We start from the raw sequence: 144,179 nt of genomic DNA on the forward strand, positions 1-144,179 counted from the left end.
TAGGACAACTCTAAATCTAAGAAAATAGAAAACATGTTTCTGAAAATAGTGACTGCAGTTTTTCTATCTAAAAAAACCTAATTTCCTTACAGAGGCAAAGGCTGCTGTATTTTTCTTTTCATACCTATAGTTATTAATCTTTCTCAATTTTATATTTAAATATGGACAATATGTATACATGGCTGTACATATAAATCTATCATGAAAATCCAATATAGCGAAATGTACAGTTAGAGATAGCATATGTAAGCAAAAGGAACATCAAATGTTTAACCTCTCAGTATGATTCCTTAATTTAGTATTTTGGTGAAATTTAAGCATTCTGACTTAACTATATCAGCAAATCAATAAATCATCTTTGGTTAGTATCATGATTCATCTCTTAAACCTTATCAGTGAGACAACATAAAAAATGTCTGTTGACCTTGATTTCTTAACTCATTTCCAACATCATTGCTTATTTTGTAGAACAAATTCACTGTGTATCTGGATTGAAAAAAAAAATAAATTCAATTTGAATACACCTAAACTATATAGGATAGGAGATATCTTATTTACTTTTATAAATTCCCTGTGTTTCCTGCAGTATATTTCATGTAACAGGATATGTATGTATCTATATACATACATGTATACATACATATATACATACATGTATCCATCTCTCTCTTTTTATATATATATATATGTGTGTGTGTGTGTGTGTATAAATATCTATCTATATCTATATCTATATCTATATCTATATCTATACTCTTTCAGTTCTAGGAAAAGTTTAATCCTGATAGATCTAAAGGAATAAAGTTACAGCCACAAAATGATGATAATATAATATAGCAATAATAACTACACAGTGCCAGTTATTTTATATGTGACCATTTATAAAATTCTAATAATGGTCTTATAAAGAAGGGGATATTATTGCACCATTTAGTAGATGCTGAAGCTAAAGCTTCGTGAGAAACAACCATCTCCTTAAAATAATACAGACAGTAATGGTGGTGATATATCTTATCTTTGGAGTTTATCTGTCCTCTATAGACAAACGCATAGAGAAAAAGAAGCCCAACACAGACCTAGTGGGGAATCCCAAATCCTTATGCCTATTTCAGGAGATGGTGGCAAAAACCACCAGCAGTTGTGACAGAGAGGGCCTGAACCTCTTGACTCCTGCTTTATAACTAATCCTAGTAAGTGGTCTGATATGCTTACAGTGACAGCAGCAAAGTCTCAGTACCTGCTTCTCCACATTTGGGGCACTTACATGTGGTCTGACTCATAAGCAGCAGCACAACAGTGAAGCATCTGGCTATTCCAGCCTCTGATACATAACCTGAAAGGAACCATAAAAGTTGGGAGTAGAGGGGTAGGGAGTAGTGTCCTATATATTCATGTCTACAAGAGCAGCAAAGCTCCACGTCTCCCTAATTTCCACCCAGTGGCTTCAGGAGACCTAGGCCCAGTAACTTCTGTGCCACCTGCTCCAAGAATAAAACAGACCAGAAAATTACTGCAAGGGCTCTGAAAACTAAACTGTCATTGAAACTGAAATCCACAAAAGTAGACCAACAATCAAAAGCTAAATCCAAAAAGGGTAACTGCCTGCTAAAGCAATCCAGTTAGGTTTAAGATTAAAACAGAATTGACAGTCTCCTGTCATAATAACCAAGATATTCGGGATATAATTAAATATCACCTGTTCATACCAAGAACCAGACACAGAATAATTTAAATGATAAAAGACAATCAACAGATGTCAACACCAAGATAAAAGAGATGTTGGGATTGTCTGACAGGTATTTTAAGTAGCTGTCACTAAAATATTTAATGGAATAGTATTCAGCCAAGAAAAAAGGAAATCCTGCCATTTGTGACAATATGGATGGAGCCTGAGGGCATTATGTTAAATGAAATAAGTCAGAGAGAACCAAATACAGTATGATATTACTTTTATGAAGAATCTGAAAAAAACAGAATTCATCATCTCTTAGGTATATTGGAATATTATGCATATGGAATATTATTAACCATAAAAAACCCAGAAAATCTTTTCCATTTGCAACAACATAAATGGATCTTGAGGGCATCATTCTAAGGGAAACAAGTCAGCCAGAGAAAGACAAATACCAGACCTCACTTATATGTGAAATCTAAAAACAAACAAAAAAATAAAACGAAAACAGAAAACAACAACAATAACAAAAAAACCTCATAAATACAGAGAAAAGACTGGAGGTTGCCAGAGGCAAGGGGTGTGGGGGTTGGCAAAATGTGTGAAGGAAATCAAAAGTTACACACTTCTAATTATAAAACAAGTAAGTTATGGGAAGGTAATATATAGCATGATGACTACAGTTAAAAACACTCTTATTGTATATATGAAAGTTGTTAAGAGAATAGATGTTTTTTATTAAATATAATTTATTGTCAGATTGGTTTCCATACAACACCCAGTGCTCATCCCAACCGGTGCCCTCCTCAATGCCCATCACCCACTTTCCCCTCCCTCCCCCCCCCATCAACCCTCAGTTTGTTCTCAGTATTTAAGAGCCTCTTATAGTTTGCCTCCCTCCCTCCCTCCCTGTAATTTTTTTCCCACTTCCCCTCCCCCATAGTTCTCTGTTGAGTTTCTCAGGATCCACATATGAATGAAAACATATGGTATCTGTGTTTCTCTGCCTGACTTATGTCACTTAGCATAACACTCTCCAGTTCCATCCACGTTGCTACAAAGGGCCAGATTTCATTCTTCCTCATTGCCAAGTAGTATTCCATTGTATATATAAACCACAGTTTCTTTATCCATTCGTCAGTTGATGGACATTTAGGCTCTTTCCATAATTTGGTTATTGTTGAAAATGCTGCTATAAACATTGGGGTATAAGTGCCCCTAAGCATCAGCACTCCTGTATCCCTTGGGTAAATTCCTAGCAGTGCTATTGCTGGGTCATAGGGGAGATCTATTTTTAATTTTTTGAGAAACCTCCACACTGTTTTCCAGAGTGTCTGCACCAGTTTGCATTCCCACAAATAGTGCAAGAGGGTTCCTGTATGTCCACATCCTCGCCAGCATCTATAGTCTCCTGATTTTTTTCATTTTAGCCACTCTGACCAGCGTGAGGCAGTATCTCAGTGTGGTTTTGATTTGTATTTTCCTGATGAGGAGTGACGTTGAGCATCTTTTCATGTCATTAAGAGAATACATTTTAAAAGTTCTTATCATGAGGCGCCTGGGTGGCTCAGTCAGTTAAGCGTCCGACTTGGCTCAGGTCATGATCTCATGGTTCATGGGTTTGAGCCCCCCATCAGGCTCCATGCTGATGCTATAGAGCCTGCTTCGGATCCTCTGTCCCCCTCTCTCTCAGCCCGTTCTCCAGAGTGCCCCACTCCTCTCTGTCCCTCTGTCCCCTTCCTCTCTCTGTACCTCCTCTCTCTCTCTCTCAAAAATAAATATTTTTTTTAAAGTTCTCATCACAAGTAAAAAATACTTGTAACTATGTGTGGTATATAATGTCAACTAGACTCATCATGGTGATTATTTCACAAAATACGTGTACATCAAATCATTATGTTATACATCTGAAACTAGTATATATCAATTACATATATCTCAATAAAAGAAAACTATAATGAGATATCACTGTACACCTATCAAAATGACTAAAGTAAAACTTTTAAATGGTGATAATAAGATGTTATCTTTTTATATTCGTGTGAAGACACTGGGTCACTAATATAATGCTAGTAAAAAAGTAAAATGGTAAAGTTACCCTGCATGTTCCTTTTAAAACTACAAATAGTCTTTCCATACATGTTAATTAGGGTTTTGCAGAGAAGCAGAACCAACAGAATATACTGGCATGGTTCATATGATAGTCTTGAAACAGAGTTTCTCCATGTTGAGGCAACTCACATTTTGAAGAGCAATTTCTTAAAGTTAACTGAATGTAGATCTTAAACCATATTTATAAAATGCCTTCAATAACACCTAAATCAGTCTTTGATTAAACAACTGGGTACTACAACTAGCCAAAGTGCTACATAAAGCTAAACCTCATACCTTATTACATACCAGCAACTACATTATTAGACATATATACCAGAGATATGAAAACTTACTTTCACCTAGCAATCCGTATATCAATGTTCATAAGCATCTTGATTTCATAGCCAAAATCTAGAAAACTATCTAAATATCCTTCAAAGTATGAATGGTTAAATAAACAGCAGTATATCCATATGAAATATTTATAAAAAAAGGAACAAACTATTAATACAACAAGTCAGATAAACCTCAAAGAAAGAATTCCTTGTAAAATAACCCAATCTCAAAAGGATACATGCTGTATGATTCTGGTACTGCAAGGGCATTTGTGGTAATGGTCGAGTTAATTACCTTGATTGTGGCTATGGTTCCACGAGGCTACATATGATAAAAATTGCACAGACATACACACAAACTGGTGAAATCAGAAAAATCTTCATGGGTTGTGCTCATGTGTGTTAATTTTTTGTATTTTATATTTTACTATTGTTATGTACAATGTTAGCACTGGAGGAGGCTGGGTGAAGTTTACACAGGAAATCTCTATACATTTATTTGTACCTTCCTGTGAATCTGTATTTCAAGATAACAAGTTTTCTTCAAAAAATCAAGACAGACTAATAAGCAAAAAATTAACATAAACAGCAGATTTATGGCCATTCTTCATTAGGTTGTTTCATCAGTGTTGTTCACTTACATAAAAGATAAGCTCTCAAACTTTTTGTTTAAATAAGAACCACCAACTGGTGGTTCAGTTGGTTAAGCGACTGACTTCAGCTCAGGTCATGATCTCATAGCTCATGAGTTCAAGCCCCGTGTTGGGCTCTGTGCTGACAGCTCAGAGACTGGAGCCTGCATTAGATTCTGTGTTTCCCTCTCTCTCTGCCCCTCCCCCACTCATTCTCTCTCTCTCTCTCTCTCTCTCTCTCTCTCTCTCTCTCTCAAAAATCTCTCTATCTCTATCTCTATCTCAAAAATAAATAAACATTAAAAAATTTAAAAATAAATAAGAAATCTAGCAATCTGTTTTAGACATGAAATTTCCCTCCCTATGTACGTATCCTTCCAAGAAAAAAAAAAAAAAACTTGATTCCTAGAAGTGGGGAGTGATATTAGAAGACAGACTCCAAATATGAGTTTTTTCAGGGTAGGCATCAGCTCCAGAGGATTGTTTTGCCAAATGTCTGATTTCTTCCAAGAAAGCACTTATCCAGTGACTGAGTGAGGCAGCAGAACAGAAGCCAGCAAGTTTGAGGACAATTCTCCCCAGAGCTCCTTGTAAGTTGGATGAGTATTTGTTGGGTCTAAATCACAGTTCAATACCTCCCTCTGCCTAATCCTGTTTCCTTCTTCTTTTTACTAATATTAGTCTCTGATAAACATCTTGCCATTCCCACTCTGATAAGAAATTACCTATACGTGAAGACTGGAGTAACTGCTGCTTAAATTAGGGAAAGTGCACTAAATGAAATATTGTGCAATTAACTAAGGTGATGTTTTTGAAAAAGTTTTTAATTAGTTAGTTAATATTTATTTTATAATGTTAAATAAAATCACTATGGATATTGAATTTTTAAGGTGATTTCAATATGTGAATGTATATACACCAATCATAAAAATAATACCTATGTCTGATTATGTATTATTTCATTCTAGTTGCTGTTTTATGTTTTATGGATTTGTATAAATCTTCTGTAATAATCATGGATTGTTCTTATAATTAAAAAAAACTAGTTACAAATGATCAAAAACTGTATAAGAATGCCAAACTAAGGAAGAAAGTTAATTTTCACTCAAATTAAAACTTAATTGGAAGTCAGTCTTTGTCTGTGAATCAAGTTGATTTTATTTTATTTCTATTCTTCCCTTGCATTCAATGTTTTACCAGAAAAATTCTTCATAGATGAGTTTAATTGTTAAGCATATAGTGCTTGTACCTAACTTAAGTAACGATCACACATGAAAGTAGAGATTATCTCCTTTTTAGGGCTGCAATTTCTCCCATTTGAAAGAGAAATTTTATCCATAATTGCTATAAGTATAAAGAGATGTTTCCAGTATCAATTTTAGAAAAATTTAGAAGGTAACTCTTGGGTCAACTATTCTAAATGGTGGATTATTACCTTTATTGATAGCTTGAAATGAAATTCAGGGGTAATTGTAACACATCATGGTCTCATTTGGATTTGCTATGAAAGTTTTAATTATAAAACTGATTAAATAACACAATTCCTTTAGTGGATCATTTAGCATTATACCCACTTCTAACCTTTTCATTCTAGATTTTCCTAGATAACAATGAAATAAACAAAGCATAAATGTACAAAATGGTAATATGCTTGATTATCATTTTTCTACTTTTTTACAAACAACTTTTTCTGCATAAAAAACCTTTACCCTGTCCTAAAATGGGAGTATTTTGATATTTGGTAAAGACATTTGTTGCAGATTAAAAAGAGTGAATAACTATGTATATTTAAATGTTAAATGCCACATTAAGTATGGGAAAATTTTTAACATGGAAAATTATGAGAAATTTTCCTAAAGAAGACCTTTGTACTATATAAGCATTATATAATATATATCATGTATCATATAACACATATATATATTTCCATGCATTTGTATAGTCTTTGTATTGCCCAAATATTTTATACATCGACTCCTTACTTTCACAGGTTACACAAACTTATAGGAGAAAAACACACATTTAAATGACATATTACAGGGGCGCCTGGGTGGCTCAGTCGGTTGAGCATCCGACTTCAGCTCAGGTCACGATCTCACGGTTCGTGAGTTCGAGCCCCTCGTCAGGCTCTGGGCTGATGGCTCAGAGCCTGGAGCCTGCTTCCGATTCTGTGTCTCCCTCTCTCTCTGCCCCTCCCCCACTCATGCTCTGTCTCTCTCTCTCTCTCTCAAAAATAAATAAACATTAAAAAAAAATTTAAATGACATATTACAATGGTAGTGAAAATTATCTTTGCTTTTGAGTCTCCATTGAATAGAATCTAGTTACCTTTCTTTCCAGCAGAGTGCCAATGCTTCCTTTTTTTCTGGCAATTATTCTATTCTTGATGACTCTGCTTTTCTTTCCTCTTCCTTCCAGATGTATGAAATTTTGCCTACAGTTTCCTTGCTTCTTAGCATTGAGAGAATTTGTTTTTATGTCAGGAAAAGAAAGAGAACCTGATTCTAAAATCTCTCCAAAAGGCACATAAAAGGTGATTATTTCAATCTCTTTGGGTTCCAGTAGGTATTTCCACTGGATTGCATAAAAGAACATTCCAGGTGGTAACACACTGCTCTACATTTAAAAGAATGTTTCTGTGACCATATATAAGACACTATTACTCATTTCTAACTCTGGGCAGTTTCCTCTTTTGCAGAGTGTTATTTCAGATATTAGAATGGCACATTATTCTAAAATCTTGACCCAGTGTTCTAAGGACAACAGTCAATAAAGGGTAATTTCAATATTTCTCAAACAAGGCATCTTCTGATGATATGATATGGTAAACAAATCTTCTGCATAGACCTAGAAATTCAGAGTACTTCCTTAGACTATGGCTAGGCACACAATGACCTGACCAATAATACAGTAATATAGAAAAGACAGAGAGTAATTATTTTAATATACAGGAATGAAAACTAAGCCTATAATATAAAATATTGCATATTTAATCTTATTTAATCCCACAAAGAATTCTTTAAATTTATTAATAATATCAACATTTGTAAAGTTTATTTATTTATTTGTGAGGGAGAGACAGAGAGAGAATTTCCAACAGGCTCTGCACTATCAGGAACTGTGAGATCATGACCTGAGCCAACACTGAGCCAGATGCTTAACCCACTAAGCCACCCAGGTGCCCCAATAATATCCACATTTGACAAATAAGCATATTGAATCTCTGGACCATTATCATTTTCACATATTGCATAACTAAATAAGCAGTAAAACAGACAAGAATTTCTGAAATTGCTGCCAATGGACTTTCATTATCAGAAACTGGTGGGAGTGATGATAAGAAATGATTCCACTCTTCAATTACTGCAATGAGGCATATTGAGAGTGAAATTCAGATATCTGCATTTCCAACAGGTTAATTGGGTGATTCTGAGGAGTATAAAAATTTGAGAAACTTCTTTATAGGCCTTTTGCCTTCTACTTTAAAAATATATACATGCAATAATTTAAATTTGGATATATAATCTAAAAATATGAAAACACACATTTCATATATATATAGTTCAATGTATATATTTCTATATATATATATATATATATATATATATATTTCAATGTACTACTGGTGCATTAGTTTTTAAAAACTAATGAATGAGTGACAATGCTTAGCTTAGAGTTGTCAGATTGTAGTCAAATTTGACACATCAGTAATAGTGACCTGAAGTACTAACTTGAAACAAATTAAGGTTGTATGTAGGTAAAGGAAAAAAGGTGCTATAATCTAGTAACTTAGACTTCTACAGTCAAAGAATAGAAAAATGACTCCATACTTGTCAAGTGTTTACTAGCCTTGAAATAGCTTTTATTATACCTATCTTGATGTTCAACCCACCTTGTGGCATTAACTTTTCAAACACTATTGTTAGTGGTAAAAATTCCAAATTTCTAACCAGTAAAACTTAGATTCAACTTTTAAAACTGATATATTCACCATGGAAACTGGAAATAGCATTTCCAAGTCTCAATTTTTGAAAGTAGGTTTGTATGTGCACATATATACACACATACACATATATATGTCTTTAATAGACTTTAATTTTATAAAGAATACATGAATATATGCAAATCTATTTACATAATGACTGCATGAGGAGTTCTACAGACCCTGGACCCAATGAAAGAACAATGAATGGTGAAAAACATAAAGATGTAAACATAAACACTAATGAAACGATTATCTGCTCAGACATATTCCTAGGAGAAAAAGTCTCTGGAAATTTTCCCAGAGGAATAAGAAAAATGAAGTATCTCTTTAAGAAAAATCTAAATGTCAGCGAGAACATGAAGTCTGAGGCACTTGAACCCCGAGCCACTCACTCCCTTTGTAACCTTTTAGTCAGGTGCCATGGTACCTCATTGGGAAGGACAGGCAGCCAGCATTATCTTTCGCCTCAACTCTGTGTTGCAGAGACTTAATATCAGGTGAATGAAGCTGAGAATATGACGGCTCCTTTTTTTCATACAGTCCTCAATTATAGGGTAGAGGGTCTGAATCAGTTAATGAAAGATAAGAAAATGGGAACCCCAGTCACCTTCACTCTAGCTCCATGACCACAACAGGTGAAAGCATAGGTTAGCTATTTACCAGAGAGAACCAGAGAAAGAGACAGCTATGACAAGCCCTTTTTGTGATCAGAGATCAAAGCCTTTCCTCAAAAACTACCTTGGAAAGGGGCCCAAATTCAACTGGATCAGACTTTGGTGTAAGTTAACCTCCCAGTCACTGATGCAAACAATAGAGCAACCTGTAAGCCATCAATGGTTAATTATGATAACTACAGAACCCTTAGCAGAAGTATCAAGGAGAGATAATCAAAAAGAACCTGCTAAAACCATTGTCATCATAGGGTAACTAAACATGTCCAGCTGTGCCCTCTGAGGAATGACATTGAAAACTTCTGATACAGGGAAAATAGACTTCACTAAAATCGTACAACTAAGTCACTAAAAAGTGAAATAAACAACAATAACAAGCCCCAGAATGGGAGTCAGTAGTCAGAATTACTAAAACATATCCTCTAAAATATCCAATTATAAAAGTTAATATAATAAACTTTACATTTATGCATGTTCTCCTTTCTTTTGTTAGTCTTTAATGACATGCAATTATATAAAATAAAAATTATAGTATTGTACTGTTGGTCTTGTTACATATATAGATGTAATTTGTATAAGAATAATAGCACAAAAAAAAAAAACAGGAAAAGGGAATACAGCTGTATAGAGCAAAAAGTTTGTATCTCACTGGAATTAAATTAGTGTGATTGAGAAATAAATTCTGATAAGTTAAAATATATGTGCTAAGTCCCAGAGCACCTAAGATAATAACATACACACACACACACACACACACACACACACACACACATATATATATATATATGGAAAAATTATTAAAGGAATTAAAATATTAGAGGGGTACCTGGATGGTTCAGTCGGTTAAACATCCAACTTCAACTCAGGTCATGATCTCACGGTTTGTGAGTTCAAGCCTCACATGTGATCTGTGCTGACAGCTCAGAGCCTGGAGCCTGCTTTGGATTCTGTGTGTGTGTGTGTGTGTGTGTGTGTATGTGTGTGTGTGTCTTCCCCTCTCCTGCTCACTTTCTGTCTCTCTGTCTCTCTCTCAAAAAAATAAACATTAAAAAATTTTAAATACTACCCTAGAATATACTCATTTAGTGTCTAAAGAAGATAGTAAAAGAGGAGCAGAGCTACAGAAAAGACATGAAATATATGGAAAATCAGAAGCAAACGGCAGCATAAATTCAACTATATAAATTACAACATTAAATGTAAGAAGATTAACAATTCAAAAGGGAAAGGTTATCAGAATGGATTTTTAAAAATCCAACTGTGTATGATATACAAGAGACACATTTTAAATTCAAAGATACAAATAGATACAATGTAAAGATAGGAAACTATGCATGATGAAAAGAGTGGCCATAATAACACTGCATTGGTAAACTATCAACTGTCAGACAAAACAGACTAAACAATAAAACATTACTAGTAATAAGAGGAATATTTTATAATGATAGAAGTGTCAATCTTGTCCTATTACAAACATACATGCACTTAACAATAGAGCCCCAAAACATGTAAAGCAAAAACTGGCAGAACTGAAGGGAAAAAGCCACCTCTATTTAACATTGTACTAAAGTTTCTAGCCAGAAAAGGTAGGCAAGAAAAAGAAATTAAAGGTATGCATATAAAAAAGAAAAAAGTAAGGCAATTTCTACTTGGTATATAGAAAATCTTATGGAATTCAATAATAATACCATTAGAATCAGTAAAAGAGTTGAGCAAGGGTGTAGGATACAAGATTAATATACAGAAAGAAACTACATTTTTATATACTAAAAATGAACAATCCAAAAGTTAAATGAAGGAAATTCTATTTATAATATTATCAAAAGTAATAAGATACTTCAAAATTAATCTAACAAAAAAAGTGCAATCTTGGACACTAAAAATTTAGTGTCCCATATTACAGATATTCTATAATTTGTTTCATTATTCTCTATTATTAGAAATGTTAGCCATTTAAATAATTTTATAATAAAGCAATGCCACAGTGACTAATATTGTGCATTTATGTGATCATTTATTTCAAACCCATAACTGCTGCCTCGGAAACTATGTAAGTCTAAATAATCTATGCAAAACCAAAAATATTAATATATTTTTATACGTCTACCAAGAGTGTGCAAAAATTCGATTTTCCACATAATTTGGCTAATACTGTTTTATATATATATATATATATATATATATATATATATATATATATATAATCTTTGCACCACACTAGTGGACACTAAGTTTTTTTATTCTTATTATAATTTGCAATTCCTTGTTAGAAGATAATTTGAACATTTTTCACATCAGCTTATTTGTATGTCTTTTCCAAGTTCCCTATGATTGAACCATTATCAAATTATTTACTTTTATTAGTAAATTTGTTTTCTTATATTTTCTCATTCAGCAAGTATTTAATGAGTGTCTATTATAAGCCTCCTACCATTCTACTTACTGAGTTGTAGCTTTCTGCTGATATCCTTCATCAAGCTTAGCAATTTTCCTTTAAAACCATGTTTGATAAAAGCATGTATTAATAAAAGACTGAGAATTGTAGTGATGAAAAAAGTCTATAGAGATACGTTTTAGGCTCTCTGCTGTCAGCGCAGAGTCCACTTGGAATCCTGCCCCCCCCCCCACTTTCTGCTCCTCCTCACTTGCGTGTGAAAGTGTGCATGTGAGCTTGCTCTCTCTCTCAAAAATAAACATTAAAAAAAGGAGAGACACACATTTTATAATTTTCCTTTCTGGATCTGTTGTTACTAAATGTTGCTCATATTCTTGCATAAAATCATTTTACCAGTGTCTTTTTATGGATTACATTTTCCAAGAGCTAACTTTAAAAATTTTGCAACTAGGAGGAGCTAAGATGGTAGAACAACATGGAAGTTTTTTGTGTGTCTCACGTCCATGAATACAGCCAGACCAACACTAAACCATCCTGCACACCTAAAAAACTAATTGGAGGATTAACACAACAATTTACGCAACCTGAACCACAGAATTCAGCAAGTACGCAGCACCGAGAGCTGAACTTGGGGACCGAGAAGCCGTGGGAAGGGAACTACTTTTGCGGGCGGAGAGAGAGGACGGAGACAGGGGTGTAGGGGGTAGGATGCAGGAAAAGCACCCCTCCCCAAAAGCAGCTGGAGAGAAAATGCAAAATTGGAAACAGCCTCAGGGACTAAACTAAAAAGTTAGAAGGGAGAAAAGAGAGGGTTTAAATTCCATTAAGACTGTAAAGAAGGGGAGCTCAAAGGCTGCAACTCCGCAGCTCCATACCTGGCGGTGCTCTGGTGGGAAGGCCGAATCCCCAGGAACAGAGTGGGGTCCGGGAGGTTCTCGGGCCACACGGGGAAAAGAGGTTCCACTGCTGGAAGGACATTTGGTAGAGACTGTTGAAGCCACCTGGTCCCAGCAGACCCCAGAGAACAGTCACATTTGCTGGTGCTGGAACAAGATCGTTAAGGGTGAAGCCTGGTGCCAGATGTGTTGTGATTTTCCATAATCCCTGAATAGCTGCCGCTACACTATCTTGGGAACTTTTTCTTGGGTGGGCTGGCACCTGGCACAGTCTCTGGACATCAGCAGCAGCACGGTCCCACGAACTTTCTTGGGTGCCGCAGGCATTCGGCCATAGCTGGGTGTGGCCATTTCACCACTCCCACCCAAGCACATACTCACCTACAAGGCCACAAAAATCTGTCCTAGGAAGCTAAGCAGCGCCATCTAGTGGAGAACAGAGCCATTGCTCTAAGACCCGCCCAACTGGGCCAACCTCACTCATAAAGAACAGGTGTCTCACCGCCTGCTTATTTATGGACTATAAAGCGCATCATAGTCTGACTTCCAGGGGAAAATGAAGTAATTTCAGTCATATTTCAGTCTGTTAGCAGATTCATCTATTCAATTTTCTTTCTTTTTTTTCTTTTTTTCTCTTTTTAATTTCTTTTCTTTTTCTTGAATACATAGAGAAAAAATTCATTTTTTACTTTTAATTTTTACTAGAAATACATTTTTTAATTTTTTTCTACTATATATTTTACTGTTGTGTAATTTTTTTCAAATTATACTTACTTCTGTCATGTCATTTTAGTCTACATCAGTGTATTCATTTTTTCAAATTTTCAAATGATTTCCTTTTTTTTCTTCTTTCCCCTTTTTTCTCTAATCTATCAAACTGCTGTCAATATTCAGACCAAAACAAACCTAGGATCTAGCATCATTTATTCTATTTTGTGTGTGTGTGTTTAATTTTTTAATTTTAATCCTTTTTTAATTTTAATTTTTTTTTATTTTAATTTTTCTACCTCATTAATTCCTTTGCTCCATTCAAAATGGCAAAATGAAGGAATTCACCCCCAAAAAAAGAGCACAAAGAAACGACAGCCAGGGATTTAACCAACACAGATACAAGCAAGATGTCTGAACCAGAATTTAGAATCACAATAATAAGAATACTAGCTGGAGTAAAAAATATATTAGAATCCTTTTCTGCAGAGACAAAAGAAGTAAAAAATAGTCAGAATGAAATAAAAAATGCTATAACTGAGCTGCAATCACTGATGGATATGCTGTGGTGGCAAGGACGGATGAGACAGAACAGAGAATCAATGATATAGAGGACAAACTTATAGAGAACAATGAAGAAGAAAGAAAGAGGGAGATTAAGGCAAAAGAGCAAGATTTAAGAATTAGAGAAATCAGTGACTCATTAAAAAGGAACAACATCAGAATCAAAGGGGTCCCCAAAGAGGAAGAAAGAGAAATAAGGGTAAAAGAGTTAGGTGAACAAATCATAGTGGAAAACTTTCCTAACCTGGGGAAAGACACAGACCTCAAAATCCAGGAAGCAGAGAGGACCCCCATTAGATTCAACAAAAACCAACCATCAACTAAGGCATTTCATAATCAAATTCACAAAATACTCAGGCAAGGAGAGAATCATGAAAGCAGCAAGGGAAAAACAGTCCCTAACCTCCAAGGGAAGATAAATCAGGATTGCAGCAGACCTATCTACAGAAATATGGCAGGGAGAAAGGAGTGGCAGGACATATTCAATGTGCTGAATCAGAAAAATATGCAACCATGAATTCTTTATCCAGCAAGGCTGTCATTCAAAATAGAAGGAGAGATAAAAAGTTTCCCAGACAAACAAAAATTAAAGGACCACAAAAATTTGTGACCACTAAACCATCCCTGCAAGAAATTTTAAGGGGGACTCTCTGAGGGGAGAAAAGATGAATTTTTATATTTGTATATACATATATATATACACATACATATATGTATATATAAATGTATATATATGTGTGTGGTGTGTGTGTGTGTGTGTGTGTGTGTGTGTATATATATATATATATATATATATATATATATATATGTATACCAAAAGCAGCAAAGATTAGAAAGGACCAGAAAACACCACCAGAAACTCCAACTCTACGAGCATGATAATGACAATAAATTAATATCTTTCAGTACTCACTCTAAAGGTCAATGGCCTCAATGCTCCAATCAAAAGACATAGGGTAACAGAATGGATAAGAAACAAGGTCCATCTATATGGTGTTTACAAGAGACCCCCTTTACACCTGAAGACACCTTCAGATTGAAAGTAAGGGGATGGAGAACCATCTATCATGCTAATGGTCAACTAAAGAAAGCCAAAGTAGCCATACTCACATCAGACAATCTAGACTTTAAAATAAAGACCGTATCAAAAAATGCAGAAGGGCATTATATCATAATCAAGGGGTCTATCAACCAAGAAGACCTAACAATTGTAAACATTTATGCACCAAATGTGGCAACACCCAAATATACAAATCAATTAATCACAAACATAAAGCAAATCATAGATAGTAATACCATAATAAAAGGAGTTTCAACACTCCACTCACAGCAATGGACAGATCATCTAATCAAAAAGTCAACAAGGAAACAGTGGCTTGGGTGACACACTGAACCAGATGGAGTAACAGATATATTCAGAACATTTCATCCTAAAGCAGCAGAATATACATTATTATCCAGTGCACACGGAACATTCTCCAGAATAGATCATATACCGGGACACAAATTAGCCCTAAGCAAATACAAAAAGATCAAGATCATACCGTACATATTTTCAGACCACAACGCTATGAAACTCGAAATCAACCACAAGAAAAAATTTGTAAAGGGTAACAAATACTTGGAGACTGAAGAACATCCTACTAAAGAATCAATGGGATAAACAAGCAGCTTAAGAGGAAACTAAAAAGTATATGGGAGTCGATGAAAATGATAACACCACAACCCAAGACCTCTGGGACGCAGCAAAGGCAGTCATAAGAGGAAAGGATATAGGAATCCAGGCCTTCCTAAAGAAGGAAAAAAGATCTCAGATACACAACCTAACCTTACACCTTAAGGAGCTGGAAAAAAGAACAGTAACTACAACCCAAAACCAGCAAAGAAAGGAAATAATAAAGATTAGAGCAGATTAATGCTATTGAAACCAAAACAAACAAACAAACAAACCAAAAAACAGTACAACAGATCAATGAAACCAGAAGCTGGTTCTTTGAAAGAATTAACAAAATTCAAAAACCACTAGCCAGTTTGATCAAAAAGAAAAAGGAAATGACCCAAAGAAATAAAATCAAGAATTAAAGAAGAGAGATCTCAACCAACACAGCAGAAATAAAAACAAAAATGAGAGAATATTATGAGCAATTATATGCCAATAAAATGAGCAACCTGGGAGAAATGGACAAATTCCTAGAAACATATACACTACCAAAACTGAAACAGAAATAAACAGAAAATTTGAACAGAGCTATAACCAGTAAGGAAATCAAATTAGTAATTAAAAATCTGTCATAAAACCAAGAGTCCAGGGCCAGGTGGCTTTCCAGAGGAATTCTACCAAACATTTAAGGAAGAGTTATCATGTATTCTCTTGAAGCTGTTCCAAAAAATAGAAATGGAAGGAAAACTTCCAAACCCTTTCTACGAAGCCAGCATTACTTACATTCCAAAACGAGACACAGACTCCACTAAAAAGGAGAACTACAGACCAATTTCCCTTATGAACATGGATCCAAAAATCCTCAACAAGATATTAGCCAACCAGTACCAACAATGCATTAAAAAAATCATTCACCACTACCAAGTGGGATTTATACCTGGGATGCAGGGTTTGTTCAATATCTGGAAAACAATTAACGTGGTTCATCACATCAATAAAAGAAAGGACAAGAGCCATATGATCCTCTCAATAGATGCAGAGAAAGCATTTGACAAAATACAGCATCCTTTCTTGATAAAAACCCTCAAGAAAGTAGGAATAGAAGGAGCATACCTTGAGATCATAAAAGCCATATATTAATGGCCCAAAGCTAATATCATCCTCAATCGGGATATACTGAGAGTTTTCCCACTAAGGTCAGGAACAAGACAGGGATGTCCACTCTCACTACTGTTATTCAACATAGTATTGGAAGTCTTAGCCTCTGCAATCAGACAACACAAAGAAATAAAAGGCATCTGAACTGGCCAGGAGGTGGTCAAACTTTCACTCTTCACAGATGACATGATACTCTATATGGAAAACCCAAAAGATTCCACCAAAAAACTGCCAGAACTGATCCATGAATTCAGCAAAGTTTCAGGATATAAAATCAATGCACAGAAATTGGTTGCATTTCTATACAGCAACAATGAAGCAATAGAAAGAGAAATCAAGCTATCAATCTCATTTATAATTCCACCAAAAACCATAAAATACCTAGGAATTAATCTGACCAAAGAGGTGCAAAATCTATACACTGAAAACTATAGAAAGGTTATGAAAGAAATTGAAGAAGACACAAAAAAAATGGAAAAAGATTCCATGCTCCTGGATAGGAACAACAAATATTGTTGAAATGTCAATACTACCCAAAGCAATCTACATATTCAATGCAATCCCTATCAAAATAACCCAGTATTCTTCACAGAGCTAGTACAAATAATGCTAAAATTGTATGGAAGCAGAAAAGACCCTGAATAGACAAAGCATTCTTGAAAACCAAAGCAAGAGTCATCACAATCCCAGACTTCAAGCTATACTACAAAGCTGTAATCATCAGGACAGTATGGTACAGACACTCAGATCAATGGAACAGAATAGAGAACCCAGAAATGGACCCACAAACGTATAGCCAACTAATCTTTGACAGAGCAGGAAAGAACGTCCAATGGAATAAAGACAGTCTCTTCAGCAAGTGGAGCTGGGAAAACTAGACAGTGACATGCAGAAGAATGAACCTGGACCACTTTCTCACACCATACACAAAAATAAACTCAAAATGAATGAAAGACCTCATTGTAAGACAGGAAGCCATCAAAATCCTCGAGGCGAAAGCAGGCAAAAACCTCTTTGATCTTGGTCGCAGAAGCTTCTTACTCAACTTGTCTCCAGAGGCAAGGGAAACAAAAGCAAAAATGAACTATTGGTACCTCATCAGAATAAAAAGCTTCTGCACAGCGAAGGAAACAATCAGCAAAACTAGAAGGCAACCAACAGAATGGGAGAAGATATTTGCAAACGACATATCAGATAAAGGGTTTGTATCCAAAATCTATAAAGAACTTATTAAACTCCACACAGAAAAAACAAATAATCCTGTGAGGAAATGGGGAAAAGACATGAATAGACACTTCTCCAAGGAAGACATCCAGATGGCCAACTGACACATGAAAAAATGCTCAACATCACTCATCATCAGGGAAATATAAATCAAAACCACAATAAGATACCACCTTACACCTGTCTGAATGGCTAACATTAACAAGTCAGGCAACAACAGATGTTGGCAAGGATGCGGAGAAAGAGGATCTCTTTTACACTGTTGGTGGCAATGCAAGCTGGTGCAGCCACTCTGGAAAACAGTATGGAGTTTCCTCAAAAAACTAAAAGTAGAACTACCTTACGACCCAGCAATTGCACTACTAGGCATTTATCCATGAGATACTGGTGTGCTGTTTCGAAGGGACACATGCACCCCCATATTTATAGCAGCACTATCAACTATACCAAAGTGTGAAAAGAGCCCAAATGTCCAATGATGGATGAATGGATACAGAGGAAGTGGTATATATATATATACACAATGGAGTATTACTCAGCATCAAAAAGAATGAAATCTTGTCATTTGCAACTACGTGGATGGAACTGGAGGGTTTTATGCCAAGTGAAATTAGTGAGTCAGAGAAAGACAAAAATCATATGGCTTCACTCATATGAGTACTTAAAGAGATAAAACAGATGAACATAAGGGAAGGAAACAAAAGTATAAAATAGGGATGGGGACAAAACAGAAGAGACACATAATATGGAGAACAAACTGAGGGTTACTGGAGGGGTTGTGGGAAGGTAGATGGGCTAAATGGGTAAGGGGCACTAAGGAATCTACTTCTGAAATCATTGTTGCACTATATGCTAGCTAATTAGGATTTAATTTAAAAAATAAAAAATAAAATTAAAAAAAAGAGAAAACATCTGAAACTTAAACATAGTATTCAGAAAACATCTGAAACTTAAACTCTAATAATATGACCCACTATTTTCTGGTAATAATGTAATGAATAGATAAATAAGCAGAAACTTAATTTATAAGTTTATTATACATAATATAAGAAGATACCTGAATTATACAAAAGAACTAAGTTCAGCGTGATGAAGTACGCATTAGAAAATTTTCTTGTTCTTTGGGAACTTTCACTAAATTGCATAAAAGGAAAGACAGATGCAAACATTTTTAGAACTATAATTCTGAGACTTACAGAAGCTTTCTAATATAATAAACAATTTCAGTGCTAAAAATATTTTTGCAACTAATTATAGGAGAAAATGGTTTATATTCATTTTTATACTCTTCTTGCTATGACATCATGAATTGGATAATTGTGCATCATTCCCATCCTTTACAAACATCTATTTAACATAGAAATTATTTTTATACATGGTAGAACACATCCAAAGTAATATCTAGTTTTATTTCTTTCTTACAGAAGATACTTGATCATATTTTATTATTTTCTGTTTAATTTCTTCTAATACTTGAAAAATACAGATTTTTTCCTTTAAGTTTTGCTAATCCATAGTTTTGCCAAAAAAAGTCATCCAATTTTTAAGTTTTTAATAATGTTTAATGGTGCATGACTCATTCACAATTTTATAGACATCTATATCTAAAGTCATTTCCTTTTTAATATGTAATCTAATTGGTTGCTTTCCCTTCAAATTCCTATCTTCTCTCTGCTATTCTTTAACATATATATAGATATATACATATATATGTTAAATACATATATTTGAAATCATATTCTGACATATAAAAATATATAATTATTTAATGTTTTCTTTGTAAATTGGTTCTAAACACTAAAAACACAAAAGTGGTTATTAAACCCTTATGATTATATAAATATTTAACCTTGTAGATACATTTATTGTGCTGATATTGAGCTATTTTTTCTTCTTCCCTTTCTCCCTTCCTTCCTTCCTTCCTTCCTTCCTTCTTTCTTGATTCAGTAAAATGATCTTTGTAAAATTTATAGGAAAATATTCCTTGTGTTGAAATTGAATTAATTTTTTCCTAAAATAATTTCTTATACCATACCAAATTTTAAGATAAGTTTTATTTGGATCTGTATGTTTCTCATACATTTTCTCTGCTTTTATTTATCCTTATTTTTCCTAGTTTAGAGGATTTGAGTTTTCTTAGCACATTACCAGTATTATCTGTCTCTTTTGTCATTTAATATTTAGCTTAAAAGCCATTACATTAATCAAAATGACATATTCCTCAGAACTCTCAACTTCATTCAATTGTTTCAAATGATTGCTTTCTGTATCTCCTTTTTAGTATTTCTCAGATTTCCTTCCTCTCAGTGTGTGATTATTGTTATAATAGTGTGCTTTGTACACATCATCATATTCTTTAACATTTATTTATAGAAGTTCATACTCATAGTAACTTTCTAAGTACATAAAAGGTAAAATTTCTTTGTTTTTTTTTGTATATGGTATTTTTATTTTGTTGTCCTAACTGATATTTTATGAGTTTAGAATTAGAAATTTAATACCATTTTTGCTAAGCTATGTAAAGCCCTAACTCAACTGCCGCCTGGAATTCCACAGTGATAAGGAGAAGGCAGCAGCTTTCAGTTTTTCTTTTCATTCGTTTGAGCACAAAAGACAACACATCTCTTTTTACACATGTGTGAGCATGTATGTGGTTGTTGGCAACTTAGGATCTCTATACCATCACATTTCATAGAATTCCTCATTGTGTAGTGCTGCTTATGATCTAGGCTCAGTCAATTTGATGTGCCTGCACAAAACCTTGAAATTTGAAAAAAATGAGACAAAAGTTCGGCGGTGAATTTAAATACTTAGTGGGTTGTAAGTGTAGAGTTTCTCAATGATGGCAGAGAGTTTCGATGTCCAACAGCCATCAGTAGTGGAGTGGTATGTACCTGATTATTGGTCTTACATGCCTATTCCTGTGGTTCCTGTGGCCTAATCTCCCTCCATATTATCTGAATATGGTTCTTCAGCATCCTTCTATCAATGTAGTCAGCTGCTCAATATGCATTCAAATCTATTATCAAATCTACTCATAAAAAGTATGGGTCCATACTTTGCAACAACAACAAAAATGATTACAGGAAGATACTATTGTTTTGTTATTATATATAACTTTTTTAAATTCTTGAGGATCTTTTTTTTCTTCTGTTTTTAGAGTACACATCTTTTTTTTCCAATAATTTATTGTGAATTTAGCTAACATCCAGTGTATACAGAGTGCTCTTGGCTTTGGGAGTAGATTCCCATGATTCAACACTTACATGCAACACCCAGTGCTCATCCCAACAAGTGCCCTCCTAAGTTTAAGACATTTTTTCAGTATATGTACATGCTTACCTACTTCTTTGCATTCACTCTGCTCTAAGGAATAGGATAACTTAAAAAAAATAAGTTTCAATATCATAATGTATTCTGTTTTTTATATAATACCTTCCACATAATTGATGATATTGTACAAATTTTTAAAGCTCCTTTTGTAGATTTAATTTTCAGATTATTTTTTATCATAATCACTATAAACCAGTAACTGTTAAATGTGTCCTTCTATTACAAACATTAAAAACAAAGTTTTTATGTCTTGTTTCTTGGAATAGTATTTACATGAATGATAGATTTGAGTATTAAAGTGGTTTTCTTTATATGAGTTTTATAAATAAAAAAGGAATCATCCACAAAATGTATTCTTGGGGTTTTCTAAATTTTACTGTAAAAAAAAAGTTTAAAGCACAGAAAAAGCATACTGTTAAAATCTTTGTATGGATTTCTTCCATTATCAAAGTTCACCTCAAACCTACGTAGCTTTAGTCAGAAAGTCAGTAAGTTTTTCTTTAAAGAGCAGAATTGAACGAGAGTTTAACAGGTAAGGGAATCAAAACATCACACTCTGCACAAGCCCCAGGGAAACAATGTTGATATATTTCAGCACAATTTTTAAAAAAGACTCTTACATTGTAAATTCCTTGAGATTTAGAATTATTTAATAATTATCATAAATATTTTAGAGTATTTGCAAAACAAATGTCACAGGTATGATCAGATATACAAATACAAACACACACACAAACACACGCACACGCGCACACACACACACACACACACACACACACACACACAGCCATACTCCAAAATGTACATTTAAAAAAATTAAAGAAAGAAACCACAGGCTAACTTTATGTGTAAATCAGAGTGACCAGTTGATAATATATAGGCATTTATAAATTGTCTTTAGAAACGAGTTTATTAGTCAACACAGACTAAAGTTTGGAAACTTAAAGTGAATACTTTAAAGTGAAACTTATCTATTTCAGGTTAGAAGCCAATTAATAACAAAGTCATTACATGTCATTAAAAGTACAGACTTATCAATAACTGGCTAATGGAATTAATCCAGTTACTTGGCCTCTCTCATTTTGAATTTATACATTTAGACATTAAAGAAATAAAGATTTTCTTTTACTTCCAAACTTTCAGTGGGTGAGCTTTTTGATTATAAAATTATAGGTCCAGAGTAAATTCTCCAGAACAATTAAAATAATGACACATTAGTCAGATGTTTTAAATATAAAGATGCAAATATAAACATTATCAAATTATAGTAAAAAAGAAAATAGAAAAAAAATTTAAAAAACATTTTTAAGGGAATAGAAAAAAATATATATATATCTTCTAAGTAGTTTTTTGGATATTTTCTAAGCAAAAATAACACAGTCTATAGTAAAACCTGAACTATAAAGAAATTCCAGCGTTAATATATAAGCATTTTAAATAAATCATCTGTCATTTTGAAATAAATACTTATATAGAATTATTGTAGTATTTATTTATGAAAAAATGTTTTGATGTTTATTACCAATGTAAGGAACACATTTTTAAAAGTATTCACACACACACACCATATATATACATACATATATATCCCATTAGACCATATATACCTGTGGTGGTCTTATGGGATAAATGACTATTAGAGCAGAAAGCTAAGAGGGCTCTGGTGGCTTTTAGGTTCTCACACTTTTGCAAACTCATGCAGAAGATATTGTGTGAGGAATTATAAGTGTCTTTCCAATTGGTATGATATTGTTGAACACAGTGAAAGCACTAAAATAAATATAACCAGATAAAAATTTTATCCAACCAGTAACTGTTAAGAAGCTCATTTCCTTGCAAATTCTTAGTGGGATTATAAAGAACACCAGTGAAATAAAATGAAGGCAATTTCATTGATCTAGGATACATTAACTGTTTATACAATGTTCAAATCAATGCCATCATCAGACTGTGTAGCAAAGATTTCCAATTAAATACAGAATAAATGAAAGTAGGTAGTTCTTGCTGAAATAATTACTATTTTTTTCTTAACGAATCTAATTCTCTGGGTCATAGGTAAGACAAAGTCCTGTCACTCTAAATACTTGAGTGTATCTAATGATTAAGTAAGAAATAAAATGTGGACACATTTAATTATGGAAAAGAAAATTTCCTTTTTTTGGTAATGAAGCACAGTATGTATTTACATCTAAGTCTGCCCTGATTTGTCTGGTAGATTCCTCATTTTTTTCTGAGCTGGTGATAACCACTGATCTTCTGAGGGTTCTCACTGAGGAATAAATGAAACAAAGGAGAACACCTCTGTCTAATTTTCATCTACAATTTTGTACGGTCCTCATATGTATTGACTTTGTAATAAGCTAAGATAAAGCAGTTGTAATTGAAATGGACTCTCTGTGTATGCCAATCTCTGAACCTAGAACAAAAGTTCTGATCCAGTTTAACCCATTTTTCCAGTTAGGTTAATTGGAGAAATTAAATGAGGACTGGGGAAAAACCTGGATAATAGTGAGACTCACTGGCTACAGGTTACATGTTTAATTCAAATAGTTGAACATTGGTAGACAAGGAACTGTGTGTTTTCAAAGAAAGAGGGCCCTTTTGTAAATGTGTGAGGAAATTCATGGAGTGGAAAGTATGAATGCATCCATCAATCATAGGATTTCTTCCTCTGAGAGGCATCTGCTAGTATAGGGAGAGAAAAAGGGTAAGAGATAAGCTTTGTAGCCAAACACAAAATAGAATCCCGGAGATAGTCTAAATAGCAGGTGGATGCAGCTACTCTGAACAATTTAATTAGCACTTGATTAGGGCAAATATGGAATTTATAAAAGGATATTTGATCCTTTGCCTGATGAAATAAACAATGTTTTAATATTTAAGGAAATGGTATTGGTCCAGTCTTGTGCCAGTCCTCAAGTATATTGTAGTCTAATGTGGTCCCAAATTCAGGAACAGAATTAATCCCCCACACCTAGATGTAAACAGCTTTCATTGACCCCCCTCAATTGCAGAATAAAAACAGCCCACCTCAGTCAACTCTCTGCCCAAACTTCTGCATCTAAAAATGTCAGTGAACTGGGCAGTGGAGTGCTAGTATGTATGGTGTAAATATCTTCAGAACTTGATGCTCTCATTGGTCTTGCTGGAAAGTATTTAAGAAAGTTCTCTGAAATTACCATAGGAATGAACACACTAGGAAATTAGCAAATGATACTAGTTTACAACTTCAGCTTAGAACCTTATAGAGAGATACTGTGGTACCTAATTTGGGATAATAAAAAGCAAATGCAGTCATAGGAAAGATGATTGTATCTTGTTGGGAGAAATCATAGAGTAGTTTTGTTCTTGTTTACAAATTCAAATATAAGCAAGTGGGAGGTAAGGATGCTAAGTAATCAAAAAGGTGGACTATGCCAGTTACTAAATATTTTATTTTAGCTGTAAACTACCCTTTACATTCTGTTTTGTGAGCCTGGGAAGAGATCAAATAAACTCCATTTCTGCTTTGGCACCTGGTTCCCTATTAGGCTTTGACAAAGGTGGAAAAGAGGGAGACAGGCTGTTGGGAGAAAAAAGAAAGGGATGTGCTCCTTTTTTTTTTGTTTCCTATTTCTGTTTTCCTTCCTGTACCGGTTAGCTTCACCACAGCAGCATTTCCTCACCTAAAAACATGATTTTGTTTGGCCCCCAAACAGAAATTTAATCCCTTTTGCAGTTTTTTCTAACAATCCCAGAACCAGCCTTATCATGTCTCCCTCAGAAACTTCAGGACTAACTATCTGGTTTGTACCCCCCATACATAAATGTATGACTATCACCTCTACAAAGCCCTTAATTCTGATTTCATTATTACACCAATTTCGGGATCTGTCACAAAACTGATGTTTAATAAGTTACTTTAATAAGTTGAATAGGGGCGCCTGGGTGGCTCAGTAGGGTAAGCATCCCACTCTTGATTCTGACTCAGGTTATGACCTCATCATTTGTGAGATTGAGTACTTCTACTGTCAGCACAGATTCTGCTTGGGATTCTCTCTCTCCCTCTTTCTCTGCCCCTCCCTCACTCATGTGCTTGCTCACTCTCTCTCTTCAAATAAACACTAAAAAATAAGTTTAATAAATTAGCCTGCCACAGTCTCATGAATGCTAGAAGACATGAGACTCCTGAATCAGAAACAAAAGACATTTTGATATCTAGAGTAATGGCAATAGAATATTGGAATTTGTACCATTTCCCTGAGTCCCCATTCCCACAGGGATGTATGAAAAACATGCTGGGTCATAAGAGAGAAACCCCAAAATTTGAGAACCTGAACATTCCATAACAAGCTGTAAGAAAACATGCCCACTTTGCTTCAAAGGTAGACATTCTTTTTCTTAAACTTGACAGGAAATAAACTTGTCCTCTGAACTGAAGGGCAACACTCTCTCTTGTTTGCAAGATGCGCAGACATGCAAAAAATTCTTGGATGATCATCTCTCAACAATATTCACCATTCATTTCTACAGAATTCTGGCCTCTTGATAGTTTTCCCCAATATTATACCACTTTATTTGCCACTGTGACTAATTTGATAGAAAAAGAGTTGACAACATTCAATCATTTTGCCTCATGCAGAATTTGACTAAAGCTACTACCAACAGAACTCTAAAAAGCAAAAAGAGGCTAACCTGAAGCCTGTTCACTTCAACTATGCTAGGTTTTCCAGGCTCAAACCACTAAACAAATTCTATAAACCCATAGGGTCTAACTTTGAAAGTCAAATGCCTTTCTCCAAGTTTCTGTACTTGGCATGAAGCATTAAAACAGGTAAATCAGAAGAAGACCAAAGCAGGAGGCATCACAATCCCAGACTTTAGCCTCTACTACAAAGCTGTAATCATCAAGACAGCATGGTATTGGCACAAAAACAGACACATACACCAATGGAATAGAATAGAAACCCTAGAACTAGACCCACAAACGTATGGCCAACTCATCTTTGACAAAGCAGGAAAGAACATCCAATGGAAAAAAGACAGTGTCTTTAACAAATGGTGCTGGGAGAACTGGACAGCAACATGCAGAAGAATGAAACTAGACCACTTTCCTATACTATTCACAAAAGTAAACTCAAAATGGATAAAGGACCTGAATGTGAGACAGGAAACCATCAAAACCCTAGAGGAGAAAGCAGGAAAAAACCTCTCTGACCTCAGCAGTAGCAATTTCTTACTCCACACATCCCCAAGGGCAAGGGAATTAAAAGCAAAAATGAACTATTGGGACCTCATGAAGATAAAAACTTCTATACAGCAAAGGAAACAATCAACAAAACTAAAAGGCAACCAATTGAATGGGAAAAGATATTTGCAAATGACATATCGGACAAAGGGTTAGTATCCAAAATCTATAAAGAGCTCACCAAACTCCACACCCTAAAAACAAATAATCCAGTGAAGAAATGGGCAGAAAACATGAATAGACACTTCTCTAAAGAAGACATCCAGATGGCCAACAGGCACATGAAAAGATGCTCAACGTCGTGTCTCATCAGGGGAATACAAATCAAAACCACACTCAGATATCACCTCACGCCAGTCAGAGTGGCCAAAATGAACAAATCAGGAGACTCTAGATGCTGGAGAGAATGTGGAGAAACGGGAACCCTCTTGCACTGCTGGTGGGAATGCAAACTTGGTGCAGCCACTCTGGAGAACAGTGTGGAGTTTCCTCAGAAAATTAAAAATAGACCTACCCTATGACCCAGCAATAGCACTGCTAGGAATTTACCCAAGGGATACAGGAGTGCTGATGCATAGGGACACTTGTACCCCAATGTGTATAGCAGCACTCTCAACAATAGCCAAATTATGGAAAGAGCCTAAATGTCCATCAACTGATGAATGGATAAAGAAATTGTGGTTTATATACACAATGGAATACTACTTGGCAATGAGGAAGAATGAAATCTGGCCCTTTGTAGCAACGTGGATGGAACTGGAGAGTGTTATGCTAAGTGAAATAGGCAGAGAAACACAGATATCATATGTTTTCACTCTTATGTGGATCCTGAGAAACTTCACAGAAGTCTATGGGGGAGGGGAAGAAAAAAAAAAAGAGGTTAGAGTGGGAGAGAGCCAAAGCATAAGAGACTGTTAAAAACTGAGAACAAACTGAGGGTTGATGGGGGGTGGGAGGGAGGGGAAGGTGGGTGATGGGTATTGAGGAGGGCACCTTTTGGGATGAGCACTGGGTATTGTATGGAAACTAATTTGACAATAAATTTCATGTTAAAAAAAAAACAGGTAAAACAGGATAATTAGCAATTGCAGCAAGGAGAAAATCTAAGGGAAATCTATCACACAAAACAACCTTGACCAATGAGGGAGATTGACCTGAATGTTTTCTAGGGTTGAGGTTGTATCATTGGTCATTTCAGCTAAAATTAGGGAAAACTCTCCTGACAATTTCTAATTAGGGAACTCCCGTTTTAGGGAGCATTGTCCACAGGTATGCATAAATAATGATTTCCTTTGCGAAGTTTTCCTGAGTAATCAAGGATAGTTTCTTTGGGGAGATTTTATTAGAGACTACATAATCTATGGTATATATATTACCTTAAATATTCCAATGCTTCTATGACTACCACTAAGATATGAGTCATGGTATAACTCAGGAGAGAGCCAAATTAATGACCAGTTTCCAATATAAGAAATACAATACCGGGAAATGCATGGCACTCTGGAAAGAAAGTGTTATATGCAATTGAGGGGTCCACTAAAAAGGACTTACAGCATTTGGGGCCGTAGGTAGATAAGGCATCTAAAAGGCTTCTGGTACATCTCATTGACCTTAAATTCCCTAGTTCAACTAACATAATTTAGCCCTTTATTTTGGAGGTTCTGTCATATTTTTCCATATGACCAAATAGGGAGCATTTGTCCATAATATGAAATGATGAAATAATAGCTATGAAAATAAAAATAGGGAGCCTCCGTAGCAATGATGAGTGTTAGGCCTAGAATGTTCAGAAATTAGAATCTGATAAACTTGGTAAGGTTAGGGGCGGCTGGGTGGCTCAGTCAGTTAAGCCTCCGACTTCAGCTCAGGTCATGATCTCATGGTTTGTGAGTTCAAGCCCCGCGTGGTGCTCTGTGCTGACAGCTCATAGACTGGCTGCTTCGGGTTCTGTGTCTCCCTCTCTCTCTGCCCCTCCCCTGCTCACATTCTGTCTCTCTCTGTCTCTCAATAACAAATAAAGGTTAAAAAAATTAAAAAAAAAAACAACTTCTTAGTAAGATTAGAGGGAGTGGTAACCAGGGGTTCCTGGGTGGCTCAGTCAGTTAAGCATCTGACTTCAGCTCATCGTCATGATCTCATAGTTGGTGAGTTTGAGTCCCGCCTCAGGCTCTGTGCTCTCCTTCTCCCTCCTTCCCTCCCCCACTCACACTCTGTCTCTCAAAACTGAATAAACATTAAAAAAAATGGGGGGAATGGTGACCAAATCGTAATCAGAACGACGTGACAGGATCAAAAATCCAGCAGTCATTTAAATTTAAGGTATTTATAACAGTTTGTGAGAGCATTAACAGTGTATTTTTCTTTGGAAAGAATACTCTTGGGATGGTTCTAAAAAACAAAGATCATTAATATCCTACCCTCTTCCATACTTCCCAGATTTAACCCAGCACTGTTTTGCTATCTGTAAACTTAAACAAATTGTAAATACATTTCAGTAGCTACAATTTAGTCTTTTTTTTTTTGTCTCAATCATTCCCTGCCCTTACCCAGATCTTTCATCTGAAAGAGTCATATGCAAAAGGGACAAGGAAATATTTATAAGCAAGCTTATAAAGATATGTTGTGGCACCAACATTGGTACAAGGACTGAAAGGAGTCTACTAAAAAAAAAAAAAAAGGATTATTATACCTGTAAGCTACAACTATGTCAATCTAGCAGGAATACCTGGGAGAATGACCCAGAATTAACTGAATTCCTTGGGATTTTTTTTTTTTTTTTGGTGACCAGTCTGGAGCAAGTAGTAACCAGACCAGCCTTGAATTGCTAATAGAGAAAAGAATAAAACATCATGACTGGGGATAGTCAAGGTGAAATCCTGAATTTTTTAAATCGGTCTACATAACCTCCTATATATATTATCCTCGTCATTACACAAAAGCAGACAAGACAGGATAATCCCTTTCTGGGACCAGGATATTAAATGACCACACAGTCTTATATGATTAAATATTTGATTCAGGAGGAGGTATAAAAGTGGTTCATGTGCCTAATAACATTAGTTTGCCATCAGTAGAAGGCAATATCAGAGGTGTAGTCTCAATGACCACCTTGATTTAATTTGGCCTCTTCACAGAATGAGTCCTTACCATGGGCATATACAAAAATTATTCAGATAATTTGATGAGCATCCAAAAATTCTACACTTCATGTCCGCAGTGACTTTAATTGGTAGACTTCAGTTTACCATGTGGCAGACCAAACTACTAATTCATTGGCAAGATCCCAAGAATCAGAAAACATAACAAGGTTTACCAAATAAAGAATTGACCAGAGTTCTAATGACCACCTTGAGCTCTTCCCACTCAGCAGAAATTGTCTTTGGATGTGGTAGCCAGTCCTGAATTTGAACAACTACAGAAGCACATTAGAAACCACTGTGTTTTATCATAAGGGGAAATTGTGAACCATGAATTTCATTGAGCCAGTGACTTGACTTCACATGGCAGAACAGGGAACAGATTTTTCTCCAAACAGACAGCTGCCATTTTTTGTATAATCTTACAATGCTGCTGAGGCCAGCCCAACTTCATTTTTGAATATCGCCACCATTTCTGGTGACCTCCTTGGAAAATCAGAAATAATTTTAAGCCTGTGGTTATTCATCAGTAAGTATTCAAGAAATATGTTTGCAATGAATTTCTAGTGTTTGTAGGCCTTTTAAAGCACAGTAAAAAATCTGATAACCACAAAGTAAATCTATTGGAGTATATGACAGTAATTGACAAAATTTCTATAAATTATAACATAAAAACCACATAAATAAACATTATACATTTCTACTTTATTATTCTAATATAAAAATTCCTCTTACAAAGTCAATATGAAGTAGAAGTCAGCAGAAGAAAAATGGGAAAAAATGTAGAAATGTCTAATTCAAACTTCAAAACATGCAAAACTCACTAGAACTAGAATGAAACCAAATACAAATATTCCCATAGAGTCATATAAGGTCAGTGGGTATTCACTGTCTTCCAGAATGTTGGCAAATGTGTAACTGGGGACAACAGTAGTATAAGCATAAATTGATTTGATTTTGGGGGAGGTTAGTTTTGCACTATGAACCAAAATTTTAAGAACAGCAGTATGTATCTACATAATTCATCTTTCAGAGATGTACTATATTTTGCAAATGTCAAGTGAAAAATGATTTGGGCACAAGAATGTTTATCAAAAACTTATCAGAGTATAGAGTGGGAAATAAATATCCATCAACAGGGAGTTTTTCTTATATTATGGTGGAGCTTTACAATGGCATACATTTTGTAAACAAAGAGATACTGTATGCATTTTAAATTGTTAATATGGAACTCTAATATTTGGTAGGAGAAAAGGATCACAATATGCAACATGTAAGAATGTGATAATGCAATATGGCTAGAGGCTTATGAGAAAATAAAGAGCAAACACTTAAGTCACAATTATATATGAGACTCAAAGTCCACAAAATAATAAAACATTTAATGTTTTCCCATTTTCTTCAATAACCTTTTAGAAATAGTTATGTATGATCTGTATATTATTCAAGAATTTATAAATAGACTACAAATAGTTGCACTCTGGGGCACCTGGGTGGCTCAGTCGGTTAAGAGTCCGACTTTGGCTCAGGTCACGATCTCACGGTCTGTGAGTTTGAGCCCCGCGTTGGGCTCTGTGCTGACAGCTCAGAGCCTGGAGCCTGCTTCAGATTCTGTGTCTCCCTCTCTCTCTGCCCCTCCCCCACTCACACACTCTGTCTCTCTCTCCTTCAAAAACAAATAAACATTAAAAAAAAAATTCAAATAGTTGCACTCAGATTGTATAATTCTATGTATGCATGTATCTATCATCTGTCTATATATCTATGTATTTATCTATGTGTGCACACAAAACAATAGAAAGAATCCATGAAAGTCTCAAAGATGATGTCTATGGATAGTAGGATGGTTTATGTTGTGTAATTCTCCCCTTAATTGTTAATGTTGAGCATATAGGTTTATAATCAGAAGTAAAAAATAATTTTTAAAAGTAATTTATTCTCATAATTTAGAGTTAGTCCATTTCAAGATTTTTATACTTTAGTAATCCTCTAAACATTATTCATTAGCAGGTAAAATAGGTTAAAATATAATCATTACATGTGACAGATATTCTTATATGAATTGGCTAGTCAAAAATATTTTCATAGGACACAGAACTGTGGGCACAGCACTATTACAGATGCTATGATTATTCCAAAGGAATGTAACTTGTTGTTTCTGTCATGGAATATTCTACAAGTTAAACAGGAATTCAAGACAATTATTCATACTCATATAACATACTGAATGGAGAGTTAATTACAAAATGTGTGGTACAAGATTGCACAATGCAGAAGAGCCCCAGCTGGCTTCAGTCTCTGTAGCAGTGGCACAACCCCTGTGGAAGAGGACTAGCATGCAAAACACACAGGGACTATGTACACACCCATGCATGATATGCAGAGCTCCCAGTCACCCAGGTCTTGGCAGTGGAGGCATGTTCCCCAGGAAGAGGACCCTCATCACTTTACTAAAAATGGGATCCCACCAACTACTTTCAATAGCAAGAGACATGGCTGACTTTGCTAACACACAGAAACAGACACAGAGAGTTAAACAAAATGAGGAGACAGAGGAATATGTCCCAAATGAAAGAAAGGGACAAAACCACAGCAAGGGACCTAAGCAAAACAAATATAAGTAATATGCCTAATAAAGAATTTAAAGTAATGACCATAAAGGTACTCAGTGGACTTGAGAAAAGAGTGGTAGACATCAGTAAGATCCTCAACAAAGAAATAAAAAAGAACCAATCATTGCTGAATAACACAATAAATGAAATTTAAAATACACTAGATGGAATAAATCGCAAGTAGAGGAAGCAGAAGAATAAATTAATGACTTGGAAGACAGAGTAATGTAAAGTAATCAAGCTGAACAGGTGAGAGAAAAATAACAATGCAAAATGAGAATAGACTTAAGGAACTCAGTAACTCCATTAAACATAATAACGTCAGTATTATATTATTCCCAGAAAAAGAGAGACAAAAGGGGGTAGAAACTTTATTGAAGAAATAGTAGCTGAAAACTTCCTGAATCTGGAGAAGGAAACAAATTATCCAGATCCAGTAGGTACAGAGATTCCCCCAACAAAATCAACCCAAGGAGGACCACACCAAGACACATAGTAATTAAAATGGCAAAAAGTAGTGATAAAGAGAGAATTTTAACAGCAGGGGGAACAGAGGAAGGCAGTTATATACAATGGAAACATCATAAGGCTATCAGCAATTTTTTCAGCAGAAACTGCAGACAAGAAGTGAGTGGCATGATATAGTCAAGTTTCTGAAAGTAAAAAAAAAAAAAAAGCCTTAAGCCAAGAATACTCTATTCAGAAAGATGTCATTCATAATATAAAGAGAGATAAAGAGTTTTCCAGACAAATAAAAGCTAAAGGAGTCCATGACCACTAAAGCAGCCATACCAGAAATGTTAATGGGGACTCTGAGTAGAAAAGAAGAACAATAAGTAAGTAAGAAAGCAGGAAACAAAAAAGCAATAAAAATAAGTATATCTGTAAAAACCACTCAAGGGACTCACAAAATAAAAGGATGTAAATTATGACACTATATAACTAAAAACTTGTGGTGGAGGAGTAAAGAATGGGTTCAAACAAAAGTGACCAACACTTAATATTAACTGCTGTATGCAGAAGATGTTATGTATAAACTTAATGGTAACCACAAACAAAAAATGAGTAAAAGAGATAAAACATAAAGAGAAAATAATAGGTATATCACTATAGAGCCAGAAAAATGTGAGATAATAGAGTGCAAGAAGAAAGGATCAGAGAAGAATTACAGAAGCAGTCAGATAACAAGTAACAAATGGCAATAAATACATACCTATCAATAATAGCTTTGAATGTAAATGGAGTAAACACTCCAATCAAAAGACCCAGTGTTAGAATGGTTAAAAATAAAGCAAGACCTATCTATATGCTGCTTACCAGAGATCATTTTAGACCTAAAGACACATGCAGATTGAATGTGAGGGGATGGAGAAATATTTATCATGCAAATGGATGCCAAAAGAAAGCCAGGGTAGCAATACTTATATTGGAAAAAACAGACTTTAAAACAAAGACTGTAACAAAGAAAAACACTATATAATAATGAAGGGACAATCCAACAAGAAGACATCACAATAGTAAATATTTATGCACCTAATTTGGAACACCCAAATACATAAAACAGTTAATAGTAAACATAAAGGAACTAATTGATAGTAATACAGAAATTGTAGGGGACTTTATATCCCACATACATCAATAGATAGATGAACCAAACAGAAAATCCACAAGGAAACAGTGGTTTTGAATGGCACACTTGACCAGATGGCTTTAGCAGATACACTCAGAAATTACATTCTAAAACAGAAGAATACACATTATTCTCAAGTGTACATGGAATATTCACCAGAAGAGATCACATAAGAAAGTGAAATCGATCACAAAACAAGTCTCAACAAATTAAAAAGATCGAAGTCATAGCATGCATCTTTTCTGACATGCTATGAAAACTAGAAATCAAGAAGAAAAATTCTGGAAAGAACACTAATGCATGCTTAGAGAACATGATATTGAACAATAAATGGGTCAACCTTGAAATCAAAGAAGACATAAAAAATTACATGAGAAAGATGAAAATGAAAACACAGTATCTAAAATCTTTGGGGTGCAGCAAAAGCAGTTCTAAGAGAGAAGTTTTTAGCAATACAGGCCTACTTCAAGATGCAAAAAAAAAAAAAAAAACCTCAAATAAACAACCCAATTTCACACCTAAAGGGCTTAGTAAAAGAACAAACAAAACCTAAAACAAGTAGAAGGAAGGAAATAATAAAGATTGCAGCAGAAATAAATGATATACAAACTAAAAAATAATAGAACAGATCAATGAAAGCAGGAGCTGGTTCTTTGAAAAGATCAACAAAACTGATAGGACTCTAACCAGACTTATAAAAAGAGAGAGAGAAAGAGAGAGAGAGAGGGAGAGAGGATTCAAATAAAATCACAAATGAAAGAGAAGTAAAAACAAAATCACAGAAATACAAACAAGTATAAGGGAATATTCTGAAAAGTTATATGCTAACAAACTGGACAACCTAGAAGAAATGCATAAATTCCTAGAAAAATATAACATAAAAACTGGAGTAGAAAGAACTAGAAAATTTGAACAGACTGATTACCAGCAATAAAATTTAATCTGTAATCAAAAATCTACCAAGAAACAAAAATCCAGGACCAGATGGCTTCATAGCACACAACAAAAAGTTCCAAATAATCAAAAGAATCTAGAAAAAGAAAAAACAAAACCGGAGCTATTACAGTTCTAGACTTCAAGTTATATTACAAAGGTTTAGTAATCCAAATAGTATAGTACTAGCTCACATAGATCAATAGAAGAGAATAGAAAACCCAGAAGTAAACTCACAATTATATGATCCATATGATCCACAAAGAAGGCAAGAATATGCACTGGGAAGAGCACCTGTGTGGCTCAGTCAGTTAAGTGTCTGACTTTGGCTCAGGTCATTATTTCAGTTCAAGCCCTGCATTGGGTTCACTGCTGTCAGCCCGTCATTGCAGAGCCCAGTCTGGATCCTATGTTCCCCCCTCTCTCTGACCCTCACCCACTTGTGTTCTCTCTCTCTCTCTCTCTCTTTCTCTCTCTCTCTCTCAAAAAAAAAGTAAATAGAACATGAAAAAAATAATATACAGCAGAAGAAGTCTCTTCAACAAATACTGTTGGGAAACTGGACAGCAACATGCAAAAGAAGGAAACTGGACCACTTTCTTACAGGATACACAAAAATAAACTCCAAATGAATTAAGGACTTAAATAAAACAAAAAAATCCTAGAAAAATAACAAACAGCCGTCTCTCTGACATTGGCTGCAGCAACATTTTTCTAGATCTTTCTCCTGAGGAAGGAAAACCAAAAAAAAAAAAAAAAAAAAAAAAAAAAACTATTGGAACTACATCAAAATAAGTCTTCTGCACACCAAAGGGAATAACCAACCAAAGTAAAAACAACCTACTGAATAGGAGAAGATATTTTCAAATGGCATATCCAGTAAAGGATTAGTATCCAAAATATATAAAGAATTTATACTATTCAATACCAAAAAAACCCCTTAATAATTCAATTTAAAAATGGGCAGAAGACTAACAGACATTTCCCAAACAAGATATACACATGTAAAGATGCTCAACATCACTCATCATCAGCGAAATGCAAATCCAAATTACAGTGAGATATCACCTCACACCTATTAGCATGGTTAAAATTTAAAGAAAAAATCAAGAAACAACTAGTGTTGATGAGGATGTGGAGAAATAGCAACCCTTGTACACTGTTGATAGGAACACAAACTGGTGTAGCCACTGTAGAAGATAATAGGGAGGTTTATCAAAAATTAAAAATAGCACTACCCTATGATTCAGCAGTCACACTACTGGATACTTACCCAAAGAATATAAAACAATAATTCAAAGTGATACATGTGCCCCCATGTTTATTGTAGCATTATTTACAGTAGCCAAAATATGGAAGCAGCCCATGTCCAATGATAGGTGAATGGATAAAGAAGACGTGATGTAGTTGTGTGTATGTGTGTGTATATACATATATATATGTGTGTGTGTGTATACATATATGTACATACATATATGTATGTATATATACATACATATATGTATATATGTATATATATGTATATACACACATATATATACAGACACATATATATATACACATATATATGTATATACACACACATACATATACTTATATAAAAGACAAATACCATATTATTTCATTCGTAATATGAAATTTAATAAACAAATCAAATGAACAAAGGAAAGAAAAAGAGAAAGAGAGAGGCAAACCAAGAAATAGACTCTGAACTATAGAGAACAAACTGATGGTTAGTTAGCAGAGGGGAATTGGGTCAGGAGATGGGTGACGGGGATTAAGGAGTGCATTTGTTGTGATAAGCACTGGGTGTTGTATGGAAGTGTTGAATCACTACATTGTACACCTGAAAGTAATATAACACTGTATGTCAACTACACGGGAATTAAAAAACAAAACAAAACAAAACATTGAACCATGTAAAATAAGTGTACATTACTTCCTTAGCTTGTGATTGATAAGGTCATTTTGAGTTATGGTTTAAAACTTGTTTTTTTATTTTCCTTTGACCCAATTATTTCACACTTTGTTTCCAAACTTGGACTTCGCACTGGCGAGCTCGTTTTCCACACACCCCCTACCCTCATCCTTTGCTGAGCTTCCTGATCTCCAGATTTGATTCAGTGTCTGTTGCAGGCATATTCCTTATTAAATGTAGTTCATTGGTATATGCCGCCTGATTCTTTTGCCCTGAAAATGCCTTACCATGTTTCCCGTCTTCCAGGACTAATTATTTCCATGCCTTCTAGGTTGGACCTAACCCTTAAATTGAAGTGTGGCTTGGTCTGCAAAAGTAGAATTCAAGAGGAGTAATGAATGAACTGAGCTTAGATAAATAGGAAGGATTTGGGGAGGATGGCATATCTTCTAAATTGCTTTTTATTTTCTCTATAATATACCATCTGTATCATTGAAATTAGCAAATATGTAATAATTACTTTTGTATTTCGGAGGACTTTGATACTCTTTCTTCCATTGTAAGTGTTGGTAATGTGATTCAAATTCATCCCTCTTGATGCCGTTTCAGGGTTCAGTTCAGGGCTTTTAACAATGTCAGTTTATAATCAATGTGGTCGAAACCTTCAGCACTACCTACAGGTTGAGGTTGGCACCAGACTTAATTTTCCTTTCAATTTCAAATGGTATATCATGTGTCTTTATTACTTTTATGTTGAAAAGAAACAAACACTGCCTTATAGGAATATCTATATTTATGTGGATGACATTAAAGGACCAGTATATAACTCTTCAAAATTCTAATAAGATATTCATTGTTTTTAGTCAAATAATTATTATTTGCTCACTTTATTACTGTTTTTGTAATGTTAAAAGGAGCCATATTGTTAAAGCAAAGATATATATTAAAATTATTTAACTGTGTTGGGAAATGTTAGATGGATTTCTTCAAGGGTTCCAAAGGAAAAGAAAAAAGAGTGAAATCAGCAATAAAAAATGGCAGAACCATTTGCAAAGCATCTATGTACAAAGATAAGAGAAGGTACCAAAGAGATATTTGAACACTGGAATCATATTATGATATGTATGGGGACAAAGAACAAATGCCATCAGTGTAGAACACTGAGTTGTAGTCTCATTCAAAGCTATTGAGAGTGAATCTGTGGTGAAGCTAATATTATTTAACCTTGAGATTATGGAGGAGAATAGTACTGCTATACCAGATTAACATACTGTTAACCAGATTCTTTTTTACTGATGCTGAATCAAGAGGCAAAATTAGGGAAGAATATTTCATCTATGAGGATGCAACATTTTCTTGTTGCCTAAGAACCAACCTAAGAATTTATAAGAAGAAACGCTACCTCAGTTAAAATGATTTTTGTTAAAAAAAATTTTCTTTCATATTAATTTTATAAAAATTCCATTTCATTTATAACTTCTTGTTTGACATTTCTAATATGATGATGCTTTGTGTGCTAAATAACATTCAAAATAAGTGAAAACAGCCCTAAATCATTTAAGAAAAACAAACAGAGGGACCTGGGTGACTCATTTGGTTGTGTCTTGATTTCAGCTTGATTTTCGACTCTTGATTTCAGCTCAGGTCATGATCGCACAGTTCATGGGATTGAGCCCTGTGTTGGAGTCTGTGCAGACAGCAAGGAACCTGCTTGGGATTCTCTCTCTCAGTCCCTTCCCCCCTCAAAATAAATACATGAACTTAAAAATATTAAAAAAGAAAAACAATTTAAATTTATTGATAGCTCTCATGTTGATAATATCACTCATGTTGATAATAAAAAAATTATTAACAAGGTAGGAAAATATTTTTTAAGGACTTTGGAAGCAATTAGTTATAATACAGTTCTTACAGTTCTTAGTAAGACCTGTACAGTAGACATTTAAAGTTTTTTAATTAGTTGGCTTGTGCTATTCCCCCCCCCTTTTTTTTTTCATTGCAACATCTATTTCCTGTCCTTATGCCAACCATACCATATTCCATGTGCTTTCTAGGAACTTAACTCCATTCAATGCTCTGTAATGTTGCAAATATATGAGGCCAGTCAACATACTCTATCACTGACACAAATACTGGTATAGGAATGAGCAGGTGACTCAAATCAACAAGGGCAAAGGAAACCAAATCCTAGGATTTGTGTTTCTCTTACCAGGTAGCTGGAAGTTGCTTGGAACACCATGCAAATCTTTAGGTGGAAGCAATGTAATAGAAGAGATTTGCACCTGATGACACTGAAATCAAGACTGACGTTTTATGCAAGCCAATTGAATGTATTTTTGTGTAAGTCACTGGATTGAGTTTTCTGTATTTGGAACAAAAAGTCTCTTTGTGGGGCAGAAAAGCATAATTATTACTATCAGTAATATACTTCTGACTAGCTTAAAATCATTTTCAAATTATCTTGATGCTAAAAAAGACTCCAAAAAAATTAAACGTTTTAAATTAAAGTGAAACACACTAGGAAATTTTGAGTATGCGGTTGTATATATATTTTTCTTGTTCCTTTTTTTTCATAGCAAAATAACATATCTCTGTAATATCAGTATCCTTTCAATTATATAATTATGTCATTAATCTAGCTAGTTTCACTAGTTGTGGTGTCAATATTGTTTTCTTTCTTCTTTTTTTTAATATTTACTTTTGAGAGACAGAGAGAGCGCATGTGCATGCAAGCTGGGGAGGGGCAGAGAGAAGGAGGGGACAGAGGATCCCAAGCTGACTCCATGCTGACAGTAGAGTGCCCCATGTGGTGCTCAAACTGACAAACCCACAAACCCACAAACTGCAAGATCATCACCTGAACCAAAGTCAGACTGTGTCACTCAAGAGCTCCTCAAAATTGTTTTCAATTATTCTAATACAATCAACTTTGTAGTAATATATGTGGATTGTTTTTTTTTTCTATTTTAATTCTAGCATTAAAAATATTGAGTGTGGGAAAATAAACATTTAAAATACTTAATCCATATTGCTTTCATCATCTGCACAAATTACACTATTTCTAGTAGGGTATTAAAATGGGGAAAAATGAGAAAAATTATGTTACCCTCATAAGCATAAGAAAGCCTGTCGTTGTCATAATTATTGTTCGTGTATGATTAGTGAAGTTGAAAATTTCCTGAATGTTATTAAGATTGGTTAGCATTATTACTTTGTAACTTCTCCATTTTTAATATTTTACCAACTTTTATATTGTGGCCTTTGTGTTTTCTTATACATTTATATTGTGATTTTTCTGTGACATTTCCTATAAAAATCTTCCATTTAATATTTTATTTCTTTAGATTTAATGTTTTTCTATTATGTAGATTAACTTTTATAATTGTGAAATATTTTGGTCTTTTTTAAAATATTTATTTATTTTTGAGACAGAGAAAGACAGAGCATGAATGGGAGAGGGTCAGAGAGAGGGAGACACAGAATCTGAAGCAGGCTCCAGGATCCGAGCTGTCAGCACAGAGCCTGACGTGGGGCTCGAACTCACGGACTGTGAGATCATGACCTGAGCCCAAGTCGGATGCTTAACCAACTGAGCCACCCAGGTGCCCCATTTTGGTCTTAAAATATGTTCTAATTTAAGAATTTTATTTTTCCAATAATGCATGAATCAACTAATATTTTCTTCCAGATATTTATTCATTAAAGTTATTTTTAGATATTATTGACTTATATAAAATATATTTTATTTTATTTTACTTTGTTTTTAAATATTTATTTATTTGGGGAGTGGGGCAGAGAGAGGGAGAGAGACAGAATCCCAAGCAGACTCCCCACTGTCAACATGGAGCCCAATGGGGCTCAACATCACCTGCTTTGAGATCACGACCCTGAGTCTAATTCAAGAGTCAGATGCTTAACAGACTGAGCCACCCAGGTGCCTAGAATATATTTTATTTTGATATGAGAATGTAATATTTTTTCCTCCTATAAATTTACCCATTTTTCATATGATTTATAAAAAAACATTTCTTCTCTAAATATTACTTTTATCAACACAGTACCAGACCGGGTTGGAGAACTTGAGTTTGTGTTTATTTGACATGTGAAAATGGGGATGGAAAAACTATAGTCCATGTAACATTTATCAAGTGGTCTGTGATCCTATTCATTTTTTCAATTATTTTTAGAATTATTACTTTTATCACTACTTTTTAATCACAAAGATAAATAAATTATATTTTATCATGGCCTAATATATAGAAAATAGACTATGACAATGTATATCAAGTGTTATTAATAAACTATAATTTGAGGACCGCTAGTATAGCATCTAGTGTAGGAAAAGTGACGTTTATTCATACTGTTTTAACACCAGTGCTATATTTAAACTAGCTATATTTTAGTACTTAAAAATTGGTAATTTGCTTTTATTAATATATTACTTTAAACAGGATACTTACTGGGGTGCCTGGGTGGCTTAGTCAGATATGCGTCTGACTGTGGCTCAGGTCATGATCTCCTGGTTCATGAGTTTGAGTCCTGTGTAGGGACCTGTGCTGACAACTCAGAGCCTGGAGACTGCTTTGATTTCTGTCTCCCTCTCTTGCTGTCCCTCCCCCATTCACGCTCTGTCTCTCTCTCAAAAATAAATAAGCATTAAAATTTTTTTTTAAATAAACAGGATACTTATTAATTTTATCAGGTAAGTTTAGAAAAGCATTTTCAATTTTCAAAAATGATTTGATATCCAATGTAATTAGATTGAATTTGTATATATTTAAATTAAGAATATTGGCTATCATTTAAAATATTAAATTATGTAACTCCTAGATTCAGTTTGCTTTTCAATTTATTTAAATAATCTATTAGATTTAATAGTGAACCTTTCAGGATTTGTGCTGGTCCCAGTTTTTATTTTAAAGTTATTTTTAGGTGTTTTTATTTTTGTCATTGTTGTTGTTCCTGTTACATATAGCAATGTTTTTCAAGAAAGCATTGTTGGCAATTTAAACAGGACAATTCTTCATTTTGCCAGACTCTCTTATACATTGTAAGGAATTAATCATCTTGGACATGCCCAGTAAATGGCAACAATGTTTCTCTTCCCAAACCACTGTAATAGTCAAAAACATCTTCCATCCATTTCTGTTGTTCCCAGGGTGAATCTCTTGTATTTAAAAAACACACTAGGACCATTTTTCCCAACTATGATATAATGTGTATATTACTCTCCCATGTAAAGCTACCTTTGCAAGCTGACCTTTCAATAACATGGCTGGCTGCTCTCTAATTCTAATAGGTTTACAATTGATTATCATGTATTCTAGGTATATTAATCATCTTCCACATATTATGAAAATTTTATTTCAATATTTGGCCCAAACTTCTAAATGACAACAAATAATAGACAAAAGGTGCATGTTTTTATTTGTGGATGTATGTGTTTGGCAGGTATTCACATTTGGTGGGGGGGGACTATTTCTCCAATTTCATATTCAAATAACATTGTGACCATGAGGTTGAGGTAGAAATTCATTGACTTTTTAAGGAAGAAAGAGATAGTAGTTGTTTGATGGAGTTAGTTACAAAACTATTTCAGCATATAACTATCTGAAAATTATAAATGAACTTGGAGGAAAGCTCAGAATTGAATTATATTATGTAATAATTTTATGGATGAATATACCCAGCACAAGAGTTAATAATTTAATAAATTAACAATCTATTGATGACCTTTTTGTAGTCAACAATTGTGATAACATGATTTTACATAAGTTATCAATATGAAAATAGAATTCAAAATATCCAGTACATTGGTTTATTATTTTGCTAGCCAATCTGAAGCCAAATAAATATGCCTTACCATTTGGCAATAAAAACAATTACATTTATCAGAGTGAGATGAATTCATCACCCTCATTTCTCTTTTAATCAGTGTTAGCACTTGGTGGAAAGTTCTCAGAATATTATAATGCCTAACTTTGTAGTGAAATATCTACAGTTAAAAGCACAGAGGTCTCGTTTTGTTTGTTTGTCTGCTTATTTGTTTTGTGCTGTAAGTTTTTCTGGGGAAACCAGGCTCCGTGCTGACACTGCTGAGCTTGCTTGGGATTCTCTGTCTCCCCTTTTCTCTGCCCCTTGTTCTCTCAAAAGTAAATAAACATTTTTTAAAAACTTAAAAAAAATTCATTTAGGAGACAGTATCTAAGTTATCTTAGTAAGATGACAGAATGAGTACTCAGTACAGATAGTGACAGAAGTAGCATGAATAGTGACAGGAATCCCATGGATGAAAATGTAATGATAAAACAGTACTATTCTTGCTGAAGTTAATTACTATTTCCTCAAATACCAATTTAAAAATATATTCCATGGCATCTTAATAAGAATTTTGGTAAGTGATATTAAAACATGTTCAACTTTCATGGAACAACTAAAGAGAATCATGGTTCAGGAAAATAATAAATTTTCTACAGTGATCATTAATGTCAACATTTTAATTAATTTTGCTGTACAACTGTTGTGCTGAGAGTGACATTTAATTTCTCTGTAAATGCCTTATACTCCTTTCATATTTTAATCCTCTTGTTCTTTCTATGTGTGATTCCTTTCTTTTCTTTCTCATTTATAAGTTGGCCTTTACTTTGAGGAAAATTTAGTTTAAATTATAATCAAGCAATTCTCATCAATCTTCAAGACTGTATAAAATATAAGTTGCTGAAAAGTCACTTTTTCAGACTATTTTGTAAAATTATATAGAGAACATCTTGTCCCAATATGTTCAAGTATCTGTGATTATAAATTCATTCAAGCAAAATTTTAAAATTGGGTTTAATTTCATTTGGAATCATAGAATATTTAGGAGAATGTAGTCCTATATTCTATTCTCAAAGATCTTCATCCCAGATAATTGAACCTGATTGCCAGAGGCAACAGATAAGCAAATGGAAGATATGAAATTGGAATCACCTCTCATAGCTCCACATCCTGTGACTTTTTTCAGAATACCATAAACATATATTCATGCTAGGAACCTACTAATTGTCATTTAACAGAAAGAATGGAGACAAAATCACTGGAACAAAATATAGAATTAGATTTATTTCAGTAATTTAACTAGCTTGTATCTAAAATTATTCTAAAAGCAGCCTAGAAACTACCTCATAAATGGTAAACTTAATAATTATTTTCTAATTTGCATTCATTTTACGCACAAGACCTGTATAAATAATCCATCTATAAACTCCTTGGGAAACATTTTACTATATAAAAATATACATACAAGCTTTAATTTAAAAATTTAAAAATACTTTCAAAATATTAATATATTCCTAGGATAGGTTTTTGCTCTAGCACAAGAAGTAAAGCAGGAGGAGTGTATTTAAAGGACATAGAAATACAGGCTTTTTTTTTTTTTTTAAGTACCAACATTAAATTAAAGAGAAGCTACTAGAATTCACAAAATCATCTGTACTTGAACATTTATTTTTTTTCACTTGTGCTTCTGATTTAATTAATGTCTGTTTCAGACATGTAATAATTTCTACTAATGTCAAGGTCAGGGAACCAAAGATTCTAAGATTTCTGCTGAAACACATGCAACCTTTTTTTTTTTTTTAAACCATACTGTTAGGTTAAAAAGGACTAAAAAATGCCCTTTATTTATGCCTTGGATAAACTCTACCCGTTTCTAATAATAATAGTATTTGTATTTGTGTGTGGAGTAAGAAAATTGAAATAGTAGAGACAGATTTAAAATAAATTGTGAAATCTTATACCTCTCCATTTGACCCCTTCAGGTGTAAATCTTGTTAAGCATTCTTGCCTTTCCCAAAGGGTTAAGTATAGAACCTTATATATCTGTATCTGTGTGTATACACATATCTATATGTTCTTCTATATGTAAATGCTACTTTCACATATAAAAAAATGGAATCACAAATAGTATCAAGGTCTTTGTCGTTTTCATACTAGATAAATTTTTAGGTCAGAATGTATAGCTTTTCCTTTTAAAACACTTGTTTCCTTTAAAAAAATTGTTTCATTTGTTTCCTCTTAAATAATTGTAAAATATATCACTCTACTTCAAACATCTGCCAATTATAGAGATGTCAAAATAAGTTGTTTTCATTATTGGATCATTACCTACAACTCAATCAAGTAGAAAAAAACCTGAGTTATCAGGCAACTTTTGAAACTTTCAGCTAAAGTTTGACATGTGGCAAGATGGCCTGTATTGCAATTTCCTGTACACTGCAATTTCAAGGAAGTTTCAAGAAAAATACACATTGATGGTAATACATTAATGTAGTTTGAACAAGATCTCTTGGGAGGTGGTTGGCTGTGGTCGGGATGAGAGGTATTGAAATCTACTAGCAAAATCTGAAATCCAGGATACAATCAAATGTCTTATGCCTGTTTCAGTGACATTCAAATGATACAGCCTATGTAGAATCTACAGAGGTGAGTGTTTTTCTTAATTAAAGCTCAGCAGTATAACTCTCATACACAAAGATGTAAACTTTCCTTTGAAAGTGTGCAGGTCAAATGAATAGTTTAGGGTGAAATCAGTCCCAATCCTAACTACCATAGAGGAAATGATCAAACTCTATTTTTAGAGTTAATTTTAAGCTACATTATTTCTTTTATTTCTTTTTTTTTCTTTTGCCATTTAGAAATAAAACTTCACATTACAGAGAGAAACAGAGTTCACATTACTCTCTGAAATTCTGTAACACGGTTTTTACCACTCATTTTGTACTTAACATCATGCCTCGGATTGTTAAATTAGGATGTAATAATTTTCCTATATGGAGGTCACTTTATTATATATTATTAGAATAAAAATGACCACAGGGTGCCTGGGTGGCTCAGTCGGTTAAGCATCCAACTGGGGCTCAAGTCATGATCTCACAATTTGTGGGTTCAAGTCCTACATTGGGCTCTATGCTCATAGATCAGAGCCTGAAGCCTGCTTCAGATTCTTTGCCTCCCTCTCTCTCTGCCCCTTCCCTGCTCATGCTCTGTCTCTCTCTCTCTCTGTCTCAAAAATAAACAGAACTTTAAAAAAAACTTTTTATCCATTGGGTAGATTCCTAGCAGTGCTATTGCTGGGTCATAGGGGAGATCTATTTTTAATTTTTTGAGAAACCTCCACACTGTTTTCCAGAGTGGCTGCACCAGTTTGCATTCCCACCAGCAGTGCAAGAGGGTTCCCATTTCTCCACATCCTCGCTAGCATCTATAGTCTCTTGATTTGTTCATTTTAACCACTCTGACTGGCATGAGGTGATATTTCATTGTACTTTTGATTTGTATTTCCCTGATGATGATGTGACGTTGACATCTTTTCATTTGTCTGTTGGCCATCTGGATGTCTTCTCTGGAAAAGTATCTATTCATGTCTTCTGCCCATTTTTTCACTGGATTATTTGTTTTTCAGGTGTGGAGTTTGGTGAGTTCTTCATAGATTTTGGATACTAGCCCTTTATCCAATATGTCATTTGCAAATATCTTTACCATTCCATCAGTTGCCTTTTAGTTTTGTTGATTGTTTCCTTTGCTGTGTAGAAGCTTTTTATTTTGATGAGGTCCCAGTAGTTCATTTTTGCTTTTAATACCCTTGCTTTTGGAGATGTGTCGAATCTACCCAAAGGAAACAGGAATGCTGATGCATAGGGGCACATGTACCCCAATGTTTATAGCAGCACTTTCAACAAGAGCCAAATTATGGAAAGAGCCTAAATGTCCATCAACTGATGAATGGATAAAGAAGATGTGGTTTATATATACAATGGAATACTACTTGGCAATGAGGAAGAATGAAATCTGGCCATTTGTAGCAATGTGGATGGAACTGGAGGGTATTATGTTAAGTGAAATAAGCCAGGCAGAGAAAGACAGATACCATATCTTTTCACTCATATGTGGATTTTGAGAAGCTTAACAGAAGAACATGGGGGAAGGGAAGGGGCAAAAAAGGTTACAGAGGGGGAGGGAGGCAATCCATAAGAGGCTTTTAAAGAACAAACTAAGGGTAAATGGGGGGTGGGGAAGAGGGAAAGTGGGTGATGGGCAGGGAGGAGGACACCTGATGGGATGAGCACTGGGTATTGTATGGAAACCAATTTGACAATAAATTATACTAATTTTTTTTAAATTAATAAAAAAATTTAAAAATTTAACAAAGAGTAAAAATGACCACTTATTTTTTATTTAGAATGCCAGAAACAAAGGCATCTTGAAAGGCAGAATGGGATAAATGACAACATAGCTGGAAAAGATAAAAATGTTTTGGTATGAAAGTGCATATACTTTTTTCTCCTTTATCCTTCTCTTTTACTTCAGGAAATAAAGAATATGAAGTATGAAATGAGAGATACATCAAAATTTAGAGAGGTAATGGAAACAAAACTCTAAATCACAATATATAATAGTGTATATATATATATATTATATATAGTATTATATAGTATTATAATATATATATATATAGTGTGTGTGTGTATATATATATATATATATATATATATATATATATCATGGGAAATTTGAAACTGGAAATGTGGTTTCTCAAAAGTTTTCAGGAAATGGAACAGTTTTCCATAGCTACAGTAGTCTTAAAAAATCCATTAAATACTTACAAATATATGGGTTTTTTGTAAGGCGCCTGTTTCCAGTAATTAATCTTTAAATGTATACATATGATAAAAATGTTAATCATTTTTCCTGTTCCTTTCTCCTTTTCATTAACCTCCCTCTACAGAAATTTCTGACCTCACACATTTAATATTTCCCCTCCCTAGTCACTCAAAAAGAATTCTTCCATTTCTCGGTCAGTTACTTGCATATTTTTCATATCCAGGCAGTAGGAAGAGTTTATGTGGGAGATAAACTTTGCATTAAAGCTACAACTTGGAAGGGCACTTGAGTGGCTCAGTTAATTGAGCATCTGACTCTTAACTTTGCCTCAAGTCATGATATCACGGTTTTGGGAATGAGCCCCACATCAGGCTCCATGCTCAGCATAGATTCTCTCTCCCTCTCTCCCTGCGCCCCTCCCCCACTTACACTTTCTCTCTAAAATAAAATTTAGTATATGTGCTGCCGAAGCGAGCACTCTAAAATAAAATTTAAAATAATAAAATAAAATAAGATAAAATAAAATAAAAGCTACAACTTGGACAGAATGAATTCCAAGAAATTTTAGAAAGAATCATAAGGATAGTTGTAAATATATAAAAAAAAAAGTTGATGACCCATAAATTACTGTGGTACATTATGTACATTACCTTCTTATTGTCTAAACAACAACAACAAAAAAGTACTGTTCATTTTTTAACTGCCTTCTGGTAGTAGATGGGATGTGTTTTTAGCCAAGAGCTGTTTGGTACTAGACAAAGGCATTCAAGCTTCCTATGTACAATAAGAAATGTATCTGTGCATATATTTGTGTATATGTACTCTTGATATATGAGCATTCGTTTTAATCTATATTTTATATATTCACATACTTATACATAACTGTACTTCATACCTAGTTTTGAAAATGGTCAAATTTATAGAAGGTATACTTTATTGGATTATAATTATAAAATAATTATTTCCAGGTTTGGAAAATGACAGTAAAAATGTAATGCATGTTTATAAAGCGTCCACTATAAATGAGATCCTTTAATTGCACTAATTTTAATATTTATAATACTAACTCAGAATATTACCTCCATTTAATTCATTCAGTATGAAACAACTAGTAAGTGGATGAAAGGGGATTTGAAATAATACATTTTCTACTTTGAGGTTATGTTTACAACATAAGATTTCTTTGAGTAATACAGAATATTGCTAAAAACATTTTTTTTCCTTTAAGGATTGTGGTTTCTCTGTGGAATATATATATAACTTAACTTTCCAAAAAATATAATTTCCTTGAGAGAAGATTATAAACTAAATGGGTTTTCATTTTAGACAAAACATCTAAGCAAGCAAAATAAGGATAGGTAATTGATTAGGTCACTAACTGTCCTAACAAACATACTGTGTAGGTATGCTTCATTACTATACAGAGCTTCTTAATTCATAGCCAACACAATGTTGAATTTCATCTATAAAGGGACAAATGAGGAAACTTTAATAAACATGTTATATAATAGGAATACTTTTAAAATCAATTCCCACCACTTTACTTTTTCTCCAAAAAAAACCCCTCTGATTTGCAAAATTTAAATAGTAAGTAATCACCATCTATTTGCTGCTACGAAAAATAACTAAAAGGATAATATTTTTGACCTTTTAAAATATCAAATCATATCAATGCATTTTTTCTAACCTTTCAAAAATCAAATTTGTCACACTATACTTGAGAGATAACAGAACTATAATTTCAGTTGCATTTATTGTACACGCTGCATCTCAATTCAAGAGAAAATTAGCTAACGTGGGAGTAAACACTGCCTACTGCCACCCTAACTTTAACCTCTTTTGATATATTCATCAATCTGTTAATTATTATTCATCAAAAGTTCTGCATGATTAGAGATGAGAAAAACAGGGCCAGAGAACCCACAGTAGTAGCAATAGAGACAATAGCAGTAAGATCACCAGCTGTTGCTACCCTTGCTATAATTGATATTTATGATTCTGAAAATAACAGAGCAGCTTATAAAAAAGTAGAGAGATGTAACTTGTGGTGGATTTTTTTGTGGGAGTAAGGATTTTCGTTTCTAAAAGAACGTTGGTTTTATTTAGATTGAAAGGAGAAAAACAGGTGTGAAAAATGGGTAAAATATGGTGTAGTACAGAAAGAGAAAGAACAAATTATTAAGGTGAACCACCCCAAGATAAAGGCCTTTATTAGGTTTGTTTGGCTCTATTACTACAGGACTTAGCCCTAATGGCATCAACCAAGAAATGTTAATATACTCTAATAAGTATAGCAAAAACCTCTTACTTTACCTATATAGCATACATTATTTACTGTGTTTACTGTGTTATTTGGAGATCTTGATCTTTTTGAGTCTTATTTGCAAGCCTCCCCTTTTTTTTTAAGTGAATCTAGAATGGTCTCTACTCTAGGCCTAGTTTAACCCCTCTAAAATGATAGGAATCCTTGGGAGTATCTATGAAATGCTTCATATGTGCAACAACATTTTTCCTATCTGATGGTAAATTTGAATGATTTCCAGCCCTGAGAGAGCTCAGAAAAATTTCCCGGTTATAGCTTCCTATTAATTGTCCTTTCTATGATAGTTGTTCTTTGCCTGACCCCTGGAAGTTCCACCTGGTGTATGTCAAGTTTAGTGTTCAAACACAGAAAAGACTTTCAAGCAGATTTTTGGAGCTCTTTTCCTGAATATTTCCTTTTCATCAGTACTCTGTTCACAAATTCTAGCCGCCACACTCTCCCTTAAATTAAATTTATATCTCCTCACCTCACCAAAATTATTGGATTCTTCTTGGGTCCTCCTCCCTTTGCCAGCCAACAATGGTAAGGGCTCATCTCATTGATTTTCCTCCTCTCAGAGATCACAATCTTGCATTGACTGTATCAAATATCTAAATGCAGTGGTTGCATATATTTGCCCAGTTTTCTAGTTGTTTAAAGTTGAAGTTCAAGTCTCAAACAATTAATCTTTCATAGATGGAAATTGCATAGATTTTACTCTCCTACCTCATCAACCACAGAATCTAGCAATTGTTACTGAGGGGAAACCTGGCCGTGGCCATGGTATTCATGAGAATCTCCTTGGTTTCTTTATTCTTAGCAATTACTTTGCATGGATTTTATAGTCCCAAGGTCTTAGCCTTCTGCCACCATTCTGATATATTCATAGACAGTAAAGGAGCTGCACAAATCAGATAAACTTGGATTTTTTTCCTTTATCTGAGTTCTCACTATGTCCATAACTCTCCAGCTCAAATGCCTGAATTTTATTAAATGTTCTAGTTGTTTTTCTCTAAGCACTGATCCTTCATTAGCTACTCCATCCCACTTGGAAACAATAGTTCCTATCTGCATTTTCAAAAAAAAAGTTTATCTTCCTCTGTATTTGTTAAAACCTTATCTATCTTCCATAAACTGTTGGATGGCTATTATAAATCTTTATGATGGTTATGCGATCTGTCTGTTCAAAAGCTTTTACAAAAGACCACGTTAAAAAGTAACACACACACAGACACAGTCGCCTGCCTCTCTCTCCATCTCTCTCTCACAGACACACACACACACACACACACACACACACACACACAATATGTTTTTATTTAAACCTATGGAAAACATTGTGTATATATTTGAATGGATAATAACATCACATATAAAGAATAATCTGTTGATTATTATATTTGTGTGAATTTGGAAAATGAAAGTAATTACTTAATATTATATATATGTGATTATATATACCTTTTATTTAACTTTTAACAGGAAGCACAATATTTTATTAAATATGTATTTTTTCTTTTAAATCCAGTAAAATACATTAAATTGCAAGTAGTAAATAGCACACCGTATTACCTGTGGATGAAATTTAAGCTTCAAAAAGTGTCACCCTCCCCCCCCACCCCACCCCCACCAAAAAAAAAGTGTCACCCAATGACTGCCTTGTGCCTGGTTAGTTTTCTCTAGATTCACCTCTGGTACCACTTTCTACCTCTCACTTTGCACTCTGGAAACATGGAAATAATTCTAAAGTCTTGAACTAGCATGTGAATTATCTTTCATTGTGTGCTCTATTCCAAGCCCTTTTATATGTTCGAAAGCCATCTGTGCTTAGACTAAAGTTTCCCTCCTATAGCATTAAGTCTGTGCCACTTTTAGAAAACTTATCACTGTCAAACCTATCAGACTATTTCCCCCACCTGTGTTTATGCTTCCCAGTGTGAGTAACAGTGGATAATTTTTCTTTTCATAGTTGAAAATCATTGTGCTTAGTCTCATCTTTTGCACATATTAGGGAGGTAATGGCATGGAATTTACTTAATTTACAACAGTCAACACTTTAGTAATTCCCATGTGAATAATATCTTACTCTGATGGTAAAAGAAAAAATTAAGATGCCTTGGTATAAAGACAGTCCTGACTCCTACCCACTTGCCAGAAGAGCAACCTTTAATATATAAAATTATATTGATATGTGGTAATTTATTTTCCTAAATTCTTATTTTCCTCCTCAGCTATGATTTAGATACTGTGAAGAATATCTCAAAATTCTATTAAGGAATCATTATAATGGAATCATGCATTTCTTTAAAAAGCACTCAAATATAATTATGGTAAAATTGAAAAATTGAAAAAGTAATTACACTAACATAATTACTTTGACATGATCACATCACATTTGCGGATATAAAGATCTTTATGCAACAAAAATTTGTATACCGTATTTATTTTCTGAATAAATTACCAGTTTGTGTAGAACAGGTATTATTTACATGTTGCTAAGGCCGTGCTTGTCATCAACACAGTGTATATAATCCCCTGAACAGCAATCATATTATGTAATTTTAAGTAAATTGTCTTGTAATTAATTTTTTTCCTAGCTAAGGATTTAGTTTAGAAAATACCTAGTTCTAGCCATTGCCAAGGACCTTGATCATATCAATTACCTAATATTCCAGAATATTTGAAATTATGGGGATCTGTGGCTTATGTCCAAATTCACTGCAATAATAAACACTTTTAAAAAATTATTTTACTATATCTACCCTAGGTAGCCCACAGGATTAGGAATAAAATTGAAATAGAAATGTTCTGTTATCACTTTTTTTAAACTTCTATTTATTTTAGGTAATGTAAACATAATATTGAAAAAATGTAATTTATTTCATTAAGCAAAATACAAGAAAAATTCATAAAATGAGCACCTTATTGTAATTGAAGAGTCAACTTACTGCAATTCTAAAATTACAGTAAAAATTGGAAATTTGGAAAATTAGACCATACCTTCTTAACACAATACCATTTTTATATTATAAAGTTATCTAAGTGTGTCAACTTTATGTATATACAATATGTAACTATAGATTACATATTTTATGCATATATGTATTACATATATGAATATGTATAAATACATACATTTTTGTACACATATTTGTACATGTATGCGCACTTATGTTTTTGTAAGATGCTTTATGCTAGGAGGATTTTAAAATACAGCATGGGATACAGAATGATTGGGTTTGGATGAGGGGTAAAGGAATTTTAGTTTTGAACATAGGCTCATCAGAATGGCTAATTCTTGAGCAGAGACGTAAGTGATGTGAAGGAATGAGATATTAAAGGATCTATAGAAGAATGTTATAGAAAGTAGAAAGCCTTCTGTAGAAGAGCGCTATAGAAATAGAAAGTCAGAGACAAGAATTTGCTTAGCACATTCTACAAACATAAATAATATTATTAAAAAAATATTGTATTTCACCAGCAAAAGTTTTCTTTTCCTCTATATAGCCAGATTATTTTCTTTTTAGTTGTACTTCATGTTCCTATTTTATCAAAATCTAACTTCCTTTAGTCCCTTGAGTCCTTTAAGTTTTCCTATGCTGCTTTCATTGATCTTCATATCACCACATTTAAAGGTGTATAAATTTAAATTCAACCTCCTGATATCTACAATCTACTTTAACTCCAGTCTCATCAGAGATCTGTTGATTCTTTTATTCTACCTTCAAGTGTCTAAAACTACACTTTACTTAAAAGGAGAATATACACATCAATTGATGTTTTTAATGAATTCTATGATTTTAGAAAATAACTTCATGTCACTGAATTTTAATTACTCATGATATTTTCATAAGGGAGAACAAAAATCAAAAGTCCAAATTAGGGGCACCTGGGTGATTCAGTTGGTTAAACCTTTAACTCTTGATTTCAACTCCGGTCTTGATCTCATGGTTAGTGATTTCGACAGTGTGGAGCATGCTTAGGATTCTCTCTCCTACCACTCTCTGCCCCTCCCCCACTTGTATTTACCCTCTCTCAAAATAAATAAATAAACTTAAAACAAAAGTCCAAGATTAAAATCATATGTTTTCATTGTTCATTCTGACTGTTGGATTTAGAGGCACCATTAAAACCAAAAGTGACTAAGCAGGAAAATATTTCTTAAACAAAAAAGTTTTGTTATTTTACAATATATCTACTATTATGGGCAGTGAATGCATAATGTGTATGACAAACTTTAAGACTATATATTACCATCTTTAAAACAAATAGTTTTTTCAATCACACGTCACTCTCCAGCTATCAAGCTAACTTTCTTCATATTGCAGAACAATTACTTAGATGAGTTGCTTTTTTCCCCCCTAATTCTTCCATTTATAATTCTTCTTTTCTAATTAGCTCTTAGACTCACTCCATTTATGCTCTTCCTCCAACAATCTACCAAAGTGACTCTCATCTCTCTATCCCTATCTCTATATAGATATATAGGTATATAAATATATAGATAATATATAGATATAGATGTAAAGTGAGATATAAAAACAAGATGAAATGACAGACAAATAAAATAAGTTTGGTAAAATTGGAAAGGATAATTATTGGAACAATATCCTTGAGTATGTGACAGACTTTACTATATAAATGAACGGTTGGCCTTAGCTAGATGCATTATCAGTTTATTCATAGGAACAAAAGAAAAGTTCAGCATACGGTACCAGATGAAAGTAGTTTTGTAGTTCCTGTGGTGAAAATGGGTGGGGTATCATTTGATGGTTCATATTTTCTCAGATAAATAGAGTGTGATGATCAGCTGGGAGCGAGGTAGTATAAGAGTCATTAAAATTTTGAGGGAAGAAAAGAAGTGGTGAAAACCTCATCAAGGAGTGTAGAAAAGTAAATAAGAAACAAAAGTGTAACCTGTAAGCAACATTAAGATCTCACTGAGGGTTAGTAATAATAGACTTAAGATGTGACCATTCAGTATATATCTGTGACTTTCTTGAGGCACATTGATCTATATGAGTATAGGCATGTAGGCAGAAGTGATATGGATTCAGTTAGAATTTTAGATATCTATAATGTGTGTCATTGCCTAAAAATATGAGAGTAATGGCCTTTTCCCAAGCACTTCACTTACATATTTTTCTAATCCTCAAAACAACCATATAAGGTTGATACCATTGTTTCCCTCCATTTTGCATGAAGAAAATGAGACACGGACATGTTAAGAAAGGTGCCAAGCCACACTGATAATAAAGGGAGAGCTGGAATATGAATCCATGTATGTTGGCTCTGGCATTCATAACTTTTAAACTATAAGTTATGCTGCCTAGTTCTGTATTATTTTCCTGTCTTATCTTTTTTCAACTGTGTCTTCAACATCAAATTTCTAGGAATAATAGTACTGCTATGTTAGACTTGCCAAAATTCACATTATGAATCTATGTTTGCATATGGGAACCAACAGACTGCCTACTTTGGTAATGATCTTTTGTTAAACTCAAGGACTCCTTTTTAGTATTTTTGTCAGAAGAGGTTGGAAAGAATAAAATCTCAGTAATAGTTATTAACATTTTATAAAGAATCACTGAATTTTGTAAAACTACAATATTCAAAGAAAAATTGTATAGCCCCAAAGAACTACAGTATATCACTACATATTGATTTTGTGGGTACACTTGCTTAACTGATTGCTAAGTTGTTTCACTTCAATTTATTTTTACATTTTTATCTTCCCAACATTGGAGCATCTCAGAATTCTGTACTTGAACCTCTTTTCTTTTTATCTTTACTTCATTCCTAGGTGATCACATTAAATTTAAGTCATTTTCTTTAAATATCATCTATATTAGCTAATCGGGTATATTAAGTCCCAATTCAAATGACCTAATACAACAAATTTTACTTTTATTTCTCATTTAGCATGCACAATGTAGGTTGATAGATTGACTGTTTATAGGAGATACTCAGAGACTTTGGCTCACTGTGATGAGAAGCCAACATTTTAGAATGAAGTTGTAAGGTATGCTTGCACATAGGAAGATAACTTGGAGAATTATTTCCTGACCGTTGAATGTTTCTAATCAAAGGTGACACACATCTTTTCTGTTCCCATTTTGTTGGCTAACAGAAGTCATATAGAGACACCTAACTTGAAGTCTCAACAAATACACCCTTTGTCCCTTATGTTTTGGGAGAGGAGGAAAACTAGAAAACTAGTTTTATTGGCAACCATTAGTAATCCTTATCATACACAGATAAATAATAATAATTTATGAATTTATATATTTGGACTTGACTTATGTAACTCTTATATTCAACCACATACACAAATTCTCCAGTTGTGTGTCTAATTGGCAACGGAGTCTAAACATACCCAAAACCAAAGGACTGACCTATCCTATTATACCTTTTCACCCCATCATCTTCTAGGTCTCCATTCTTCCTATTGCCCAGACCACAAAGATTGATGCCTTTCAATTTCTTCTCACACTGCATATCCAATCCATTATACTGTTGATTCTATCTCCAAAATATATCAAGAATATGATTATCAGCACCACCACTACTAGTCACTCTAATGCAAACTATGTTTATCTCAAGTGCAGCCAAAGTAATCTTTGGAAAACATAGCAATGTTTCTACATTAAAGCTAAAGTAAAAGCTAAAGACCATAATATTTCTCATAAGGCCCCTACTTGGAACTATAGTTTTATCCCCTGTGCTTAAAAAAATTTCCTTGCAATTTTTTTTCTTTTTCCTTCACTCCTTTCCATCCACACCAGTTTCCTTGCATTTTCTTTTACATATATGTCATGTTCCTATTTTGGGCCCTCTGAATTATTTGGTTCTCTCTGCCTGTGGTGTCTTGACAGTCACTACCTTAACAAATGACCAGGGTTAACATCGTCAATAATAAGTTGTGTTGACAGCATGTATTCTTCCTAAAAACAGTGAAAACATTATTTTGCATCTGTGGTACTTTCCCTCCAAAATCCCTAATTCCAATATAACTGTGAGAAACTAGTAGGCAAATCCAAATTGAAGGAATTACAAAATGCCTTTCCAGTGCTTTTAAAGAGTACTAGGGCCAGCGGCACCTGGGTGGCTCAGTTGATTAAGCATTGGACTCTTGATTTCTGCTCAGGTTATGGTCTTGAGGTTTGTGAGATCTAGCCCTGTGTCTGTCTCTGTACTGACAGCATGAAATCTGCTTGGGAATCTCTCTTTCTGCCCCTTCCCTGCACTTGCTCATTCCCTTTCTCTCTCAAAATAAATAAATAAACTTAAGGGTTGCATGGGTGGCTCATTCGGTTAAATGTCGGACTTCCGCTTAGGTCATAATCTCGTGGTTGTGAGTTTGAGTCCCACTTTGGGCTCTGTGCTGACAGCTCTGAGCCTGGAGCCTGCTTTGGAGTTGGTGTCTCCCTCTCTCTCTGCCCTTCTCCCACTCACAGTCTATCTCTCTCTCAAAAATAAATAAACTTAAAAAAATAAAAATAAATAAACTTTTAAAAAGTACTAAGACCATTAAAAATGTCTCAATAATAGACTGATTATCCAGAATTATTTAGAAGCAGTATCTATCCATTTGAAGATAGTCTAAAATTATTATTTAAATCAAGATGGGCATATGTTTTATAGACATAATACATGTACCACCCTAAACCATTTATTTACAGATATGTTTCTGTATGGATGTGTTAAGTACAACATTCAAGCACTTTGTGTTAGATTGTCAAAAAAGAGAAAATAACTGTACATTACTAATGTAAACATATGGACGGTAAATTTGAGTTCTACTTTAAACTTTTCCAAGGGTTTCTCTATCCATTTCTCCATTTTTTCAAGAATTATCTCTGTGCATACACAGAATTTTTGTTTTTCGTTTCTTTAGACATGGAGTCACTCGTACGGTCTCATTTATTTTCTTCATATATTATATAGTAGTTTACTTGAGTGTAGAATATTTGGAATATTGTAATTTGATTCTGATAGCTGAAGGTCAAACAAGGATAATATTTATGATATTTTTGCTTAGTGAACACTGGAGTCATAAAAAAATGATTTTATGGAGTGTGGAGAATGCATGGGAACAAGAGGCATACCTGCCTTGAACAAAGTACCACCTATTATTTAGTGAAATGCATTTAGCAAAGTGCCAACATTATATCACCAATAAGCAAGCATGATTAACTTCCAGGGGTTACATTTTTTATAGGTGGTAAAGTATTTCTGTCCTCTGTGCAAAGACTAGATTCCCAAAACAGTTACCCTCCATGTAAGAGATAAGTGAACTTGGATAGATGAGCTGCATTGTACATATTTAGTTAAAAATTACTCACATTTTATGGCATTATATAACAGAAAATTAAAACCTAAAATTATTGGTCTTGCTATGACATCATAATCAGTTGCATTATGATTATTTTATATGAAAATCAGAAAAAGTTACTTGTTACTGATACCAGGCAATTTGTTTGTGATTTCAAGGTAAGAATTAGAAGGGGAAATAACTCACTTTCTGAGAAGCACTGAGAGAGATCATGCACTAATCCCTCAGTGCAAGGGCCTGGTGATGAAAAGATGAAAAAAACATGGACTTTACTTTGAATTATTTTGTTATCCCAGAGCCACAGTAATATGAACAGAGTATATAATAGAATATGATCAAATTAGTACTTAAAGCTTTGGAAGTTGAAAACAACCATCAAAGAAACTATTTATGTTACAAAAAGAGAGCCAAGATAATATGTGTACAAAAACTAAAGAAAAAGAAAAGAAACGTTTCAAAGAAGGACCAAATGTTGATTTGGCTAAGTATGAACCATATGATTTATCAATATGGAGGTAATTATTGACCTGGCCAAGGGCTGTTTTGGTAAAATCATGAAGTTACTGACTGAAATGAGTTCAAGAAAAAAAAAATGGATAGAGAAGAATTGATGAATAAAAATATAGGAAATTTAGTGTAAAGAGAGCAGATTCATTAGGATTTATCTACAGGAGAATTCATAGGTAAGAGATAACTTTTTTCTTTGAAATGGGAATTATTAAACTATCTTTGTGTGCTGGCAAAAATTAGCAGAAAAAGAACTGATGATGTTAGCCATAAGAACAACTATTGAAATTATACACTTGAGCAGATAATGGTGCATGAGACCTGGTGGTGCATAATTGGGGAGGTTTGCTTTACTTATCAGGAAGGGAAAATACTGACCTTTAGAAGTGTAGATATAGATAGGTGGGTGGGCATAGTAGTAGGGATATATGGAAACTTAGGAATATCTTTCAGTGAAATAGGATGCATGGAGAAACAGATTAAGTCACAAAATAGTCATTTATGAGAGTGGGAAAGGTGGCTGTGAATGAACCAGTAAAGTATCGTGAGATTGCTGGGTATCTGAAGTTAGTCCTCAAGAATACAGGTTGACAAGGAAAAGAAAAAAAAGAATACTAGATGACAAATTATTTTTCCCTCCCTCTAGCAACATTAAGGTAGGTGGCTCAAGGATAAAGTCCAAAATTGAACTTTCCAGAGTTGGGGTTTTGGTTGGAATGTATGAAAAGGTGTGAATATAATACTAATGAATTCTAAGGAGAGAAATGAAGACAAAAAAGGAGAATAAAAGTCAGCATAATGAGGATAGGATCAACACTTTGTAGAAAAGGAAATAGGGAGGAAGAGGATCACAGGGTTAAACAGTCGAAGAAATGAGACATTTAGAATGACGACTCCCTGATAAAAGGAGAAACAATGTTGTATTGAAATTGGAGATACGTAGCAGATACTTAATACATAGTTTTAAATAAATTATGTATTAAAATAATGTTAAATATGCGCAACATAAATATTTAGGTAGAAACACTAAGTTCTGTGTTATATTCACTATAATTCAGGTCTCACTGTGGTGATCTTAGTCAGGAAGAAAAGTCCTAAGAGATTTACTACTTTGAGTTATGAGGCCATTTGCTGGATCTTCTCTCTCTTACTTTCTCAAGGCAGAAAAGAGGAGGTAATAACACATAGGGAGAGGAGGGTCAAGACCAAAGAAATAGGACTCTATAAACTAAGCTCCCCATACCAACTCTGAACTCATTTTCTAAAATTCTGGTTCACTCTCTACAGTAGCTTGCTTACCAAAATAATATATCTAACCAATATTCTCTTGGAATTCAAGTTTTACTTTTTTCCCATTTCATTGGCATGTATATATAACAAATGTATTGTCTCATAATCAAAAGTCTTTTTGTTCTCATTTAAAAAAATTTTTTTAGCGTTTATTTATTATTGAAAGAGGGAGAGAGTCAGACTGTGAGCATGGGAGGGGCAGAGGGAGAGGGAGACACAGAATCCGAAGCAGGCTCTGGGCTCTGAGCTGTCAGCACAGAGTCCCACACGGGGCTGGAACTCACCAAAGACGAGATCATGACCTGAGCCGAAATTGGACGCTTAACCGACTGAGCCACCAGGCACCCCTTTCTGTTCTCATTTTTATTCTATCTCTTCTTCAGTAAAGAATGTGGCACAGAATAGCAAAGACGGGATAATTTTTCACCACTAACTTTTATTAAAGGCAGCTATCAATGTCAATCTAACTTTCCATGTATTTACTTCAGTGATTCTTAATAAGAAAATTAATGTAGAAAATAGCAAGAAAGTGGGTCTTATACAACACATTTAATATTAAATACTTCCTTTTAAAACCATACAATAAATATTCTTAAAGTGGTAGGGTAAACAGGGAAAGTGGCTTTTATGTACTTGATATTAGTTTTTGCTAGTTTTTGCTATTTGTACTATTAACGAAAAAAAAAAGAAAAAAGTTCAATTCAGTATAAACTGCTATCTTCATCTTCTCAAGCTACCACAATAAAATACTATAGATGAGTACTTTAAACAACAGAAATTTATTTTCCACAATTCTGGAGGCTAGGAGGTGTAAGTCAAGGTGCTGGCAAAGTGGGTTTTATTCTAAGACCTCTTCATCTGGCTTATAGGCAGCCAACATCTTGCTGTGTTCTTACATGACCTCTTGTTTTTTCTGCATGTGGGTAGTGGGGAGAAGATGTCTCTTTGATGCCTCTTCTTATAAGAAACTAATTCTGGGGAGCCTGGGTGGCTCAGTCGGTTAAGTGGCCAACTTCGGCTCAGGTCATGATCTCACGGTCTGTGAGTTCGAGCCCCGCGTCTGGCTCTGTGCTGACAGCTCAGAGCCTGGAGCTGTTTTAGATTCTGTGTCTCCCTCTCTCTGACCCTCCCTCGTTCATGCTCTGTCTCTCTCAGTCTCAAAAATAAATAAACCTTGAAAAAATTAAAAAAAAAAAAAAGAAACTAACTCCATCAGACTGGGGATTTTGCCCTCATGACCTCATCTAAGCCTAACTATGTCCAAAAAGACACTAAGTCTAAATGTTATCATACTGGGGTTAGGGCTTCAACATATGCGTTCTGACAGGAGACATACAGTAGTCCACAGCGTTTGCTTATAAAACTTTCAAGGCATTCAACAGGTAATATTTGATAAAACATCTGTGACTATTGAATCGGTATGTTACCCTTTCCTTTGAAGGACAAAATTGTTCCTGACCACTGTAGAATGTCCATGTTCAGTCTTACATAGTCTGTCTTGTGCAACAATGTGATATTCAGTTTTTAAAAACCTGACTCAATGCACAGAAATTGGTTGCATTCCTATATACCAACAATGAAGTGACAGAAAGAGAAATCAAGGAATCGATCCCATTTACAGTTGCACAAAAAACCATAAAAACCTAGGTATAAATCTAACCAAATAGGTTAAAAATCTATGCACTGAAAACTATAGAAAACTTGTGAAAGAAATTGAAGAAGACACAAAAAAAAAAAGGAAAAAAAATTCCATGCTCCTGGATAGGAAGAACAAATATTGTTAAAATGTTGATATTACCCAAAGCAATCTACATAGTCAATGCAATCCCTATCAAAATAACACCAATATTCCTCACAGAGCTAGTACAAATAATCCTAAACATTTCTGGAAGCAGAAAAGACCCCGAATAGACAAAGCATTCTTGAAAAAGAAAACCAAAGCAAGAGTCATCACAATCCCAGACTTCAAGCTATACTACAAAGCTTTAATCATCAGGACAGTATGGTACTGGCAAAAAACAGACACTAAGATCAATGGAACAGAATAGAGAACCCAGAAATGGACCCACAAACATATGGCCAACTAATCTTTGATAAAGCAGGAAAGAATATCCGATGGAATAAAGACAGTCTCTTCAGCAAGTGGAGCTAGGAAAACTGGACAGCAACATGCAGAAGAATGAACCTGGACCACTTTATTACACTATACACAAGAATAAACTCAAATGGATGAAAGACCTCAATGTAAGACAGGAAGCCATCAAAATCCTGGAGGAGAAAGCAGGCAAAAACCTCTTTGATTTTGCCCGCAGCAACTTCTTACTCAACACATCTCCAGAGGCAGGGGAAACAAAAGCAAAAATGAACCACTGGGACCTCATCAAAATAAAAAGCTTCTGTACAGAGAAGGAAACAATCAGCAAAACTAAAAGGCAACCAACAGAATGGGAGAAGATATTTTCAAATGACATATCAGATAAAGGGTTAGTATCCAAAAACAATAAAGAACTTATTAAACTCAACACACAAAAAACAAAAATAATCCAGTGAAGAAATGGGGAAAAGACATGAATAGACACTTCTCCAAGGAAGATATCCAGATAGCCAACCGACACATGAAAAAATGCTTAACACCACTCATCATCAGGGAAATACAAATGAAAACCACAATGAGATACCACCTTACATCTGTCAGAATGGCTAACATTAACCACTCAGGCAACAACAGATGTTGGAAACGATGCAGAGAAAGAGGATCTCTTTTGCATTGTTGGTGGCAATGCAAGCCGGTGCAGCCACTCGGGAAAACAATATGGAGGACTGTTTAAAAATAAAAAATAGAACTACCCTATGACCCAGCAATTGCACTACTAGGCCTTTATCCATGGGATACAGGTGTGCTGTTTCAAAGGGACACAAGCACCCCCATGTTTACAGCAGCACTATCAACAATAGCCAAAGTATGGAAAGAGCCCAAATGTCCATCGATAGATGAATGGATAAAGAAGATGTTGTATATATATATATATATATATATATATATATATATATATATATATACACACAATGGAGTATTACTTAGCAGTCAAAAAGAATGAAATCTTGCCATTTGCAACTACATGGATGGAACTGGAGGGTATTATGCTAAGTGAAATTAGTCAGTCAGAGAAAGACAAATATATGACTTCCCTCATATGAGGACTTTAAGAGGCAAAACAGATGAACATAAGGGAAGGGAAACAAAAATAATATAAAATCCAGGAGGGGGACAAAGCATAAGAGACTCATAAATATGGAGAACAAAATGAGGGTGGTTGGAGGGGTTGTGGGAGGGGGGATGGGCTAAATGGGTAAGGGGCATTAAGGAATCTTCCTGAAATCATTGTTTCACTATATGCTAACTAATTTGTATGTATATTAAAAAATAAATTAAATTTAAAAAAATCATGGCTCAGAGAACTGCAGGCTAACAATTAACCAAGTATAATTTTTTTTGTTAGTGCACCTATGACAATTAACCAGTTATTAAACTGATTTTTAACTTTTGTATAAATTTACTCTCTTCGAAAATGAAGAGTAATTTGAAGACAGGCAGAGTAAATTAGTATATTTATGCATATATTCATGGGCCATGTCTTCAAGTAATTGTTTGCAATGATAGTTTAAATTGAACAAAATGAAAAACTAATGACATTTTTATCTGGATTTGTTTTTCTACTCTGTGTTATAGATAAGAGTGGTTTTAGTTCATTGACGACTGGTTTTTATAATTATTCTATAAGTAGCTGATAACAATTAGGAAAATGTACTAAGAGAGGTTTCTTAAGCACGTCCCTCAGGATGTTGATGTGAGTAACCCAAGAAAAGGAAACTTATCTTCATGTAAATTTAGGAAAATTGGTTTAAGCAAGGTTAAAATAGTTTCTCCACTGTCAGGTATTCTGAATTCTTTGATATGTTATGGTATTTTGTCAACCTACAAAAGAAATATTTGTATATTTCTCTAACACATTTTAACTGAGAACCATTTTCTTTTATGGAACATAGCTCAGGATCACCATAACACAGAAGAATTTTGGAATGCAAGACAGACTTTTATTTTTCTTTTCTCTTCATTAGAACAGCCATAGAGGGGAAAGGAAAGGGGATTAATATGAATGGTCTAGAAAGGTCATGGTCAGACAAATTTAGGAAACATTGGTTTTAAACAGACTTTAAACAAGGGATTTGGAATCAGAGCATTTATTTTGGAACACTGACCTACTGTACATTAACCCTTTGAGATCTGGAGTGTCACAACTTCTTTTGCTCTTATATTTTGTATCTCTGAAATAGAGTGTTTGTACTAATAACCTCCATGTGCAATTTTAACACATAATAAAACAGTGACTGAATTTAGACCCACTGATCATGAACTTGTTTCTTCTCAAGCACATTCATTTTGGGAAATGTAGATGCTGATGGATGAAATGAGAGTTAGTTAAAGAAGACAATTCTTTAATTATTGGGGAGTGTTATTGCTTAAGCGGTGTCCCTCTCCAAATCACATATTAAAATCTTAAACCCAGTCCCTCAGAATATGAAGTTACTTGGAAGTAAAACAGTTACAGATGCAATTAATTAAGTTAAAATGAGGTCACACTGGAGAAGGGCAGACCCCTAATACAATATTACCGGTATTCTTATAAAAAGTAAAATTTGGACATAAACACACACATATTCAGGAAGAATGCCATGTGATGATGAAGACAGAGATCAGGGTGATGATTCTACAAATCAAGGAATGCAAAAGACTATGAGCAAGCCAACAGAAGCAAGAGGATAGGTATTGAATAGATTCTGCTTCGCAGTTTCATAAGGAATCAACCCTGCCAGCACCTTGTTCTAGAAATTCTAGCTTCCAGAACTGTGAGATACTATAATTTTGTTTTTTAAGGCACCCAGTTTGTGGTGCTTTGTAATGGAAGCCCTAGTAGGTTAATACAGGGAGCAAGAAAATAGGAGGAATATCATAACAAGACTTATGTATTACCATGCATCTGTGCACAAAAGACAATGTGATTTCCATCCACATAGGAAATCTAAAAAAAAATCAGTTATTACGCAATTATTTTCAATTTGAATTGATTCTTAAACTGACAGTATTTTAAAATGTCTCATGACATGACAGAGGTTAGAGCTGAAACACAAGTGCAGGAGTAGTGAGTCACTCAAGCCTCCCCCCTCACACCTACCTCTCAATCACTCCTGAGGGAGGATCTGAGGCACAGGCACACTTCAGTACCTGGGACACCAGTGTAAAACTGACTGAGTTTCACAAGACACCATGCATGCCCTCCTTCACCTTCAGTACTTCTTCCAAAACTTATCAGCACCAGCACCTTTGTTTGAGTTGTTTTGCTCATTGACGTTAATACATCTTAGTAATATCCATATGACACTATGTCACTTTAACAACTGCAGTGATAATAAAAATAATACTATTCATGGTAACAGCATTAGTTGAATATTTTTCATATATCTCAGGTACTCTTCCAAATACTATTAATATTTATTCATTCTATGTATTCTAGACCAATAGTATGAAGTAAATTCTAGTAAGTGGTAAGCCAGAAATCAGGATTAGAACTCAGATGAATTACAAACCAATTCTAAACAAATAATTTATAATACTGTAAACCGCTGTTATTCTTCAAACTCATAAATATGCATATATTTTCAATGATATATGATTGGGGGTGATATATAGAAAGTACAGTTTGTGTTGGTCTTTGTCTATAAGTTTACAACTTCATCAAGTTTTTATGTATCTTACTACAATAATGAATACTGGGGACTATATTGTACCAAATAATAATTCAGTAAATACTCTAAACAGGATTTAGTGTTTGAACATTGAATGAAGAATTATGATAGTTTTGCTTGTTTTCTTTTTTGTTATAAATATCTTTTAAGGAAGCATGCGTATTGAAAAATAACAGCTTTCTTTGTTTTAATTTTTAAAAATATTTATTTATCTTTGAGAGAGAGGCACACAGAGTGTGAGTGGGGGAGGGGCAGAGAGAAAGAGACACAGAATCTGAAGTAGGCTCCAGGCCCTGAGCTGCCAACACAGAGCCCGATATGGGGCTCGAACTCATAAACCGTGAGATCAAGACCTGAGCTGAAGTTGGATGCTTACCTGACTGAGCCACCCAGGAATTCAGCCCCTGCAGAATAACAGCTTTCTTATCAATGCCACTAACAGTAAACATGAATGGATTATAAATTATTCCTCTGTGCAAACCAGCAACGGCATATAAAAACACACATAGAACTCAAAGTGCAGAAATAAATTAACTTGGTAATTGCACATAACAAGACTACATGATATAATTCTGATAATGGTATTTTAATTCTCAAATCTCTCGTGAATTAGTTAGTAAAAGAAACAAGAGAAATTCAGGTTTATATTATCGCTCATTTAATATTTTTCACATATGTGATCTTGGCAAGTTACAACCCCATTGGAGCTTATTTCACTCTTAGTAAAATAAAAGGTTAGATTAGGTGACTGGTAAAATTATTTTTAACTCCAAAATGTAAGATTATATAATACAGCGTATGTAGCGTTCTAATTTTACCTGTTATTTATAACCAAAAACCTTAATTGCCTATTAGGTGGTTATCTGAATGGCAAAAGAATGTGAACTTTTATTTTAAAAATCATCTTAACTGTCATATCTACCTGTAAATGAAAATGTAAATATAAACAAATGTAAATTTATATAGTTAAAAGAAGTAAAATCAATTTTACATAAAGTTTATTTAACTGCTAAGATGTAAATCTAAACACTTATTGTTTTGGTAGGTAGCCAAAATTAAGAACTGTACTTTGAGAATTGATTTTTTTTTTTTAATAGGCAATGAGGGGACATTTTCAGATACCCAAAGAATTTAGACCAATTGATAAGATCATACAGATTAACAATAACTTATTATTATATCATACACATAACCTTCAAAAATGTACAGGCATATATACCAAAAATAATTATTTAATATCATGTTTACTTCTTATAAATGTTTGTAGGCATTTTTGTCTTTCTCCAATTTAAGCGCTTAAGTTTTAATAATAATTTTTTTAATGTTTATTTTTGAAAGAAAAAGAGACAGAGCATGAGTGGAAAAATGGACAGAGAGAGACAGTGACACGGCATCTGAAGCAGGCTCCAGTTTCTGAGCTGTCAGCACAGAGCCCAGCATGGGGCTGGAACTCAGGAGCTGTGAGATCCAGCTGTGAGATCATGACCTGAGCTGAAGTCAGATGCTTAACCAACTGAGCCACCCCAGGTACTCTAAAGCACTTAATTTTGACTAATTTCTTATTTACTAAACTACATATTTAAATTGTTAGTTCAAGAATAAGGTACAGGTAATTTAATTTTTGAAGTCTTCAGTACCTGATAATACCCTTTTGATTTTTTTTGCATTCTGTACATTTTTAATTTATTAGAAAACATTTTCTAGTAAGTTTAGAAGTTTGTTTTTTGAAAACTGTAGAAAGGATTGTATGATTTCTGCCATTTAATTTCTGATAAATTTTTTGGTTGCAAAAATATTCTTCAAGTAAATATTTTATTATAAATACACAATATTAAAGGGACAGAGTATGTTAAAAAGGAGACGTTAAAAATGTGTATACAATATACAACTTAAGAAACAAAATTATTGCTGCCAAAAAAAAAAAAAAAAGAGTACCCTTCAGTATAACATTTATCTTTCTTTTCCTGACCCCAGATACACCAAGCCTAATTTTTCTTTTCTTTTCTTTTTTTTTAATTTTTTTTAAAGTATATTTTTGGGATTTTATAGGAAGATGGCGGCGTAGGAGGACAGTGGGCTCACCTCATGTCCTGCTGATCACTTAGATTCCACCTACACCTGCCTAAATAACCCAGAAAACCGCCAGAGGATTAGCAGAACGGAGTCTCCGGAGCCAAGCGCAGAGGAGAGGCCCACGGAAGAGGGTAGGAAGGGTGGCAAGGCGGTGCGTGCTCCACGGACTGGTGGGAGGGAGGTGGGGGGAGGGGCAGCCGGCGGGCCAAGCAGAGTCCCCAGTCTGGCTGGCAAAAGCAGAAGGGCCAGAGGGAGTGTGTTCTGACAGCAAGCGCGACTTAGCATCTGGGAGGTCATAAGTTAACAGCTCTGCTCAGAGAGCAGGAAGGCTGGAGGACAAAGGGAGGGAGAGCTGCTGAGCCCCCAGACGACAGAGCTCAGTTTGGTGGGGAACAAAGGCGCTCCCCAGCGCCATCTCCCTCGCCCATCCCCCAGCCAAAATCCCAAAGGAAACCAGTTCCTGCCAGGGAACTTGCTGGCTGCCGAAAACACCCAACACTGTGCTTCTGCGGAGCCAAACCTCCGGCAGTGGATCTGACTCCCTCCCGCTGCCACAGGGCCCCTCCTGAAGTGGATCACCTAAGGAGAAGCGAGCTAAGCCTGCCCCTCCTGCCCCCGTGCACCTTGCCTACCCACCCCAGCTAATACGCCAGATCCCCAGCACCACAAACCTGGCAGTGTGCAAGTAGCCCAGACGGGCCACGCCACCCCACAGTGAATCCCGCCCCTAGGAGAGGGGAAGAGAAGGCACACACCAGTCTGACTGTGGCCCCAGCGGTGGGCTGGGGGTGGACATCAGGTCTGACTGCCGCCCTGCCCACCAACTCCAGTTATACACCACAGCACAGGAGAAGTGCCATGTAGGTCCTCACCACTCCAGGGACTATCCAAAATGACCAAACGGAAGAATTCCCCTCAGAAGAATCTCCAGGAAATAACAACAGCTAATGAACGGATCAAAAAGGATTTAAATAATACAACAGAAAGTGAATTTAGAATAATAGTCATAAAATTAATCGCTGGGCTTGAAAACAGTATAGAGGACAGCAGAGAATCTCTTGCTACAGAGATCAAGAGACTAAGGAACAGTCACGAAAAGCTGAAAAACGCTTTAAACGAAATGCAAAACAAAATGGAAACCACGACGGCTCAGCTTGAAAAGGCAGAGGAGAGAATAGGTGAACTAGAAGATAAAGTTATGAAAAAGAGGAAGCTGAGAAAAAGAGAAATAAAAAAATCCAGGGGTATGAGGGGAAAATTAGAGAACTAAGTGATACACTAAAAAAAAATAATATACGCATAATTGGTATCCCAGAGGAGGAAGAGAGAGGGAAAGGTGCTGAAGGGGTACTTGAACAAATTATAGCTGAGAACTTCCCTGAACTGGGGAAGGAAAAAGGCATTGAAATCCAAGAGGCACAGAGAACTCCCTTCAGACGTAACTTGAATCGATCTTCTGCACGACATATCATAGTGAAACTGGCAAAATACAAGGATAAAGAGAGAATTCTGAAAGCAGCAAGGGATAAACGTGCCCTCACATATAAAGGGAGACCTATAAGACTCGTGACTGATCTCTCTTTTGAAACCTGGCAGGCCAGAAAGGATTGGCACGAGATCTTCAGTGTCTAAACAGAAAAAATATGCCGCCGAGAATCCTTTATCCAGCAAGTCTGTCATTTAGAATAGAAGGAGAGATAAAGGTCTTCCCAAACAAACAAAAACTGAAGGAATTCGTCACCACTAAACCAGCCCTATAAGAGATCCTAAGGGGGATCCTGTGAGACAAAGTACCAGAGACATCGCTACAAGCATACAACATACAGACATCACAATGACTCTAAACCCGTATCTTTCTATAATAACACTGAATGTAAATGGATTAAATGCACCAACCAAAAGACATAGGGTATCAGAATGGATAAAAAAACAAGACCCATCTATTTGCTGTCTACAAGAGACTCATTTTAGATCTGAGGACACCTTTAGATTGAGAGTGAGGGGATGGAGAACTATTTATCATGCTACTGGAAGCCAAAAGAAAGCTGGAGTAGCCATACTTCTATCAGACAAACTAGACTTTAAATTAAAGGCTGTAACAAGAGATGAAGAAGGGCATTAAATAATAATTACAGGGTCTATCCATCAGGAAGTGCTAACAATTATAAATGTCTATGCGCCGAATACCGGAGCCCCCAAATATATAAAACAATTACTCAAAAACATAAGCAACCTTATTGATAAGAATGTGGTAATTGCAGGGGACTTTAACACTCCACCTACAGAAATGGATAGATCATCTAGACACACGGTCAATAAAGAAACAAGGGCCCTGAATGATACATTGGATCAGATGGACTTGACAGATATATTTAGAACTCTGCATCCCAAAGCAACAGAATATACTTTCTTCTCGAGTGCACATGGAACATTCTCCAGGATAGATCATATACTGGGTCACATAACAGCCCTTCATAAGTTTACAAGAATTGAAATCATACCATGCATACTTTCAGACCACAATGCTATGAAGCTTGAAATCAACCACAGGAAAAAGTCTGGAAAACCTCCAAAAGCGTGGAGGTTAAAGAACACCCTACTAACGAATGAGTGGGTCAACCAGGCAATTAGAGAAGAAATTAAAAAATATATGGAAACAAACGAAAATGAAAATACAACAATCCAAACGCTTTGGGATGCAACGAAGGCAGTCCTGAGAGGAAAATGCATCGCACATCGCAATCCAGGTCTATCTCAAGAAACAAGAAAAATCCCCAATACAAAATCTAACAGCACACCTAAAGGAAATAGAAGCAAACAGCAAAGGCAGCCTAAACCCAGCAGAAGAAGAGAAATAATAAAGATCAGAGCAGAAATGAACAATATAGAATCTAAAAAAACTGTAGAGCATATCAACGAAACCAAGAGTTGGTTTTTTGAAAAAATAAACAAAATTGACAAACCTCTAGCCAGCTTCTCAAAAAGAAAAGGGAGATGACCCAAATAGATAAAATCATGAATGAAAATGGAATTATTACAACCAATCCCTCAGAGATACAAACAATTATCAGGGAATACTATGAAAAATTATATGCCAACAAATTGGACAACCTGGAAGAAATGGACAAATTCCTAAACACCCACACTCTTCCAAAACTCAATCAGGAGGAAATAGAAAGCTTGAACAGACCCATAACCGGCGAAGAAATTGAATCGGTTATCAAAAATCTCCCAACAAATAAGAGTCCAGGACCAGATGGCTTCCCAGGGGAGTTCTACCAGACGTTTAAAGCAGAGATAATACCTATCCTTCTCAAGCTATTCCAAGAAATAGAAAGGGAAGGAAAACTTCCAGACTCATTCTATGAAGCCAGTATTACTTTGGTTCCTAAACCAGACAGAGACCCAGTAAAAAAAGAGAACTACAGGCCAATATCCCTGATGAATATGGATGCAAAAATTCTCAATAAGATACTAGCAAATCAAATTCAACAGCATATAAAAAGAATTATTCACCATGATCAAGTGGGATTCATTCCTGGGATGCAGGGCTGGTTCAACATTCACAAATCAATCAACGTGATACATCACATTAATAAAAGAAAAGATAAGAACCATAGGATCCTGTCAATCGATGCAGAAAAGGCCTTTGACAAAATCCAGCACCCTTTCTTAATAAAAACCCTTGAGAAAGTCAGGATAGAAGGAACATACTTAAACATCATAAAAGCCATTTATGAAAAGCCCACAGCTAACATCATCCTCAATGGGGAAAAACTGAGAGCTTTTTCCCTGAGATCAGGAACACGACAGGGATGCCCACTCGCACTGCTGTTGTTTAACATAGTGTTGGAAGTTCTAGCATCAGCAATCAGACAACAAAAGGAAATCAGAGGCATCAAAATTGGCAAAGATGAAGTCAAGCTTTCGCTTTTTGCAGATGACATGATATTATACATGGAAAATCCGATGGACTCCACCAAAAGTCTGCTAGAACTGATACATGAATTCAGCAAAGTTGCAGGATACAAAATCAATGTACAGACATCAGTTGCATTCTTATACACTAACAATGAAGCCACAGAAAGACAAATAAAGAAACTGATCCCATTCACAATTGCACCAAGAAGCATAAAACACCTAGGAATAAATCTAACCAAAGATGTCAAAGATCTGTATGCTGAAAACTATAGAGAGGTTATGAAGGTAATTGAAGAAGATATAAAGAAATGGAAAGACATTCCCTGCTCATGGATTGGAAGAATAAATATTGTCAAAATGTCAATACTACCTAAAGCTATCTACACATTCAATGCAATCCCAATCAAAATTGCAACAGCATTCTTCTCGAAACTAGAACAAGCAATCCTAAAATTCATATGGAACTACAAAAGGCCCCGAATAGCCAAAGGAATTTGAAGAAGAAGACCGAAGCAGGAGGCATCACAATCCCAGACTTTAGCCTCTACCACAAAGCTGTCATCATCAAGACAGCATGGTATTGGCACAAAAACAGACACATAGACCAATGGAATAGAATAGAAACCCCAGAACTAGACCCACAAACGTATGGCCAACTCATCTTTGACAAAGCAGGAAAGAACATCCAATGGAAAAAAGACAGTCTCTTTAACAAATGGTGCTGGGAGAACTGGATAGCAACATGCAGAAGGTTGAAACTAGACCACTTTCTCACACCATTCACAAAAATAAACTCAAAATGGATAAAGGACCTGAATGTGAGACAGGAAACCATCAAAACCTTAGAGGAGAAAGCAGGAAAAGACCTCTCTGACCTCAGCCGTAGCAATCTCTTACTCGACACATCCCCAAAGGCAAGGGAATTAAAAGCAAAAATGAATTACTGGGACCTTATGAAGATAAAAAGCTTCTGCACAGCAAAGGAAACAACCAACAAAACTAAAAGACAACCAACAGAATGGGAAAAGATATTTGCAAATGACATATCGGACAAAGGGCTAGTATCCAAAATCTATAAAGAGCTCACCAAACTCCACACCCGAAAAACAAATAACCCAGTGAAGAAATGGGCAGAAAACATGAATAGACACTTCTCTAAAGAAGACATCCGGATGGCCAACAGGCACATGAAAAGATGTTCAACGTCGCTCCTTATCAGGGAAATACAAATCAAAACCACACTCAGATATCACCTCACGCCAGTCAGAGTGGCCAAAATGAACAAATCAGGAGACTCTAGATGCTGGAGAGGATGTGGAGAAACGGGAACCCTCTTGCACTGTTGGTGGGAATGCAAACTGGTGCAGCCGCTCTGGAGAACAGTGTGGAGTTTCCTCAGAAAATTAAAAATAGACCTACCCTATGACCCAGCAATAGCACTGCTAGGAATTTACCCAAGGGATACAGGAGTACTGATGCATATGGACACTTGTACCCCAATGTGTATAGCAGCACTCTCAACAATAGCCAAATTATGGAAAGAGCCTAAATGTCCATCAACTGATGAATGGGTAAAGAAATTGTGGTTTATATACACAATGGAATACTACTTGGCAATGAGAAAGAATGAAATATGGCCTTTTGTAGCAATGTGGATGGAACTGGAGAGTGTGATGCTAAGTGAAATAAGCCATACAGAGAAAGACAGATACCATATGGTTTCACTCTTATGTGGATCCTGAGAAACTTAACAGAAACCCATGGGGGAGGGGAAGGAAAATAAAAAAAAAAGAGGTTAGAGTGGGAGAGAGCCAAAGCATAAGAGATTGTTGAAAACTGAGAACAAACTGAGGGTTGATGGAGGGTGGGAGGGAGGGGAGTGTGGGGGATGGGTATTGAGGAGGGCACATTTTGGGATGAGCACTGGGTGTTGTATGGAAACCAATTTGACAATAAATTTCATATATTGGAAAAAAAAATAAAAATAAATAAATAAATACAAACATTAAAAAAAAAAAAAATAGAACTACCCTATGATCCAGCAGTGACACTACTGGGTATTTACCTAAAGAACATAAAAATACTAGTCCAAAGGGATACATGCATTCCTATGTTTATAGCAGCATTATTTACATAATAAATAAAACATAAATATATGGATGCAGCCCAAGTGTCCATCAATCGATTAATAGTTAAAGAAGATGTGGTAGATATATACAATGGAATATTATTCAACCATAAAAGGGATAAAGCCTTGCCATTTGTAATGACATGGATAGAACTAGAGTGCACTCTGCTAAGTGAAATCAGTCAGTGAAAGACAAATACCATATGACTTCACTCATACGTGGACTTTAAGAAACAAAACAAAAGAGCAAAGAGAAAGAGAAACCAAGAAACAGACTCTTAACAAAAGACAACAAACTGATGGTTACCAGAGGGGAAGTGGGTGGGAGGATGGTTTAAGCGAGTGATGGAGATTAAGGAGGGCACTTACCGTGCTGAGCACAGGATGATGTATGGAATTAATGAATCACTATATTGTACACCTGAAACTAATATAACACTGTATACTAACTAACTGGAATTAAAAAAAGAAAAATAAAAGAATTCTGTTTTGCCCCCAGCACTAAAAAAAAAATAAATAAAGTATATTTTTGAGGGGCGCCTGGGTGGCTCAGCCGGTTAAGCGTCCAACTTTGGCTCAGGTCATGATCTCACGGTCCGTGGGTTCTAGCCCTGCATCAGGCTCTGTGCTGACAGCTCAGAGCCTGGAGCCTGCTTCCGATTCTGTGTCTCCCTCTCTCTCTGACCCTCCCCCATTCATGCTCTGTCTCTCTCTCTCTCAAAAATAAGTAAACATTAAAAAAAAAAGATTTAAAAAAAATAAAGTATATTTTTCAGAGAGAGACAGACACACACAGCGCAAGCAGGGGAGGGGCAGAGAGAGAGAGAGACAAAGAATCTGAAGCAGGCTCCAGATTCACACAGATTCCGAGCCTGACAAGGGTCTCGGAACCCACGAACTGTGAGATAAGGACTTGAGCCGAAGCTGGATGCTTAATCGACTCAGACATCCAGGCACCCCCAAAATTTTCTTTTAAGCATTCACTTCCTTTTGTATTTGTATTCATTAACTCAGTGTGTGAGTATTTTATTCTTATTTTAGCATTTATAAAGTATATCTTCTTTCACATATTAAGTGTTTTATTTCACTCTCTTCAGCTTTATTTCTTGTGAGAAGTTTTTTTTGTTTTGTTTTTTGTTTTTATAGATGACACCACAATGTCCCTACTATTTTATAATATCAGTTTCTAAAGTTTTACCAGTGTATAGACAGGCATTGGTTTCTTTTTATTTTGTTTGTAATTACTGAGATTCTGGAACTAAATTTAGTTGTTTTGCAATAATTCTGGAAAAGATCTTAGGCTTTATCTCTTCAAATATCACTTTTCCATCATAATATCTATTACCTTGTTGTGAGCCTCTTGTTAGATATGTAGGAGATATTTTCAAACCCTTTTTCCATGTTTCTTAACTGCTCTTTTAAGTTACTAGTCTACCCATCCTTGATCTTAGTGCTCATAAATTCTTTTGGAGTTTTCTTAAATTTCACTAATTCTTGTTTTAGCCGAGCATAAATTAACACTTAAGAAACCAAATCTATATTTACTTTTCAATCTTTTTTATTTTCATTTTTTTCTTTTAACATTTTTTCATAGTTTTAAATCTTATTCCTTGAAACTTATCAAACATATGTACTTAAAAGTATTTTAATAGCTCCACTTATACATTTCCTGATACTTTCAAAATCTAAAATCTTGATAGGCCAAATACTTTTTTCTTCTATTTCTGTTAAGTCTCCCTTCTGGTGCTTTAGTTTCTTGTTAGTTTGTAATTTTTAAACAAAGCTTTAAAATTTTATTGGTGAGTACACTGATGAGATAAACGAGAAGATCCCTATGGGGCACCTGGATGACTCAGCTGGTTAAACATCTGACTTCAGCTCAGGTCATGGTCTCACAGTTCCTGAGTTTGAGCCCCACATAGGGCTCTGTGCTGACAGCTCAGAGCCTGGAGCCTGCTTCACATTCTGTGCCTCCCTCTCTCTCTGCTCCTTCCTGCTCATGCTCTGTTTCTCAGAAATAAATACACGTTAAAAAAATTTAAAAAAAAGAACATCCCAAGATCAATATTACTTTATTTTCCACATTATTATTATTTTTTGAAAATGGGATCACATAGAAACCGTTGAGTATAAGTTGTAAACTCATGAGAGGCCTTGTTTGAGTTCACCCATTCCCTTTGCAGGTTTTTACTCTCCATTCATCTCTAAGTCAAGAAAGGAAAAATTATTTTCTGATTGTTCATGTTTACTTTCTTATTTATTTGTTTATTGTGAAAGGGTTTATTCTAATTGGCTCTTTATTGTAGTAAAATATACATAACATGAAATTTGGCATTTTAACCATTTTGTAAGTGTACAATTCAGTGTCATTAGTTCATAATGTTCTATAAACATGACCACTATATCCACAAGTTTTTTATGATCCCAAACAGAAACAATATGTCCATTAAACAGTAATTGCCCAAGTCCCTGGTAAATCAAATCTATTTTCTGTCTCTATGAACTTGTCTAATATCAAGATTTCATAAATGTGGAACATTTTGCAATGACATGGATGGAGCAAGAGAGCGTTATGCTAAGCAGAATAAGTCAGTCAGAGAAAGACAAACACCATATGACTTCACTCATAGGTGGAATTTAAGAAATAAAACATATGTGGGGCACCTGGGTGGCTCAGTCAGTTGAGCACATGACTCTTGATATCAACTTAGGTCATGATCTCATGGTCCATGGGTTGAAGCCCTATTTCGGGCTCTGGGCTGGCAGTGCTCAGGGGGCTTGGGATTCTCTCTCCCCGTCTCTCTCTATCCCTCCCCTGCTCATGCTCTCTCTCTCAAAATAAATAAATAAACATTTAAAAAAATAAATAAAACAGATGAACTCAGGGGGATAAAATAAAAAGAGGGGCAAACCAGAAAACAGACTCTTAACAATAGAGAACAAACTGATGATTACTGGAGGGGAGGTCGGTGGGGTTGGTGGGGAGGTAAGTGGGTTAAATGGTTGGCAGGTATTAAGGAGGACACTTGTGATGAGCATTGGGTGTCCTATGTAAGTGATGAATCACCAAATTCTTCACCTGAAAAAAAAGAAAGTATATACTAAAAACCTTAAAAAAGAGAAGGGGGGGTGTTAATTATAGAGAAAAGACTGATGATTGCCAGGGTAGGGGGTTAGAGGGATGGGTTAAATAAGTGATGGTGATTAAGGAGTATTGTATGTAAAGTGCTGAATCACTAAATTCTATACTTAAAACTAATATTATGCTGTATATTGACTAACTGGAATTTAAATAAAAACTTGAAAAAAATAAAATAAAATGACTAATATGTAGGTAAAAAATTGGAAGAAGAGAGATTTTGAATATCTAAGAGTAAAAAATACATGAAAAAGTCATTCTGGGTAACCAATAATAAAAAGTAATCAATAAACAAGAGACTCTTCAGTGTGAGAAAACTCATTATGATAGGCAGCTAAGAAAACCCAAAATCCTAGGCCTTTGGTGTATACACACCTTCTCATAGTTATTCAGTTGAACATTAATTAGGTATGCCAATGAAGGTACTTTGCATATATAATTAAGGTTTCAAGTTGGGTGACCTTAAGAAGAGATTATCAGGTGGGCGTGGCCAAATCACATGAGCCCTTTAAAACAAAGTTTTCTCCAGCTAGTTGGAGAAGAAAAAACTATAGAGGTGTATTCTTACAAGCCTGGAAAAAATCAATCATGTGTGCTGTGAATTGCCTTCATGTGTCCAGCTGCAAACAACTATTGGCAGCCTCGAGGAGCTGAGAAAATCCCTGACCAACAGGTAAATGGAAAACAGGAACTCAGCTCACAACTTGAAGAAGCTGAATTCTGCCAATTATGAGTTATAAAAGAGACCCCAAGCTCTAACTAAAATTACATCCCCAGTCAACACCCTGATGTCAGCCGATTGAGACCAACCAGAGAATAAAACAATGCCATGACTGGAATTTGGACCTACAGATAAATGCTTGTGACATATATTTTAATTTTTAAAAATAATTCACATATAATACCATTCACCCATATACTATGTTTGTTGGTACAATTAGAGAATTGTAGATAATCACCACAATTTTAGAGAATTTATATCACCTAAAAAGAAACTCCATACCCATTATCAGTCATTCTCCATTTTTCCCAGTCCAATCAGCCCTAGGTTGTCACTACCTAATTTCTGTTTCTAAAGATGCATCTATTCTTACACAGTATAGTATGACAAGGTCCTTTGTGACTATCTTCTTTATTTAGTATAGTGTTTTCAAGGTTCATCTATATTGTAGCATATATAAGAATTCTATTCCTTTTTACTGCCAAAAATTTTTCCATTTTATGTATATACTATATTTATCCATTCATTAGTTGATGGACATTTGGTTTGTTTCTACTCTTTGGATATTGTGAATAATGCTGCTATAAGCATTTGCGTAAGAGTTTTTGTGTGCATATGTGTGCATATCTAATTTTTTAGATATATATCTAAGAGTAAAAGTGAAGTACTGGGTTTTATGGTCTATATTTAACATTTTACAAAACTGCCAAAATGTTTTCCAAAGTGGCCACACAAGTTTGCATTCCCACCAGCAATGTATGAACGTTTCTATTTTTCCACATTCTCGCCAATATTTTTCTTTTTTTTTTCCTGTTATTTTAGCTATCCTAGCAGATGTGAAGTGCTATCTTATCATGGTTTTAATGTTAGTTTCCCTAAAGATTAATGATGCTGAGCATTTTTCATCTGTTTACTGGCAAGTCATATATATTCTTTGGAGAAATGTACATCCTTAATTGGATTATTTATCTTTGATTAGTACATTTAAAGAGTTATGTATTTCAGATATAAGTCCCTTGTTAAATATACAACATGCAAATATTATCTCATATTTATATATTATTTCACTCTATCATCTGCTTTGGAGAATAGTTTCTCACTTTGATGAAGTCCATTTAATGTACTTTCTCTCTCTCTCTTATCACTTATGTTTTTGGTGTCACATCTAAAGGATTTTTGTCTAATCCAAAGGCTCAAAGGTAAACTCCTAAGTTTCTTATAAGAGTTTTACATTTTTAGTTTTTACATTTAGGTCTATTATCTATTTGGAGTTATTCTACTATGGTGTGAGAAAGAGGTTGAACTTCCTCAGTTCCATGTAGATATCCAGTTTCCCAGCACCTTTTGTGAAAGGGCTATTTTCCCTCCATTGAATTGTCTTCGAACCACTGTTGGAAATCAATTTACCATAACTGTGAGGATTTATTTCTGTTCTATTTTATTCCATCAATCTACATATTTATGGCTGTACCACACTATTTTGATTACTGTAGCTTTATAACAAGTTTAAAAAATTAAGAAATATAAATCCTAGAAATTAGATCTTTTTCAGGGTTATTTCCCCCGCCTCTATTCTGGGTTCTTTATATTTCCATATGAATAGAATATTCCATAGAATAAGCTTGTCAAATTTTGTAAAAAGCCAGCTAAGTTTCTAATTGCACCAAATTGGCAGATCAATTTAGCTATATAACATAAGTTTGAGCACATAATGTTTTTATTTTCTTTTATCTAGGAGCATTTTCTGTCTTGTTTCTTCTCCTTTAGCCCATTGATTATTTGGAATTATGTTTAATATGAACATATTTCTTAATTTTCAAAATTTCCTCCTATTATTTCTAATTTATTTCATTTGTGGTTCGAGAACAACCATTGCAAAATTGAATTCTTTTCAGCTATTAAGAAACCTTTTGGGGTGCCTGGGTGCCTCAGTCATTTAAATGTCCAAATTTGTCCCAGATCATGATTTCATAGTTACTTAGTTTGAGCCCCGTGTTGGGCTCTGTGCTGACAGCTCAGAGCTTGGAGCCTGCTTCAGATTCTGTGTCTCCCTCTCTCTCTGCCTCTCCCCCACTCTCACGCTGTTTCTCTCTGTCTCAAAAATAAATAAACATTAAAAAAAAAAAAAACTTTAATGGACTAGCACATTATCTGTCCTGGAATTTGTTCCATGTGTGTTATAGAATCATGTGTATTCCACTTTCGTCGGGTGGAGTTTTCTACAGATACATGTTAATTCTAGTTAGCATATAGTATTTTTCAAGTATTCCCTCTTCTTCCCCCTCTCCCTGCCTCATGCTGAATGGGAGATTTGTACTCAGTCAATATAACCATTACTTATTTTTGTTATTTTTGTATCCCTGAGGTATGCTGATCCTAGACAGGGTATTTTCTTTTACTTTAGAATCTATGTCTAATTTTCTTTGAGACAATAAGAGGTCATTTGAAGATCTCATGCTAGGATATACTTCTACACTATAACACAATTATCCACAAATAAAAAACAATTGATTAGAATTATAATTGATTAGAATTATAATTTTTTAAGCTAATCTTTTTCTTAAGTTTTTATTTTGAGAGAGAGAATATGTGCAAATTTGGGAGGGGCGGAGAGAGAGAGAGAGAATCCAAATCATGCGGGGCTTGATCTCATGACCATGAGATCATGACCTGAGCTGAAGTAAGACGCTTAACCAAATGAGCCACCCAGTTGCCTCAAAAACATACATTAATTTCTAATGAATATATGAATACACCCCAAATTTTTCCAAAACATTTTATGTAGTTAAGGGCATGATCCATCAACAAGTTTCACTGGTGAAAATTAAAAATTCCTAGTTAAAAAAATTGCTAATTTATAATAATTATATTATTTACCCTGATGAATCTCAAAGCTGCTTAGTATGCATATATGTTTTATGTTCATGTAGAAGAAAATAGATGTAACACTAATGTAGCATAAAGTCAACATTTCTTTACAAATATAGAATTTGCATTGCATTTCTAATTAAGAATGATTACTGTGTACTTTAAAGCATTTTCTAAATTAAGCCTGTCAGATATACTTAAAAAATATTTTAGAAGGGAAGCATAGCAAAGTATATCACTTGTGATGAATTGTACTTTGTATATATGTACTAAATACAATTTCTAAATGCTAAAACATATGTTATAGGGGCTCCTGGGTGGCTCAGTCACTTAAGTATATGACTTCAGCTCAGGTCATTATCTCACAGTTTGTGAGTTCGAACCCTGTGTTGGGTTGTATGCTGACAGCTCAGAACCTGGAGCTTGCTTCGGATTCTCTGTCTCCCTCTCTCTCTGCCCCTCCCCCACCTCTCTCTCTCATAAATAAATAGACATTAAACATTTTTTTGATATGGTATATATAGCTGCTTTATTATCATTGTTGAGGAATCTACCTAGGATAATGTACTATAAATACAATCACATAACTATATACCTATAAGTATTTATTAATGTAATACTCACTAAGTTGCCTAAACCCAAAGTCAAACTTAATACAAAAAATTTAAATTTTCACAAGCATAATATGCTAGTATAATATATGCATTGTAGTAAGATATTTTCACTTATACCTAAAGATCAAAGAAAGTTTATGTTAAGAGAAATAGACCAAACATTTCAAAACGTTTTCTTCAGTCTATTGATTATTCAGTCTATTTCTTCAGTCTATTGATTAAAATTTTTAAAATTTTAATATTGGATATTGTTCTAATTTGCATGCAGGGGTTTGTAACTGATTAACATTTTCAAGATGGTAGCTAGAAAAAAAATTAATGAACAGACAAATTAATTTTAAATCAGAGAACTATAAATTCAGAGATTTTTAGAAATTAAATTCTAGAGAAGAAAAAAAAACTTGCTAAGTGAGTAAATATTGAAAGGTTCTTTCTCTTCTAGAGGAACGTGCTAACACTGCCCAGGTGAGAAGACATTGAGACTGCCACAGGCAGCAGTATTCTGCTGGAATTGAAAAAGAACAGTGGAGATTTATAGTGGAAAAATGGGCTAATGTACAGATTAGATTCTGTTAAAAACATAAACACAAAGCTATTTTTCCATGCCCCAAAATTTTCTTCATAAAACATTTGAAGCAAGAGAGCAACATACAAGAAGCAAGAGATAGACCTAGAATGTTTTGCAGCACTTAGAGACAATTGCTTTCAGAATGAGAACGCCATAATAAAGTCAAAATTGCTCATAGTCTCAAGGCTTTTTTTCTAGCTTTACTGAAGTATAATTGACAAAAAAAAATTGGAAGATATTTTAAATATACAACATAATGATTTAATATACATTTAGTATACATTGTGAAAGGATTCCCCCATCAAATTAACACATCCATCGTGTCACGTATTCACCTTTTTTTTTCTTGTGATGGGAACATTTAAGTTCTACTCTCTTAGAAAATTTCAATTACACAAATACAATAAAATTGTATTTTACTGTAATGATAATACAATAATATTGTATATTATTAACTATAATCATCATTTTATACATTAGATCCTTAGACCTTATTCACATTATAACTAAAAGTTTATTATTTTATTAACCTCTTCCTGTTTACCCTACCCATCAGCCCTTGGCAACTTTTCTACCATGTTTCTAGGGAGTTGAATTTTTTTTTTTTCTGTAGGTTCCGCATATAAGTGATACCAGGCTGTATTTTTCTTTCTCTGTGTGGTTTATTTCCCTTAGCATAATGCCTTCCAGTTCCATCCATGTTGTCTGAAGTAACAGGATTTCCTTCCCTTTTAAAGCTTAATAATAGTCCTTTGTGTATGTGTGTATCTCATATTTTCTTTATCCATTTATCCATTCATCTATCCATGGGCTCTTAGACTTTTTAAATTCTAATAAAAATTCATAACACTAAATTCACCATCTAACTATTTGTAATTGTACAGTTCAGCTGTGTTAAGTATATTCACATTGTTGTGCAACTGATCTCTAGGACATTTTCATTTTGCAAAACTAGAACTCTATTCTTAAGACTTTTGAAACCAGCAGTTAACTTAAAGTAACTAAATTTGCAAACAACATAGTCTTGGTCAGCCCAAGTCCTCATGAATCAAATAAATTTCCTGGCATAGCTGCTTAACAGACTAAAGTATGTGCAATCTCTGGAGTAAATAATATTACTCCACTTTAGGCAGTACTTTAAAATACAAATCTCATGGGAAATATTTTTTTTTTAATGAGAGGACTTAAGAAGGAACAGGAAAATGTGATTTTTTAATAAAGAGCATTAATAATTAGAAGGAGACTTATTCAGCAGTTGGAATATCAGACCAGAGCTTTAAAATGATTATTATGTTAAAGTATCCAGAGGAAAAGATGAAAATTGGATAAACGGTGGAGAATTTAGACAGAAAAACTATCTCTACCACCAACAACAAAGTATCTGAAATAAGGATTTCAATGCATGTAGTTAACTTTGTCTTTTATATGTAGCCTAGTGCTATCAGTGACCTCAAAGAAAAACAGAGAGAAATTTTTCACACTAATGCACAAAGGGGTAAAGTAAGGAAAAACATACAAAATAAGATGCATGTTGGATAATATCGAACAACTGGCAATAGGAATTGTTGGAATCTCAGAAGGAAACAAGACAATGAATAGAGAAGAACTATTTTAAAAGGTAATGTCAAAGAATTCTTGAAAAATAATGAAATCCTTATCCACAGATTCAAGAAGCTCTATAACTCTAGACAAGATAAGCACAATGAAAACCTTACATAAGCTCCTATAGTCAAACAACTGAAAACCAGTGATGCAGAGAATATCATAATGCAGCCAGAGGAGAGGAAGAAAAAAAATGCATTACAACAACAATATGTGCATATGTACGTATGCATAGGTTTCTCAGTGTTCCCTTAAAACATCTTGGTCTCCTGAAATACAGAAATGTATACAAATATAGCTAGATATTTGCTTGTACATACCTTAGAAGCATTTCATTCTTCATATCACATAAGAATTAGATATGTTGTCATTTTTCTAGCCAAATGCCCTTATCTGAGAGGATCAAATGGTTACAGTATAGGTTGCTAGGTTGAGCCTCAAGTTGTAAGACTAGAGGGTGATATATCTGGATATTTACATTGTAAGAAATAGGAAATCCAGAACTTGAAATCTTCTTTAAGTCATAAAAGTTAGAGATACACCGAGTTTATCTGATCCTTAGGAAAATATCTATTTCAAGATGATTGTAAGAAACAAGGATCCTTTTCACCGTATATCCAACGAGCAAAAATTGTCTTTGTCTCTCTCAGTATGTATATGTATATGTGTATGTATATGTATATGTGTATGTACATGTGTATCTGTGTGTGTACATGTACATGTATATGTGTGTGTATGTATATACAAATGTGTATATGTACATATAGTTTGTTTATACTTATATACTTTATTTATTTATTTACTTGTTTGTTTTCCAGAAAGGAATGAGCTTTCTCCTTATACAAATGGAGAAAATCCATTATCCTCCTTCCCTTCCCTATGAAGTGACTGGCTTCTTTTGTAAGGTGTTTTTTTAATTTTGTTTTCCATCTGGCTTTTGTTGCATTTCACCTTAGGTAAGGTTTGTGGCAAGGCATAGCCAACATACTTATTATTTACTATAATTAACAAGAAATTATTGCCCAGTCCAGAACACTTCATCTGCACATTCAGGATAAAAATGGAATAACCATAATAATTAAAACTCAACCTTGGGGCACCAGCTGGCTGATGCCAGTACTTCTTAAAGGACACAATAAAACTTGTGCTTCTACTGTTAGAAAAACTGCACACTGCATCCAGGTGTTCCTACCGAAGGAACTGCCAGGGTGAAGAAGTGTCACTAGAGTAATGTTCACAAGAAGAGAAACAGATAAGAAGACCACATGAATGTCCCAGGAATGATCAAGTCCCTCCTTCCTCCTCCTAACTTAAAGTATCCTTCTAGTGCCATCTACTTTCAGAGCCTAATGGAGCCAGCTGAAACACCAGATAGCTGTTCTGTTCATAGTTCTAGGTCCAATATCAAAAAGTAGAGTAGAGAAAGGTATATTTGTAGCTCAGACATAACAACTAACTAACACAGATTGTTTCTAAGAAACATGAGATATTCTATCAATCTATACCATCTGATACTCCTATGAGTGATTTATTTGTTTTTCTTTTTGAGATAGCGTCATTTAAATCTGAGCTGAAAATTTTTCCAGTTTTTTTATGTTTGTTCAGGATTATATTTTAAATATTTAGAAAGGAAAACAGATTTGTTCTCTTTAAAATTTATATTAGAAAAAATGTACAGATCGTTAAATACAAAAGTGTTGGTCTCTTAAACTACATTCTAAGCAGGAGCAAACGGTAAATGAAATAACAACAAAGCACAGATGTAAACTCTGTTGATTTGACAAGAAGAGCAAAGTTTAATCAAAATGTCTTATAACTCTAAAGAATTTTGTTCAGCTAGAAGGAAAAGGCAAATGGGGGTGGTGGTGGCTGACAGAGATACCCAAATAAGTGTTTTCTGATGTTTGTCAGGATTTGTGCAGTGGTGCAAATATAGACATACACATTCATAGGTGTGAGAAAATGTCATCATAACTCCCTGTAGCAGGGAAATGGATTTTGTTTAGTAAATACATTTATAACTGTCTTGTGGGGAAAGGTGAAACCCTTGAGGGAATCATTAGGTAGGAAGTCTATAAAAGAACTAGCTAAAATTTTCTCCACGAGAAATAAGCAAGAGTTTGTGGAGTAAGAGAAGGGTATGGGAAGAGATCAGCCGCGACATGGCATGAGGCTAGGGCTAGACACAAGGGAAAAAGAGCCAATATAACATATCCCATGAAATAGGTTATAAAAAAAAGAAACAATTAAATACATTTATGCCTAAATTTCAAACTGAATGTGTGAGTATGTTTTGTGGGCATTTCGCAGAAGATATGTATATGTACACACCACATCTTCTTTATTTATTCATCCATGGACCCTTAGGCTGCTTCCATATCTTGGCCTTTGTAAATAATGCTGCAGTGAGCATAGGGTTCTATGTATCTCTTGGAACTGATGTCTTTGTTCCCTTTGGTAAGTAGCTAGAAGTAGAATTGCTCGATAATATGGTAGTTCTCTTTTTAGTTTTTTGAGGAACCTCCATAGGGTCCGTAGTGGTTGCACAAGTTTACATTACCATCAGTGTTGCCAATACTTGTTAGTTTTTGTCTTTTTGATAATAGCCGTTCTGACAGGTGTGAAGTGAAAGTTACTGTGGTTCTGATTTGCATTTCCCTAGGAATTAATTAGTGATGTTGAATATCTTTTCATGTGTCTGATGGCAATGTGTGTGCCTTCTTTGGAGAAATTTCTATTCAAGTTCTCTGCCCAGTTTCAGTAAGGAATTTTTTTGTTGTTAATTTTCATAAGTTCTTTATATATTTTGGATAGTAACCGCTTTTCAGATGCATGATCTGCAAATACCTTCTACCATTCAGAAAGTTCCCTTTTCATTTTGTTGATGGTGTCCTTCAGTGAGCAGAAGTGTTTGAGTTTGGTGTAATGTCATTTGTTTATTTTAGATTTTATGGCCCTTGCCTAAGGAGACTGGAGCAAAAAAAAAAAAAAAAATTACTGCTAAGACCAATGTCAAACAGCTTACTGCCTGTATTTTCTTCTAAGAAACATCTTTATTACAAGCCTTCTTAAACACTTCACTATATGAATTACAGAATGGGTATCTCTCCCTTAAATCAAAACAATGCAGAAGATACAACGAAAGTAGCTTTCTAGAATCATCTTTATTACAGGTTTTCTTAATTTTTAAAAATTCAGAGAGTGCTCTCCAAACTACCTATATCTTGCTTCTTCAAATATTAATGAAAGCATATTTATTTAAGCTTTAATATTTCTTAAAATAAAAAGTATTCTGATTTCTTTATATTATAATATTCAACTGACCAGACAAAATGCACATTTTATATTAATTTTATCATCTACCTGTGATTTAATACTCTTCCACAAGCTGTTGAAAACTATTTTGATTGCTATGCAGCCACAAAGAGATATAAAAATCCTCAAGTGTCTAGCTACTCATTTTTCCCAGTTAATTATAAATATAAGAAATGTAAATAGGGAAAAATATTACAGTATAACGAAGATAATATCTACAAATATCATTCTTTTTCTTGAAACTAATTCTCAAATAAGTACACTACATTCAAAATTTTATTTTTTAAGATTTTATTTTCGAGTAATCTATACATTGAAGACGGGGCTGAAAATCATAACTCCAAGGTCAAAAGTCACATGCTGTAGCAGTAACTGAGCCATTCAGATGCCTCAAAACTTTAAAAATTTTAAAATAATAGTTAACTCAGTGGCTTCTCTTTTAGTTTTCATTGTAGCTAATATATTAATATTCAATTGTAAAATTATAATTATTTTGACATTATTTAAATAAACACAACATTATCAAAATGGAAATACAGCTGGCAATTACCTAAGGGAAAAAAGTCAGAGGAAATGTAGGCATTTTTAATCTATCAAAAATACTATTAATGACATTAAAGCACCACATTATCTGGGATTACACACTCTATTGAATACATAAAACTCAAAGGAATAATGTATAAAAGACAAAGATGGACCTGACCACATTGCAATTCAGCACAGTTGACACTGGCGACTTAGCATGAAATATAAATGAACACATTTGAGAATCATTTAAGAGTCAACCTCTACCATATTTGGATAGTTTTATAGAGGAGAGGGATAACTTTAGGTCTGCTGGGTAGATGTATAGAGGAAAAACCTGATCTTGAAGCAGGGAAGTGATGACAAATAGGAATCTATTAGAACAAACTGGTAACTATGAAGACCAGTAACTCATGTCCACTTCTCATTGATACCATTCTTGACAATGCAAATGTCATATAAAAAAAGATGGTATCCTTTGCCCTGAAACTATATATACACCTAGCTAAGGATTCAGTAAAATTGAAGGGAAAAAACAAAATATCTGGCAGAGGCTGGAAAAGCTGTGGGCTCAGCTGCTGTCCTACACCAACAATGTGCATTAGCAGATTAGTGACAATGCACACAAGTTGCAATGACCCCTGGCATACTACACCAACATACACAGCATGGGGGCTGCTGTATAACTGCTTGCTTCCAAATCTCCTAAAAATCTCCCTTGGGGCCAAAATCTAACAAAAAATTCTACAAGGAAAGTGCTTTTTGAAAATGTAGTTTCAGCTCAGCTATGTTGACACAATACAAAACCACTACCAGTTTTATGACTTTGAGATCGGAAAGTATTGGAAGTCCTTTCAGCAGTTAGGAATGATGTATGAAGATAGCTGGCAAATCTCAAGTGGAGAATCACAGTGCAAACCCCTAATGTTTTGTAGTAAGACCATGATTTCCTTTGCTACCAACCATCCTCTGTTTGAAAAACAGTCTTTGGAAAGCTACTAGACCCTGGTAACTGTTAAATGCCTGACTTTGGAATACCATATAACAAGACCACTCATCATAAATTGATCCAGTGAATAAAATCAGACCTGAGCAACAATGTTCCACTCTAAATGGAAATTTTATATCTGAGATGGTCTCTAAGCAGGTCCAGAGGCAAAAGTAAATATAAAATACAATTGGCTAAGTGTTTGCTCTTATTGCTTTGCTGCCCACAATTCAACCAACACTAATGACTTCATGGAGAATTCCCTTTGACCAGGTAGTATAGGAAAGTGTAGTTTATAGTTGGTTGTGCATGATATGCTGGCCCCCACCCAAACTTGATGGCTACTATATTACAGGAATGGCTGTGAAAGACAGTAGTCATAAAGCACAGACTTGGGGTCCTTATGTCTAGTTTCCTACTTCAAGAGGAAGAAGAGGTAGTCTGAGGAATGAATCTACACTAATTCATGAAACAGGGGCTAAGGGAGTTTTTTGATGATCAGGGCTTTGAAAGAACAAAATTGGAAAACTGTTGATAAGTAAACTGTAGGAGAACTATTTATATGGATCTTTCAAAACGGTCAAAAAATATAAGATACTCATGTGCAATGGAAAGGCCCACCAAAGGGCAATTCAAAAGAAATAGGCTTTTAATAAACAGGTGAAAAAGATTACTTTTCCTATGGATCTTAATCATTCTCCTTCTCCAGCCATCCTGCTGTTTGCTCAATGGGCTTATTTACATGCTCTCTGTGGTAGCAGGAATGGAGACTGTGCATTGGCTCCATAATACGCATTTCCCTTAATTAAGGCTAATCTGGCCACCTGCTGCCACTGCTGGATGTTAATTGGCAATGGTAAAGGCCAATATCCAGCCAGCCTCTGGTGAAAGGTTTATTAGAGCCCTTTCATCATGGAGAAGGCTGTGATTTATCCAATGAAAATAGATGCATATACCCCATACAGATTACCTTCTCTGTTCAAAAATCTTTTGCTAGACTCTCATTCAGTGACTAAGAAATTACTGTTTGCATTTCCTGGCTTCCCACAAAACAACAACTCTAACTACAGGCTGCACATAGGAGTACATTAATACCTATAGAATTCACTGTGGTGGCTTAATAATATTATAAAATCCTCTGTTAAGGGATTAATTGAAGTGTCAGTTGGGAATCAATATCCTGCACCTCTTTGGTTGTGCTATTGAATTTGATACATACCATAAACCAGCTGTGAATATATGTTCCTTTTTGTGTTACACAGTGTACCCGGGTGCAGCAACCAAAGGTTTTAGTGCCAAGTAGATCATTTTACAATGATACCTAATTATGGGGTACTTATAATGCAGTAGATTAATTACCCCAAATTCCTCATATCCATGCATATATATATATATGTATATATATATATATGTATATATATATATATATATATGGCATATGTATATGTATATATACATACACATGCTTGCCACATGGCTTTCCTTTTATACCACCCAGAAGTGAAGTCTCCTCTAACCCTTAAATCGGGCCTGACGTTGTGTATCTACTATATGCTCAGCATTTATCTATAATCTACCAGAACTTCTTTAATGCACCCATGTATTTAAAATATATGTTCTTAAATAGGAAGAGATTCACATTGATAAAATTATCTGTGTGATTTGACAGATGCTTACATTGTGTAGAGCCTCAGATAACTTGGACTTGAAGCTATATAGAGAAATAAAGAAAATTATAGGTGAGATGTCAGTCTGGGGCTATTCTAGGATTAGTTTAGAGACAAAGTTGAATAATGCACATCATATTACACAGGAAAGACAAGCTATAAAGACATTTTGAAATGTCAGAATAAAAGGAAAAGTTTACTTTGAAGGTTAGCAAAAGAAAAGTTATACAATAGATCTTTAAAACCATCAATTTATATAACTATATTCCAGTACATATAATGTTATCTGTTATAGGCCAAAAACATACAGTGATGAGCAGAATTTGGAAGCAGTGATATTGAACAGGAAATGAGAAAATGTGCTTGCTTGTGAACATGCCAGTGTTGAAATGCTTGAAAGAAATGGAAAGGTAATAGGTGAAAATATGGGTCTAATGCTCAGGAAGGAAAAGAGGCTGGAAATACATATTTGGAACTTAGAAGCTTACTGAATACAGTGAAAGAATGGAAGGGACTGTGATCTCCAAACACAGTACAAATTTAGAGAAAAATTGACCATGACACCACTATTTTAAGTATAGACTGAGGACAAAGAGGCAATGAAAATAGCACAAGGCACAAAAAAAGTGACTCTGATATGGAAGGAAAATATAGAGAATCCAGGCAAGAAAGGGGTATCTTGTTTTTTGGTTTTTGTTGTTGTTATGATTTTAGGGGGTAGTAAAGAGACATAATAAAAGAAGCACAAGTCTTTATTTCTGGGTATGCTTTTCCAAATGGGTGATAAACAATATAATAACCTATAACAACATTTTAGCAGCACTCCATTAATTGTTAGTGACTTTAGAATTTATGTTTTAATAAAGTTAATTCATCTTGTAGATACATGAACATAAATCTAGCTCAAACCACCCTGAATTTAATTTAGCTACCCCTGTATATATGTTGGCTCTACTTTAAATCTCCCCAATAATGAGCATTAAGAGAAATTCAATGATTAGCAAATCATAGAATAAGATTGTAAAACAGATAAACCATTTAACTATTCTTAAAATGTGATTTGTTCCTCTTCAAAAATTAAACTTAATTTTAACAATTCTATGTTCAAATGTATTTCTTTTCCATTATTTCTATTATTTTCTATTATGCATGTACATTGATCATTGCTAACAAAACGAAAAGCACTGCTTTCTTTGAAGGCAGAATAGTGAGCAATGAACCAGGACCTTGTTGAGTCTGGGATATCACCTAGTCTTTCAAGATTATCAGCCTCCTGTGACTTGAGGAAGATTGCTTTCTCTTATCATGGAAGATTTTCTAGCATATTAATTTACATGCAGATCAAAGCTCCAATCCTTTCATTAAGGTGACTCAATATTACTACTTAGCTTACGACTATTTTTGCAACATGTTGTCGATTGCTTTTAATAATTAACCAAAAAGCAGATAGTTCTGCATTTAGTCAGAACGTTCATTCTAATCTTTTTGAATTCAGAAGAATTACTGTGTTGATATCCTTCCCAAACTTGTTATAATAAAATTTATAGGTATATAAAAGTGAAATGAATTGCTATCTCTTTGAAAAGCCTTATTCAAAATACAGTTTATCTCAAAATTTATATTCAAGGCAAACTATCACCACTGAGACATTTAAATTCTGTTTGTTTTCTGGGAGAAAGGAAGTTCTGTGTTTTAGTGTATGATTTCCGTAATGAAACTTCAGAATTAAATTAGGCATGTTTCTAAATTGTACTGATTCTGTAAAAGAGATACATGGTTATATTAGTTCAAAAAGTAGTATGATACTACAATTCATATTAAAATAAATGTGATTGCTGTTTGGAATCCGTACTGGTGAGTATATATACATCTTTTTTAAAAAACCTATCCACAGATTCATCCCAGCATTAACTACCATCTTCTCAGGGAAGTTTTATAAATTTCATTTACAGTATTTCAGAAAGGAAAGGAGATTTTGAGAAATAACTCTCCCAGCTGAATGCGTATATAATGTGCAAAATAAGTCCTGTTAACTTCATGTCCTAATATTAAAGTTCTGCAGTTGGAATTGAGCTTAAAAAAGAAGAGAGGACATATTAATTTTCCATGTATTAAGATCAACTTAAATCCTTTACTGTCCAATAACACCCTATAAATTTGTGCTCTTTGACGTGCTAGTCTGAAAATCCTGAACAGTTTAAAAAAAACACATTGATCTTATAGTTCTTTGGTGACCTTTGTATGGAAATCATTTGGATCTGAAAAACACATGTTAGTGTTCCCCCCTCAGTTTAATTTTTGGAATAAATATCAAGAGTTGGTGCTATGCTTTTAATCAGTTGTAAGGTATTAGAAAGCCTGACATGATAAATCAGTAAGTATATCATGCACTGACATCTTAGATGAAAATGAACATATCTGCATAGGTTCTACTATATGATATATCCATAGTAAACAAGCATCATAATATAAATTAATTTTTTTCCTTCTCTGTACTGCATCATTTTGTTTCTACTTTTATGACAGCATTCCTATTCTCCTACACATGGTAATTATCTATGTTCCTCTTTCCCAATAAATATATTAAGGGTGGGCACTAAGTTTGATGAAACTTTATATATATTCTGAATTCATAAATTTGTTATTCACTTATGGTTTTCTGAATTAACACACCCTTTTACAGATACCTGGCAGAATTTCAAGTATCTGAGTTGATGTATATCATAGTTAATAGATTATATATTTATATATCTTAGTGAAATAAAATATTATATTACCTTCAAATCCTGGAGAAGTAAGCCTCTGATATATGTGAGTGTGTGTATACACACATATACATACACACACACACATATATAATATAAAATGTATTTAAAATAAATATAAGATATAAAACATACATATGTTTTATATATTATATATAAAATAAATTAATACATATTTATATCATAATGATATAAAATGTTACATCACCTATAAACTCTGGACAAGTGATGCTTTTTAAAAGTGGGTCATGGGCTACCTGGGTGGCTCAGTCGATTAAAGACACAGTCAGACGCTTGGTTTCACCTCACATCATGATCTCATGGTTTGTGAGTTCAAACCCCTTGTTCTGCAGAGCCTGTTGCGAGACAACATGGAGGATGCTCGGGATTCTCTCTCTTTCCCTCTCTCTCTGCCTTTCCCCTGCTCACGCTTTCTTTCTCTCGCGCGCACGCGCTCTCAAAATAAATAAATAAACATTAAAAATAAATAAACTTTTAAAAAGTAGGTTAAAAATACAATAATAAAATCTGTATTTTAAAAAGAAATTTTTTTTCAATGTTTATTTTTGAGAGACAGAGACAGAGTGAGCGGGGAGGCACAGAGAGGGAGACACAGAATCCGAAGCAGGTTCCAAGCTCTGAGCTGTCAGTACAGAGCCCGACTGGAGGCTTGAGCCCACAAATCATGAGATTATGACCTGAGCCAAAGTTGCATGCTTAACCGACTGAGCCACCCAGGTGCCCCAAAATATGTATTTTTAAATAGTGATAATTTATGAATATTATTTGCACAAGCATATTTTCCATGTAATAGTTTCCAAATGTATATCCTCTATAATTAAACAACAGCTCTTTCATTATAATGATACTCTCAACTCAGCTATAGTAAATTTTTTTATATTTAAAAAACATTTACTACAGTCAGCATATAAATTCATATGAAATCATACATCCATTTTCCATAAGGAATGACTTATAAGTATTAGATTTTAGTATAGAAATAATTAGCTGAACTTTAACTCTTCTACTTTCTCCTCCTTTTATTATTATTATTGATTTATTTTAGACAGACAGTGAGTGGGGGAGAGGGGCAGAGGGAGAGAGAGAGACAATCTTAAGCAGCTTCCATGCTCAGTGTGGAGCCCAAAACAGGGCTGGATTCCATGAACTATGAGATCATGACCTGAGCTGAAATCAAGAGTTGGATGCTCAACTGATTGAGCCATCCGGGTGCCCCTATTAGTATTTTTAATCCCTATCCTTAACTTTAACGATAAATTAATAGTAGTAAAGTAAAGAGAACTTAGGTGGAAGATTCTTTATAGTAATAAAACTATGGTACTAGCAAGAAGGAAATTTGAGTTTTGGAGAAGTCAGTATGTTTTCTAATTCAGCAACAAATATAGAAAACAATAGATATTATTACCATTATAAGAACTAATAGGTAATGATAATCAAGGAAGTATACTTTATTTCCTAGAGATTTTCATACAGATATTGCAGTCACATTATAGCATGTTACACCCTATATGTCCTAGTATATTATTCCATATATTGAAAGTTCATAGTCATCTATAGAGTTAACCTATATAACTGTAGAGGCTAATCATCCAGGTCTATAAAATTAGCCATGTTAGTCTCTCTTTTTTTTTTTTTTTTACATTTCTGTTTTATGATCTTCAACTCAATAGTTCTGTATACGTTTTTGAGTAGACGAGAAGGGAACGCAGAAAACCAAAAGTGATAGTTACAACACTAGTGAAAATTTAAATACAAAATTGTGTTCAGTTTCTGAAATTTCAGAAGAGAATTTTGATAGGTTTTCAAGCCAGGCATAGGAATAGAGACAGTAGTAGTAGTAATAGTGGTAGTGGTAATAATATCATTATTATTATTATAGATTCCTTTAGGATATCATTCATCTTACTGAGAAGGAGGTATTGTGACTTAGATCACAGAGTACTATTTAAAGGACAACCAGATAAGAGGAAGGATTGAGAGTTTATTTTGTTAAAATGAGTAGATGAGAAATTGAGAAAAGGGATAGAAGAAACAATGACAAGATTCTCATTTTCTTTCTCCATTCCCCTTTCTCCATTCTAGGTTGAGCCTAGAAAGGAGTATGGCTTTAGAGAAAAATGATAATTAGGGAGACCTCACCAGTGTGGATACTTGTGCCACACTCTAATCTGTGAGTTCCAACCACAGTGAAATAACTCTAGTGGTATTTATAATTAAACAGAAAGTAGACAGTATTTATCTTTCCAGAGTGGTCCTTGATTCTGTTCTAGTATGAGTGGGTCTAAGGAGCATCTGAGATATTAGTCAAGGGAATTTTCAGGAGGCACTTGCCGTAGAGAACCCTTTAGAAGCTAAGAGGGGACCCATTTGTCTAGCTGAAGAACAGATGAGAGTCAGAATTGGACCTTGGCTGCATGTGTGAAGAATGCTCTGAATTCCAAGAGGAGCTGGGGAAAAGACAAAGCAGGCAAGCAAGTCTGCTAGATACTGGTAAGCACAGAATAAGAAAGCCCAACTTACACAAACCACTATCTTTAGCACAAATGCTGGCTGGTTGTGCAACGACAAAGCATACAACGGATGTTGCTATGAAAACATGATATCCATCAAGAGGATTCCATGAGACCTAACAGCTTATTATTTCCAGTGCCACAACAGACTATTATTTCCTTTACCCATTCCTTACCATTTACTAAGTATCCTGGAAATAATGGGAAATTTAATGACTTGAGGCTTTTTACTTGAAAAGCTGAACACTTTAAAGAATTGTCTTATTACCACAGTTTTAAGTTACCCCTATGAAAGGGATAAGTGTTTTCCAATTAAGACAAGATTAATTTAGACAATACATAGAAACTACACTTTTTGAGTACATTGTAAATATATATTCTACTCTACTATAAAAGAAATGTTTATTTCTTTTGGTTGCCCCATCAGTAACTGGTATTGAAAGAACAATACACTTGGAGTTGAGATATGGTTTGGATTAGCAGTTCTCCAATTTACGGGCTCAGTGATTTTGGATACGTCAGTTAATTTATAATGCCATCTCTGCTACATTAACCATTACTGAAAACCCAATACAAATAACATGTAAAAATGACTTGTTTATTGTGATACAATAGACAAGTGAAAAATATTATAAATGCCCTTATGTCTGTTTTCTCACTTTTCTCTTTTTTTCCCTACCCATTTTATCCTATCTAGGGTAGGAAATATCCTAGGGAAAGGATATGTAGTCCCAACTTAAATCTGCTGATGTTTACTAACATGAACCTATACTCATACTGTAGGCTAAAAAATATTAGTTTTTTTTTAAACTAATGGATATTTTGGAATTTTGTCCATATCACTTAATTTTGAAAATTCTTCCACTTAGCATTCATTCCTTTGCTTTCATGGGAGTGGTTTTATATATTTCTTCTTTTAAGGACCAATAACAGTATTAAACAATATGCCACCTAACATCAACTTCAATGTTTTATTCATCCCTCTTTCCCCCCTACTGTATCTGCTACCTTGTTGAATATTCACATATTTGTGGAAGGAAATGAAATGAGTTAATATAAAATGACATATTAATAATCACAGATATATTGACAAGTTTATCACAACAATTTTAAGCATATACTTTATTTTTTAATTTTTATTTATTTATTTTGAGAAAGAGAGAGAGAATAAGCAAGGAAAGGGCAGAGGGAGAGGGAGAGAGAGAATCCCAAGCAGGCTCCCTTCTATCAGCACAGAGCCCAATGCATGAACCTTGAGATCATGACCTGAGCTGAAATCGAGTTGGATGCTTAACTGACTGAACCACACAGGTGTTCCTAAGCATATACATTAAAAGGCTTTAATAATGTACTTTCATTCCTTTGCTCTGAACTAAAATTGTATTTTCATCGATAGTTATGTAGTACATAATTCATAAGAGCACTCATAATTCTACAGCTAGATTGCATATAATTCATAATTAGTTTAACCAATTACTCTTCCTCCTCTATAATTACTTTTTTAAAAATTTTATATATGCACTTTTCTATAATCCCTACAAATATGTAAAATATAGGTACGTATGTATATGTGAGTATATGTATACATACATATACTCACACATACAGATCAAACACATGAAGAAATTCTACACAGCTTTGTTTTCAGAAGACATACATTGCACCAAAAATCACAGCAGGTTTAACCTACTTCCTCAAAGGACAAGCTCACTTCTTTTTTTGGTTAATTTTTTTCTTTTTTTTTTTCTTAAAAAATTTTTTAACGTTTATTTATTATTGAGAGACAGAGAGAGACAGAGCATGAGCACGGGAGAGGCAGAGAGAGAGGGAGACACAGAATCCGAAGCAGCCTCCAGGCTCTGAGCTGTTAGCACAGAGCCAGACGCGGGGCTTGAACTCACGAACCAGAGATCATGACCTGAGCTGAAGTTGGACACTTAGCCAACTGAGCCACCCAGGCACCCCTCGATAATTTTTTTTTCTCTTTTCTCTATCAGGTTATTCTGAGACCAAATCCCCTTCATTAACACTCTTTGAGTTTCAGTCGGAATTCTCTTTAGCTCAGTTTCAGTTACACCTTTGATCCAACACGTGATGCCAAGTCTAGAAGGCAATCAGTGCTAGTCGCCACAAGACTTGTACTGCATTCTGTTTCAAACAACAGTGCAAAGTCTAATGATCCTTCTGGCTTTTGTTGCTGAAAATCAAAGGAATCGGAACTTCCTACACTTGATGTTGTTGTGGTAAATAAAACACAATGCAGAAACAGGTGCTGAAGCAGTGTTTCTTCTGGACCATGGGGGTTCACAAGAAAACAGGACTACATGGCCAGTGGCAACACATATGAAACCAGATGAGATACAAAGGACAGTTTACTTACTTGAAAGGAGTTCATGAAGATGTGTAAAAATAAAAACTAGAATACCATAGACCCACACTAAAATAAGTGAAATATATTTTAATTATATTTATACCAAGGAAAGAGCTCAATAATTTCTCATAAAATGTGTAATGTTTAAGAAAGAAATAAAAACGGTAAGTCCTAACATAATAAAAAATGCATTTTTTATGCATTAATTATTTTATCAAATGAGTAAAATCAACTGTAGCATACATTAATTTTTTTGGTCACTATCAATTCATCATTTTTAGTGTATGTTTATAAGTATGTCTAAGATATTTGCCTTCAAAAATATAAGACTGTAAGTATAGTCTAATAATTTGGGACCAGTCTTAGGTTGTTAACTTTATGAGAGATTTCAGGGTAGTATTAGGTTCTTAGCAAGATAGTGATTTTTTAAAATATTTAATATACATGTAATATTATAAAATTAATTTAACACTCAACAGAATAATTGTCTGATAATTGAAATTGTGTATATGTATGTGGGTGTGTGTATTTTTCTAGAGACATTTTTTGATTTTTATTCCTTATTCTTGAATACTTAATTTTGAATCTTATCATTACTCATGGTTTTTAGCCTTCAAATAGTTTACTATTAATGTGACTCCTTGTTGGAATATATTCTAGCACATGTACTTTCTGCAGTAAGCTTATAAACCATTTCACATTATAGAATCTAGCAAAACCATACATAATGTTATTGGACATTTAGAACAACAATGAATTCACAGCCCTTAAGAATACAGTCCACAATTTCTTTTTTTTTTTTTTTTTTTTAATTTTTTTTTTTCAACGTTTATTTATTTTTGGGACAGAGAGAGACAGAGCATGAACGGGGGAGGGACAGAGAGAGAGGGAGACACAGAATCGGAAACAGGCTCCAGGCTCTGAGCCATCAGCCCAGAGCCTGACGCGGGGCTCGAACTCACGGACCGTGAGATCGTGACCTGGCTGAAGTCGGACGCTTAACCGACTGCGCCACCCAGGCGCCCCAATACAGTCCACAATTTCAATTATATCATGGAGATAATGAAAAATTGATAAGGCCATGTTTTGAAATCTTTAACATTTAGTGACACATATTAATTCTTTCAATGAATAAATAATCAAGTGTTGCCATATGCAAAGTCCTGGAGATGCATCACTGTGTAAAACATACTGTAGATAGCAACATGTAGGCAAATATATAACAATGTTTATTATGTATTATACAATATATAATACATATATTTTGTATATGTTTATTATGTATATGTACAATATATAATAATGTTTATTATTATGCATTATTATCCATGTACATGATTAAAGCTCATGGAAAGAATAGTCAATCCAAATTTGATATTCATAAATAAGGTACAAGCTTAAGCTTTAAGCAAAAGCAGGGAAATTCTATAAACTTCAATTTCTTCCCTGCATCTCTCTTTCTTTCTTTCCATATTCTTTACCTTCCTTATAGCAGATGATAAATTTTAAAAAGTGAGACAGAGAAATTGCAAATCTCAATATCTCACTAGGGCCAGAGCACAGAATACATATTAGAAGTATATAAAAATAAATATGTTGGATGAAAAAAAAATGTACTTCACTTAATGAACCAAGATTGAAAATACGTGTGCTGTTAAAAAAAAAAAAAAAAAAAAACACACACAGCTTATCTAGTGTTTAAATAACTTTTGAGAAACCAAAACATATTTTGTGCATTTAATTATTCTAAAAATAAACAAATAATCAAAAGCATAAAGCTTTCCTAGAACAGCCATATATGAGAAGAAGAAAAATAAAAGCAGAGTGCTCTGGGCTCATGTTGAATTGTAATTGAGGTATAGGTTCTTTGCCTTTTTGGGCTTTCCTTTGCTAATCCTCATGAAATATCCCATCCCATATTGCCAGTAAAATGAACTTCAAACCCCTTTAGCTCTGTTCTCTACAAAGGCACAGGCTATCTTTAACTTCACAGATAATCAACTGAAGTACATAATCAATGAGTATCTTCTGAATGCATGAATGAATATATGAAGGATTGAAATGGCTCTAAGTAATATTATGGTTCCAGGATATGCCATTTGAAAGATATGGGTCATATCTTCCTCTTACTTGGAAGTACATTTTCTCACAGTGAAATTCACAGATCTTAAATATAAAATTGGTGTTTGACAAAGAATATTTTCAAGTAATCAATAACTTCATAATTCCATTAATGCAGAATATTTCTTTGTGCCCCATTCCAATTGATTCACCATCCAGAAAAAGGCAATATTTTTCTGATTTTCACCATTGATCAGTTTTTCCAGATCTTGAAAGTCCTATAAAACGAATCCCAATATAATAATCTTTGGGTATGACTTATTTTACTTGACTTGAGAATCAAATATCTGTCAAAATTGGCACTAATTATGCAATGATGAATGAATCATAGAATTTGCTTTTGTAAAATTTGTTTTCCACTAAGGAAAACATATTAAACTAACATCAAAGTGGATCAATACAAAATTACATGCTGTGATTGGTACCTGGAGAATTTCAGAAACTGAAAAAAAAGTTTGTTATCAATAACAAATGATTGAGTAGATAGTAGTTAAAAATAAGGTCATAATAAAAAGGATAAAAAATAAGGTCAAAACAAGATACACAGGACAAGATCACACAGGTTATATTAAAGATTTCTGTTTCTTTCATCTTAAGTACAATTAAAACTGACAGGAGAATTTAACAACAACAACAAAATAACATGGTTCAATTTTCTTTTCAAATAAGTCAGTCCTTATGGGATGGGAAGCTCCCATCCTTCTAGCCACATGCTTCTAAATGGATTGATTTTCCTTTTATACAAGAAACATTTTTAATCATCTGCCTTCTTGTTTCATCATCTTGATAATTTTTCTGAGTCAGGTTCACATTTACATTTGTTAATCCCTTTCACCAGTTCCAAGATTATTTTCTTTTCCTTGTTTTTTCTTGAATTTTGAGCTTATTCTCATAGGGGTTTTTTCCTATTTTTCTTCTTCAACTTTTTTTTTTAATGTGTGTGATAGGCTATTTTTCAAATTGACTAGCCTAGATCAATTCAATATTATTGTCAAAAGCTGCCTTCCCAAACATTATAAACGCAACTGCTGATAGGACAAAACTTGCTTACTGTGGTAAGGGATAAAATATTTCAAAATTTTCAGTGTCTGGGAGAGGGAAGGTGAGGTCAAAATTTTTTCAGGAATACAAGTTTGTTTTAAGACAATTTTATTTTTAAGATGAGAGGGAGCTTTGTTAAGATTGGGAAAGCATCATGATAGAGTAGCCCAGGATTGGTAGAAACAACCAGATGAAGATCTTAAGGTGAGAGATTGAAAGAATCAGGGCAAAATGAATTGCCTGTTGACAGGTTCACATAACTTTCTGGAAGTTACTATAATGAACAATCAAAGCATTTGCCTGGACAGAATACCTGGAAAAATAAAGTCATGCTAATGAAAAGAGAAATAGCAAAGTCATACTAATGAAGAGAAAGAACGACTTCATAATAACGTAGACAATAACATATGATTTTGGTTCTTGGTGTTCTTTCTGAATGTTTTTCTCCATTTTTGTTGTTGTTGTTGTTGTTGTTGTTCTCTCCTCTCTCTCCCCTCTGTCCACCTCCCATAAATACAGAATTTAACTGACAATACTTTAGCCCTTCAGAAGTCAGTTCCCAAAAGTGTTTCCAATCCTTCCGTGGTCTAAATTAATTCTGTGATTCAATTCATATTTGGAGATTATAAGACATGCTAATCAGGTAGGCACTGAGAAATAGTCTTTTTTTTTCATTCTCTAATAAAATTGCTAAATTATTTACAATATTTTTAATGTTTATTTATTTCTGAGAGAGACAGAGTGCAAATGAGGGAGGAGCAGGGAGAGAGGGAGACACAGAATCTGAAGCAGGATCCAGGCTCTGCAATGTCAGTACAGAGCCCGATGCGGGGCTTGAACTCCTAAGCGGTGAGATCATGACCTGGGCTGAAGTTGAACATTTAACTGACTGAGCCACCCAGACCCTCTAAAATACTTAAGATTAAATATAAGTGTTATAATTTATGTTATTAAAAATGAAGTTATTTTCAAAATATTTACTAATATCATTTATTCAAAGGACAAACAAGAGAGAACTTGAGGGAATCTGATTTAACAGTAGAATTTCAAGTATTACGACACATAAAGCAAGAATATATATTGGGAGACTAGGATCTCTTCAGAGTCCCAATTTTTCATATTTATCATTATTTACCCTTATTATGGTCAGAATAGATTTGATCACTCTGATACACATACTGGCTTTTTTATTATTCAATCTTTATCATTAATTTTGGAATTAGCCTAACTTTTTTTGTCAGACATTTCAGATGGTAAAACATATGGCACTGTTGTTGTTGCTTAAATGAAGTAAAAGATAATGTGCTATTATATGGTTATTATGTAAATAGAGTTATTTGAGTCCCAGTGGGAGATTTTCTAGGTCAGGGTCATACATAATCAGTGGGTTTAAATTTAAGAATATCTTTGAGCAGCAAAATAACAGTAGTTATTATCTTAAAGATTAACAATATCTTTCTGTCGAAACCTGAAAGTTGAATATGACACCAATCAAGGAAGAATTATATTCAAGTTTAGCACTTAATTCCTACCATGAAAAAGGTTGTTTACATTAAGAAAATATGTATGTTTTAGTGGCAGCTGGGTGGCTCAGTCAGTTAAGCATCTGACTTTGGCTTAGTTCGTGATCTCACTGCTCATGAGTTCGAACCCCGCATGGGGGCAGCTTGGAACCTAGAGCCTGCTTCGGATTCTGTGTCTCCCTGTCTTTCTGCCCCTCCTCCACTCCCTCTCTCTCTCTCTCTCTCTCTCTCTCAAATATAAATAAACCTTTAAAAAATTAAAAAAAGAAAAGATGTATGTTTTCTAAAATTCATACTTCTGCTAGACATACTCAAAGGCCTATTTATATATAATTTGATAAAACAGTACTTGTTATTATTTTTCTAAGTACATTCATCTTTATACCATATTTGGTGCTTTGATGTATATAATTTGGCCTAACAATATAATTTTTACACAGTATAACAAGCCTTTGGGTTTCCTCACTGCAGTGGCAATACACACTAATGTCTGGAAGAATTAGTGTTCTCTATCACATTTCTTGTTTTTAAGTAATTATATTTACCGGAAAAGGTAAGCTTAGAAATCTCTATTTTATTGCCTGAAATTCTTTGTCAATGGTTATATTTTTTCTGAAAACAAAAGATGATATTACTTTGACAGTAAATTAGGGATGATAATTATATTTTTGAAACAAATTGTCTTTTGACAGACTCTCTGTCTCTTTCTCTAATTCTCAGGCCTCTGAGAGAAAGAAAGAGAATTAGAGAAAGAGACATTTTTAAAGACAGTGTCTCAAAAAGTCCTCACATTACAATTTTAAGGTGTGTTAACACATTTTTGAAGTATTTGGGAATGCAAGAAAATATGGATTACTGGGCATTGTGAGTATATCTAATTTGGTAATTATAGGGAAGGGGACCTACTACTTAGTACAATTATAAAGGGGAGATCAAAAGAATCCAAAATGTAGTATGGTTTAACATTGTTAATGATGACAGCAGAAAGCAGGTAGGAAAGAGGCAATGGACTCACATCTCAACAGACAAAAGGTATCAGCAATCAGAATATTGCTTTTCTGATTTACAGTCAAGATGCAATTTATGCACAAGAAAGAGTATCTAGAGTCTATTGCAGGCTGTAGTGGGGACATGATACTCAGGAATATAAGTTGAAAATAAATCCATGGGCTAAGAGACTTGTCTACTTTACTCCAACCGTCTTCCTTTAGTCAATTATTGAACACATTTTAAGTGAGTAAATTATATGTGTGTGGTCTTGCTCAAAGTGTTGGGGATTTGTTTTATATTAATTGGTGTGCTACAATTCAATTCTGACACTAACCATCCAGAGTTAGGGCAGACCCCATAAGATGCCAGCCACAGATGGGGTTCCCAGCCCACCACTTCTCACCAAATGACTATAAATCTGGGAATTTTCCATAATTCCCCTCAGGATTGACAACTGCTAGTCTAACTCACAGATCTCGGGAAAGCCCTATATTTACTATTAATAGTTTTACTGTAAAGGACACAAATCAGTCAAGCCAAATGAAGACACAGACAGGGCAAAGTCTTAAAGGCCCAGAATGTAGAGCTTTCTTGCCCTCCCCTATCCTAGTTGAATCAAGCTGTATTATCTTCCTGGAGTTAATTTATTAGCATGAACTCACAGGTGATGCAAAAGGCTCATAAATAACAAAACACTGATTTCAATCTGGAAATTTCAAGATTTTAGAAACTCCACTCCAAGAACCAGAGATAAATACTACACATATTCTTTACAATAGGAATAGAACAGAGAACTAGGAAGACCAGGTTTACATTCTAATGTGATGATAGATGATAGATAGATAGATAGATAGATAGATATGAACAAACAGATGAATGTATATTATTTGATAGCTACTTTATTTATATCCTCAGGTTGAGGAAGGCATCTTTGAGAAAAAAATATTTCAACTGAGATCTGAACAATACCAATGCAACTGGTCATGGATAAATCTAAGGACACTCTAAGCAGAAATAACAGGTAGACAAGGCTCTAAGCCAGAAAGAAATTTGCTTTTCCCACGTGCCTCTCAATTTACAGGGCCCTTTACTTCTTCTCCAGTCCACAAACTTGAAATAGAATACAGCAATTAAAAGCATGTGTTATAAGGTCTGTGGGGAATTCGGTTCTGTCATAGTTTATGACTTGAGTAAAATAGTGTCTTTTTTAGGCCTCATTTCCTCACATGTAAATTGGAAATTATAATAGTACTGACTTCAGAATATTCAAGCAACAATGAAAGCAAGGAGACCAATGTTTACAAAGAGAAAAAGGCTGCAACCCCATAACTGTAACTCAAGACAACATATGCCAACAAAGGTAAAGAAAAGCTTTTATAAAAATGGAAGATTTAAGCAACTCTGGGAACAGCATACTTCATCCACAAAAACACTAATCATAAAAGGACTCGGATCAAATAACAAATGAACAAAACAAGGAACAAACAAAAAGAAACATGAAATAGAAATAGTTATGAGTAATGACTATATTAGGAGAAAAATGGAGTGTCTGTATTGTACCAAAAATTGACATAGGAGAAGTCTTGAAACAGAATGGGCATACTGAAAGGAAAACTTTAATAACAGAATTAAATATAAAATTTGAAGGTGACTGTTAATAAAAGGGAAGAAAGTATTCCAAAGATTTTATTTATGATGGAGTAGAGACAAGAGAGGAAATCTTCTCAAAATGGCTCATCTTGTGGGGTTTGAAGACATTGAAAAATAGAGCATTTTAGTAAGAGATATAGTTTCTTGACTTTATATAATGATAATTTCTTAGTTTGTCCCAGGTGTTGTAACAAAATACTACTGGCTTAGTGGTTTATAAATAACATAAATTTATTGCTCACAGTTCTGGAGCCTGGAAGTTCAAGATCAGGGTATTGGCATGATCAAATTCCAGTGAAGGCTGTTTTCTGGGTTTCAGATAGCTAACTTTTCTCTGTGTCCTCACATGATGAAAGAGGACAAAGGGGCTCTTAGGTCTCTTTTAAAAGAACATTAATCTCATTAAAGGACATGAAACACATTTAAAAAAAAATAAATGGAAAAATACACAATAGTTATTCCACTTTAGTTGTAAGAAAGGACCCACACCTCCCAACACATTCATAGCAGGCATTAGGATTTCAATATAAGAATTTTGGTATAACACAAATATTCAGACCATAGCAGAATATAAAATGTATCTGATTATAATAAAGTTCCATAGAATGCAAACTGGTAGTCACTCTGGAAAACAGTAGGGAAGTTCCTCAAAAAGTTAAACACTCACTTGTGGAATTTAGGAAACAAAACAAATGAACATAGAGGGGGCAAAAAGAGGAAAACCAAGAAACAGACTTTTTACTATAAAGAATAAACTGAGGGTGACTGGAGGGGAGGTAAGCAGGGGGATGGGTGAAATATGCGATGGGGATTAAGGAGTACACTTGTCATGAGCACAGGGTGTTGTAATGGAAGTGTTGAATCACTTAATTCAGCATGAAACTAATGTTACACTGTATGGTAACCAACTGGAATTTAAATAAAAAATTGGAAAAAAAATAATAGAAAAACCCCATAGAGGAGATTAATTTTTCCTCTATTTTGTTTATCTCATCTTTCTAGAAGACTGCCTGACACACAGAATATATTCAAATCTTTTTGAATAAGAACTAATAGTTATTGGGAATGAAAAAAATTATTCTCTACTATTCTTGCTTTTTCAGCTGGTCTAAATAACCAAATTAGCAAAGGGCAGATAGGAAAAAAAAATTAATTACATACATATGAAGGTCCCATAAGAATGTGCGATCCACAGGTAGTCAGGGAAGTCATTTGAGCTTTATATCCATTCTGAGCTAAGGAGAAGGGAGGAGGCGTTAAAAGGAAGAAGATTCACGGGAAGATGGGTAAAGCAGATGTTTGGTAAATAAATGTTTGCCATACTTTGCAGAGACAATGGGACCCAGAGATGAATTTGATCTCTAAGCACTGCTGCACAATCCCAAAGCTTGTCATGCCTAGCCCATATTCTTTGTAGTTCACTGAAGTGATAGTTCTCTTCTTGGACCGGACCCTCTGTCTAAATTATTTCAGACAGTTAAGGGAAAAGGAAAGTTTTTTCTTGGATCTGCTGTATCTTGATTATATTTGTGCAAAATAATCCATATATCAAAGTTACATATTTTGGGGAGACTTCTGAACCCCTTCACAATTCAAGCATATAGCATATTCTATTACCAAACTGAATAAATAGCAACTATAGTAATCCAGCAAAAAATAATAAAAGAAAGAAGAAAAAAATTATATGAAATATAGTAAGATTTAAGAAGTAAAATAGCACATTTGGTACAACTAAAGTTGAATAACTATTTTGTATTCTTTCACTCATTAAAAAATGAATTTTTTCAGAGTAAAAAACCCTAACCCAGCTATATTTTATTGAAAAGCGAAAAGAAGGGAAGGAAGGAAAGAAGGAAGGAAGGAAGGAAGGAAGGAAGGAAGGAAGGAAGGAAGGAAGGAAGGAACAGACAAATGAACCTCTTAAAACAAAAACAAAGTAAATACAAATTTAAAGGAGTAGACAAAGGGGCAACAGGTAAATGCAAATAAAAAGCAGAATTTGCTATATTCACATCAAGCTGGTTGAAATTTAAGAATAAAATCAAGCGGGATAAAGAGGGATATCACATAATGATAAAAGTTACAAATGTCAGAAATATAAGGTTTATATACCCATATGCACCGAAATATATAGCCAATAAATAAATAAATAAAAATATATTGTAAACTAGGGGAGATCTAGTCAAAAAAATAAGTAAGAGCACAGAGGAGCTGAGAGATAAAATGATTAAATTTGATTTAATAAATACAAGGGAAACTTGCTCATTATGGCACATATAATTTTCATATGTTTATTTTGCAAAAATATCACTTGATGAGGGAGAATAATGCAAACTGACACCTCCAGGTGGGATATGGCACTTCTGGCTGCCCCAGAACAAAGAATAGGACAGAAAAAAAAATGATTAAACTGATAGAGTCTCCATCATTTACAAATATGTCATCAATAGCCTAATATCCAGGAACTCCCTACTGTCTTAATGATAATGCTTTGCTAGAGGGAAAAACAACCTTAGCTTGACAACAGCTAGGCTTCCAGGAGTCTGTGAGTCTTCATTAGTATATGGAAATCCCTTTAAGAAACTTCCTCTTGACTTTATTTCCTTCGTCTCCACAGTATATAAGCAGTAACTTTTCACAACCCCAGTGCAGCTCTTTCTGCCCATGGGTCCTGGGCAGGGACATTTTTTGCACCAAAGATGTCTTCACTTAATAAAATCACTTTTTTGCACCAAAGATGTCTTCAAGAATTCTTTCCTGGAGGTCAGCTCCAAACCCCCTTCAGTCCAAAACCCCATCATCACTCATTGTTGTTGTTGTTTTTTTTTTCAATTTTTTAATGCTTTTATTTTGAGAGTGAGACAATGCAAGCAAGGGAGGGCCGGAGAAGAAAACAGAGAATCTGAAGCAGGCTCTGTGCTGTCTGCAAAGCCTCACATGGGACTCGAACCCACGAACAGTGAGAGCATGACCTGAGCTGAAGTTGGGTGCTCAAGTGACTGAGTCACCCAGGAGCCCCAAAATATCACTCATTCATAGACATAAGGAAAATTATAATCACTACTGCCATCACCAACCACCAGGAGCAGCATAATCATAACAACAATAAGAAAATTTTACAGGCCATACTCTGTTTTGGTTTTTTTTGTTTTTTTTTGTTGTTGTTGTTGTTGTTGTTTTAACACAGTGCTATGTGCAGTGGCGCCTGGGTGACTCAGTCCACGGAAGTGTTAATCAGCTCTGGTCATGATCTCATTGTTCATGAGTTAAAGCTCGAGTGTCGTGTTGGGCTTTCTGCTGTCAGCACTGAGCCCCGTTTGGATCCTCTATCCCCAACTGTTTCTACCCCTCCCCCACTCATGCTCACTCTCTCTCTCTCAAAAATAAAATAAACATTAAGAAAATCACAGTGCTGTGTGCAAAATAGTGGTTAAGTGATTATGTGAGTGTCTTGGAAAGTAAGAGGCAGAATACTTATTAACCCCAAAGGTAATTGAACTCAAGAGAACTAAAAAGTATTTAGCAAAATTAAAAAAAAAAATTACCATTCTTCATATTAAGTAACAGTAAATGCTATATTTAGCGCAAAGTAATGGCATTATACCTTCATTATTAAGAAATTAAAAATTAAGAGAACTTAGGACTCATCTGTGATGTAATTTCTTATTTGACTTCCCCAGTATTCATTCCTGATCCCGTTTTTGCTTGACCACATTGACTAAAGAAACAAGAAATGCTCTTTTCACCTTCTTTGCTGCTAAGGGGGCCATGTCCAAAAGTTCTGACCAATGATACAGGAGCAGATGTCTCTTGGATAGATTCTGAAAAATATCTTTTTTCTGTTCTGATAAAAATGAGGAGATACCCCTGCAACTCCCCCTTTCCCAACATACTCCAGCTTGAATGAAGCCTGATGCCAAGATCATAGATCCAGCTATTGTGTGAACTTAAGAACGTTAATCATGAACCTGTGACAGAAAAAAACAGTAAGTAAAACACAACCTACTATACCTTGAGTTGCACATAGGATATATGTCAACTAAAGCTGTGGTGTTAGCACAAACGGTAGGAACATTCATATGGTAGCATATAATGGTTACTTCTAGCTGCTTTTAGTCAAGTCTCCAAAAAGAGGTATGAACTCAAAGTTCTGAAAGCAGTTGAAAGCAGAAAAAGAAGAAAACAAAGCTTTGCAAAGAGATAAATTCTCCACATGTGGCCTGCAGTCTAAGTGATTTAGAGTCCCATAATTTGTGGGCCTGCTGGGTTTCAAAACACAAAGTGTGTACCCCAAATTGAGACTAGTCAAAGCAGAGAAATAGCTAACACAGCAGGAGATAAGATTGATAAAATTAGGCAGCCAGTAGCAAAGGGAGGATTCTGGATGGTGTCTCTTCACCTAAGGCTCTCATTTCAAACTGCCTCAGGGCAACAGCTATGATGGGAAGGGGAAGAGGCCTAGATAGAACTAAGAGGCCAGTAAGCTAAAAGACAAGAAATTTTAAAGACTATGTTTAAGCAGAATTCTTAGCTAGCATTACTTTTACAGGAAATGACTGGAAGAAAATATCCTTAAAACATAATACCTTTTCAAAGGAACTATTTTGCAAAAATAACAGCATTTCTGGAGTGCAACAGTCTACAACTCTTCATCACCTATTACAAAAGCTGACATTTAAGGCATTCTCCTCAAAGTTCATCTCATTATGGCCAAGGGAGAAAAAAAGGTAAGAACGATCATCTCAATATTATAAGCAGCACCCAACAACAGTGAATAATAGAGAGGTTCCTAGATGGCAAAAACAAGTTTGTATTTTCAGGGGGTGGGAAGGTGAAGAAAGGCACCTATCAGATACATTTATCTGGACAGTGATTTCTCATTTTTGCTCTCCATCATGAAGTCCCAGGAGCTAGGCATCATTGATCACTATGTATTTCCCTACTCTTTCCTTTATTTAAGGGGATTTTTTTTCAGTTATCCTCTTCCTGTTCAAATATTGCATTGTCAATGTGTCAAACAAAGATACAATGTCCTTTGGGCATGGATCACTAGAACATGAGGAGCTATACGTAGACCATAATAAGAGAAGTGCTACTAAACAACTAACCAAGATGTCTTGAACTTTAGACTCTGCAGAAACTGAATGGAAGTTGGTTGTGACAAACAGACTTAGCACAACCCTCAGTTTAACTAAACTTCCCACGGTCTTCTTCCTTACTGGAGGCTTCTGATCACTTTTCTTAGGACATTTACTTTAGAAAACTTAGAATGGTAAACTCTATCTCTGCCCCCTTGAGATACAAATATTTTTTAAAGCCTTTGGCCACTTTAACAATCCAGAAATATCTTTCTCAAGGACCAGGAAATCATGCTTTTGAAATGTAACCATAAAAGAAGATAGTGCTCCTACCTTCCATCTCTAAGGGAGGGCAAGAGCCTAACTTCTTTGGGGCATGTTGCTCCAACTTGTAAAACCACCTTCTGCTGTAAAGATGGGAGACAATTTACTTCTCTTTTGGGAAAGCCAATTAACAAACAAAGATGGGTATGATTTCCTCCCCACCCCAAGCTCTGTGAAGGTATACATATTCTTCTCTCTCTCTCTCTTTCTCTCTCTTTTTTGCTTTATGGTCTTGATTATATTGATAACTGTGGATGTTACAAATAAGAGCCAACAGCAAAAGAATTAAAAAAGACACTTGGAAAAAAAAAAAAAGACACTTGGCATCAATGTAAACTGAACCATACTTGCAGCCTACAACCTTCAGACATAGTTTGTGTATTTTAAAAAATAATAAACTTTTTTTCTTTCACTAACAGTTACTCAGGTATTTAGTTAAAATATAGACAAAAGAATTTCTCAAAGCCACTAGCATCTTCAGAAACTAGAAAAATAAAAAGAAAGCAAAATATTAAAATAAATATAACATTTGAAATTAAGTAAAAAAAATAAAGACAGTCTTAAAAATTAACTTAAAATAAAATTTTAGTTGTAATTCATAAGATCAAAATGTTACAAATGTGAATTCAGAAAAAAGGAAGAAAGGATGGAAATTAAGAATGAAAATAAGACAAACAACTATGAAATGCTCATAAATGTTAGATAACAAAATATAAATTACCAAAGATGACAGCAAAAGCAAAAAAACTGAATAAACCAATATGATAATAAACCAAAAGGAGAAGGAGGAGAAGAAGAACAACAAAAAGAAGAAAAAGGTAGAGAAGAAGATGGCAAAGGTAGAGGAGAGGAAGAGGAGGAAAAAGAAGCTTAATAGAAGAAGAAAGTTACACAATTATTTAAATTACTTCATGTCATGTTAGAGATAGAAATACCCCAATTCATTTCATAAACCAAGTACAAAAAGTATAACAACATTTCACAAGGACTATTAAGAACACTTGTATGCTAATTTCATAGATGTTATTAACTTAAAAGTTGTAAATGAATATTAATTAAAAACAAGCAATTGTGCAAAAAAAGTTATACTATACCAAAGATAATTAACTTCAGGAAACAGAAGGTGATATTGTCACCAGAGAAACCCTTAAAATAATTCATTACTGTAGCAAAGTTAGAAGAAAACTCTAAATATGTTATCAATAAATATTTATTTTATGATTTGATCAAAAAACAAATTTGGAGTAACAACTAAATAAAAGATTAGATTTCAAAATAAATGCCAATTGATATTCTAAATGAGGAAATACTTATTAAAGGTAGTTTAAATCAGGAATTGGATAAGCAAATTCTTACTTTTGTATTTAATCTTGTCTTGAAATATAATACAAGTTATAAAACTAGAAAATTAAATTACTTGTATGAATAGTGGAAAAGTAAGTTCTAAAACATTTAGTTTTGATTGATATATAAACATATTCCTAGAAAAATGAAGAAAATACAAATAAATGTAAAAAATATTCTATAGTAATTAATAAAAAATAAGAAACAAAAGGTATAAAGTGTAAATAAATGGCTTCTTTAGTCTATTAGTCTATTTAGTCTAGGGTATACAAATACCCTAGGGAAAATTTTAAAACCATCATATAACAGTAAATATAAAACTATATAAAATACTTGTGAAGTAGCAACTAGGAAAAAATATATGTATGTTTTTCTGAAAGACATGAAATATAATCATAAATCATAACAAGTAGAAAGAGAAAATTCAAGCACCTGGATAAGAAAATTCAAAACAGGGGCACATGGTTGGCTCAGTCAGTTAAGCGTCCAACTCTTGATCTCAGCTCAGGTCACAATCTGTTTGTGGTATGGAGCCCCATATCTGGCTCTGTGCTGAAAGCGTATAGCCTGCTTGGGATTCTCTATTTCTCTTTTGCTCTCTCTGCCCCTGCCCCACTAGCTCTCTCTCTCTCTTTCAAAATAAATAAGTAAACCTAAAAATATATATATATTGGGACACCTGGGTGGCTCATTTGGTTAAGCGTCTTATTTTGGATTTCAGCTCAGGTCATGATCTCACAGTTTGTGAGTTCAAGCCCCACATGGGGCTTTGCAGTGATAATGCTAGCCTTCTTGGGATTCCCTCTCTCTCTCTCTCTCTCTCTCTCTCTCTCTCTCTCTCTCTCTCCCCCTCTGCCCTTCTTCCACTTGCGTGATCTCTTTCTCAAAATAAATAAACATTAAAATAATGTTGATTCATGTAATGTTCAAATATATAAAATGTATTCAATTTCTTTTAAAAACTTCACAAAGAAATATTGAAATTGGATACATGAGTGCATTCATCATTCCTAGGAAGCCTGAAAAATCTTCAAAATCCCTAAATTACAATGGGCGAAATAGGTGAAGGGGATTAAAAGTAAACATTATTATTATAAGCACTGAGTAATGTATAGAATTATAGAATCACTATATTGTACACTGGAAATTAATTAATCCTGTATGTTAATTACACTTGAATTAAAATAAATGAATACTTTTTTAATTGGTAAACACAAGTAGAAACATACTAAAAACACAAATTGAAACAGGTAGTAAGCAGAAAATTAAGAGAAAAGATGGAAATCCTTGAGCAAAACTGCAACTACAAGCATAGTCATAAAGAGAATAATCATGAGATGTGTGGCACAACAGATTAGGTGACACATTTTCATTTAAGCCAGGATCCCTGGAAGACTAAAGTTCTCCCATGTTGCCCTCAGAACCCCAGCAGAATCAAACAAAGTTCTCTTCACAGGGGATCATTCCTCAATGGAGACTCCTATAATTCCCTCAATTAACATAAAATAGTAACTCATAATACTAGATCATAAAATCATGAAAGGAACCAATGTGCAATGAAGAAATGTTAACAGAAGACTTAGCTGTTAAAGTAGAGGAAGCAACAGACACAGAATATAAAGTAATTACATATGAAATGCTTAAAGAAATAAAATATGGATCACAAAATAAAAGAAACAAATGAAAAACCCTATTAAAAAACAGTAACAACAGACTTCTGGATGCAGTCGTGACAGTATGGTTTGTGCATGCCCTCCTCCTTACAACTGCAGAAAAAGGCAGACAAATATACACTAGAACCACAGGAAGACACTGAAGAGCAACCAACATGAGCAGGACTAGAGATGCTTCAAGGACTGATAAAAGGGAAGCACATCAAGGTGAGCTCCACAGTCACGACATCTGTTTTCTTTACGACATTTGCCTAATCTTAGAATGGCAAAATCAGTTATTGAGCAGAAAGTGACTATCCCACTAGATAGGTGGATAGTGATTAAAATATTGATGTACTAAATTCTTTGGGGATTGTTTGAAGACCATTATTAACACCATAAACCTATATAGCTGGCAGAAATAGAAAATTTATTATTGATAACTGGGATATGAATAAAAAGATATAGTAATTGTGGTTAGATATTAAATTTATTTGGCATTTCAAAAGATTTTCAATGGCTAATATATATATTTTTTAAAGTTGACATATCCTTGACCTAGTAACCTACTTTCAGGAGAGAGTCCTGAATATTTTGGGCTTTCAGCCCAATATTTTGCTGATACTTGAGTAAAATATGGGCAGCCATTTTGGTTAGCTGAATTGCTAAATCAATCAGGAGAGAGTCCTTCCCATAAAAATAAGAACATCTAGATGCTGCTATCTATGTGAAGACATTTTCTGCATTTTCCATAAAGTAAAATGGATGTAGTACTGATTATCTATCAAAAAGGCTCTGGTTATGTATCTACACATTGGGAGAAGGAATTTAAACATTTGAAAAAAAAATGAATTTAACCAGGGGATTTGGAGAGATTACCATGTATTTTGAGTGAAGAGAAGATTAAGAGTATTGTTTATAATATTCTGTCATTTTATAAAGCAAACACAATTCCTGTGAATGCACATGAGTGATTATGTGCACACAATGCCATATATAATTAAATGAACTTCAGAATATATCTGTTAGGACATATAATTAATTTAAAACTGGTTGCTTGATTAGAGGAGGGGTATGACAACAGATGAGAGGAAAATAAAGATGTGATTATCATATTCAACATTTATGTAAAAGTATATTTTTATATAAATATATGTAAATTTAATAAAAATGTTTTTATTTAAAATTAATATATCTGAATTGTGTCAACTTCTAAGCCAAGTATAAGCTAATTTTTATTATAATAAATTATTAATATGCAACCTTACCTATCAATGTTTTCTAGAATTTGTCTAAATTGTGTACTATGGAATATTTGTGGCTTAATGAAAATATATACAGATATTTTCCAAATTAACAGTTCTCACTTTAACAGTGTGATAAACTGCATACACTATATTCTCTTCTAGATAATTCACAATGCTCATTCATCTATATAAGGTTCTGAAAAGTTTTTCAATAAAAAAGCTATTTAAGTTTGATTAACCGAATATTTCTCAGCCTTGCTCTGCCATAAATTAGCTCTCTAAACTTTGGTATAGATTTTAACTCCTCATGGACTTTTCCTAATCTCTAAAATGTAGGCAGGATTTTATTACCTTTGATGATCTTTCTAGTTCTGAAATTCTACACATCTAATAAACTTTCAGAAGTAAGGTGGCAAAAGTCATGGCTTCAGTCAAGTCCCAAAGAAATATTATTAATCAAAATTGAGTGTGTCATTATATTTACAGCATTTTTTTCCTGTTCCTCTGAGGAATCATGAGTATAGTAAGTTTTCATCTTGAGAAATAAAGAAGTACTCAGTGTTCACTGTTTCAAATTGTATATTTTTAACCATAACCCATTAACATTTTTGCTGCTAAACCATGGGAACTGATTTTACCCAAGGTCAGTATAATAATGGAAGCTGATGTTCATATCTCATAACTCAGTTTGCCTTAGTAAGGTTATGGTAATTCAGTTTGGTATTTATGACTTCTTTTAAATTCCCTCAGAAGAAATCCTGGATCTTTCTGGATCTGCATTAGGCAATACTTTTTCAGTTGAAAAGTAGTACAAAAGCATTATTGCACTGTAAAGCAGAATCTCAGGTCAGATGTAAGTTTTTAAAGATAGCCTTACAGAAGTACACTAAGGATAACAGTTTTTGCTATTTGCCGTAGTACTGCTAAGAGGCATATCATAAATTCTTGACTTCTGCCAAATACAGATAATTTTCCTGCAACTGCTCTGAAGAAATATGTCAAGGCCAGGGGCATTACAGTACAAGGAAAAAAATTAACATTATAATAATGAATAGTCTGCCGAATATTTTGCTGATACTTAAGTAAAATATGGGCAGCCATTTTGGTTAGCTGAATTGCTAAATCAAGTCCAATTTTCCTTATTTATTGCATAAAGCAACATGGCAATGGCAGAAGAGTATAAATCTTGGCATGCTCTTCTGGGCATATGACACTCTAAATGATCATTGAATAGAAATTAAAATAAGAATCTTGAATGGAGCTGCATTCTCATATATAGGAAGCTAAGAGAGATGATTGCAAAACTAAATATAAATTATTTTACTGATTAAAATGATATCAAATAGATGAGAGAAGAGATATGGGTATTTTTAACCACTTAATAGGGGATTTCTGCACATTATTGAATTCACATTTACGAAGACATTTTTTGCAGTACAGCACACATCAGAGTCACCTTTTTTGACCATTTGAATGGAAAGTTTGTCTTTGTTAGGAGAGCCCTCATTAAAACCAATGTTTATCATCCACTGCAATCTGCCATAGACAATTCAAGATAAATCTTCTCCTAAATTTTTACCAGAGAACCCTAGGTGAAAATATATATTAGTGACACATAAATGCTCTAAGATACAAATCTAAATTGGTTAACCTAGAATCCCATGCTGTCCCTTAATAGCAGCATTTTTTAAATAAAATTTTCCCTTTTCAAAAAAAAAAATTCTCATAGACAAGTCTTCTTTTCCTAGTCAGGCCTTTTGTAATCCAGTATCTAAAATTTGATTCACATTATTCTTCCCACATAGGATACCTTTCCCATTTATCTACCTGTCTAACCATTACCCGCCATTTAATATATTAGAACTCTACTTTATTCATTAACCTTTCTCAAACCTGCTAGGCCACAATGAAAACATAAACAAATTAGCTTATTTGAAAACAAATAAACTATTTTATTTTCAATAAGCCACTAATGCTATATAAGCACTGATGTAGCTTGTGGAGAATAAGACCAATTCTCAACTTGACTGAAATTTTATATCCAATTATTTAAAATGGCACCAATATATATTTTAACATGGAAAAACTGAAAATATATGTTAACTATATCTATATGTTGTACAAAATATACATTTACAAATTTGGTATAAATTTAGACTAAACCATACTTTTAGGAATCTGGATATAAACTTACTTCATGTAGTAATTTATTTGCCCAACTATTCCATTACATGTGTTCCTGTCAAGAAATACACTAATAACTTCTATCTTACCAAGTTCAATCAATATTTTCCCGTTCTTACCTTGCTTTTCTCTCATGAAGGATTGACACAGTTGTCAGTTGACCCCTTTCTCTTCTCTCAAGCCCTGTTCTCATTTGGTTTCTGTCCCACTGCTGGCCTAATTTTACTCCTACTCAGTCTATTGTGTAATTGTTTTTCTCTTATTCTGAATACTGAATGGTGTCATAATTTCATCCTAAGACCTAGTTTCTTTTTTTTTTAATTTTATTTATTGATTTTGAGAGAGAAAGAGAAAGAGGGAGAGAGAGTGAGCGGGGGGAGGGGCAGAGAGAGAGGGAGAGAGAAAGAATCCCAAACAGGCTTCTCACTGTCAGTGTGGAGCTGGATGCAGGGCTGGAACCCACGAACCATGAGATCATGCATGACCTGAGCCAAAACCAAGAGTAAGATGTTTAATCTACTGAGCCATTCAGGCATCCGAGACCTGGTTTCTTATCTCTCTACTTTTGTCCAAAGCATACCACATTTAATCACATTTTTAACCACAAATGACATGATTACTATCCAATACAAATCTCTAAGCAGATGGCTGTTAGACATAATAAACCTAAAAAAATTCAACACAATTCTTCTCATACATTTTTCCCTCATAATCTTTCTAATTCAGGTAAAAACACAAACCTATAATTTGCTCTCTTTAGATAAACAGAATGCAAAAGAAACAAAAATACGAACTGTGTTAAATGATTTCAAACTTCCAGCTTCCAGAACTGTAAGAGAATACATTTTTGTTGTTTTAAACAATCAAGATGACAGTAATTCATTAAAGCAGCAATAGGAAATCAATACAGGGATTTTAAAGAAAAACATCTCAAAACAGCAAAGACAATATAATCATAATATATTCTGCCTCTATGATCCATCCAATGTTTATTCATTAACATGAATGTTCATCCAGTACCCACCAGACAATTGAAAAAATATCAAATAGATGTTTCAAAAAGAACAAACTGGCTGTCAGACTGGAGACAACAGAGTTAATGCAGAAAACGGATAATGAAAAAAAGTACATATAAAATGGTCTATTGTATTCATTAAAGAAATATGAGAATCTACTTAATTAATACAATAAGAATAATCTGTATTATTCCCCTAAAAAAAAACAGTGGAAAAAAAGTAGAGTAGAAAAACTAAAAATTATGTAAAGGCTTATGAAATAAAAGTAAAAAATCTCAGCATAAGTACTAATTGTTAGAATAAGTACAAACAAAGACTAGTGAACAATATTGATGAAAAATTAAGGAAACTTTGTAGAGTGGATGATATTAAACCATAGTAAACACTGGCATCAAATTGTCAGGATACAAAAATGGCTCTAACACCAACCCCCTGTGTGACTTTGGACTAGTTGTTAAACCTGTATAACTTACATTTCTTCATATGTAGAATGGGGATACTAGTGGTAACGCATTCAATAGGTATTTTGAGGATTTAAAAGGCTACTGAATAAAGAGCAATTAGTACAACACTTTCAAATTACTATAAAAGAAATAACAGAAGTTGTGAAATGTGATAGCCTGTTGCTTGCTACACAGACAATTGAGCCCTTTATATATCCTACCCGTTGCAAAGAACTTGCAGAGAAGGTCACTGTTCTGGGATAAAATAATATAAACAGATCTACTACTGATAGGGTTTAGTATCCAGACTCATATTAATATAAGTGAAGTACATTCCTAAACCTGAAGGAATAGCCAGCCATCACCAGAGGTAATGACTTTTGAGGTAAATCAGCAACAGATAACAGAAAAGATCAAGATAAGTTCACCTAACCAAACCAACTGGCTCATAAAGAAGGAAAAATAATATAGGAAAAGAAAGCCAAAAATTTCCAATAAGATTTTCTGAGATTTGAAGCTATGTTGCACTAATTACAACATAAAACAATGTAGTAAAAAAATACCAAACTGAAAAAAAGGCGGGGGGCACTGGGGTAACTCAGTTAAGCATGCATTGCACTTTTGATTTTGTGGGTTCAAGCCCCCCATCCCCACCCCAGTCAGGCTATGTGCTGATAATGAGGAGCCTGCTTGGGATTCTCAAACTCTCCTTCTGTCTTCCCCTCTCCCGTTTGCACTCTCTCACTTCTCTCTTTTTTTCCCTCAAAATAAATAAATAGACTTTAAAAACATAAAATAAGATCTTAAAATAAGGAATATTAAGTATTGCCTAAATTCAGCAGACCATAAGGAAAAAAGCTGAGAAATTTTAAGCATGTAGAAATGGAAAGAGACAAAATTCCTCAGTTATAAATAATTTCTAACAGATAAAAAAAATCATATAAAAAGAGTTTTTAAAAAGAACAGATAAAACATAGGCAGAAAAAATAAGAATAAAAACATTATTTTTAAAACTCCAAGAAGCTCAACAACTACGAATTGCCTACATAAAAGTGATACAGTTTTGTTAAAAGATAATAATGTAAAGGCTTCAAGTTTTAAATGTAGCCTTCTATATGAAGACAAAGAATCTGGCAATGTTATATAAGCATTTCCATGTTGCAGGACTTAGAGAGTAGAATATACAATGCCATCTTCCTTACTTGCATACACAGCAAAAATACGGCAGCCTATACTACAAAGTTGATATACTGGAAAAATAGGATTAACAGTATTTTAAAATTATCAAAGTAACAAATGAAAGAGTTAAAAATATTCCCAAAAAATGTGGCAAGGGGTTGGCAATAGAGTAAAAACAGTGAATAAACTAAATTTTTCATTTTTGTGGTCGGTAATCAATAGATTTGCTTTATTATTTTTTTCAATGTTTATTTATTTTTGAGAGAGAGGGACAGCGTGAGTGGCAGAGGAGGAGAGAAAGACAGAGAATCCGAAGCAGGCTCTACACTGACAGCAGAGACCCTGATGTGGGGCTAGAACTCACAAACCATGAGATCATGACCTGAGGCAAAGTCGGACACTTAACCTACTGAGCCACCCAGGTGCCCCAACAATAGATTCAGTTTAAAATTGATATATCAAGGGAGAAGTTATAAGCAGAGTGTTTATAATACTCAAACCTAGCATATTTTCAAGGCTTAATCAATGAGGATTTTCTGAGTTCAATGTGACTGTCTCTTCTAGGAATCTTTTTATTCTTCCTCTAAACTTTTATCATTTCTTCCATAACAAAGATGTCTACTTCTTTCTCAAAGTATTTATCCAAAGGGTTTGTTTGGTTTTTTTGTTTGTTTGTTTTTCGGTTTTTTTTTTTTTTTTTTTTTTGGAAAATATAGTTTCTAATAGGATAGATAGCTTCTTTTCACCAAATTATAATGACATACACATCCATTAACACAAAACCACAAAATGGACATTTATGGATCCTTAAAATAATTTCCTCAATTCCAGAGGAGTTCTTTCATAAGTCCTAATCAAAAACCATTGAGTGCCTGGCACTCTTCTAAGCACTGGAAGTGGAAAAAAGACAGCCATGAGTTCTGTTCTTGTGATACGTACATTCAAAGGGGAAAGACAGAAAATAAAGAAGTTCACAGTGAAAAGTACATAAATGTTCTGAAGATTATAACATGGAGTTTTAAGAGTTATTAGCAAGAGAGATTGGAGATTGGGGTCTCATTAAGTAATTAGGTTCTCTCTGAGTTGATAACAGTACAATCAAAATCTTAGTGGTAAGAGAGTCAGTCCATCATTCAAAGAGGTGCTAGAGGAGGATTCAATATAGAGAAGAGTAGATGCAAAAGCCATGAGACAATATAGGGTCTTGATAGTAAAAGAAAAGAAGGTGAGCTAAGTAGAGTTTAGTGACTGCAAGTACGGTAGTTTGCAGTTAAGTTATACAAACAGGGCCCAGCAAATAGTTAGAATTAGAAGGCGATGATGAAATTGTACTTGATGAAACAAGCTGCTTTTGGTTTGCAAAAGAGCACTTGCACCACACCATGAAAAGCGCACCATAAGGTGTAAGGATAGAAGCCAGGCAGCTAGAGGATGATATATGGGCTGAGAGCTGAAGGTGCTTTGAACTAAAGTGACATTAGTGGCATTAGTGAGAAACAATCAGCGATAAAATTGGAGAAAAACTAACAAGGAATGGCTTTTACTATTGCTAACGAATTATTGTCATATCCTTATACCAATAATCACAACAGTATTATTTTGAATACATCCACATGACAGAAAACACTGTAAATCAAGGGGCTTATCTTGAGTCAACTTATGATGGGTGGTGTCAGTATGTTGTATATGGTGACTTACTTATAATAAATGTAAAATTAAATTATCAAAAGTAAAAACTTTTTTGGCCCTGAAGATTTTCTACAAAAAATGTGCATTTGCTTTATCCTTTCTCTAGTATATTATTTTTTCTGAAAATAGAAACCCCTTGAATTAAAAAATAAAAACAATATCAATCATAGCAGATAGTTATAAAAATATTTCCAAAAATTTCCTCAATTATCAAGTGTATAAGTACCCTAAAAATCCCTATCCATTTATTTTGACATATGTCATATTCAGTAATCAGATAGAAAAAACTAATATTGTTTTTACCCACAAGCAGGCATCACCTTATGAAAAGATCATTTTCTAATTTTAGGGTGAGATGATCATTAAAGACACAGAACACATTGTTGATTTCCTATGATACAACCCAGTTAGCATGTCAAAGTTTTGTTTTGTTTGTTTGTTTGGGTTTGGGTTTTGCTCTACTGTTTGTTGATGTTAATTCATAAATGTATTTTACACGCAGCACTAAGAGAGCTCCTATAACTGATCTAGAATAACTTGTAACTCCCTGCGAACTTGATAAGGGCAGTTGTGTTGGAGAGTACCTGTCACAGTGAATCACTCAACTGGGTTTGTTAAAAGGAAATGAATTGAACTATACATAGCCATTGTTCATGACTCTGTCACTACTGGTAAATATATCCCAAGTTCTAACTAATTCCTTAAGGACAAAGCCACCTGTCAGTTTCTGCCTTCTTGGTTTTACTCAGCTAAAGACACTTATGCTTGTCAATGCTATACAACTCTTTAATCAAATTAGACTAAATCTGACAGTGTGCTAAAAACCTTAGATTCACAGGTAGAATCTATGTCCATCCTTCATGTTATTCCCCTATTTAGTTTCCCTAAAGCATCTCCTGAGAATCTGTGCTATCTTTAAGGGACAGATTTTTCCATCATTTTTTTTTTACAGCTGGCTTAGTTTATATCATAAATTATCAGTTTCAAATGCCTTAACAATATCCAATATATCACTCTACCTTGAATATCCTGAGAATTAAATTATGCCCTGGGTTCTGTTTTACTTAATGGTGTTCCATATCTCCATAGTTCTGACCATTTATAGTTCCATACCAGATAGAGAACCACAACATCTAATTCTGAGCATTGCCACTCTCTCTGACATATATGAATATTGGTGTTGATCCATATTGATCCTTATCACACATCTTTGGATATTGGGAATTGAACAATCAATAGACCAAACTCCTTGTAGTTCCACTGTTCCTAAATTCTTGATCTTCCACAAAGTCATAATATGTATAAAATGTCTGTCCTTAGATATATGATATTACATAAATTGATGACAGTGATTCCAGAGGAAGTACATGTTCTGAGTCCCAGTGACATAGAATTTGATACCAGTATGAATGAAATTACTGTTCAATAGTATAGTGAAGGTACTAAATCATTAGGTAAACATTTGTCAAATTTTAATGTGCATAAAATTCAACTGGGGTGCTAATTTAAATGTATTAATAGAACCCCCTCTAAAGATAATGATACATTAGAATTATTCAGTCCAAGAGTCTGCATTTTATAGCACTGCAAAAGATTCTGATACAGGTGACCATGTACCATGGGTAAAGATACACTACTCAATTTAAAGTCTTTACTTGGGGAACACATTTGTTACTACCACTTGGGAAATTGAGACATGAATTGAGATTACTCCAGTGCCTTCCCTCAAGTAAATTTCTTCAAGTTCTAAAAGTATTTCTTATCTAGTATCATCTTTCCGCTGAACCATTCTTAAGCTATAAGAGTATGGCTACAATTTAAGAATAATACTTTAGGAAATTTTTTTTTCCGGTCCATAAATATTCCAATATGTCTAGAATGTAAAGTATCTTGCAAGTTTATGATAAACTATGATAACTTAAAAGAAATTGAACAAACTTGTAATTTGAGCCAACATGCTCTTATCTGAATAACTGATAAGTTAACAGGCATACTCGATAATTTCTTTCTTAAATGTAATTCACAGTTTCTTAAGAGGAGAAAACTTTCCTTGAGAAACAAAATAAATGAGTATAGGGGAAAAAAGAGAGAGGCAAACCAAGAAACAGACTCTTACTATAGAGAACAAACTGACAGTTACAGAGTGGAGGTGGTGGTGAGGTAAGGATGATTGAAACTGGTGACGTGGATTAAGGAGTGCACTTCTTGTGATGAGCACCAGGTGTTGAATGGAAGTGCCAAATCACTAAACTGTATACCTGAAAATAATATTACGCTGTATGTTAACTAACTGGAATTTAAATAAAAATAAGAAACTAAAAAGAAAAAAGAGGAAACAATGCCATTCTTCCAAACTAATTTATACTATTAGTATAATGAATTATCACTGTCATACAGGGTATCACTAGAAAGGTGAATCATTATTTAATCATACAAATAAGAAACTACTTGTGTAAGTAATAGAAGAATGAAAAAACCCAGCAGCAGCAGCAGCAGCAACAACAACAACAACAACAACAACAACAAAATCCCACTTTTTGGTTTTTGGTTTTGTTTTCTACGTAAATTGTTTAATTACGCCACATCTGTAAAAACACTTTTTTCAATATTGCTGTCATTGGGATCATGATATCATAATTTGGACAGAAAGCGGTATTTTAAATTTTCAAAATAACTTACAGAAACATGCATCCAAAGTTGTCACTGATATTTTGGTTGTCATTTACATTTTAAAAAATTGTTTAATGCTTATTTACTTTTGAGAGAGAGAAACAGAGTGTGAGCAGACAAGGGGCAGAGAGAGGGAGACAAAGAATCTGAAGCAGGCTTCAGCTTCTGAGCTGTCAGCATAGAACTTGACGCCGGGCTTGAACTCAAAAATCGATCATGACTTGAGCGGAAGTCAGACGCTTAATTGCTTAAGCACTGAGCCACCCAGGCACCCCATTTGTCATTTATATTTAATGATAGTTCCTTGCATTTTCATTTTACGTCAATACACTTCTGCTAAGAATTTCATAAAACACCATGTCATAATTTAGTTATACAGACTAAGTAAGACTCAGAGCGTAACAGAAGATTTCCACTTATAAGATCTGCTTGCTTCTAATTGTTTTGGATTAGAAGAACCTGTTATATTGTAATAGATGGCACTGGATGTCAGAAGAAAACAGTAAAAAAAAAATGCATGATGTGTTTTGCAAGCATTAGTGCAAAATAATTCAACTTAGATATTGTTATAAAAACAATAATTTTTGGTTAATTATTAAAAAACAGTTAATTTTTAAAAATACATAACTAGAAATTAATGACACAGAAAATAGCTTTGACGTTGTGTGCTTATCCCTTGGAATTTCAAGTCAATACATCTTTAGTACTTGATTTAGTGTATTTATGCTTTACCAAGAGACCCACTAACCAACACTAAAAGTTATGAACCAGATGTCAGCTTCTTGGCAATGGATATCTTCTGTGCCTCATGAGACATACTCTGCAATATGGCACTACATGGATGCCAATACAATGTTACCAACATGAGATCAATTTTTATAGAATTTTTACTTTAAAATATAATACAAATATTTTTTAATGAACTTAAATCCCATTGTAATCCATTGAAAAAACTTGTGACCGAGGAGAACCTCATTCTTTCTGCAGTACATCAAGAATACTGGGAATGCTGCAAAATTCATCCAAAATCAAGTAGCAGAATATCCATTTGAAAAGTGTATGGTTTTATTATCATACTCTTAAGTGTGTAAAATCTTCTACAGAAAGCCCAAACCAGAGGCACCTAGGTGGCTCAGATGGTTAAGCATCTGACTTGATTTCGGGTCAGGTCATGATCTCATGGTTCCTGAGTTCAAGCCCCACATCAGGTTGTTTGCTGATGGCATGAAGCCTGCTTGGGATTCTCTCTCTCCCTCCCTCCCTGCCCCTCCCCCACTCACTTTCTCTTTTTCAAAATAAATAAATAAACTTAAAAAAAGCCAAAAACCAATATTAAAAGCAAAACACTGCTAAGCATGTAAAATGTTTCTGAGTTTCATGACAAATAACAAGGCTCAGCCAAGGATTTTAAAATATTAAGACTTTTTCTTCCTAAAGTTCAGAGAGATAAACTGCCTCAATGATGATTCACTACATGTACTATCTAGGAAATATGAGTGTCCATAAAGGAAAAACATAAAGGAACTATGAATAAGCAACCATGAACATATCTGAGCTTTTAGTTTCAAGCAATAGACACCTATTCTGGCTAATTCAAGTATGAGTCAAAGTGCATATTCACACACACACACACACACACACACACACACACACACACACCATGCTCTCCCCCAGATTTAATGGTACTATTTTTCTGAAGAATTTAAGAGACTCATAGACATGAATGGAGGAAGCATCAAATTTTTATGAAATTCGTGAATGGTGCAATTTTAAAAGCAAAGAAGGAAATAACAAAACCACTAAAGTTGATCAGAAACATTCCCACCGAGATATTTTTCTCCACATTATAGAACATCATCACTAATTGACCCTGCTTCCAATGACCATAATTGATTTCTAAAATCCATTTTTTTATCTTCATTTCACTAGTTCCAAGTTTAGCCTTTAAGGAAAAGCCACCTAATTGGCTGAACGTGAGTCATGTGTACAAGCCTGTAAAATGAAGATTTGGGTGAGGAAGGCTCTCCCCACTTCAACATCCATGGTAGCAGGCACTGTAATATGTCTCACCAAACACAGAAAGAATGGAGAAGTCTCCTAAGTACCATTGGTAGTATTTACGGATCACCCAGGAAAACATCAAAATGCTTATAGTCATTATAGTGTGAACTAGTTATGAAAATATAAGTTAGGGAGAGACAAAAATAAATGATTTTTTAAAAACTTAAGTGATATTCATATAAAATAAAAATTAATAATTTTTTAATTGTGGTAAGCACATTTAACATGAGCTCTACCTTCAACAAGATTTTAATTGTACAAAATGTTATTCTTAATTATAGGTACAATAATGTACACCAGATCTCCAGAAAGTATTACTATTTTAACCATTTAAATTTTTTTAATGTTTGTTTTTGAAAGAGAGAGAGAGAGAGTGCAAGCAGGGGAGGGGCAGACAGAGAGGGAGACACAGAATCTGAGGCAGGTTCCAGGCTCTGAACTGTCAGCTGTCAGCCTGAGGTGCGGCTCGAACTCACGGACCATGAGATCATGACCTGAGCTGAAGTCAGAGGCTTAACCGACTGAGCCATCCAGGTGCCCCTCATTTTAACCATTTTAAAGTGTGCTATTCTATGGCATTTAGAGCATTCACAGTGTTGTGCAATGATCATCACTGTCTAGTCTCAAAAACTTTTATCACTCCAAAATGAAACTCTGTAGTCATTAACTATTCACATTCCATTCTTGACCTCTAGGCCTTGATAACCACTGATTTGCTTTATATATGTATGCATTTACCTATCCTAAAAAATTCATATAAATGGAATCATTCAATATGTAATCCTTTGTGTCTGATTTCTTCATTTAACATGTTTTCAAGGATTATGTATGCTATAACACGTGTTTGTATGCATCCCTTTTATGGTTGAACAATATTCCATTGTATGCATATACTACAATTTGTTTACACATTCATCCCTCAATGGATATTTGAGTTATTTCCATATTTTGGCCATTGTAAATATTGCTGTTATGAACAGTCATATAGAAGTATCTGATTACTTGTTTTCCATTCCTTTGATGATATACCTAGGAGTAGAACTGCTAGATCACATAGTAATTCTGTGTTTAACTTTTTGAGGCACTACCACATTGTTTTACACACTGATGAACCATTTGACATCCCTACTGTTAATGTAGGAAGGGTTCATTTTTTCCACATCTTCACCAAGTTTTCATTTCATATGTATATATTTTATTTTTTTATTATTTTTAATATGAAATTTATTGTCAACTTGGTTTCCATACAACACCCAGTGCTCATCCCAACAGGTGCCCTCCTCAATACCCCTCACCCACCCTCCCCTCCCTCCCACCCCCCGTCAACCCTCGGTTTGTTCTCAGTTTTTAAGAGTCTCTTATGGTTTGCCTCCCTCCCTCTCTAACTTTTTTTTTCCTTCCACTCCCCCATGGTCTTCTGTTAAGTTTCTCAGGATCCACATAAGAGTGAAAACATAAGGTATCTGTCTTTCTCTGTATGACTTATTTCACTTAGCATAACACTCTCCAGCTCCATCCACATTGTCACAAAAGGCCATATTTCACTCTTTCTCATTGTCACGTAGTATTCCATTGTATATATAAACCACAACTTCTTTATCCGTTCATCAATTGATGGACATTTAGGCTCTTTCCATAATTTGACTATTGTTGAAAGTGCTGCTGTAAACATTGGGGTACAAGTGCCTCTATGCATAAGCACTCCTGTATCTCTTGGGTAAATTCCTAGAAGCGCTATTGCTGGGTCATAGGGTAGATCTATTTTTAATTTTTTGAGGAACCTCCACACTGTTTTACAGAGTGGCTTGCCATCATATGTGTATATTTTATTATCTTAATCCTAGTTGGGTATGAAAGAGTAGATCATTATGGTTTTAATTTTCATTCCCTAATGACCACTGATAATAAGTATTTTGTTCATGTGCTTGTTGAAAATTGTATGTCTTCTTTGAAGAAAAGTCTACTCATGTACTTTTCCCACTTTTTAAATTGAATTGTCCTTTTGTTTTTCAGTTGTGAGAATTCTTCATATTTTAGATGGTAGATCCTTATCAGATATATGGTTTGCATATTGTCTCCTATTCTATAAATTCTCTTTTATAGAATATAATTTCTTTCTTGATAATGTCCTTTGATACACAAAACTTTAATTGATGAAATTTATCTAGTTTTTTTTCTTTTGCAGGTTGTACTTTTATTGTCATATCCAAGAAATCATTGTGAAATCAAAAGTCATGAACTTCTCCCCTATGAATTCTTCTTAGACTTTTATAATTTTAGGACATATATTTCAGTCTTTGATCCGTTTTGAGTTAATTTTTGTATTTGGGGTAAGAGAAGACTCCAACTTCATTTTTTTATATGTGAAAATAGTTTTCCGATCACCACTTGCTTCAGAGATCATTCTTTCCCCCACTGAATGATCTTCGTATCCTTTCTAAATCAATTATTCATTGAGATGTGGGCTTATTTCTGGAATCTCAATTCTAATGGTCTGTATGTCTAACCTTATGTCAATAAACATTATTTTGATTACTGTGGCTTTGTACAAAGAATTTAAATGAGGAAGTTGAGTTCTCCAATTTTGTTCTTCATTTTCAATATCATTTTGGTTATTGTGGCCCCTGAAATTTATGTTAATTTAGGTATCAGCTTCTCCATTTCTGAATTTAAGACGTTAGAGTTTTCACAGTGATTATATTCAGTTTATAATCTGCCTAGGAAAATATCACCACCTTAATAATATTAAGTTTTCAAATACATGAATGTGGGATTTACTGCCATTTATTTGGGCCTTCTTTCATTTATTTCAGTAATGTTTTGTAGCTGTCAGATACACATTTTCACTACCTTGGTTAAATTTATTTCTAGGTATTCTTCTGTATGCTGTTATAAAATGAATTATTTTCTTTATTTCCTTTTCATATTGTTTACTGCTGATATATAAAAATACAAGTGACTTTTGTGTTGATTTTGTACCTGATAACTTTGCTTAAATTACTTAAACAAAAATTATATATTTTTTTCTAATTTGGGGACTTTCTCTACATAGGATCATGCATCATGCGATTTATGAAAGAGATAGATTTGCTTCTTTCTTACCAGTATAGATGTCTTTTCTTTTCCCTTCCTTTCTTCCATCTGTCCATCTAATTATTCTGGCTAGAAATTCTAGTACATTGCTGAACAGCACTGTTGAGAGTGAGTATCCTTGTCTTATCCCCTTATTCCTTTCCTTATTCTTAGAAGAACAGTTCAATCTTTATTTAATTATTGAGAATGATATTATCTGTGGATTTTTCACAGATTCCTTTTATCATGTTGAAGAAGTCCCCTTCTATTCATAGTTTTCTGACTTTTTTTTCATGACAGTGTGTTGGATTTTGACATTTTTTTTCTGCCTCAATTGAGTTGATGGTGTAATTTTTTTTTTCTTGACCTATTGATATGGTATATTACATTGATTGTCTTATGCTGAAACAATCTTGTAATCCTGGGATAAATTGCACTCAGTCATGACATATAAACCTTTTAATATGCTACTGTATTTGGTTGGCTAGTATTTTGTTTTAGGGTTTTGCATCTATATTCATAAGGGATATTGGTCTACAGTTTTCTTTGCTTATAATGTCTTCTTCAGGCTTTTGTAACAGGGTAATGCTGACTTCACAGAATGAGTTAGAAGGTGTTCTCTCCTCTTCTATTTTTAGAGTTTCTGAAGAATTGGTGCTCATTGTTTAAATGTTGATAGAATTCATCAATGAGGTCACATGGTCCTCCACCTTTCTTGTTGGAAGTTAATTACTGATTAAATTTCTACTTGTTATAGTCTTCCAGATATCCTATTTCTTACTGAGTCAGTTTTGGTATTTTGTATATTTCTAGGAATTTTTCCATTTCCTCTAGGTTATTTAATATACTGGATGGGGCACCTGTGTGGCTTAGTTGGTTAAGTGTCTGATTTCAGCTCAGGTCATCATGTTGTGGTTCATGAGTTTAAGCCCCACGTCAGGCTCTGTGCTGAGAGCTCAGAGACTAGAGCCTACTTTGGATTCTATGTCTCCCTCTATCTCTGCCCCTCCCCTGCTCAATCTCTCTCTCTCTCTCTCTCTCTCTCTCTATCTATCTCAGAAAAATAAACAAAAAAATTTAATAATATTTTGGCAAAAGATTGTTCATAGAATTTTCTTATAATAACTTTCACTTCTACACGGTCAGTGGTAAACCCCCCACTTTTCCTTTGGTTTAATTATTTGCATCTTCTCTATGTTTTTCCTTCTCACTATATATAAAATTTTGTCAAGTTTTTAGTAATCATTTCAAGAACCAACATGTGGTTTTGTTGATTAGCTCTATTATTTTTCTATTTTCTATTTATCTGTGCCTTTATTTTTTATTTTTTCTTTCCTCCTGCTAGCTTTCAGTTTCCTGCTAGCTTTCCTCTTCCTATACTGGTTCTTTAAAGTAAAACATTAAGTAATTGATTTGAAAATTTTCTTCATTATAAATGTAGTCATTTGAAGTTGCCTCTGAGCACTGCCTTTCCTATACTCAACAAGTTTTGTTAAGTTATGTTTTTGTTTTTCATCACAATGCATTTTCTTTCTTTAAATTTTTTAATGTTTATTTATTTTTGAGACAGAGAGAAGGCAGAGCATGAGTGGGGGAGAGGCAGAGAGAGAGGGAGACACAGAATCTGAAGCAGGTTTCAGGCTCCAAGCTGCCAGCACAGAGACCGGCGTGGGACTCGAACTCACAAACTGTGAGAGCATGACCTGAGGCGAAGTTGGTTGTTCAACCGACAGCCATCCAGGCGCCCCAAATCACAATGTATTTTCAAATTTCCTTTGTGAAATCAAATTTTTTTTCTTTGACCTACTGGTTTTTTGGACTGTGATGTTTAATTTGTAAATATTTGTGGATTTTCCATATTTATTCTTTTATTGATTTCTAGCTCCGTTCCTTGTTGTCAGGAAAGATACTTTTTTTATAATTGGACTTTTTTTTTTTTAGGGCTTTCTGGCCCTTTAATGTTTATTTATTTTTGAAGGAGAGAGAGACAGAGTGTGAGCCAGGGAGAGGCAAAGAGAAGGAGACACAGAATACTAAGCAGACTCTAGGCTCTGAGCTGTCAGCACCGAGCCTGAGGTGGGACTCAAACTCATGAGATGGGAACTCATGACCTGAGCCAAAGTCGGACGCTTAACCGAGTCCCTCAGGTGCCCCATGATTGGAATCTTAAAAATAATTAAGACTTGTTTCATAATCTAATATATGTCTATCTGGAAATTATTTCATATGCTTTTCTATATTCTGTACATTCTGCTATTTTGGGGAGGAATATTATATAGATTTTTGATAGGCCTATGGTTTATAATGTTTTCCAAGTTCTCAATTTCTTTATTTGTATTCCAAATATTCTATCTATTGTTGAAAGTACATTATTGAGCTATCCCACTATTTTTCTATAACATTCTATTTCTTCTCTCTTTAATTCCATCAATTTTTGCTTCATATACTTTGGAGCACTGCTATTTGGTGCATAAATGTTTAAAATTGATGAATTTACCCTTTTTTAAAAATCAATTTACAATGTCATCTTTGTCTTTTGTAACACTTTTGACTAAAATCTATTTTGTGTGACAAAAATAAACTCAAAATAGATGAAAGACCTAAATTTAAGACAGGAAGCGATCAAAATTCTCGAGGAGAAAGCAGGAAAAACCTCTTTGATCTTGGCTGCGACAACTTCTTACTCAACACGTCTCCAGACACAAGGGAAACAAAAACAAAAATAAACTATTGGTACCTCATCAAAATAAAAAATACTTCTCCATAGTGAAGGAAACAATCAGCAAAAATAAAAGGCAACCGACGGAAGGGGAGAAGATATTTGTAAATGACACATCAGATAAAGGGTTAGTATACAAAATCTATAAAGAATGTATCAAACTCAACACCCAAAAAACAAATAATCCAGTGAAAAAATGGGCAAAAGACATGAATAGACACTTCTCCAGGAAAATATCCAGATAGCCAACCGACACATGAAAAAATGCTCAACATCACTCATCATCAGGGAAATACAAATCAAAGCCACAATAAGATACCACTTCACACCTGTCAGAATGGTTAACGCTAACAACACAGGTAATAAGAGATGTTAGCAAGGATGTGGAGAAAAAGGATCTCTTTTGCACTGCTGGTGGGAATGCAAACTGGTGCATCCACTCTGGAAAACAATATGGAGGTTCCTCAAAACAATTAAAAATAGAACTATCCTATGCACCAGCAATTGCAGTACTAGCTATTTACCCAAAGGATACAGGTATGCTGTTTTGAAGGGGCGCATACACCCCAATGTTTATAGCAGCACTATCAACAATAACCAAAGGATGGAAAGAGCCCAAATGTCCATCGATGAATGAATGGATAAAAAAGATGTGGTATATATATATACAATGAAGTATTAGTTGGCAATCTAAAAGAATGAAATCTTGACATTTGCAACTATGTGGGTGGAACTAGAGGGTATTATGCTAAGTGAAATTAGTCAGAGAAAGACAAATATCATATGACTTCACTCATATGATGACTTTTAGATACAAAACAGATGAACATAAGGGAATGGAAGCAAAAATAATATAAAAGCAGGGAGAGAGACAAAAATATAAGAGACTCTTAAATATGGAGAACAAACAGAAGGTTACTGGAGGGGTTGTAGGAGGGGGATGGGCTAAATGGGTAAGGGGCATTAAGGAATCTACTTCTGAAATTATTGTTGCACTATATGCTAACTTAAATGTAAATTTAAAAAATAAATTAAATAAAATTGTTAAAAAAGAAAGAAAAAATTTATTTTGTATGATATTAATATAGTCATACCAAGTATCTTTTTATTACTATTTGCATGGAATATATTGTCTTACAATTAACCATTGCTTATACTTGGCCTTTCTTTCTAATATGGCACACAACACCTCTTACACATAAAATAAAATCCTTTGAGTATGTATGATATACTGACTAGTGTACTAAGTATTGCAAAAATCTCATCTCTGCCATCAAAGAATTCAAAGCTTAATGTAGAGAAAAATAAACAATACTTTTTTAAATCTCTTAATGAACAACCTGGAGGATGAATTTATGTAGGGAGAAACTAGTAAAACAATTAGTACAGAAGCCTAATATATAATATCTGATCTATATTGGTTTTGGAAAAGAATTTTAGAAAGACCACATTATTTTCTACTCGTACAAGCTAATTATTTAATATAGATTAAACCAAGAAAGACCCTGAAATTCTCCTACTACATAACCCCAACATTAAATATATGCTATGATACACATAGTGACTTAATTTACAGATCATTTTTCTTCTCTTTAAGGATTAAATAACACATAGAATTGTTAATAATTTAATTTTATGACCATTATTAATAGCAGAAGTATTTTAACTAACTTTCTAAGTATTTACTCTACATCAAGTCCAATTGACTTAAATACTTATGAATAAAGTATTGCATATTGTAGACTTTTAAAGGACACCTTTGACCACTCTGACAATGTTCTGCATAGAAATTCTGATACTTTTAAATGAGTTTACATATATTTTTTAAATTTTTAATTCAAATATCTAAATAGAGAAGTACTTTAATTAAAATAACATTTTTATTATCTAAAAGCTATGCTAAAATCACAGATTTTCTTTGGACGACACATACATTTATCTTTTTTTTTTTTAATTTTTTTTAACATTTATTTATTTTTGAGACAGATAGAGACAGAGCATGAGCAGGTGAGGGTCAGAGAGAGAGGGAGACACAGAATCCAAAACAGGCTCCAGGCTCTGAGCTGTCAGCCCAGAGCCCGATGCGGGGCTCGAACTCACGGACCGCGAGATCATGACCTGAGCCGAAGTTGGACGCCCAACCGACTGAGCCACCCAGGCGCCCCACATACATTTATCTTTTATAATATGTTATGATATGATGAATGAATGATTAAGGCCAAAACTTATTATGTTTTCCATAGAATACAGTCATTTATCTGTCTCTTACCAGTAAAAACATTCCATTTTGAGTGAAGAAATTTATAACATGATGTGCTGAAATAGCTAGCATAAATATAGCTCCCATTTTATTTAGATGTCATGTTCTGGAATTTTTAATTTATCCTGACAGTTACTATAGATGACATGAACAAACAGTCTTGAGGTGAAAATCACTAGGAGTTTATCTACATAAAATGTAATAGAGGGTATACTTTGAGAATAGTGGTAGTGAACTGTGGAATCTCTCACTTTGGGGTCAAGGGCATAGCTGCTTTTTCTTTCTTCTTTTTTTTTTTTTTCCTTTCTTAGATACTCTAGATATTTGACTTATATTCAGTGATCGATCCAAAATGAATTGTTTTGGGTTATTTCCTGATAGTAGATATTTATGTCTTAAGAGATATTTATCTGATAAAAAGTAATTAAATTCCTGTTGACCATTTTGGTGAAGATAGAACATGTGTGCACATAGAACAGCTTCTGATTTATTAACACTCTACTTCCTTTACAGATAAGGAAAAAAGTTTGAGTATTACTCTGACAAGTTTTGCTTAATTATAGTGCTTATGTTTTCAACTTACAGGCATGTTACAAATATAAAATTTCACTTATAATTGTTTGTTTCCCTATACTTATGTTAGATGTGCATGATAAATCTATACAAGTGTATCATTAAAAAATATATATCCTCTCAGCTGTATTTTGTTATATTCTATAAATTCAAAGTGTTTTATTCTTCAGTATTATATAGTGTCATGAAGTCATAAGAGAAGTGGGGATCAAGGACTTCAAGTTCAATATATGTATCAAAGGAAATACTCTAATACTGGGAAAGTAACTGAAACTCATTGATTGTACAGAAATGCATTTTCAAATTTAATTATGAAACTCATTGTCAGATAATAAATATTTTTTCCACTTACAGAATAAAAACCAATTCAGAAACACATGCAATTTATAAAAACAATTATAATGCTATCTGAGCCATAATATATGATTTTGTAGGTTATACAGAGACTTAATAGAAACAAGTACCTAATAATGTATACATAATTTAAAACATTTTGCTTTTGTATTCTTCATCTTTTTCTTAAATTGATAGCAGATAGAATAAAGTGGTAAATTTAGGTGGTGCTTAATTATTTGTAAGTCTCTTGCAGCTATCGAATTATTATTGTATTGAAAAATGGTCAACAAGAATTTTATTACTTTACTATAAGAGGAACATATGTATATATAAAGCTAGGTATTTGAAATAATTCACTGTAGATGATCATTGACCATTTTACATGTTAGTTTGAAACATCAGAGAAATTACTTCATGTTAATTATTCAGAATAATATTTTAAAAGAAGACAATATATTTGAGTAATCACCAAAAATTAGATAAATTACATTAACAATGAAATATGGCGGAAATGTATTAAAGTCTGTCAATGCAAAAATAAAGATAATCAGATACTCTACATGGAAAATCCAAAAGACTCCACCAAAAATCTGCTAGAACTGATATGTGAATTCAGCTTAGTCTCAGGATATAAAATCAATGTACATAAACCGGTTGCATTTCTATCCACCAATAATGAAGCTGCAAAAAAACAAATCAAGGAATTGATCCCATTTACAATTTGCACCAAAAACCATAAGATACCTAGGAATAAACCTAACCAGAGTGGTAAAAGATCTGTATGTTGAAAACTATGGAAAACTTATGAAAGAAACTGAAGAAGATAAGGAAATGGAAACACATTTCATGCTCAAAGATTGGAAGAACAAATGTGAAAATGTCTATACTACTCAAGGCAATATACATATTCATGCAATCCTTACCAAAATAACACCAGCATTCTTCACATAGTCATGACAAATAATCCTAAAATTTGTATGAAACCAGAAAAGGCCCTGTATAACCAAATTAATGTTGAAAAAGCAAAGCAAAGCTGGAGGCATCACAATTCTGGACTTAAGTTGTATTATAAAGCTATAATCACCAAGACAGTGTGGTACTGGCACAAAAAACAGACACATAGACCAATGGAACAGAATAGAGAACCCAGAAATGGACCCACAAACGTATGGCCAACTAATCATTGACAAAGCAGGAAGGAGAATCCAATGAGAAAAAGACATTCTCTTCAGCAAATGGTGCTGGAAAAACTGGACAGCAGCATGCAGAAGAATGAATCTGGACCACTTTTTACACCATACACAAAAATAAACTCAAGATGGATGAAAGACCTAAGTGTAAGACAGGAAACCATCAAAATCCTACAAAAGAAAACCGGCAGCAATCTCTTTGACCTAGGCTGCAGCAACTTATTACACGTGTCTCGGGAGGGAAGAAAATAAAAACAAAATGAACTGTTGTGACCTCATCAAGATAAAAAGCTTCTGCACAGCACAGGAAACAATCAACAACTAAAAGGTAACAGACAAAATGGTAGAAGATGTTTGCAAATGACATAGTGGATAAAGGCTTAGTATCCCAAATCTATAAAGAACTTATCAAACTCAACACCCAAAAGACAAATAATCCGATAAAGAAATGGGCAGAAGACATAAATATAAACTTTACTGAAGCAGACATTCACATGACTAACAGACATGATAAGATGGTCAACAGCACTCATCATCAGGGAAATACAAATCAAACCGCAATGAGATGTCTCCTCACACCTCCGACAATGGCTGAAATGAACAACCCAGGAAACAACAGATGTTGGCAAGGATGCAGAGAAACAGGAACCCTTTTGCACTGTTGGTGAAAATTCAAACTGGTACAGCCACTCTGGAGAACAGTATGTAGAACACATGATTTCACTCAGATGGAATTTAGGAAACAAAACAGATGAACATAAGGGAAGGGAAGGAAAAATAACATAAAAGCAGAGAGGGAGGCAAATGATAAGAGACTCTTAAATACAGAGAACCAACTGAGGGTTTCTGGAGGGTGTTGGGTGTGGGATGGGCTAAATGGGTGATGGGCAATGAGAAGGGTGTCTGTTGTCATGAACATTGCATGTTATATGTAAATGTTGAATGATTGGGTTCTACTCTTTAAACCAATACTACACTGTATGTTAACTAACTTGACTTTAAATTTAAAAAAAAGATAAAGAAATTCTATCTTTTTAAAATTTATGTATATATATACATATATATATATTTAAATGGATATCTTTAAAATATGTTATATTTTAAAGTAATATATTACAAGAAAAGGAGTTATATATTTGGATAGCACTCAAATAAATTCTGTTACATTTTAGTTTTATAAACTTTTCTTTTGCATGGTATATCACATGAAAAATTATAGTCTCTCTTTTCTTCCTGAATACCATCCTTTGAGATAAGCATTCTCAATACCATCATTCTATAGATAATACAACCCAGATGCTTAGAACCTAAGTAACCTCTATAAGTTTATGTACCATATAAGCACTAATGCCAATATAAAGTTAGGATTCTAATTATGAGTTTTTAGTATTTATGAGCTATGTGATCTTTAATATTGACTTTAGTATTTCATTATCGTTTTTTTTTTAAAGCAAATCATGTCAGTAGTGTTTTGTTCAAAATTTTTAAAATATACCTGTACAAAATAATCTTCCCTCCTTGTTTTATTTCCTATCATTTTTATCTCTAACTGGCATGGTACAAATTAGTTTTTGCAAAAATATAAATTTGTATTTCATTGGCATGATATTATGTATAGTCAGAAAAGTATAGCTATAATAAATACATAATTGGGGGGAAAGTTCATCATCAGAAGAAAAGTGAGTATATTTTACCACCATTAATAAGAATAGTCAGTACCCTATGCTTACTGCTTCAGTAAGTTGCATATATCAAGATGGATGAGAATATTACCTCCAACCAAATATTTTATGTCAAGTGTATACAGGGCAAAGAAACTATGCTCTAAATAATGAAAAGCTTGTGCACATAATGGCCTCAACTGCCATTTGTACTAAGATTAGATTTGTACTTGATGTAAGCAAGAGTTTCTGGTCATGCATCTGCAAACTCATTTGCACAGCAAAATATCTACAGGTGCAAAAGTTATACTAAAGTCGTATCCATGAACTTAGTTTCTATAAGACATTCCAAGGGGTAAAGGGAAAAATAACTTATTACCAAATAAGCATCATTACTCTGAGAAGAAAAGAATATTTCTATTAAAAAAAGCAAATTTTAAAGTAGAAAAAGTTTTCACTTATATTAACTCCTCATTTTTTAATGGAATAAAATTTTAAGATCAAGATTAGTATTTTTCCTCTCAAGCCAATTCTATTGATTAATTATGATGTTAGTCAAAACTGGTCAGCAAAATATAAAAACTGTTCTGGATCCTCTGGTAAGATACAAGCATGTTGGAGGTAGGAGATCAACCCCCTAAAGACTGAGGCCTATCAAATTACTGAAGGTTTTAAATGTCCAATGTCTAAGGGCATACAGAAATATCCCATGCAAGATGAAGGGTAAATCAAGGCACCCTACACTATCTCCACTGAAAAAGTATTTGGAAGACCTCCACATATTTTGAATCAAGCACATAATTCAGTTGGGAATACAGCTCAGCTTATTTATTAGATGTCTTGGAAGGTTTAAAAGAGCAAAATACGTTTAAAAGAGCAAAATATGTCAGTTTGTAGTATACGCTATCTTATCATTTAGACTATGTACAACAAAAGATTCCATAGTTCTGGAATTATCTGTGAAGATAAAGATGCTCTAGTTAACTTATAGCTCAATATATCTACAGATAGATAGATGGTAGATAGATGATATAGCTAGCTAGCTAGCTAGCTAGCTAGATAGATAGATAGAAAGAACATATAATTTATTTTCTGGATACATTTGGAATTCTGGGTGGTGAAAAACTTATTGTGTTAAATTGGCTAGAAGCTAACTAGAATAACATAAAATTAGATTTAACAGAATAATTCTGTTCAAAGTCCTATAATATTAGAACTGAAAACAATTAGAGATCCTCCTAACTGAACCTTTCATTTTAGAGTTGTGGAAACAATTCTGGCTTACTTCTTCCCCAACCTGTAAACATTCTATCCTCTAATACCCAGCTCTATGATGATAGAGAATATGGTAAAATCCAAGCAATGGATAATGGAAAATTCATTCCACCTTTGCACTAAGAGGATTATCCTTTGAATGAAACAAAAGGGTGTGGCAATCTAAACTTAGAGAACAAAATATAAAATGCACAAATTGACTGCCCTGAATATATTTTACATATTAATAATACATAACAAAAATGTCAATAACTTTGACAAAATGCAAATATAAAGTTGAAGAACCTGGGAAGTAGAAAGCAGGAAAAGGAAGAATCAAGTGATACTGGCTATGGGGAAAATATTAAGAAATACAGATTTATATGTTACATATATTTACAAAAGTGACCTATATGTAGTGGTAGTGTAGATGAGAGATGGTGTATGTGAGTGAGACCATCACATATTGTAGAGAAAATCAAATCTTTTATGTTGAGTCTCTGGCAATCCCTGACAGGAAAATTTCAGTGCAAAGCATAAAGAAGTCCCGTAAGTACTGAAAAACCTGACTATGGTGCATCAAATGTGTACATGACCATAGATACACATCATGAAATGGATATTGTCTGATTACCATGTTATAAGGTGGGACTGGTACATTTGAACCCAGGCCTAAAAAGATATAAAGAACACAAAAGTGGTCTAGACCCCTTTGTCACTTGTCATTGACTCGTCACTTGTCACTGACCTGACACCTCTCCTTAAGTTCACATCCATAGCTTTGTTGGGAGTAGTTATTATTGTCACAGCCAGTTGACAGAAGAAGAAAATATTAGGGTTTTGTTCAGAAATGAGTTGGATAAATATGTTAACAAAGCAGAAATCAAGGGCTACTAGAAACACAGGAGTGGTCTTGAGAAACAGTGGTTAAAGGAAAGCCTCGTTGGGCAGATCTTCAAGCAGTCTACCTAGTTATCAATTTTATGTGAAGAGATGGCCTTATACAGGAATATACATAGAACCATGGGGGAAGTAACGGTTGGAATTGGAATAAAGATATATGGTGAAGAAGCATGTGAATTGAGTCCTGAGAGTGGGTACAAAGTATGTGAATCTGCCATTCACATAAAGGCTCACCAGAAAGCATCCTTCGCATAAAAGATACTAAACAACCAGGAAGACAGAATGGCATGTTCAGTGGAAGTCAGTCATCTTTTTTTCTATCATGCCAGTGAGAGCACAATGAATCCATGGATAGAGAAATCTGGAGGCAGAATATAGGGTCTGCATGGGACCAACAGGCTTGACTGCCAGTCACCACAACAGGTATAGCCATTGCTACTGCTGACTGAATAGTCAGCAACAGATACTGAAACTAGACCTTTAGTATGTTACTAAAGCTTGAGGAGACCAACCTTGCCACTTTAGGCAAGTTGATTAAATGGGATCCTTTCTATCCTAGAAGGGAATCATCATGTTCTTATGGAGATCAACACACATCCAGATACTATTATAAAGTGCCCACAGGTCCTTGGCTACCACTGTTGCTATGTGCTCACAGAGGGTCTGATTTACCATTATCTCACCTTACCAGAGACAAAGGGACTCATTTTTTTGACAAAGGATATGTAACAATAGATAGATAATTCAAGTATCTTCTGGCCAAATCACATAGCAAGTAACCTGAAAACTGCTAACCTGATTCAATGTTAGAATTACTTCTTTGACGCAGCTAATGTTCTAGCTAGGGATAAACCCCTGTCAGTCTATGGTTCTATATATGGTATATACTTGGCATTAACAGCTACCAAATAATACTGTGTTCCCAACAGGCAGAATACACATGCCCAGGGATCAAAGGATTAAAGTAGGAGTGGTCTATCTCTCCATGACCCCTGAAGGCCCTCTTGGGAGTCTGCACCTTCCATATATACATCTTCAGACTGAAGGGTTAGAGGTAAAATGTTTCCCAGAGGGATGGAAAGCTGCTTTGAGAGAACACAGCTACAGTTTACTACACCTATAAGTGTCACCTGAATAATTTAGGATTTCCATAAAGGCAAAGATATTAGTTACTATTATTGCAAAGGTAATTGATCCTGATTGCCCTTAGTATATCTGATTGTTGTGATATAATGAGAACACTGAGTCCAGACCACAAAGGATTTGCTGGTGATTCCCGCTCTTGTATTAATTATACATGTGCAGTTGCAGCAACCACAGCCTAATAAGAAACAAGACCTTTACCAAAGCTCTTGAAGAAAGTAAGTTTTCACAGAAACCAAGAGCTTATTTTTCTTAGGAATGAAGTTGGTTGTTCTACTGGCCAAGTACCTACAGCAGCAGAACTAATAACCCAGAAAAGGAAGTCTAGAATGGATACTAGAGGAGAAAGATAAATGTTAGGCCCTTGAGTACTGAAACAATAGAGACTATATCTTATCCCACTAATCTTTCTGTGGTTTTTTTTTCTTTTGAGTAACTATAACACAATATCACTTTTTCAATGACAGTGAAGGATGGAAATGAATGGATGCTGAACTATGCAACAGTAAATGCTACTGGTACTTTCTCTGCCTGTATCTACCTGGCACTCACATGTACATTCTGACTGAAGGCTTCTTAGTATAAGAAACTCTTACACATCTTTTTTATGGATATGGGAATTTGCTCGGCTTGCAAGCAAGGCTCAAGTCTGACTTTCTGGGGAGGTCAGTCATTCAAAAACAGCTCTGAAGAAGTTATGAAATGAGGAGTTTGAGAAATACCACAGCTCCCTTAATCCTTGACTGGGGAATCTCCGAGGCATATGCAAATTATTTTCCAGTGTACCCTAGCAGCATTGACATACAGTCATCCACAACACTAATTTGCTCAATAAAACATCCTTTATTGGAGTTTCTTTCCTATCTCAGTTCCCCCCTCTTCCTTCTTCTATAAACTCCCAAATAAACCTCTTACACTTAAATTCTATCTCATTGTCTGTTTTTTTTTAATTTTTTAAGGTATATATATATATTTTTTCAATATATGAAATTTATTGTCAAATTGGTTTCCATACAACACCCAGTGCTCATCCCAAAAGGTGCCCTCCTCAATACCCATCACCCACCTTCCCCTCCCTCCCACCCCCCATCAACCCTCAGTTTGTTCTCAGTTTTTAACAGTCTCTTATACTTTGGCTCTCTCCCACTCTAACCTCTTTTTTTTTTCCTTCCCCTCCCCCATGGGTTTCTGTTAAGTTCCTCAGGATCCAAATAAGAGTGAAAACATATGGTATCTGTCTTTCTCTGTATGGCTTATTTCACTTAGCATCACACTCTCCAGTTCCATCCACGTTGCTACAAAGGGCCATATTTCGTTCTTTCTCATTGCCATGTAGTACTCCATTGTGTATATAAACCACAATTTCTTTATCCATTCATCAGTTGATGGACATTTAGGCTCTTTCCATAATTTGGCTATTGTTGAGAGTGCTGCTATAAACATTGGGGTACAAGTGCCCCTATGCCTCAGTACTCCTGTATCCCTTGAATAAATTCCTAGCAGTGCTATTGCTGGGTCATAGGGTAGGTCTATTTTTAATTTTCTGAGGAACCTCCACAATGTTTTCCAGACTGGCTGCACCAATTTGCATTCCCACCAACAGTGCAAGAGGGTTCCCGTTTCTCCACATCCTCTCCAGCATCTATAGTCTCCTGATTTGTTCATTTTGGCCACTCTGACTGGTGCGAGATGATATCTGAGTGTGGTTTTGATTTGTATTTTCCTGATGAAGAGCGACGTTGAGCATCTTTTCATGTGCCTGTTGACCATCCAGATGTCTTCTTTAGAGAAGTGTCTATTCATGTTTTCTGCCCATTTCTTCACTGGGTTATTTGTTTTTTGGGTGTGGAGTTTGGTGAGCTCTTTATAGATTTTAGGTACTAGCCCTTTGTCCGATATGTCATTTGCAAATCTCTTTTCCCATTCCGTTGGTTGCCTTTTAGTTTTGTTGGTTGTTTCCTTTGCTGTGCAGAAGCTTTTTATCTTCATAAGGTAATTCATTTTTGCTTTTAATTCCCTTGCCTTTGGGGATGTGTCGAGTAAGAGATTGCTACGGCTGAGGTCAGAGAGGTCTTTCCCTGCTTTCTCCTCTAGGGTTTTGATGGTTTCCTGTCTCACATTCAGGTCCTTTATCCATTTTGAGTTTATTTTTGTGAATGGTGTGATAAAGTGGTCTAGTTTCAACCTTCTGCATGTTGCTGTCCAGTTCTCCCAGCACCATTTGTTAAAGAGACTGTCTTTTTTCCATTGGATGTTCTTTCCTGCTTTGTCAAAGATGAGTTGGCCATACATTTGTGGGTCTAGTTCTGGGGTTTCTATACTATACCATTGGTCTATGTTTCTGTTTTTGTGCCAATACCATGCTGTCTTGATGATGACAGCTTTGTAGTAGAGGTTAAAGTCTGGGATTGTGATGCCTCCTGCTTTGGTCTTCTTCTTCAAAATTACTTTGGCTATTCGGGGCCTTTTGTGGTTCCATATGAATTTTAGGATGGCTTGTTCTAGTTTTGAGAAGAATGCTGGTGCAATTTTGATTGGGATTGCATTGAATGTGTAGATAGCTTTGGGTAGTATTGACATTTTGACAATATTTATTCTTCCAATCCATGAGCAGGGAATGTCTTTCCATTTCTTTATATCTTCTTCAATTACCTTCATAACCTTTCTATAGTTTTCAGCATACAGATCTTTGACATCTTTGGTTAGATTTATTTAGGTATTTTATGCTTCTTGGCACAATTGTGAATGGGATCAGTTTCTTTATTTGTCTTTCTGTTGCTTCATTGTTAGTGTATAAGAATGCAACTGATGTCTGTACATTGATTTTGTATCCTGCAACTTTGCTGAATTCATGTATCAGTTCTAGGAGACTTTTGGTGGAGTCTATCGGATTTTCCATGTATAATATCATGTCATCTGCAAAAAGCGAAAGCTTGACTTCATCTTTGCCAATTTTGATGCCTTTGATTTCCTTTTTTGTCTGATTGCTGATGCTAGAACTTCCAACACTATGTTAAACAACAGCATTGAGAGTGGGCATCCCTGTCGTGTTCCTGATCTCAGGGAAAATCTCTCAGTTTTTCCCCATTGAGGATGATGTTAGCTGTGGGCTTTTCATAAATGGCTTTTATGATGTTTAAGTATGTTCCTTCTATCCTGACTTTCTCAAGGGTTTTTATTAAGAAAGGGTGCTGGATTTTCTCAAAGGCCTTTTCTGCATCGATTGACAGGATCATATGGTTCTTATCTTTTCTTTTATTAATGTGATGTATCACGTTGATTGATTTGCGAATGTTGAACCAGCCCTGCATCCCAGGAATGAATCCCACTTGATCATGGTGAATAATTCTTTTTATATGCTGTTGAATTCGATTTGCTAGTATCTTATTAGGAATT

This window comes from Panthera tigris, chromosome A1 (genome assembly GCF_018350195.1).
Source record: "Panthera tigris isolate Pti1 chromosome A1, P.tigris_Pti1_mat1.1, whole genome shotgun sequence".
NCBI lineage: Eukaryota > Metazoa > Chordata > Mammalia > Carnivora > Felidae > Panthera > Panthera tigris.